This window comes from Rhopalosiphum padi, chromosome 1, assembly GCF_020882245.1.
Source record: "Rhopalosiphum padi isolate XX-2018 chromosome 1, ASM2088224v1, whole genome shotgun sequence".
Classification (NCBI taxonomy): Eukaryota; Metazoa; Arthropoda; class Insecta; order Hemiptera; family Aphididae; genus Rhopalosiphum; species Rhopalosiphum padi.
Genome location: NC_083597.1, coordinates 74868883 through 74998098, shown reverse-complemented (window position 1 = coordinate 74998098; position 129216 = coordinate 74868883). Strand labels below are relative to the sequence as shown.

Genomic DNA, 129216 nt, shown 5'->3' with positions numbered 1-129216 from the left:
CGGATAATCTGATGATATTTAACTCAACTAGAACACTTAACAATATTGATACTTGGGTATGATAACCATAGTCCACAATAGAAAGATAGGTAATTTTTTAAGCAAATTATAGTAGATTCAACTAACATTAACCCAAGTGTATACTAAAGTACACTAAATGTATATTAATTCAATAATGTATTAATTTTGTGTCATTGTGATAATTATTATTGTATTATTATTTTAATGTTTGTGATGTGTAGAGTGTAGGCACAATGGTAGTACTGTAGTATTTAAATCATGTAAACGTCAAAATTTTAAAATCTATTTTCAGGCAGTGACATAGGTATTACGTATATTTGATTTAGTTGTAGAGACCGAGGGTACTAAAATTAGTATACACTAATACCTATTACCTAAACTGGTAAAACTGTATAACATGTAATATGCAGGTACTTAAAAAAAAATTAGATATGTATATGCATGACTTAGGTAGAAAAATCTTTTTTGAGAAATAATAAATTTTCCTCAACAACAGTATATTATATTAATACAAATTACTTGAATCATGAGGAGAGGGTCGATTGCTGCAACCCCATCTCCAAATACGCCCTCTACCCATTAATTTATGAGTAATTTTCAAAGTTACAATATATAAATAAGCTTCTAGAATTGAAGATCATTTACTTATTTATAAACAATTTGACTTATTTTTGTATTCATATATATTATATTATTTATATATATTATAATATATGGTGCAATTGGATCGAATTTTAGCGGGCCGTATACCGTTGACGTACCTACTATGTATAGTTAAAATGTTTGGGATCATTAAATTTTAATAAGTAGAACTGGTAAAATATGTAATTACACAAACACGCACATATTTTATGATACCTGTACTATATATTATGTATTGCCTAATGCCTACACAACGACTGATATATTAAAATATATACCTAGGTAGACACAGTTGTCTAAAATTGTATAAATTAGTTTGAAACTAAAGAGGAATCATAATCTATAATATTATAGTGGTGTAGTAGTCGGGGCCCCCCCCATCATGTGGTTTAATACAACTAAACCTATGCCCTTTAGCGTTACATCATCATTCTTATATTATGCAAATGAAGATATACGTATATCTACGAATATAATATAACGTACAGCTTATAATGATCATATATACCTATTATAATATAATATTCACGTTTGATCATTAAGGTATAAATGTATAATGAAATAAATGTTCACACGAATAAATCGAATTTCCATTATTGAGTTGTAGATTTTAAGTATTTTAATTTGTTTATAATAGTTACATTTATATATGGTGATAAATAAAAAGATACTGTAATAATCACGAATTTATAAATCAATTATCGAACGTAAAAAGTAAATATAAATAAAGTAATATCGTACAAATCGTATAAAGTAATAAAGTAAATATCTAGACCAGAGATGACAAATCCATGGCACGTCTAAAATGGCGAAAAATAAAAATATTATGTCATATTTTATTTTTAATAATTAATAATGAGACAACAATGTAAATACTTTTTCGTTATCATCATCAAATGTACAATAAAAAAAAAATACATTAAACAAATTAATAAGTACCTATACCATATAAAGTATAATGTTAAATTGTTAAATACTATTTCTTACCAGTATATTAAATAACTTATTTGATTACCAACAAAATACAATAACTACTAAATACTATATACATTTCAATCAACACATTCTTTTACACTTTTTCTTATTTATATACTTAATAGAAATAAAATAACAAAAATCATGCAATTTTTGACACATCACGTTAGAAAAATATTTGCCACCCCTGGTCTAGACCAATATGTATTATGTTTTACTTAATTAAATTACTCGTAATTATATAATTATACGAACTTTCAATTTAGGTAGGTACATATCCTAATGTATCCAATATCCACAGCTAACATGGGTCATAAATAATAAATATATACATTATACTGCGAATAAACTATAAAATATGTACTCGTACAATTATACTAGGTAATATGTCAAAATTGCATGTGTGAATAGCAGTATCAATTTCATAATCATAATGTATTATTAACATAAACGTAAAAATTAAATAAAAATAAAAATAACTGTATTATTTACAAAAACATTTTTATAAAGTTATAAACAAAATTAATGTCGACGCTGTATATTTCGCTGTACTTACAATTTACCAAATTATATTATTTTATTATTTATAAGTTCAATATTTATATTACTACTTAGTATTTTATAAAAGCATATTTTACATTCTTGTGAAAATTATCAAATTAAAGTTCATTCTAAGGCTCTTTGCATTATAGTGAATATAAATATTAGGTTTAGGCTATGGACCACGGTCCACGACATAGGTAATAATAGCTTTATCGGTGGAGATATGAATTTAATGCACTATAACAACTGTTAAATAAGCATTATATAATAATGCTATAAATGCTATTAATTCACTTATGTGTTAAACATGGGAAAATCGCTGTTTGCTATATAATTTATTTCGAATCTATCTTGTTAAGTAAATTATTAATGGAATGAAAAGAATGTATACGATTTTAATTCGACGATGAATCATTGCATAAATACGAAAAACTTCTGAGTTAATATGGCATTATGGTTTGACGGTTTTTATTTATAAAAATATTTTACAGCTTATGTATAGTACTATTTAACTAATTTATTTTTCTATTAGTATTTCGGTATATGATTAAATTAATTTATAAATATTATAATATTAAAATAAATTGTACATTATTTTTATAAGTATAAATAGCTTAAATTTGTCTAAATGTTTTAAAAATTTAATTGTGTTTATTAGAAAATAATAATATTCGAAATGGCGCTAATAGTTTCAAATCTCAATATTAATAATGTTTTTTTAAACACAACAAGACAACTTAAGAGGAATTAAACTCGTTATTTTAAATTTCGTTAAATGTTGAATTTCAAAATACGTGTACAAAAAATTTCACGTATGCGTGCATTTTCGTTAGATTGTTATAAGAACAACGAACAACTTATATGAGGCATCATATATAGGTACAATTTAAAATCTCCAGATATTAAATTGAATATATTAATTATAACTACGAAATGGTCTAAATCATTAAGAAATTGTATACGATATTTAAATACAAACAAATTACACGATCAGAAATAAATTAACGTCTCAAACGTTAAAATAATATAAGTTATAACCATGCTATAAATTTATTATTATTGTACCTTTAGTTTTATTGTCATAATACAAAATTGTTTTTGATGATAGCTATTAAGTAGTTTAAAAATTGAACTCAGAATTATGTTTTACACTAATTCCTTAGCTTAATTTAATTTTTTTTTTTCTGTTAGCGGATAATAATTTATTCGTCAATAATTGAGCTCCACTTGAGTAGTTTTTTGACTACGATTTATCATCACTTTAAAATCTAAGATGAACACACCTCTAACTGACTCGTTCAAGAGAAGGGGGACCTATTCAAAACCTATTACACGTGCGATGAGCGTTTTTTTTTTTAATTTTTTTTTTATATAGATATAGGTACAACATTTTTGATTTAAATTAAAAAAAAAAACGTATGCAACTATTCTTTTTATTTTGTCAAATAACCGTTAATTTATTTTACTGACATTTCTATTTGTAATAGTATAATATGTATTATATATTATTATACATATGAAACCTATTTTTTTTCATAAGTTATAACTAATTTAAAAACACAAGTTTACTGTGTTATAAAGATAAATTATGATATTGAAATAAAAATATATATAACCGGTTAATATTTGTGTAAACGATAAACATTTTAATATTTTATTTATGTTAAATATTATGTTTTATACTATTTTAAAATCATGTCTATTGTGTACCTATTAAACTAAATATAATATAATTACGGTGCATCCGAATTGCATGCCAAAAAAATAAACATAAATTGGATTGTCCAAATTGCATCATGCTTCTTATGCTTCATCAACTCTTAGAGGGATCTGTCTCGAATTGCATGCCATATACGATATACCTACAAGTTTATCTGTATTTATCATGCACTTAGGTGCACAACTTAAACTTGATTTTTTATTTTTCTATTTTTTTTTTAACGCACGAATAGAAACTGATTAGTTTCTAGTTTGAAATATTTTTGTATTCGAGTAAACATTTTACCAAATTGGGAAATATTGGTATAATAAATAAAACGATTGTTCTTTAAGGTAATTGTAAATGTATTTTACATTTTTACATGGCATTTCAAATAAATAATAATAATATTATATTATTTAAGAACACCGTTCCAAAAATATTTTTTCAAATTAATATAATAATAGGTACTTATAAATTAATAAAATTTGAGACTTAAGTTGTGCATATGAGTGCATCATGCACGATAAATAAATTTGTGGATACTCGGCATGTAATTTGGACATACCCCTCTAGGAGGCCACCTCTTGCAATTCGGATGCAGCCTATAATTATACAAACAAATTTTACGAAATAGAATAAAACTAATTTAAACTACATCAAGAAAACTGATAAATGAGACAACTAAAAACTAAATTACAACTAAATAAAATAAATAAAAAATAGTCACAAATTGAAAATATACTCATAAATCACGCAACATATCTTTTATCAGAATTATCTATAAGAAAAAAATCTAATAAAATCAATAAGTTATAATATGGATGTAAGTCCCGGGCCGGATTTAGTGGTGGCGCCGTGGCCAATTATTTAATATTATAAGATAAGTACCTACCTACTAACCTACTATACAATAATCAAGTCTTTAGTTGCCACTAAAGTTGCCTATTAAATATAGAAGCATTTGTTTCAATTTTGAGAAGAATTTTTATGTGATGGAGATCGTATAAAGTTTTTAAACAACGTCGGCAGTCGGTTTTAGCCAATCAAACTTTGAAAATTTAAAATTTTTCTTAATTAATATTTTATATTTTTAGTTTTAAATTTTTTAAATTTTTTGAATATATAAATTTTTTTTGATGAAATATGAGAATAATGAGAATAAATAATTAATTACATGTACATATATGCGTTTTTTGTTTATCGACCTTTTTGGGGTAGAAATCATAACAATGCGGTTTTTGGATACGACAATTTTTAAAATTGTGCGGTTTTAACTTACCAAAAGTGTGCGGTTTTGTCCAGTATTTGATCAAAAGTGTGCGGTTGTGGAGTCAACGAGTTCGGCTACAGACCAATTGTTATGATTTAATTTTGGGTCCGGCCATTCGGGGCCCGGGGGTTTTTTGCACCCCTAGCTCCTCCAGTAGTTGCGGCATATTCACTACGTTAGTTGTTAGTAATTTATATTACATCCATGCTTCTATAGAGTTTGAGAAAATAACTAAACCGATTATAGTAGAATTGTTTGGAATTTTCTATTTAATAAAATAAGAATGTTTAGTATAAACTATCTTTTCAAAAAACAGAATATTATCAGGCAGAAATAAGAATTATTAATTACGTAATACGTTATCTATTTATGTGATACTATTAGCAACACAAGCATTCAGTTAATATTATAATATTACATGAAATTTTTCATATAATATTATTCATTTATTTAACTTGCGTAGAATTCCTGAGCATAGTCTTTAAAAAATGGATATAAACCATAATTTTGTGAAGAAAATTAACTTTTTTTGTCTAAAAAAATGTTTGTATTGCAAGAAAACAAAAATATTCAAAAAAAATTATAAATTCATAGATTTCCATAATATATGTCATTGCAAGTGCCTAAAAAACTTTTTATAAACAGAAAAAAAGAGTAAATCTGCAGAAGTATTAGAGCAAACGGAGACAACTACGGTATAAAAAAATTTAAATTTTCAATTTAACACCTTATTTTTATTCATTATGATCATTGATCTTATACTTTGTGACTTTCAATAAAAATTCTTCGACATTTCGTAATTATACATTTCACTCTATTATTTTTAAAATTAAAGTAAACTGATCAATAATGTACATATAATTAGTGTACAATTTAAAGTTAAGATTATTATCTAGGGAATTTCGGAGTGTTATATTGATATTTTAAACATGAAGCAAGTGATGCTAATTTGAAAATCTACAAAAAGATTACAATTTTAAAATACTAACTTTTTTCAAAATATAAAATATCAATAAAACTTTTCAATATGCCCGGGGATAATAATTTTATCTTTAAATTTTACAACACATAAATTCACTTTAGTTTTAAAATAACATACTAATTAGGTAATTAAATGGATTATTCTGAATGCAAAATGGTCCATGTTGCTTGTGTGTGAGATAGTCGATAGAAACAACACTTGTGGATTTTGTTTTAGATTTTAAAATGTAGTCGGCAAATTCATATATTTATATCTCCCTCAATATTTTCTAACACTGGCCCTGCCGGAGCGACGATGCAAGTTGTTAATAAAATAATAATGCTGCATGCATAATCGATATTTTTATTTCCGTTGTATTATTTAATTATTATATAACCAACAAGTACTGTATAAAAAAACAATGATCCATTATCATGTTCTTTACAACAACTTGCGATACCAATGTCTATATTATACACGTACAGATACGTGTAAACGTGATAATTTATTTAAATCAATTTTTATATATCATTATATTATTTATAGCGGATTTTAACTATAACGATTGAGGTGTTTGAAAAAAACCGATATAAGTATAATAATATATTATAATGCATATGTATACATAATAATACAAGTATTGTTAATATTGAATATATCAAGTACAATAATGAAATAAAAATAATAACCATAGAAATATAAGAGTAATAAAATATATATAATAATAAAATGATCGTAGTTATGGATTTTATATAAAAAACAGCTATAACATTATTTAAGGTAGGTACATACGTTGAGTTGTCGAGTGTCATCAATATTTCATATAATGATCGTTTGTGCTGTCTGTGGTCATTTTCCAAGTCCAGCTCGTTAATTGTGGACTCGGTTAATAGTTCCTCTTCCGGAAATAGCCGTTTGATATTTTTTTTCAAATTCATCCATCTCCTCTTCGTCCGTTCCCCGAATTTTTCGGTTCATACCATTTTCTTGACGTAGTTCCTCCTCCAGTTTGATACTTTTTTCAAATGCATCATCCATATCATTTTTGTACGTTCTCCGATGTCTTCGGCCCACACGATATTCATGAGGTAGTTCCTCCTTCGGATAATAATGTTTGAAATGTGTATTCATTGTATTCATCGGATCATCGTACCTTCCTTGACTTTTCTGGTTATTACTATTGTCATCACGTGTTATGGCCATCACGAATAGAATGGCTAAGACAAAAACTATCAACACGACGCAAATTTTAAATCCTGCAGTAACCGCGGACATTTTTAGAATTCAAATGTTTCTTAACAGTTTCAATGTAGTTGACTGAATATTTGACTGAAATTGGTTTGAGAACAGTGTTACTGCACAGATTTATGGTGAATAGACGTCTATAATAATGATTATAATAGTCGCAGCGGTATAACTGCAAGTTAACACGTTTAATGGCCCGGCACATTTGCCTTGCCGTTGTCGTATCGCCGCAAGGAATTTCTGCTCGGTCGACTACACGTCGATATCGGCCAATGGCGCTGTACTTTATTATTATTTTTATAAATAGTTATGCATACGTTCGACTACAATTTGTCATATCTTTCTATTACACTGTATACACTATACAATATACATGATTATCATTGTAGAACCTATACATAGGGCAGGATTTAATGAGAGAGTGTAACACCCCTTTGGCCCCTTAGATACCTGGTTCATTTTAGTTGGAAAATTTGTCATTTTCACATAGTAGTCGCCAAGTCGGGAATTATGTTTTAAGATTATACATGAATATTCAAATATTATTTATTATAAAATGTAATATAATAGATAATAATAACTTAAAATAAAGTAAAATAGGTAATAAAAATATTTTTATAAAATATAAAATATTTGATTTGATAGTTGATACTTGCATTTATAGATTACTATCTGCCTGCTGCTGATCAGCAACATAACCAACTAAACATAGAAATATTCCCTTTATAAGTCGACACTTTATGATTTAAACTATACATCATCATCAACTCATTTTGTGTATACCACGTATATTAAATAATATTTTTTCCATGCTGCTGGTGATTTATATATAGATGCAACTGCAAACTATACAGAAAGTTTTAATTCGTCGAAACTTATTAAAGGAAAGTTAGATTCAAATTTGATTTATTGAATTATTTATAAAGTTATAGTTACTGTTGTATTTTTATAGAATATACCTAATATTATAATTTTTATTTTATTGTTTTACTTTGTTAATACTCGTATACAATACGTCTGGCCCATGCGCAACATAGACAAAACGCATTTATGCAGATGCAGAATCATTTTTTTTTTGTTTTTGAGTACCTAATCTTAGTGTAAATTCACTTATTACAAAAACGATATAAAATAATATTTTCGAGGGTATGACATATCGGTTTGTCTAAATATTGTCTCGAAAAATTTAAACATTATTGAAAATCTACATTTTTTTTTTTTTGAAAGTCGATTATAAAATAAAATAACAATAAAATATAAAACCGATATATTATTCCTTCAAAAATATTATCCTCTATAATTTTTGTAAGAAGGGATTTAACTCTAAAATTACACAAATCTTAAAAATGTTAGGTGAAAGTATTTATCTATGACTATGTTGCGGGTGAGTCTGAGTGAAAAAACAAATATTGCACTGACATCTTCTTAAGAAGGCGCTAGTGCATCGGCATGTGTTGAATGTTGACTCTGTTTTATACATACGCGTAACATATACAATTTTACGTTCAGTATAATATATTTCACTCTATTATTTTTTAAATTAGAGTTAACTGATCAATAATGTACATACAATTAGTGAATAATTTAAAGTTAAGATTATTATCTAAGGCATTTCGGAGTGTTTTATTGATATTTTAAATGTGAAATAATTTATGTTAATTTGAAAATCTACAAAAAGATTACCTAAAATTTTAAAATAATAACTTTCATCAAAATTAAAATATCAATAAAACTTTCCAATATACCCGGATAATAATTTTATCTTTAAATTTTACAATATATAAATTTACTCTAGTTTTAAAATAACATAATAAAATGGATTATTTATTCTGATTATTGAATTATTCTGAATGCAAAATTTTCCATGTTACTTGTGTGTGAGATAGTCGACAGAGATAACACATGCGAATTTTTTTTAGAATGTAGTCATTTATACCCCCCTCCGTCAATATTTGCTAGTGCCGGCATCGGACGTGACAACTTGTCAGCAGTAATATAAACTGTTTTGACAAATTGTATAAAATCCACATATTTTATTTACTCAGTAGGTACCGAGGGAGAAGCTGTTAACAAAATAACATTATTACATAGCAGATTAATTATTCTACTGCAAATTCTTATTATACTTCAATAAAATTAATTTTTTATAATTATAAAAATACTGCAGTCTGTGTTTATCAAACAAATCAATGAGGCTTAATCAGTATTCATTATACATACAAATATACAAATTTTCAAAAGAATAATCTACTAAATAATTTACAGTAAAAAAGAGTTTCTCATTAAGTTATTTGAGAAACAAAAGCTTTTGTCGTCGCAGAACACTCATTAAGTAATAAAAGGCTGCATACTAGTTGCGGTCATGACGATTTTTGAGATAAACAGATATAACAGTTGCGGTCACGCCAATTTAGGTAATATCTTAGTTGCGGTCATAGCTTATCATAGCTATGGGTATGGTATGTTGTAAAAAAACATGTAATGCGGCTATAAAATACGATGTTAATGGTGCCATTTGTGAACAAAATACAACACATAATCATGAACACATAAAAATGAATTGTACAAAAACCAGTCGTGTTAATAAAATTTCAATAGAAAAAGAGCATTTTTTAGCGCAACAAATACAATATTATAAAGAAGGTGAAATAAATCGGCTTGAATATCTAAAGTCGATTTCCTTTAAATTTATACCTACAAAATTTTAAAATTTTAAATTATAATTATTATTATACTATTATATATTATATTTTGATACAAGTTTACTACTATATACTATATTTTGACACAAGTTTACTACTATATACTATATTTTAACACAAGTTTAACTACGTAATTTAAACATAAGTATCAACATTTTTAACCATACCTACACAAAAAATAATAGTGTAGACAGTCCTAAGTCTGTTATCTTTTCAATATAAATGGGAAGGAAAATGTTGATAACATTTTTCTAATTAAATAATATTATATTATTTAGTATACTTAATTATTATTATTTGAGTGACCACAACTAGTATGTAACCTTTTTGAGAGGTGACCGCAACTAGTATGTAATTTTTGATTATGACCGCAACTAGTACACACCGTAATAAAACATTTTAAATTAGTACCTATTCTTATTTAAAATTTTAATTTTTCTTAGAATTTTGATCTGTTTACCTTTTATAAATACCTATATAATTAAAAAGCTTGACAATTTTATACACGGTTCTAAATTAGTTGTTCTTACAGCAATCTAAAAAATATCAATACATATGCATGTCGAATTCAAATGTTGAATTAAAAAATTGAATGTTTTAATGAAAAATATTATATTTATTAATAATTATAATTAAATTTATTCTTGTAATCCATAAAATATTATTTTCAAAAATAAAATATGATTGTGCTCTGGTAAATTTATTGTGTCAGTAAAAGTTGCATATTTTTTTGCAATTATATTTTTAGTTATATATTCTTACATACAACATACTTATACATACTTATATAAAATGGTATACTTAGCATTAGCATTTTAAGAGAACAATACAAAGAATCAATACCTTCATGTTACACTGTTATTTGTTACGCATTTGTAAGACTAGAGATAAAAATATAAACGCCCCTTCAGCCTTCTTAAAAACTAAAGAATTTAAATTTACGAAAACAAAATATAGTAGTATATCACTATAATATAGTATAATGTAAACCTACCAAAACAAATAAATCTCAAGTTTCCTACATTGATCATGTAAACTGTAAAGGTATTGTATAAAAACATTGATGATAGTATATCTTTCAAACGATATTTTAAAAATAAAAAAATGTTTTTGTACCTTTAAATTCTGTAAATACAATATTTTGTAAATGTGAGTTAGTATAAAAATATACCATATTAATATATTATACTACGTAAGTGCTAACGTACTGCAACTCTCGCAGGTTAGCTATTATTAAAAGCATTTTTATTTTATTGAAGAAAACATTTATGAATAAAATATGTAATTATACAACATCCAAAAGTATGTATTGGTACTTTTTTTTTTAATGTTTAGTCATTTTTTTATACAGACAAAACTGTATAAACGTGGGATTTGAACAATACATTTGTACATTTTGACATTTTGTGATTTGTATATTATGTATTGATAGTAATGTAGTGGTCTGTGATTTTTGCACACATAAATATAATCATAAATCGCACCATATGTGTCTACTTTGTACGTACCCACAGACGTTAACAACTATTGTGGGTACTTATGTACATTTCAACGCAAAATTCCGGCTTTGTACCGGAATAGTAGCATATTTTTTTAGCACCTAAATTATATTATTATATCTATATAAACATCATACATACCATTAACTCACACATACAAACATACATACAGTGGCTTTAATTTTTAACACATATAATTACTGTCCTCATGTCAAACATAATTACGTATCTACCCATATAAATAATATTTACCGTGACTGGAGCAATAATATATAAGTGTTTCCATTACGTAAATTAAGTCGATTATCATGTCCAACGCCGATGCGTATAAATAATATCGGCACATATTAAGCGCATTTAGTACGTATCTATCTAAGCACAAAACGGTATTCGAAAATTCAGCCAAAAGGATAAGTCAATAATATAATGTATAGGTACGCTGCAATACTATATAAATCATATATTATATTTTGTATTTTGTTAGGATTTACAATCTTCGAGATTATAAGTTAAACAAATTACCATATCGTTGCATTTTTCAATTCAAAATAATAAATATAAGTATGATATAAATTTAATTATCGAGACATACAACATTTTTATATACTTACCTACCTACGACATTTTAGTGTACATCATATAAGTATTGGTGTTTTAGACTTTAGAATTTATAGAATTAACTCAACTGTTTTTTTAACGTGGGTAGTTATTACTTATTATAGTATTTTAGGGGGAAAATATGGATTTAGTATTTTATATTAACATATATAAGCATCAATTTTATACGATCACATCTTTTATTTATTGGAACCTTTTAAGCCAAAGTCATGCCTTGAAAGCATAGGCGTGCGCACGGGGGGTTCCGGGTATGCCTGGGCACCCCCCGAGATGTAATTGGGGCCCTAAAATTTAAGTCCTATAGCATATATATGGGTCCGTATTTTAACTAATGATACTAGAATAAAAATGATATTTTTTCTAAAATATGTTGTAAAAAATTATGTTTTGGGATAAAAAAAATAATACAACTAAAATATTTTAAATTTGCGTGGTAAAACTTATTATGATTATAACAGCTAGATGATTATTGACTACAAACGTAAAAATAATAAATAAAATATATTGCAATTATCTTGAAAATAGATTTTAGATCCAACTATCTAATGAAATATTATATAACTTGGTATACTAGTAATACTACTGATTAATATGTGATATAATTTCAGTAATGTTTATTCAGGCATTATAATTTATTAAAATATGTACATGTCTTGTTAAAAGAGGGCCCAAATTAAGAAAAAGACCCGAAAAAATTGTAGGCACCCCCGAAATTCAGGTTTGCGCACGCCTATGCTTGCAGAAAGGAGAAGATTTTGAGGGTTCAATTATAACCGTTAAAATTAGAAATTTTAAGTTCATATTTCCTTATTTTTGAGTGCACAATAGTGCATGTATCTTTTTATTTTAGTGCATTCAATTCACACTTCACAGCCCGCCTAATTATAACGTAATACATAACTGCAGTTTATACCGTAGGGCGTAGACGTACAATAAGTCTTATATGTTATGGTTTATATACAAACTGTACGCACTTCGGATGTATATGATAATAAATAATATAGGTACTATAAATTCTCAATTATTAGGTATATACTTATATGGAATATAGATATATGTAATGCAATTAATATAATGATGAGTAATAACTTAAGAGTCGATGAACGTTTTTCAGAGGAGATCGTTAATAAGAGTTACGTATTATATTATCATTACCTACGTCGAAAACAACATCGTATAACAAATTATGAAGCGTAGTGCCGCTGCAGTGATGGCGGCGGTCGCGTTATTGCAGGCGGCCAGCGGTCTGGCGATGCGACGCCGGCTGCGGGACCTGGCGCTAGACGACGAGGCTCACCGGACCCGACTTGCCCGTCTGGCCGGGTCAGTTAACAAGATAATCGACGAGTACCTGGGCACTAGGTCGGTAGTGATGTTCGCGGACGAGGTGAGCCGCAGCGAGCTGGGCCAGCGGCTGCTGGTCGACATGGGCCACCCCAGGCTGCTGGTGCAGTCGTCGGCGGCCACCGACGCGCGGCTAGCCAACGGGCTGGTCGTGTACCTGCAACGCGGCCAAGCGCAGCACCGGGACGGCCGGTCGACGGATTACGATACGGTGTTGGGCCGGCTGCCGTCCAGCGATCACTCGCGGCACATGGTGCTGTGGGACGGTGCGCAGCGGCCGGGCGACCGCGTCGATCTGCACCGCATCCAAATGCTGTTCGAGGCGTTCTGGCACCATCAGCTCGTCGACGTGGCCGTCCTGGTGCCTATGTACACCGGCAGCATACGCGTGTATACGTTCAACCCGTACACCGGGTCACGGTGCAACGGGGCTGGTCCGCCGATCATGATTAACGTCTGGAGCAGCTGGGCGGACGCTTTCATCAGGGCCGACAGAGTGTTCGGCATGAACAACAAGCTGAAAGACTTGCACAAGTATAATCATATTATATTATGTATATAATAATCGCTATTATTGACTATTATTACGGTTAAGTGTCGGAAAATCAAGAATCTCGGGGGGGGGGGGGGGATAAAAATGAATTAACATCATAATCCATCGCTAAAGTATGTATTCGTACACATTTGAGCTTTAAATATTAAATATCTATATTTTAATAATATAAAATAATTGTGTTTGTATACAGTGTGATCACGATTTAAGGTACTACTAAATATATTAGCCGAATGACTTTGTATTAAAATAAATATTTTAGAGGGCCTAGGGGGTACTTAAATACACATTTATTTATGATTTTCAAAGTTTTTACATTTTTGGTGTGCGCATACGCAATACGCATACGCATTTTTTTACATGGAAACACTATTTTTTTTTTTTACATATTCGGATAGATTATTTTTTAAAACGTTTTTTGTGTAAAAAGTTTTTTTCTATTTACAAAATTGGCCAAGTTAGAGAAGTCACTATTGTAATTCTATTATAGTAGTCAACTAAACAAAAATTATCACATACTCAAGATATCCATCCGGATGACATACGATAATATTACATTATTATTTGTAAACAAATAAGGTAAATTAAAAATTTATTTTATTATACCCAGTGGTTATAAATTATAATTGAAAATTTCGTTAAACACGAACTATATAATATATGCATTAACTCAAATGGTGACAGCTCTAACTTGGTCAATTTTTTAAATAGAAAAACGTTTTAAAAAATAATAATCTATCCGAATATGTAAAAACAAAATAGTGTTTCCATAAAAAAAAAATGTGAGTTGTACCTATTGCGCATGCACACACCAAAAGTGTAAAAAATTTTAAAATCATAATTAAATGTGTATTTAAGTACCCCCTAAGCCCTCTAAAATATTTACTTCAATACAAGGTCATTCAGCTGAGATATTTAGTGGTACCTTAAAATTTTCATTTTTTGTTTTAAACCAGTTATTTTGAAAAATATTTAATTTTTTTAATTTTTGGCCTTTCTTCCCACAAGATACCAACTACATTCAATTTGTTACCAGAAACCAACCATAACGTTTAAAATTAAAGCACTTTTATTGTCCCAAAAGGCGATGAATTGAATTTCTCGATTAACGAGAAAATAACACATCATAGTAAAATCAATACATTTATCAATCAACCACAAAATCTCAAAATATAGATATATACATTGTACATTTCATTAATTTCATGTATTTTCCACATTAATTTATTAATACACTTTTATACATTCCACACTTTGTGCGACAAGTCTCCATATATGATATATGTTTGTACCTACCTACTTTTTAATCTATATACTCATAGTTATTTAAATATAAAATTGGTTAAGTAAGTACGACAATAATATACCTCTAGCTAATATTTTATTTGAAGTCATTTATTTTGAATTTTTGATGAACTGAATCCTTGTTTAATAATTTAATTGTTGTTTCAAGTGCACACCTTCCAATAGGAATGTAGGATTAGTAAAATCAATATAAAATATAACCATATGTATACCTAAAGCATGCTTAGTGCCTACCAACATATAAGGATACCTAGATAATAAACATATTTTCCTATTATTATTATTATTATTCAGATGTCCGTTGAAATGCTTGGGCATACACAGGCCACCCGTGTCAACGATAGTACAAACTGAGAAAGGCTTCCAACTGTCGGGGTCAGGTTTGCGCATCATCAATTTCATGCAGGAGTACATGAACTTCACCGGTATCGTGACCATGGCCATAGGACATTCAGGGGTGCATTTCATCTCCGAGACAGCCTTATCGGACAACGATAGTTCACCGGTTGGCATGAAGGTGAAACATAGAAAGGCGGACTTGGCGTTCGGTCGATTCACGAGAATTTTCGACAGCGAGTCCGACGTGGAATTTATCAAGGAAGACCAGATGGACTGTTTCACGTGGGGCTTGCCCAGCGGCATTGGTCACGACCCAACGCTGTGGATCAACTACGTGGCGGAATTTTCACTAGTCACCTGGATATTGATCATACTGAGCATAGTATTGGCGTTCGGTGTAGTCGTCGCCCTCTCGCAGCTCACGTACACGCTGCAACGGCCGGCGGACACGGTCCACGGTCCGTGGAGTCCGTTATTCATTCTGTTCTACACGTACGGTACGTTCATCGGCGCTCCCATCAAAGTCACCCCCAAATCATGCGCACTACAAGTGTTTCTGTCCAACTGGTTGCTGTACTGTCTGGTGGTGACGAGCGCGTACCAGGCGTATTTGGGTAGTCTTATAACCATACCACAAACGACGCCCGAAATCAACGACCAGCGTACGTTGTTGAGGACCGGCTTGAACTTAGTAGGCAGACAAGATATGTACTATTTGATCAACTCGTCGGCAGGCTCTAGCAACGATTTCAAAGAGTTGGTCGATCGCTATCAGATACTACCTCCCGAAGACTTCGGCCACTTCATCCAGAGGATATTATTGAAAAGAGACACAGCCGTCCTGGCATCCAAACGCGAACTGATATTTTACGCACAAAGATATAAGACCATATTTAACGACTCGAGACACCTACACGTCTTGCCCACATGCACAATCGAATCATACTCGTCGACATTTATGCTGAGAAAGGGATCGCCGTTTCGGCATAGAATTAGCACCATTATGTCACGACTCTCAGAAACGGGAATTATGCAGCAATGGGACAGGGAAAACCTTAAAGAAGAACTGGTGCACAATATTGTGTTTACCGAGGACACGATTCTTTCTATGTCACAATCTTTCGGGGCGTTTGTGGTTTTATTTTTTGGTTTGTTTTTGGGCTTCTGTGCGTTTATTGGCGAAATTGTTGTGTACCTTATAAATACATTTTGCATAAGGCATACAAAACAATTCGTGTTCATAAACTGACTACAAAACATAACAAACTAGATTAAACCTACAATGAATAACAACATATTTGAAATCAATAATACAAAATTAGCTGTACTATATAGCTGTATAATTTATTAATTTAATTAATAAACATTTTATATTAGATTCTGCTGACAAATAAATTGCAAGCTAACAATAATCCTATGAATAAAAACAAAAATGTATTCAATTAGAGAATGTCATATTATGTTGATGTATTATTAAAGTCTACATGGGACCGTAAACTCTCTGAGGCATAAGCTAAAAGGGTTTGAGCAGCTTGCTGTGTTGCTAAATAATCTCGAGTTTCGTTCATCCAATCATCTGCTATTATTTTAGCACCTCCCTTCAATAAATACATATACTGCAAGGCCTGATAATAATTGTCTCGTTCTATCCAATATCTAAAAAAAAAGTTTAAATTACACAATGTATATTATTATAGAATAATATCTGAAATTACCTGGCTCGTTGGAGAATATCAATATTATTCAATTCATTAACATTAATAGGTGCATTGTTTAGTTCTTCTTCAGAAATTGGTATAGGGGATTTAAAGGTGAAAATTGTAAATACAAATGATGTTACCAAATCAAATAGTTTCACATTGGTAGCTGGTACTAAAGCCATGTGAAAAGCCTTATCTTCAACATTAAGAAATCTGTCCTTTAATGTTTCTTCTGTATAAATACCTCGAGTTAACACTCTTTCAGGTATTGTATTCAACAATTCTTTAATTATTTTATGGTTTTCTAAATTAAAATAGTACAAATATAGAACAACATAGTTTTTTACTTTGTTTCAAAATATTCATACATACCACCTCCTGAATTTTTAATATTATTTACTAAATCTTGTAAAGGTATTAATTCATGTTTTGAATCATTTTGATAAGTATCAATCGCTGAAAACAATGACTGGCAGGCTTTCCATAAGTAAAATGATTCATTAAGTTTTTCTCGTTTTTTTGAATGCTCTGAAACAATGAAATAAATTTTAATGACCACATAATAAGTGTCTTTAAAACTGATTAGTTACAAAATTTGAAATAGTCTGTTTTGTACTTTATTCGGGTTTTATTAAAATAATAAAAAACTTTATTAAGTATACCTAATTACAACAATGTTATTAAAATAACATATTTTATATTGTTTATGTAAGTGATATTTATTAAATAATTAAAGGATATTTCATAATAATGTTTATTTATCAATATAAGTAAACACAAAATAGTCTAAATTTAACATTTTATTATTTGAATTTTTTTTTAAAGAAAAAAAACTAATTTCATATTGATACCTATTATATAAAATGTTTCAGTATTTAAAAATACAAAAATTAAATTAAGATAGTACAATCAAGAAGTATCACCTATTAAGTGTTATTGTATTGATGAGGTTTAACAGATACAGTTATGAACTAAGTACCTTTTACTGCATCATTTATGCCATTCATAACAGCAATCATGTTCGACACTTGTTCTTTATATTTAAGCTTCTCAATTTCAGCTTTCTCAGAGTATTCTAAATTTACACGGCGTTCAACTTCCTTTTCAGCTAAATTGGCAGCTTCTTTTAAATGATCCATGTGCACTTCAGTTTGATATCTCAATTGTTCCTTGAATTTTGCCTCACTATTTGCCTTTGATCCAAAGCTCTAAAGAAAAAATTAATTAATTAAATACTATCATATTATTAAGCAACTCCTTACTTCATTGATAAAATTATTCATATGCCTTCTACGATTTTTTTCCACTTGAAATCCTAAAACTTTATCGATGGCTTCAGGTTTACCATTTTTTAATGCATGAACAACATCATTTACTTGTTCTTCGCCAATTATCTAAAGAAAGAAATAATAACCTTATGAGGTATAATTAATTGAAATATTGAAACAATTAGCACTGTAGTTATTTGTATAACTTTATTTCAAAGTGTTACTGACATGTTTAACTATTCTCTAGTATAATTTTCAGAACATAATTTGTATAAAAACTTCAAATAATTAACATGGTGTCTAGCAAAAATGTGCATTATCATTCAATATATAATATAATATATACAAAAAAATAAATAAATATTAATAAAATAAAATAATTTATAAATTTACTTCTTGTTTAAACAATTCATTTTGATAAAACATTAATTTTTGAGTTATGTAATCAACAAACACTTTAAATTCAGCATCTGTCAACTTCAAATTTTTATCGTCGAGTCTTACATGAGGAAATAATGATTGTAACTCTTCCTAAGAAAATTAACAATGCAATCATTAAAAACAGTATACCAGTTAAAACAATAATATCAATCATTATAATAAAAAAAATTTAGAAAATTGATAACTTACTGAGAATTGTTTTCTAATATTCATAACTTGTCCATTATATTTATTAAATAATAATAAGTCTTCTTTTTCAGTTTCAAAATTCTTTTCCAATGTTTTAATCTCAGTTTTTAATTTCATAATATTATTTTTAATAGTTTCTTTTTCTTCATTTGTAAAATCATTTTTAGAATCATCCAATGAATATTGCATTTGATCTAAACGCTTCCTAATTTATTACAAAACAAATAAAATGTTAATAAATTTAACACTAAAATTATTACAAAATTACCTAGCTTCATGAGCATTTACTCTAGCAGTTTGAAAGAGTTCATCCTTTTCCAAACTAGCTTTTTGTAATTTTTTCAAAATAATAGTATTGTGTTTATGAGAAACATTATTAACAGTTCCATTTGCTAGTTCATAATAGCCTACAAATAAAGTTTCGTAAAGAATAAAACTTATTAGATTAATAGAAATAAAAATAACAATAATACAAACAAAATATTGCAATGTTAATCTAGTACTCTAAACAGTTTTTATTTAGTTATTTAAAATAGCTTTACAAAGGAAAAATAAACTGCTTTCCAAAAATGTTCAAAAGATCATCAAGTGTAAGAATAATAAAAGTATTTGTCATATTGAACAAATAGCCTGGTATTTTCTTAAATAATTAAAATGCAATAATATTATTAACTCACTTTTTAATGCATCCAATGCTTCAGAATAAGAATTTGAAACTTCATTAATTATTAAAGTTGCTTCACTTTTTATTTTTGTAAAGTTCGATGTATCTTTTTCAGTTTTAATTCCTAAAATGTTTTTTTTTCCAGTTAATTCCTTTTCTATTAAAAAAAAAGTGTATGTAAATATAAAATGGTAAATTAATAGTTATATGAAATAATAAATACCATAAATATCATTAATTTGTTTAAACAATTTCTATTATAAGTTACCTAATGGTTTATCTGTTTTTGCGGAAATTGTTTGTGATCCTTTTGATTCAAGTTTCGAAGGTGTTGATTTTGTAACATTTACATTCTGTTTATTAATTGGAAGATCTTGTCTAAAATGAATAACCATTCAAATTAATACAAAATATTATACACACATTTTTAATTTATTTAAAATTCTATAAGAAAACCCAACATCAATATTTTTATGTAAATTATCTACAAATAAAGTAGATTCAACTTGGATTAAAATACATTTCTAACATAAAAGTAGCAAATTTAAAAAAAGATACATGTTTCTATAGCTTAGTTTTCACAAATATAATAAATATTTATATTTATTTTTAATCATAGATTAACCTTACTAATAATTATGATTTGTTTTTAGTTCTGCATAGTATAAACACTAATTTGTATATTAAAAATACTCACTTGGGTTTTAAATTGTTTGGTATATCATTTATGACTTTATCTTCAAATAATAATAGTTTTAAAAGTTCATCTGAACCATATACATTAGTTTTTAACCACTGTCTAAATTTTGTATCATATTTAGCATAAACAACAATGGAACTAAATCCAAAAATAAGTGATCCAAATGCATATTTCCCTACATTTGATTTTCTGCCAACAAAAATTATAATCTGTAAACTATAAAATTAAACAAGGTGTCTATGATGTGATGTTAGCATACCCAGAACTTGAGGAATCCGCATGAACATATCTATAGCACAATGCTTTTTTATGTGCTAAAGACTTCCCTAATTGAAGTTTAACACCAGATGAAATCTGAAAAGAAAAAAAGAAAAATTTTAATATTAAATACACTTTATGTATCTATACTCTATAGTATCTTGTTTAATCTTAGGAATACTTACTTTTGAACACCGTTGCAAATTTAACATGTTTAGTGACCTAAAACCTTTTTAAAGTAATTAATTATTCTAGTGGTTGACACTTATTCATTTATCTAAACAATGTTAATGACAAATCGACAAACATGAAATGAATAATAAGAAACGGCAATCAGCTTTGAGTAATTGCAAATTTACTCGACCGTCGACCACGGACCAATCGACCAACTTAGGTGCCTTTTTTTAAGTTGATAACACAATATAAACTGATAATTGATAGATTGACAAGACCCCAAGGACATTAAATTTCAAATTCGAGATTTCAAATTTCAGATTCAAGATAGTGTATTATCATAGACCTTATACTATAATATAAGGTATGTATAAGGTGTATGTGTATTATCCACAAATCACAATTAAAATAATGATAACATACAGATTATTATTTTATTAATGTCTTTAATGTTAATGTTGGCAGACTTCGATTTTTCATTAAGGTAGCACTGCTTATCATTGAAAAATTGTAAACAAAACACAACTTCTTGTATTCTTTAATTCAGCTTAGCTAGTTTACCGACTTTTTGAAAGACGTATTTTATACTTTTTATGTTTAATTCCGAAATATTTTTATCTAACACATATTTTTAATAAGTTTAAACTTAATTTAAGATCTCTAATTATGTTAGATACAGGTAATTAATATGATAAATACTTGAGAATCCATTATAATAATTGGTTAATTATAATTTTTAGACAATGAAAATGAATATAAGAGACTAATGACGGGCACTATGAAAACTCAAAAACATAATCTTCGTACACGGTTTTGCCAAAAAGTACTAACATCTATTGTAACCTATTAAGAAACACCATGTTTATCAAACAAGTAATTATTCACGGTTTCAAGAGTTACCGTGAACAAACAGTTGTTGAGCCATTTGACAAGAGACACAATGTTGTTGTTGGCCGAAATGGCTCGGGAAAAAGTAATTTCTTTTATGCTATTCAGTTTGTGCTCAGTGATGAGTTTTCTCATCTTCGACCGGAACAGCGTCAAGCATTGTTACATGAAGGTACTGGACCTAAAGTTAATTCTGCATATGTGGAAATCATTTTTGACAATACAGACAATCGACTACCAATTGACAAGGAAGAGGTAGTATTAAGAAGGGTTATTGGTGTTAAAAAAGACCAATATTTCTTGAATAAAAAAATGGTACCAAGAAGTGATGTTACTAATTTATTGGAATCTGCTGGATTTTCTCATTCAAATCCTTATTATATAGTTAAGCAAGGTAAAATTAATCAAATGGCAACATCCCCTGATTCACATAGACTCAAGTTATTAAGAGAAGTAGCTGGTACTCGTGTTTATGACGAACGAAAAGAAGAATCAATTGAGATATTAAAAGACACTCAGACAAAATTAGATAAAATAGTAGAATTTATAAAAACTATTGAAGATCGTTTAAGTACATTGGAAGAAGAAAAGGAAGAATTAAAAGAATATCAAATATGGGATAAAAAAAGAAGAACTTTGGAATATTGTATTCATGATAGAGAACTTAAAGAAACTCAAAGAAAATTAGAAGAATTAGATAGCCGAATGAGTAATGTTGATGAAGAACAAAAACGTCTTACTGCAAAAGTTAAAGAAGCAGCACATGAAGCTAAAAAATCAACCAAACACTTACGTGATGCCAAACGCCTAGTACACAGTGTCAAAGAAGACAAAGATACTTTAAATTTAGAACAACAGGAATTGATTAAACAAAAAACCAAATTAGATTTTACAATTAAAGATCTTACTGATGAAGTGCAAGGTGATAATAATTCTAGAGAAAGGGCTGTCAGAGAATTAGAAAAGTTACAAGAAACTATTAAAACAAAAGAATCAGACTTGCAAGAAATAAAACCTAAATATGAAGCTCAAAAGAAAAAAGAAGAAAGTTGTACTAGAGAACTTGGACTTAAGGAACAAAAACGTAAGGAATTATATGCTAAACAAGGACGTGGAAGTCAATTTGCATCCAAGGAAGATAGAGATCAATGGATTCAAAAAGAATTAAAATCTTTAACCAAACAAATTAAAGATAAAACTGATCATAAAGAAAAATTAACAGAAGATTTAAAAAAAGACGCTGAACGTTTATTAGAACTTGAGAATTTGGTGCATAGTAACTCAACTGAATTAGAAAAACAAAGAACTGCAATCGATGAATATAATAAACGATACTATGAACTGAAAAAAAACAAGGACCAATATCACAGTCAAAGAAATGAATTATGGCGTAAAGAGAATACATTGCAACAAACTTATTCAACATTGAAAGAAGAATTAGGTAAAGCTGATCAGTTACTTCGAAGTATGGCTGGTAAAGCAATTTTAAATGGAAGAGATAGTGTGCGTAAAGTCTTAGAAATTTTTAAAGAACGTGGTGGAACTCAAGCCAATCTTGCTAAACAATATTATGGCCAAGTAATTGAAAATTTTGATTGTGATGAAAGCATACAGACTGCTGTTGAAGTGACTGCTGGTGGAAGAATGTTTAATCATATTGTTGATTCTGATAAGATTGGAACACAAATTTTAAAAGAAATAAATAATCAGAATTTACCTGGTGAAGTAACATTTATGCCTCTTAATAGATTAACTACCAGGACAATAAAATATCCACAGTCCAAAGATGCCATTCCAATGGTAAATAAATTGAATTATGAATCTCATTTAGATAAAGCTATGAGATTTATTTTTGGCAAGACTCTGATATGTCGGAATTTAGAAATAGCTACGAGTATATCTAAGCAAAGTATGTTAGATTGTATTACAATTGATGGAGATCAAGTATCATCAAGTGGTACGCTTACAGGGGGTTATTTTAAAAATGTCCGATCTAAATTAGAAATCCAAAAGCAACGTAATGAATTAATGAGTCAAATAAAAGAATCCGAAGAGCAGTTGACTGTACTTAGAACACAATTAAATGATGTTGAAGGGAATGTTAATTTAGTCATGGCAGATATGCAAAAAACTGAAACCAAGAACAGTAAAGCTAAAGGAAATTTTGACAAATTAAAAGGAGATATCAGACTTATTAAAGAAGAAATGGTTGGAATTGAAAGATATAGAGTGACAAAAGAAAGATTACTTGTAACTGCATCTTCAAATTTAGAAGCAATGCAAACTACAAGATCTGGTCTTGAATCTGAATTACACCAAGAACTTATGGCACAATTATCTGTCACTGATCAAAAGGAAATGGATAAACTTAATAATGACATTAAACAATTGACACAAGAGAATAAAACTGCATTTTCAATGCGTATGAAATTAGAAGCAGACAAGAACAAATTAGAAAATCTATTAACTAACAATTTGATTCGTCGTAGAGATGAATTGTTACAAGCATTACAAGAAATATCGGTTGAAGAACGTAAACGTACATTAGAAAGTAGTAGGCTAGAATTAAATGCTATAGAAAAAAAGTTAGACACAATTAATATAGATATGAAAAATATTGACACCAAAGTACATGAAGCGGTTAAAAGACAAAAGAAATGCCAAGAAGAATTGGACAAGTGGAAAATTCAAGAAAAAGAAGCTCAGGATAAACTTGAAAATGAATCTAAAGATCTTTGTAAAGTATCTTCTAAGCAAGAAATGTTACGTAAAAAATTAGAAGAATCAGAATCTAAAATCAATGATCTTGGAGCTTTACCCAATACTGATCTGGTTACTAAATATATGTCTTATTCTTCAAAAAATTTATTTAAAGAGTTAGAAAAAGCTAATAGTCACTTAAAACGTTTTAGTCATGTCAATAAAAAAGCGTTGGATCAATTTATAAATTTTTCAGAACAAAAGGAAAAACTCGTTTCAAGAAAACAAGAACTTGACCGTGGTTATGAAAAAATAGAGCAGCTTATGAATGTCTTAGAACAACGGAAATGTGATGCAATACAATCAACATTTAAACAAGTATCCAAATATTTTTCTTATGTATTTTCCAAACTTGTACCTGCTGGTCATGCAAAACTAGTCATGAAAACTGTCGGGGGTGAAGAATCAACAACAATTAATATGCGAGATGAAACCAGCGTTGGTAACTATTCTGGCGTCATGATTAAAGTGTCATTTGTTGGACAAGGAGGTGAAATGCGGGAAATGAATCAACTATCAGGTGGTCAAAAATCTCTTGTAGCATTAGGTTTAATATTTGCTATTCAAAAGTGTGACCCTGCTCCGTTCTACTTGTTTGATGAAATTGACCAAGCATTAGATCCTCAACACAGGAAATCTGTTGCTGATATGATACATGAAATGTCTTCAGAAGCACAGTTCATTACTACAACGTTTAGGCCAGAGTTGCTGCAACATGCGCATAAGTTTTATGGTGTTAAGTTCCGTAATAAAGTAAGCCATGTGGAATGTGTTACCAGGGAGGATGCACACGATTTTGTGGAAGATGATACAACTCACGGGTAATAGATTATTATTATATACACTTCATCTCAAAAGCTTAAATTGTGTAAAAAATACAAATTTTAATATTTAATCAAGCTGTTTAAATTAAATCACATCAAAACTAATTTTAGTCTAGCCATTGTTGTCCATATTGTTTGAATCATATGTAGTGTACCTACCTAAAACATTAAGTGAGTATTTTTTATTTATAGTGATTATAGATATTAATATATTTTCAGCATATTACATTGAGTTACATTAAAATTCTACCAAATATTAAGAAACACATGTTAACAATTCATGTCCAATACCTATTAGATATAAGATAATGACTCGCACTTTTCATTGAATATATGTATTGTTTTACGTATTAACTAGATTACTAAACTATTAGCATAATCACTATTTTGTTGGAACGTAATGGAATTCCTTTTACAGTTTTATTCTACCATAGCACTACACATAACAAGCATATTTGCTAATCAGTAACCATCAATCGTACTAACATAGTAGAATCTTGATAGTTGAAATCCAAAGAGATAAAAACAAATTGTAATTATCGATATATATTTCATATTATTGTACAAGATTTTTTTTTTTCTTTAATTATCGCAATTCAACATTGATTTATAAATTGAATTTTTGTTTTTTACTTACCTCTTAATGATAAGATACCTAATAAATATATTATTACAGTGAGTAGTTTTTATAATATGCTGTAAATTTATTGAGGAATTTATTAACTTTAAACAATAGACACACAATATTGTATAATATTAACATTAACCAACATTGAATTATTGTAATTTTTGTAACAATTTTGACATATATTATTAAGTTTGCAACTTTATATACTATAATTATGAATAGTTAATTATAATTCTTAAAATGTAATTGATTTATTTTCCAGATAGATATTAGTTTAGTAATGTATAGTATCAAATTGAGATACTTGGCTTAAAGTTGTTAAATTTTATTTTTATTTTCCACATGATTAAATTTTACAGGAATTCAATTCACAAAAAAACCTTAATATCAAAATATTTCATTTAAATAACATTAAGTTTGCTATAAAACATCCTTTAATTGAAATATTTTTATAATAAATACAATTTCACGTTGAATTGTTTTTATTTTAAAATACTATTATGTTTCTAGAACGCCATTTTGTATGCAGTATTCAATTTAAATCTTATAAATTATAATATTTTAACATAAATAATTATTAATAAATATTAGAATTGGTTTTAATATTTATATGATAAAAAATGTATACTGGACTAAATATTACATATTAATTTTTACAATTATCCATGGCTAATGGTCAAGTTGTCAAAGCAAAAAAAAGATCTATTAAAAATTTAAAATAATTTGAAAATGTGATCAATAAAATATTATTAATTTAATTTTTTTGTTTTATCGTTGTTTAATACATGATATTTTTCAATTTAAGTTTGTTTTAATTTGAAATATTTTGATGAGCTATTTGATAAACATTTTTGTTAATTATTGTGATTGATATTTGTCATAAAAATGATCAAAATTATAAATAATTATTGTAAGAATTAATTTTTATTTAAAAATACAGTTATATTATTACAATGTTGCTACTTTTAAGTAAATTAATTTCTTTGCAAAAATTAAATTTTGAATTTTTTATTCTTGGATGTGAACATTTATATATTAACCTATGTAAAATACTTTGAATATAGTTTTAATTAAAATTGTGTTGTTTTTTTTTTCAATGGATATTTAATGGTAGAGAAATAAGATTTGGGATTCGAAATAAAAATCACACAAAATGTTTGCAAAAACGAATATTGTTATACAATATACACATTATATTATACTCAATAACAGAGTTCTAAATTAAATATAACAAAATATCTAACCCCATATTCCAAAACTATCTTTTATTGTATCTTTGTTATCTCTTCTTTGGCGATTTACAGCACTAGCTTCGCCTTTAGCAAGATTTCGATGTCTTACTGCAGCTCTTTCTCGTTTTGCTAATGCTTTTTTCACTCTATCCCTAATTACTTCTGGTGGTATAGTAGTAGCTGTTGACATACTTCGAACACTATGTATATCTGAATAACATACTTTTGATGATGCAACACTTTCACAATCATCATTTTCACTTAATGATACATATTCTTCAGATTCTGATTTTACATTATCTGGCTTTTCTTGAGCTGGTGGGACAGTAGAGTTACCAAGAACCGTCGAAGATTCTTCTTTCATTAATTCAGCTACTCGTTCTGCTAAATGTTCTACTTCCTCTTTTTCATTTTCATAAAAATCACTTTCTTCTCCTGATCCTTCTTCGATACTATCAACCATACCCAATTCATGCAATAAAAATTGGTCCATATTTTTTGTAAAACCACTAGCTGATACTTCTACATCTAAAAATTCTTCTCGGCTATTGAAATGAAAATTATAAATTCAAAGTAAATAGAAAATAGAAAACATATAAAATAATTTTTATTTAATTTTAAATATTACTCACACAATATCTTCAAATGTTGGATATAAATGGCTTTCATAGTTAAATCTTTTTTTGAAAAATTCTCTAATGCATTTAACATCTCTATCAAAATACCTTGAAAAAAATTAAAGAAGTTGAATTAATTTTTCAAGATTTTGACAATATATTGTTATATTTTGTTTTAATATCAACCAGTATTAAGTTAAATAAGAAATCAATTACTAATAATTAGACTGTGTTTTCCAGATATTCATTCTGTCGTGTACATTATGTATGCGAATATGTATAAAATTAAATAATAAATATATATGTATCTACATACAGCAGTGTTGATTATCTACATATAAATTATTCATACACTACACATTTTTGAAAAAAAAATGTATTTCTGAATGTTATGTTTAAATTAATTATAATAGGTAGTAGGTACATACTTTTAAAATTACATACATATCTTTATTATTATACTTACACTTTATATATACAGTATGAACATTTCATATTAAATAATATTTAACATTTAAATTCATGTTCATTTATACTTATAATAATTGTTTAATTATCTACACTCCCATCAATCCCTATTAGTGTAGAATGTAGATAATCATCACACTACTTTTTTTTACTTATATGTAACGTTATTACTTTATTAGTTAGTTTAAATATTTATCTAAATGATTTTATTTATATGACTCTTCTTGTACACCATTGATACTTAAATGTAACAGTTACATATAACCTACGGATCTATAGTTAAATCTAGAATAGGACACATATTTTTGTGTATTGTACGCAATGATCAATGAAAGATTAACATGTAACTGATGTTCATTACCATATCGAAACATACAACCATAGCAAAACAAAGCTTGTAAACCATAAATTTTAATTTTATGTTAATTCACAATGACAGCCTTAAATTTTATAAATCTTTAATAAAAGCCACATTTAAGGAATGACACTTAAATATTATGGTAATTAATTAAAGTAATTAAATGGGTCAAAAGCAAAAAAAATATTAGTACATTTCAAAATAACCGAGAAAAAAATGAAGGAAAACTGGAATTTTACTTAAAATCTATTTTTTTAAGTAAAAATCCATAAAATCTTTAACTTGTATAGCTTAAATTTTTAAAACAGTTCATAATTTAACTAAAGATGTACACACAATTATGTTTTTTATAGAAATTTGAAGTTCAGATTTGAACAATGTTAATTATTTTGTTATAATTAAAAAAAAAATATTCATAGGGAATTACAACAACTAATACAATTATGCATACGATGCAATGCATAAATGAATAATAGATGAAAAACTTCTATACTAACATTTCAGCATTAACATGAGTAACTGACACCATTTGTGGGAAATCAATTACGACTGGTTTTTCCTCATCATTAATCATTATATTAAATTCATTGAAATCACCGTGTATAACTCCATGTTGAGCAAAACGAACAATTAGATTCATGAGATCGTCATACAAATTTTCTACATTATCAACTTCATAAAGACGGCATCTAAATCATTTAAAAAATGAAAACTTGGTTTAAAAAAAAAGTTATAGTAATTTCCTAATATTTAAGTATAGAAAAGAAAAATACTCACAATGGATGTCCATTTACTAATTCCATAAGCACACAATGACGATTGACATCAATTGGTTTTGGAACAGGAAAATCTCTTTTTGATAATGCTTCCATGTAAGCATACTCTTTTGTAGCTGAAATCCTTGACAAATACAGCCAGCCAGCCTTGTGGCGATGTGCATGGTAATCTCGTTTTTCTTTTAAATTACGAAAACATGTTCTCCCTAATCTAAATAATGACAAAGAAATACATAATATAAAGTCACATTTTAAATAATGAAAGTTAAATATTCAAAAATACCTATGTAATTTTAAGCATATTGGTTTATCTTCAGGATCAGCAACAACATAAATATTTGATTCTTTACCAACACCAATCTGATTACCAAATGATGATATAAGTTGACGCGAAGTAAGTGTTTTCAGTGCCAAATAGTCATAACCAGTATTAGTTAACCTATAGCCATCATCTAAATAACAAATATATTTTCTTTTTAGTTTTTATTAACATTATAGATATTATTATTTATGTATAATACTACAATATAAAAAATATTGTTTTATAAATATTTGAGGTTTAATTAATGAGAACATAAGCTGATAATACATTAACAATTTTTAAAATAATTTAAGTCATAATACACTCATAAAAAAAATAATATTTAGACTTACAAAATATAGTTTGTAGTCCATTATGTGACCTACTCAGACGCGGACGGGTAAAAAAGGGCACAGAATGCTATATATTATATAGTATATAATTTAAAGGGCAAATAACAAAAATGTTTGAGATAAATTTATTTTCCCCTCCCCTAACTTAATGTTACATAGTGTTAATAATAAATTAATAAGGTAATGTATAACAAAAACTGCTCAAACTGATTAACCTATTTCCTTAATGGCTACGTAAATGTATTCTTTATGATTGTTATTTATATTTTATAAATAATAGATCTACCTACAACTTTATTAGAGGATTGTAACTTTCGCCTTCAAAATTCACATTCATTTTAAGTAGAGTAATTAAGGTACATTTATAGTAATAGGGAAAATTATATTTTAGAGCAAGGGATGCTGTACTATCCCAGCCAGTCAGCGTCTACCTACTAATTAAATTATTTTATACAATTAAATTTTCAACAATTTCAGATAAGATTATTATCAGTGGCATATTTTGAGCTATTTTTTGTGGGATGTCCAAAATATCTCTAAATGATGTTGACAAATTCGAATAATTCCTGGATATTCCCAATTAACTATAAACTTAGCTTAAAAACATACCACAAAAAGTATTATTGAATAAAATTAATTTCACTTTTGTAATTTGAATATAAATACTCGCATTTTGATAGTCATGAACTCATGGATAAAATACTAATAGAATAAAAAATAAAAACAATTTTCATTTATACTAATTTAAATGACAAATGACAAAAGTTAAAAGAATATAACTAAACCGCTATAGTTTTAGGAGCATTAAATGTCAATGAAATATTCAAGCCAGTTTAAATAACCATGGATTACACTTACACACCAGACAGTAAACCAGCAACAGTTTTGAATACACAAAAATTAGTTGTTACATGTTACTTAAATAAAATCTGAGAACAATATAAAAACTAATGGTGCTTCTTCTTTGCTCACAAGAGATCTTCAGGAAGAAAGGTGATATTCCTTACACATCAAACTAAAGAAGTAATTTTTGAACATTTTCTTCAATACCTTAAATTGATATTTATAAAAGTAATAAGATGGGTCAAATTTCAATGATAATTCACATAATTTACATTCAACTTTGATGGTAAGTCTTAAATTAGACCACTCAATCACCAAATACAATTTGCATCTAAAGATTCATAAATCAATTTATTACTCTAAATTTTTAATTTCTTTAGGAATTCTTATTGATTGTATTTTCTTAAGTTTCCAAAGGTTATTCAAAAGATAATATAAAATAATAATAATTTTTAACTACTATTTAGTTGTTTTTGTAAATCAACACCAATAAAACAAACCAAAATACTTACAATGCTTTCCTCTTTCATATGACAGTAGTCTATGTTTACAAAGTTCCTTTAAGATTTTGTGTACACCACCATGATGTAGATTAGCAATTGAAGCAGCCAATGAAGCTGGAACTAGTTCATGGTTTTTCATTCCCATTTCAATCTGTTTAGTATATATATAAACATGATAACTACATATTTTTCCACTCAAGTGTTTACTAAACATATTTCTAAATTGAATCATACTTACGGCAGTCAAAACTCTAAAGTCTTCTCGAGTCAAGTAACGGAGCATAGTCACGTTTAACTTCCCCATAATTAAAACTGTTCGTACTAAAATGTCACGAGTTTGCCTTTAGTGCCTTTGCTCTTTTGCAATTAGATGATATTGTTATGGAAATCGTATATTTATATCATTAATGGTATCCGCTTAGTTTTTATTATTATTTGTAAACGAGTAATGTATAGGTACGTACTACATAACTACAACTATACAACTGTGAAATGTAAATACTAAATAATATGATATGCACAGTCTTCGTCTTGTATGAGCACAAAACCGCAAAGAATAAAGATCGTGGTCTGAAACTCTGAAACGTGAATATTATCAATTATTCTAATCACAAGTCATAACATGAAAAACTAATAGTTTTTAAAAACATAACCTTAAACTTAAGTTTGGAGTTTACTAAGTTTACTTCAATAGTTGAGATAACAATGTTTATGCGTTATTAGTATACCTAATAAAGTAAAAAAGACCTAATAAAGTAAAACTAATATTTATTATTTTTTAACCGTCAAAGACAGAAGTCTACAAATACAACAGTGTTTTGTAATTTACCAGTGTTCAATTTTGTAAAAAAAAAACAATAATAATGCCGTATGCTAATCAACCTTCCGTGCACATATCTGAACTGACTACTGACTCAATTAAATTTCAAATTGAAGACACCGATCTAAGCGTTGCGAATAGTTTACGTAGAGTTTTCATCGCCGAAACGCCGACATTAGCCATCGATTGGGTACAGCTGGATTCTAATTCTACAGTGTTAAGTGACGAGTTTATAGCATCCCGTATTGGTCTCATACCATTGACATCAGATGAAATAGTCGACCGCCTACAGTACTCCAGAGATTGCACATGCTCAGACTTCTGTCACGACTGCAGTGTTGAATTCAACCTGAATGTAAAATGTTCAGAAGAGATGACAAGACATGTAACTACTGCAGATTTGGTAAGCAATAATCCACGTGTAGTACCGGTTACTTCAAGGAACCAAGATAGTGATATTAATGAATATGGAGAAAAAGATGATATACTTATTGTTAAATTACGTAAAGGACAAGAATTAAAAATTAGAGCATTTGCTAAAAAGGGATTTGGCAAAGAGCATGCTAAATGGAATCCAACTACAGGTGTAAGCTTTGAATATGACCCAGACAACACAATGCGACATACATTGTTCCCTAAGCCAGATGAATGGCCTAAAAGTGAATATTCAGAACTCAATGAGGATCAGCACGAAGGACAATACAACTGGAGAGCCAAACCTAATAAGTTTTTCTTCAATGTAGAAAGCTGTGGATCATTAAAGCCTGAAAATATTGTTCTAATGGGAGTTGCTGCACTTAAAAATAAATTATCAAATCTTCAAACACAATTCACACAAGAAATGGATGCACTCGCTATAAATTAATTTTAATGTATAGATTTAATTGTTTCTAGTGCTTACTATACTCAAAAAAAACCCTTAATATAATGATATGTAATACTTATATTTTTAAAGTTAACATTAATTAAAATTTAAAATAAATAACGATTTATCTACCTATATATAGTTAATTTTATTATTTTTGAATGTTTCTACCATGTATCATGTATGATAAATCTATTCAAAATACTATAGTAAGATAAAAGATAATATTTACTAAGATATAGCCATAAGTACTTTCATATTTGCTAACAGCAGAATGTAATTAGTAACTGATCATTAATAATTGAGGTAAGATATAATGGCACTAAATATTTAATTATAATATTATGTACATAAAAAATAAATTCCAAATACCCCTAAATAAAATAAATCATTAAATTTAAAACTAAAAGCTTATATTATATTTTCCATCTTGAAAGCCCGTCTCCCACTTCATAAAAAGAAATTTTAAAACATCATAACATCAAAGATTTTCAACTCGAAGGGTGGTTTTTAATAGAAAATTTAATCTAGTTGGTAATTAGGGAAGTCAACAGTAAATACCTAGTATACTTAGTAATAATATCCTAGTAATTTTCAAAATAATCCACAATAACAAAATTAAATTAGAGAAAATGGGAATTATACAGTGATGTGTTTACAGGGTAGGCCAACTAGGTCCGGGTCTACCCACCAATTTGTACTTGGTCCGAGAAAAAAAAATGTTCAAAAGGTCTATTGTAAACTCGTCCGTGTTTTTTACAGGTAAAAAAGATTGACGTGTAAAGTCGGCCCAAATAAAAATAAACATAAAATTGTCTTATAATATTTTTGAGAACCATTTAGAATTACCCAGAGAACAACATGAGGAGTCCATTCTCATTATCCTCCAAAAATTATTTTCATATTATTATTCATGTTATAGAATTCGTGATACAAATATAAAATTTTGTAAAAATGTAGTTAAAATGTTTCAATGTTGGATTTAATTTGAGTATTCGGTACAAAAAATATAAGTGAAATATATTTATGTAAAATTGTAAGTGTAAAAATATAAGTAAAATTTATTGTAGTGTAAAAGTGTAATACATAATGTAAGGTTATAATATAAATCTATTTTTTTAAAGTAAAAAGCCATTATGTTCGACGTATTCACTTTCCGATATTTCCTTATTTTTATATTTTGTTAGTGTCAAAATTATCGGACCGAGATTTACAACCTAAGTAAGTAACTTTATTATCTAAAATGTCCGGACCGAAACTGCAGGAGTATTTTTAATATGTTTATAAATACAATAATACAAAGTAGTAATCCACTATACTAAGTACCTATATCATTATAGCTTTGTTATAAGTGATATATTGTTTTGAGGCAATCTTCTATCGACTATCAATAATTCTTTGGCACCGCCACTTTACAAATTACAATGATATAATACCTACCGGCTACTGCCCCTACCTAGTAGTATGTGTATACGGACATACGGTATACTTTAGACCGGGGGTCTAATTTTTAAGGAGGTCCGTTTACTCCGTTTTGAAACTTACTATACTGGCCACGGTCCATAACAGTGTTAATAATTTACACACATTAATAAATACATTTTTTTTTTAAATAGTATTTACATTGATTTATTTATGCATTTGTTCAATACAGATTAATTAAATTGTTTTGTCATAATATAAATTTTAAAATCTACTTTGCGGATAAGGGTCCGAAAAAAAAGTGTTTGTGGGCAGTTGGTGACCCCTGCTTTAGACTATAGTATAACCATATATATTTATAACACATTAACTCATTAACACTGTGTATAGACGTATAGTAGTGTTATTAATTTATGGTATAACTGAGGTAGGTATATATACCGCACCTATTTCTTCAAACCACGGACCTTTCGGACTCACTGTGTGAACCATCATCAAAGTCCTTGTATACAGTGTTATACCTATTTAAATTATTAATTATAACTAGCCAGCCAAAAAAGAGATATGGAAGGAGGTATTCTGAAAATGTGACTTTGAGAGCGCCAAGTAAACCAGCTCAAGAATAGAAATGACAGAAGAAGAAGAACGGTAAGCAATGCTAGCGCAATTCCACCCCATACGATGTTCATAAAGAGGCGAAAAATTCAAAGAACTTACTACCTATACTAATAATTAGTATGTATAAGTACATCAACCACAACTAAATTACTAAAATTATTAAAAGTAAATGTTAAGAATTGTCTTTACTATCATTTTTAATACTTCTATAAATTCGATCAGCTTTCAGTGCTTCCACTAAATTTTTCCATTAATTTGGTCAATTTCAATCCTACTTATTCATCGACAACTCTTATATCTTGCATCATTACTCTATCTAGCCATCGCTGTCTAAGTCTTCTACGAGGTTGTTTACCGAGTAAATTTTTGCAAGCTACTAAGCTTTATTAGTTTTCCGTCAGTCATAATTGAAAAAAAAAAATGAAAAATATAAATATATTAAAAATTCCTGTTAATAAAAAAATATTTTCTTTTAGATTAAATATTTATATGATAATTTTACAAATAATGTAAAAAATGTCCTATACATATTACTTACCTATATAGTTCTAGATACTATAGTTATTATTATAAGTACCTACGTGACATAGAATTAATTTAAAAAACTATATACCTATTAAAAATTCTTGTTAAAAATAGTAAATTTGTTTACAAATCATATTATAATAACTACGTGGTCCTATTCTTCTGCCGGCTGACTTAAATAATGCGACCTTAGTCAATAGTCATACTATCACAGTCCACAGACTTTTATGTAAACCCTCGTAGAGTAATAATAAAGTACCTAGTATAAATAAAATATAGCTTATAATTATTATTTATAAATAAATATTTTGAACATTTCATAGATATAAAATAATAATAAATCAATAAATGTAATGAAAAAAATTGGGTAGGTAGTAGGTACCTATCGCTTTGCTGTATATAGTAGAGATGGCGAGTAGACTACTATAATGAATGTGTTAAATTTGAATGCAATGACAGGTATCATTGTATACGAAAAACGATTCTAAACGGAGATGATTTGTAAGTCAAGGATAATTAGTAGGATATATTATATTATTACCTACAGCATAGATTAAATACACACAGTATTTAATCTGTGCCTATATTTAAATGGTAATATATATCATAATTTTACTAGATTTTATAATAAAATAAATTTCATACGCTCATAAAATGTTTTCTATATTAACGCTGGGGTTTTCTTTTTACAGTTATTTGAAGAAAAAGTTATGGAGAACCTTGTGTTGGGTATTTTAACCTTAGATATATATTACAAAAATTTTATGAATATTCAACTTCAAAATTCCTTGTAAATTTTCGCGATTTTGACATGTTTTGTGAGCATTTGAACTTTTAATGCTTAAAACAAAAATTGTGACTAACGATTTTTGATTTTTTTTTACTACAATAAGAATAACTTATAATAAACCTTTAATTAAATTTTAAAGAGTTTTTGAAAACCAAATTTTGTTATCGGCATTTCAAGAAAAAAAATTTAGAAAACTCGAAAATTTCAATGCTCTATAAATAGTTTAAAAAAATTCTAAATATTTTGAAAATTTAATCGTAAATAGATAAACATTATATACAATATAAAAATTTGGTAAAAGTTTCAAGTATTTACAATTATTCATTTTTGAGTTACAGCAAAATCAAAAAATCGATTTTGTCGAAAAGTGGTTATGCGTAAAGACTCCCGTTTTTCCATTATTTTCTCAAGGTTTTTTCTGACGCTTTTGAAAACTACTGGAAATTGTTTACTTTTGACCCCCCCCCCCCCCCCAAAGTACCAAATAGATTCAATTTTCTTTTCAAAGCGGGACTGAAGTAAAAAATCAAAGCATAATTACTACTCCAAAAGTCCAAAACGTAATGACAGACACAAAAATAAAAAAAATAAAAACCACACATCATTGTAAAATCAATACATTCATCACTCCGTTCAGAATCTAAAAGTTTATTTAATTACAAAAAATAACTAAAATCATTAATTTTTGGTAAATTTATCCAACCATTATACATGCTACATATTTTCTAGTAATACATTCTAATTTTTAAATGTTATCATATTAATGTGGAGTGCATTTTTAACAGACACAGATCAGTATAAATTACTAAGAATATGAAGGAGAAAACGTAGATAACTCGCATAACAAATACAAATCGAGGAACATATAAATTAAAAATATTCTAAGAAAATCAATCTCCCTAATTATTTTTTTATTATATACCTACTTACCACTTGGCTTAATAAAAAATTAGGTACATATTTTACATTATACATGTATTTTTATTGCATAGCATCATCATTTTTTTTTAATACGAGTACAAGAGATTACTTTTTAGGATCAGAAAATTATATATTGCTTATTTTGCTTCATTATATTGATTGTATGGAAATGGAATGTAAAATTTCTAACAATTAACATCAAATTTTATATATATTGACATGTTTTTAAAATCAAATTATTAATGATTAAACATGTTTAACTATTATATGGAATATATTATACTATTATAGATTACCTAGCTATAGTCTACACATTATGATACAAATATATATAGGTTAAATCAGGGACTGTATAGCTAAATATTATAGACAGTATCATTTAAAACGCAATTAAAACATATCATCAGTTATGTAAATCAAATATAATAATTATTTATATATATATATACTACAACCTGTGGTCATGTCAATAAAAATAAATATAACTAGAATACAATTCAGTAGCCATCTAAATTTAACTACGGATTATATAAGTATGTATATACTATATAGGCATAGTTAACCATTGATTAATAGGTGGTATACTACGAATGTCTATACTGTGTAGATAACCATGGTATTATTATATATAATAATGTACTTATTACTCAGTTATTCAGATCAGTTTCAAATGTTATGTATGAAATAATATTGTTGAAGAGAATAATATGGAATTAACATTTTATAATTATGCATTCTTTGAACCAAGTTTTTATGTGGCCCAGTTGTGTTCGATAAGATAGGGATAAATAAATATAAACACGTTCTTACATAAAATTATACTTAGCCACATGATTTTTTTTATATGTTTATCCAATTATCCATTACTCAATTATGTAGTCACATGTATAGGATGTACTTTGTAGATAATATAATATATACAACCAAAATAGAATATTTTTTATTCAAGTGATATTTTTACACTAATTATCGTATATATAAACTATATAGGTACGGGTAACTATATATATAATACATAGGGTGATTCATGTCAATTGAAGCGCCACTTTATCCTTTAATAATGAAGTTATTACAATTCCATTTTTTGGAATTTTAAGTAATTTTACATAAGGATCATATTTTCAGTCATTTAGATTTTTAATAACATTTAGGTAAGGAGAATTCTGTGACGATTCAAACTTTTTTTTTAACGAAAACAATTTTTTTTTACTGTAAATTATACAATACATCTTTTGAACATTTTTATGTATCTAAATCCTAAATTCAAATTCAAATAAACAAAATGTGAGTAATTAAATAGTTTATAAGATCTAAACATTTGTTGATTAGACGTCATTGGGTCATTGTAAAACAAATAAATTCAATACATAACACTATTTAACACTCTGTTTAGAATTTAAAAGAAGTTCGTATCAGTATAATCCTAAACGGTATAAAAATCTAAATATAAAAATATGGTCCTTTTAAATTCAGTCAAAAAACTTAAAAATTTAGTACAAGATACCATATATGGCATTATGGCACAGTGTTTTGTTATTTCAATAATTACCTTCAACTTTAGTTTATTAATAGTCATTATTACACTAAATAATAATATAATATAATATAGCCACGTTTAAATGGCTCAGCCATATTCTACTCCTTTGACTTTTCCTATTATTATTTCACTTTCTCTCGATCCATCCATCTTGAGGAAACTTAGTGCAACCTCAAGAATATTCTGTTTAAACGTCCTTCCTCCTACGTATTTGTCTTCAATCTTCATCCGAAGCGTTATTGGGTATATTACCATTCTCCTACTAAATGCTCATATCTCCATGTTATTTTTTCTTTAATTTTATACTACAGAGGCTAATAAAAAAAACATATATAATTATATTATTTATAGTTAGAAAGTAAATCTTTAATATTAAGTATATGTTCTTAATATGCTCTTATAATTTTAATTTTCGAGATAACTAGAAATTAAAATGTTCTTTATAATGATACAGTTTTATATCATCTCTTGGTTCTTTTTCCGATAATAGTAGTATATTGCTTCTAACCTAAATCCTGATATAGCATTTTCAACTCTAAAATTATCTTAAATTCTTAACCAACCACAAACTTAGTTCTTAAAATGGAGATTAAAAATGAATGAATCGAAATTCTTCTACATAACCATTAAATATTAAACCCTCGTGATAGGAATCCGGTCTATAACAACAGTAATATTTATATACCAACTGAATAGTCCGTAAAATATCTTGAGATGTATCTACTATCTATAATAGTCTAAAATCTAGATAGACGACTCACTCATGACAACTTACATTAAAATAATTTTAAATGTTTAAATATTTACATCATAGACTTCATCAATTACGTTCCCTATAAAAATATATAATACCTATCACTGCAAACAAATATTAATATATATAAACTAATTATCCTACTTTTTGTTTCTTATGAAATTAAATTTTGGTGAACATACAAAAACTCAAATTTAAAAATTATACTATCTTTACAATCATTATCCTTCAGAACAATAATTAATTCACCTTGGTATGTAAGTAATTGAACCTTCCATAATGATACGTACAACACGGAACATCGTGCATGGTGCTCAGTTTTCTCACAATTATTTATTAATAATAAAAAAAACTCTATCAACACCAAATCACTGAAAATGGTTTTTAAAAATTTAAAAATAGCATTATTAGAGAACCATAATAATATATATATGACTATATTATATTTCAAGATCTTTAAATATAGTAGGTATAATTTATATAGGTTCTATATATGAATATATAATTTAAGCATCCCGAAAGAATGGTCTTCGGTGGAGAAGGTATCTCAACTTCTCAACTCAATAACGTAAACACAAACCAACGCAATCATCCATTACATATTTATATAAGCACCTACTACATTTTTTTATAACTTCTATACTTACTAATTAGTGATTAAAAATAAACTTATAAAACTGTACTAATTACTTTTTTATAACTGTACTTATAAAAATAAATAATAATATGTAAAAAATAAAAAGATTAAATATGTATAGAGATTGGTTGGTATATATGGAAGCACACTGAAAATAAAGTGGTCAATCAACTGTATTCCTAGAATCTGTAATTTGTTATTTTTGTTTATTTTTCTTTGTAAAACTGTGATTGATCTAAAAATTAACTGAAATTACATTTTTGATGAATTTTAAATAATGTCAATCATTATTAGCCAATGCTACGGTCATGAACCATGATATAGCCATACAAGCACTGAGGCACCTGGCACATACAATATTACCTATATGGAGCTAAATATAGTAATTAATACCACATAATATTTTATCTATAATAAGCAATAACAGTATTATTCATTTTTCAATCTATTAGTAATAAACTTCTTTATAACTGTGGTCTGTGACGTATAGTTACTTTTTGAAAAAGTTATAGAATCCGAAATTGTATTAATTTTATTTTTTCCGTGACGACTTTTTAATTTAACAAGCAACACGTGCGTACAAGTGTATAACTGTTGTTGCGTAGGTACTAATGTTTTTATGGACTATCTCACCTATAAATTTACAAATAAACTATAATACGAAATGTCTAAAATCAATAAAAAAAACCCTATGATTAATTATTATTTATTATCTATAGTAACTCCAGATATTAACATATCAAGAACTATGACTATTTCCCTTCCGAATGATCCATTCGGTTTATATTATTAAAAAAAAATATAGTGTCACGACTTATTATAGTAAAAATTCATAAATTAAAATGTTACTAATGAATGATCCTTCTTTTTTAAATTATTTATGTAAAATTTAATAATTAACAAAAAATATGCTGATTAGTTATTATATATTATAATAAAATAATGTAAATAGATCAGAGCGTAAAAAATAAAATAATAACGATTAAAAAAAAATACAGAATACAATAATATTCTTTTGTAATAAACTATAAATATAAATAAGTAGGTAATGGCCTATAATTAATATATTATGTTCATTTTTTAGGTATTTGCTTATTATTAGAAAACATTATTTTTTAAAAAAAATTAAAAATACATTTTTTATTTTGAACTTTAAATAGGCTTCTAATTTTGTGATATCAATGTATATTAAATAAACTGAATTTAAAATGTATAACTTGTTATTTAAAATTACAAGATTAAATCATCAATATTTTTAAACTATTCATGTCAGTTCATGCAATGAGTTTCATACTTTCATCAGTTTCATCGTTTATAATTTGAGTTATGGTAGTTACGCATACATAGGTAACTAAGCTAGAACTCACCAATATGGCGGTACATGTTATATAATTTTTAATGTTCTAAGCTTATTATTGATAATACAATATGGGGTTTTTACTTGTTTTTGTTTATAATCGTGGCTTGAAGCAGGAAAATTGCTTCAATCTTCAACATTATCGACGGTTGCTAGTAAAATGTTTAATCTAAATTAAACTCTTCTTTATAATTGGAAAAACAACGGGAAACAACCAACAGGAATATTCTTATTTCCGTAACACCAATTTTGACCAATCGATTTTTTTCTTATGTTTGTAATTTATTAAGAAAGGAATAATTTTAGACATCTAAAATTTGCATATAGAATATATTTTATATTAACAGTTAGAAGACACAATATAATTTTAAAAATATAAGTGTCTGATTTTGAACTATTTATTTGAATTTTGTCGATTTTGATATAATTTAATAAATTAATTTGATACTTGAAATTTGAAAAATGTTTTCTTCTATATTTTTTGATTTATGTTTATAATTATATATGTTTGTTTCTTAAAAAAAATCTTGAATATTTAATATGAATTTGTATAAGTCGTTTTATAGAAGCTTTAAAATGTTAAAAATAGTAAATACACTATTTATTTTTCATATATACGTTATAAGTTCAAATTTTCATAGATTTAAAACTTTTCACAATATTGTGAATTTATTTTTTAAATAAAATAAAATTATTCAAAATATTTAGATTAATTTTAAACCATCTGTCTATTAATTATACTACGAATATACCTATACAAAGCTTTACATCAATCCATACATTTAGGGGTATATTGTACTTATATACCATTATTAATTTGTGTGATATGATTTTATTGGTAAACATAAAGTAATTCAACTTACCAAATTATAAGAAAATATATTAATATAATAATATAATTGCATACAACATAGAAAAAATATTATTAAAAATAGATGTTGATAATGACTTAGCTCAGAATAATATACATTCCTACAATTTATCATTGAATTAAATTTTAATACAATATTATCTATTATCTATTAGGTACTGTGGTCTGTGATTTACTCAATTACGAGCTACATTTAATATTTACTATAGTAAATTCATACTTTACTCTCTTTATTGTAGTTTTTTTTTATTCGTTATTTCAGTAGCACAATTCGAAATTATGTTACCAGAATGTTATATCTATACATTTTTAAACTTAAAACTGCGATATTTTAAAGAATAAATAGGGCATTTACCCCATTTGAAAGTCAAGATCAGCGACAATAACCATAATTGTCACTTAGCTAGGTGCCATAAATAAATAGTATGCTTGTATAACTAAATAAGTATAATTTAATTATTGCTAGGCGGTTGACACTTTTTTATCGTATGTATGCATTCATATTATAATTTAAATTGTATAGTCAACAGAGAATGGAATGTAATATATTATTTTTATATTTCATAATACAATTAGGTATTTTAATTTCATATCTTTAAATGCATTGGTTATGTTGTACATGATTTACACGATGTAATTGATTTTTAAATTTGTTATTTGAATTCTAATGCACGGCAAGCATTATTTTTTATTAGAAACGTTTTAAATAACGTACCTGTTATTAAATACTATATTGGTATAAATGGTTTAATAATTAATGTGTAACATAATATGAATATTGCTTATATTTTTTTGGATTTTTTGTACTGTCTGCCTACTCATTTTTCACTAGCGAAGTAGCAAATAAAGATAAGTATGACGTTATTACTACTTATTAGCACTATTTAGCAGGTACTGAGTAATTATTTTAATATTTATGAACAGCAGTATTTTTTAGTACAAAGATTAAATCGACCTATTTATGACTTCGAGTTCACAAATAATAAATATACACTATGCCCGCAAGTATTGCTAATATCGGCATGATATCCTGCGAAATATCGAATTAAATTGTCGCCGAACGCTGATTAATATTTTTTTATTTTTATACTGCGTCTCCGTATTTAGTAACCGTATATTAAATATTAATGTGTTGTGCGCTCTTCAGTCCCCACAATAATATATTTAGCACCAATATAATTGCTGTTTGTTGCGCAACGCTTAAATTAGTAACATTAAAATCGAAAAATTTTGTTTACTTTAAATCATAAAAAAAAAGAAAACAGCAGTATAAATGAGTAAGTTTATTGAAAGTTGTTACGTCATGTTAATTCAATTATATATTATCTACTAAAATAATACTCTAACATAATATTATTGTTCATTGTTTAAAATGTTCAAATACTTAAATAGTCCAAGTCCAATACAACAAAAATAAAAATGTATTAAACCGTCAATCCCTCCTATTTTTTTACCTACTGAAAATTTACTAGGTAAAAAATGTAATCTCCGATCAGCTCTATTTTGTCCTCAGGTAGGTGTTAGTAAATGATTACCACTCGCAACTATAAATAAGTGTACATTGTTATAATTACAGCTACAGTCTTAGATACAGAACTGGTAGACACGTTGTCCGACCACTCCGACCTTATTATCTTCTAAGGCCGTGGTGGCATTATTAATAATTGTAGTAAGTTGTTGTATCACGGTCTAGCCGTTTGTGATTAAATTGTGAATCACTGCGGTCGAAATCTTGCTATCGTCTTTGGGAGTTCCGAGATAACCTCAATCATTGAAAATGCCTTTTTCAATTTTTTAGAAACACTGAAATACTGAATTCCGTATCTAATATCCGTTTGTAAATTGGTTGCATACATGCACTTGGACTGCACATGTAGTTGTAGGTATACATCCAGATAACTTTCCCGACACTCAGCAGAGTCGACAGTTCTGATAAATTTATTGCCACCGTTGGTCGGCAATTCGGGTGTGTGCGTTCGTTAATATTTTTTTTTGTGAACATTTGATTTGAATTTAGTCTAAATGTAACGCAAAGTATTTTTCTGCGATGGTGGTGGCCGTTGGAGTTGGGCCTGTTTCCAAGTGATGTCAAAGACAACAAATAGAAAAATCTTAGTTCGGTGAAAATACATTAATAGATTAATATGGATCAGTACAGTGCTAAGGCGCTGATTATTGCCTTGTCGATAGTTTCGAGACTAATTTTTGGTTTCACACCCCTACTTGTATCCAGAAAACTATTAACCAACAAATCTACAGATTCGCTGACATCAAATACAGTAAGTATTAATAAAAATAATTGTGAATTATAGTTTATTGTTTGAAATTTATGTTTCAGCTGGAGTATCTAGTTTCATTATGTTTAAGTTTGGGCGGAGGTGTGTTGCTAGCTACCTGTTTTGCTCATTTGATACCGGAAGTGAGGGAGAGCCTTATCGGACATTTACCGGAACACTATCAACATTATCCACTTACTGAACTGGTTGTTTGTATGGGTTTTTTTCTTGTCTACTTTGTTGAAGAATCTGTAAAGCACTTTGTTAAAAAACATAAAAAACGTAGTAAAGCAAAAACTACACGACACTGTGATAGACTATTACAATGGACCAATAGTCAGTTGACAGCAGTCAAGTCTGCTGATGATGTTAATTCTGTTAGTGTAGATCAAGGAACAGGAACTCCAGATTGCCAAATTGAACAAAATAATAATGAAATGTCTCATGTACATAATTTAAGAAGTCTGTTAGTTGTACTAGCATTATCATTTCATTCAGTTATGGAAGGACTAGCTATTGGTTTGGAAGAAAATATGGAAAATATGGGTTTCCTATTTTTAGCAGTTTCTATTCATGAATGTACTATATTATTTTGTATTGGCATAAAATTAGTAACTTCATGTTCGTCTTTGACAAATATCATCTTAAATATTGTTGTTCTTACCCTGGTATCGCCTTTTGGTAAGTTAAAACAATTTTTATTTATACTTAATTAATAATTGATTATCATCTCATTTCATTAATTAAATTCAATCAAATCAAAGTAATTAGTAATTAATTACATTGTTAATATAAATGATATAACTATGTTTATTTAATAGGTATGGAATATAAATATGTTTTTGCATTTAAATACATGTTGGTGAAGTAATCCCAAAGTAGTGGAATATAGGTTATATTATAGTGTAGAGCCTAGAATTTATTACTAGTATTAGTAGTCCTTAAAAAATAGTTCCTCAAATATTATGTTAATTATTTATTTATGATTCTTGAGATATGGAAAAATGTAATGGCTTTATACAATAATGATTTTTATCAACACCTTCAATTTAGACAATAATTAAATTTTTATGTTTAATCGTGTTCTAATCATTTTTTATAGATAATTTTATTTATTTTTGAGGTATTCTAAAGGTGATTTTTTTAATTTTCTCAGTTAATACTTCATAATTTTACTTAGCATAAATATGCTAAAAAATGCATTAAGCAAGTGTAGGTCGGGTTATTTTAAGCTCAGAATTATTTAAAAAAATTAATAATACTGGCAAATAAACATATTTTTGTTAACTTTAATTATTAATAGAATTTTGCGAGTAGTAATTTATAACATTTTAGATTCTGCATGAAGTAATACATTGGATGTATTTACAGTGATTGTGTTTGATAATTAACTTCTAAAATATTTTTTAACATAAATCAGAATTTAAAAAATTTGCTTAGTATTTAAAAAGTTCCTATTATAATTTTATAAAATACATATTGATTTAATATAAATCTATTTGATTTATGTATTTTAAATGCATATTAGATTATTTTAATTATTATTTATTATAAACTTACAACACTGTTGACTATTTTATAGAGTTCAGAAAAATACTAATATTGGTATTCTGTAATAATATTCCTGGGAACTAGAAATTTTTACTTAACCTATGTCTATAAACATAAAATAATTCAAATAAAAATGTTGAAAATACTTTAAGTATTGAATTTTAAAAATGTAAGGTATATTGTTTATATTTAGATCTAAAACATTTCAACTTTTATATTAATTTTAAATTAAAGTAACTACAAAAAATTGGGAATTATTTTATTTTTTTCTTACTATTGTTTAAAGTCTCTATAACAGTTTATTGGCTTGTAGGTAATTTTGTTATATAAGTATAATGTTTAATATTATGTTATGGATTGTATAGTATTTTTGTCTGTGAAGATTTCTTTAAAAAAATTATTAAAAAGAATTTCTATTGAAATTAAAATAGTATGTGATTTGTCTATTAATTACAGTAGTTTTTAGTATTAAAAAATATAATTTATTACGTCTATTTATTTGGAATACCTTATTGTTAACTATATGAAGTTGAGTTGATAGAAAATACAAAAGTATAGTAGTATTATTCTTCATATTTAATCTAATTTTAAAATATATTTTGTTTTTAATATAAATGACCAAATTATGAAAATAAAATGTTCTGTACAATGTTAAAAATAGTTTTATAATACTGATATCTGTGTACTTTATGCATAATTTACATTTATTGCGATTTCATTTTTGCTAAATAATAACAATTACATCATAAATTAAATTTGTATTCATTATGGTAGCTATAACTTTCTAAATATATTAGTTTTAGTAATATTTTATGTAATTTATTTTGTACGGCCTTGTAAACAGTATTTATTATGTATTTACTACTATTCTTGATTTCTTATCCGAGTTTCATTTTAAATTTCTTTACTAATATGTAAGAGAATTTTATAAGGCCGTGACGACCATTACTTCACATTGTATATGTATACTAAATACCACAAGCTTATGAAAATTAAATTAAATTAAATTTTAACATAGGTAATCATTATACTAATATCTCCTATCTTAATTTCTCCAATGAGCATTTGATTATAAAACATACCTATTATTTTAACATTTTATTTCAAACATTTGTAAATGAACTATATTTTTTAAATACTTTTAATAACTTAATAATATATTTTAGGTATATTATTGGGATTGTTATTAACATTGAATACATATGATTTGGATCAAAATTATCATATAATTGGAAATGCAACTTTACAAGGCTTAGCTGCTGGTACAATCCTATATGTTACATTTTTTGAAGTGCTAGATCGAGAAAGAAAAAAGGATACAGCGCCTGGTTTGCTCAAGTTACTATTAACCATGATTGGGTTCTTCTTCATGGTTATGTTAGAAATTTTTGGTAATAAAAGACAAACTTATACTATTAATTTAACAAGTATTAAAATGAGTTTTAATTACAGGTGGACATACCCATAAAGAATTTGACCATTTGAGCCATGAACATAACAACTGCTCTACAATGACACCTCATATTCATAGACCTTAACATGTATTTCTATTGATCATTTCAGATGTATTTGTTACCAGATGTCCAGATATTGAAATTATAATAATCCTGTACTCCTTAAACAAACACGGTTTGCTTGTGTAATTTTATAAAAGCCCAAAAAATACTTCTGAAATGAATTTCACTCAATTACTCGCCTGGCATTAAGATTAAATTAAGTTGTAACAAGAATCATTTTTAACGATCTTCCATTATATTAATTTTATAAATTATAAATATAATATATCAAATAATGTTCCATTATGGATTATTATTTTTATTTTGACGAAATGTGAACTTCATACAATTTATTATGCATAATATGTATTTGACTTTAAATTAGTCTTAACTTTGTTTTAGTGTTCCTTATAATTAACTGAAACAACTATGAATTTAGTTTGTAATATTTTTTAGTTAGGTAGTTTAGTTTCAATATTTTTATATTATTTTGGGTCATGTTACAACTGTATACTTTTAAACTAATTATTTATTTACATTGTAAAAATTATTTGTATTAAAAAAAAAACTTTTGTCAATTGAAACTTAACAAAATTGATTCTTAAATGAACTCAAAATATTTTGTTAACACTCTAATACATGGAATGAACATTAATACTTATTTGTTCAGTATTTTTTGTTTAATAAATGTTGTAAATCATAAATCTGTTAAATTTTACTTGTAACATTTTGTTATCAGAATCAAGGAAATTTTATGGTAGATACCATAACAATAAACTTTTTTTTTAAATTTATGTTTTATTAATTATTTGTTAACTCCATATCCTTAATTAAATTATATAATTATGTTTATATTTTTTACTAATAATCTCTTAAGATTTTTTGAATTCAATGTAATAAGTAATAACAAATTATTTTTTCATTTTAACACATTTGCCTTAAGTATCCTTGCGGATGTTTTAATTGAACTTTATGTAGTCTTGAAATATTTTATTTGTTTAATAAAATCATGGAACCACTTGATTAGTTTATAATGGTGTCTAAACGCTTCAATAATATTCTAAATTTGAGTTTCAAATTTCTAGTAAATTACTTGACATGGAGGCCGATAATTCAAAGCCAACTATCTATTATAAAATATAATATAAATATATTACTAATTGTGTAGTTATGATTGTTATGAATGTTGAATATATTTTAATAATTTTTAATAAACATCAATAATATTATACTTCATATAATGTCTATGAGCTAAACTTTTATGATATTACTTTAATGATCTATAACTAATAATAATTTTATTTTTTGCTCAAATATAAAGAATAGATTGACTAAAGATTCATTGCTCCAACACTTCCTCTATAAGCTCAGCTTGTGTTGGGAAAGTTGAGATCTAAACAGAATTGTTCAATATATTAAAATTATACAATATAGAATTTACATTTTAATACAATTTTATAATTGCAATTACAATTATTAACATTTTGAAGAAAAATTATTTTTGAAAGGAACTTAAAGTAAAAGAATCTAAACATTTTTTAGTGTTTGTTAACTTTTTAATTCGGTATAAGCCTTGCATGAAATTGTTTTGTAGTTAAATTATTTTTTGGAATATTAGTTTTAGTTTTAATAAGTAATCACAAAGATTAATTGAATAGCTTTAGTAATTTCATAATTTTATAATCAACAATTGGTTTCATTTTTGAAGATCAAAGTCATCAAAAGATATCAATGAATAAGTTGAATAAAACCGATAGTTAGGCCCCCAACAAAACACAATTACAACTGCCATATGTCCCAACTTATTTAATGTAATATTTATATAAGCTTATTAAAACTGGTTACTTACACAATATATATGGTAAGTTGATTTATCTATTAGTCAAAATGTACAATGTTTTAAAAATAGATTTAATTTTACTATGAAAATATTGTTAAAAATAATATTCATTATATTTTAAAATTTAAAAACAATTACAAAGAAATATGAAGAAACTGGAAATATGCTGGATTAAAGTTGGTGTTTAAATGCCACTAATTGTATTTAAAAATAAACATATTTCCATTGTGAAATCCAATGGTTAATAGGTCAAATACATGTTGGGTATAATAAATGAGATAGCAACATGTTAATAAATATTATTTAATTATTCAAAATCATATAGTAAGAAATCTAAATGTAAAGGTATTTTAGTTACAAGAATATAGTATAATTCCATTTATAAAATTGTTTTATCGTGTTCTTCAGCTTTTAAATGATTGATTGCATTTATAGTCCATGCATCTTTGACTCCTTCTGTATATTCTCTAATAAACCTATAGTTCAACACAAATATATTACTCTTTAATTCTTTTTGTATGTCTACAATTTCTTCAGATCTTTTTTTGATCTCTTCTAAATTATGAATTGCATGATAGCACATAGTTATTTCAACAAAACGCCGGTCTTTAACTAGAAAATAAAAATTTGTTAATATACAAGGTTGTAGGTAAATTATGTTTTTATTTTTATAGTATGTATGAATTAATCCAATTGAAATCACACTTACACTTTGTGTCATTAATAATATCTAACTGTACTGGTAAAAATAAATACATGTCATCGTTATCAAATGCCATGTCTTTTATTTCATTGTCACTGAGATCTGATATTATTGATTTCACCTGTTCCAGCACATCGTTAGTGACTAGCCCCTGTAATGTGGAGAAGTCACGTTTGGAAATGCAATTAGACACTACTTCAACAGCCTAAAAAAACAACAAAGATGTTAATAAGTTAATAGATACTTTTATACTTGGTTTCATAAATTGAAATTTCACAGATTTTAATAACTAGCTAATGTAAGCATTATTGTTCATTTGTTTAGTCTACATTTGATTATTATTCTATTACATTGTCGCCAAACATAATAGGTATAATATAATATATAATCAATGATTTAAGTATAATTGAATTAATACAAAAGAATTTCTATGAATAGTTCAGTCTTGAATATGACTGTGTACCTCGTTTGTTATATGGCCTATTAATATCACTTTTTTCTTAAGACATAAAATTGTTAGATAAAAAAAGAAAAATACAAGACTTATGCTTTATTTAAAAAAATAATAAATTGGTTTATTAATTGTTCAGAAATACTTGTCCCTTTAAACTTCAATATTTCTAATTGTTCAACCATACAATTTTCCAACATTCAAATTATAAGTAAATTGAACTAATTAGTTGTAACATAGATTTGTTATCTCTATTGGTAATTTTAATTTATAGCTATAAAATTAATTTAATTTAAGTTCATTGATTAGATAATTTATCTAATAAACATTATTATTATAAAATAATTGAATTTATATTTAATTCATTATACACATGTAACTACAAAAACCTATAATGGGCAATGGCGAAACATACCTTTCGGGAGTTTTTGGAGAATTCTCCAAGACTGAAGTCTTTGTCAAATTGTGGTTTGATTATTAGATATGAATATAGTAGAGCTTTGAAAGACTTAAACATGTTTGGCCAAATGATTGGTGGAAATTCTGGTACTTCCGGGAATGGCCTGTAATTCTTATTGCAGTAATGCCGGTGGATGCCTATCGATGTCAAGCAATTGATACTATTAGGTCGCAGAAACGACGACTGTTGTGGTTGCTTTTTGTCATGTTTAACTCCGATGCTGTTTGTGTTGTGGCTAAACAGTTTGGCACCGAAAGAACTATTATTCAACGCACTGATTGCATCAACATTCAGCGATCTATTCAGGTCATGTAAGAGTGAACCAGACAAAAATTTTTTACATAGAATTGTTGAATACATTGTTATACTTATTATATTATATTTGCGTGTACGAGTATTCAATTTAGACGATTTTTAAATGAAACACAACATTAGGAAGAGGAAAATATACATATTATAGTTATTATGGTTACACAGATAAGTGATAACGCAAAACGCACAGACTAACCATAGACCTGATAATATATTTATTATCAGGTCTATGAGTAAAATAATAAATAATGATAATAGATTTTTACTGATATCGTGGCCAAATATATATTTAGCCCTCTTAAAATCTAGATAAAACTATATTTAGCAAGCTGTGGATTAATTTAAGACCGTGCAGTGGACCACGAATTAAGATAAATATAGATAATATTTAGGAATAATTAGATTTATGTATATTAATATATATTCATGTACATATGCCATATGTCTATGTATATATTTACCTGTGGAAATAAATTCTTTATTATCAGCTATGCCCTATAAGAATATACATTATCAAACGGACGATAAGGTTTTACAATAGAATTTGTGAATTTTATTATTTGTTATTTTTCGCATGTATATTTTATATTTTTATGTACTATTTAGTATTAATATTGTTCTGTGGTATTGATTAGGTATAGTTAGTATTTAGTACTCGCCATTCACTGTTTTCTACTTTTATTGTTGAATGCTGGAGTTTACTGTGTGGATATCGTCGTAAACTTAGTAAATACCGTTCTTACGTATCAGTCTTTACTCACATTCATTATTTCTATAGAAATAACAGTAATACTTAAACATGACTTCAATAGAAGTGAAGGAAGTGATCGAGCACCCTATAAAATTGAGAGGTACATCAAACAATCAGGAAACTTTTAAATGATAATATGAACAATTGTTTTGTATTTGATTTTTAGTAATGCGCCTTGGTAAGCCGGTTATGTTTAACTCGAAGGTGGTCACGTGTGATTCAAAAGATTTACCAGGAACTGTGTTGAATGCACAATTAAAAAATGATGTGACTACATTAGCTGACGCAGAAACATTGGCAGCTGGGTCGTTTCTATTGGTTCCTAATGTCCTAGAGTAAGTTTTAAAAAGTTTGATAATTAATCAATTTTTAGATGTGTATATTAATATTTTTAGAAATTTGTATCTTGGCGAAACATTTCTGTGTTATATTTATTTAAAGAATGAAAGTTCTCAAACAGTCTATGATATTATTTTAAAAGCAGAAATAGATACTGCAACATCACATATACCGATTCTAGGACCAAAAGCTTTTCCTAAGTTGGACCCATATGCTTCTATTGATGTTATTGTAAAGCATGAAGTCAAAGAACACGGTAGTGTCAAGTAAGAATTGTGCTGAAATGAATTTAGAATATCATTAGTATATAATAATATGCATTTTTTAGTAAATTGATTTGTCAAGTGGAATATGATAGGAAACATTCGTTTGAAACAATATTCAGCTATAGGGTTCCAAAACCTTTAGATCTTAAAACAAAATTCTACAATACTGTAGTAAGTATCTTAGCAATTGTTAGATTTCAGTAAATAATAAATGTATAAATTATAAAAGTATACATAACTTAGAATAATGTTAATATTTTCATTTTAGACTGATGAAGTTTACTTAGAAGTTCAAGTCCAAAATATTATGTCGACTCCAATCTCATTAGAAAAATTTATCTTGGAGTCATCAGTAGGATATAATGGTAATTTTAAATTATTATTATTAATATTTTTGTTAATAAATATTTTAATTTACTTTTTTTAACTATAGTTATTTCAATGAATCATTTACTTGAAAGCTCTGATAATAAATCTATTTTTGGTGATATGGATATACTAGATGTCAAAGAAACACGGCAATATATGTATAGATTAAGCTTAGATCAAACTGCTGAAAAAAATCCTACAAGAACAAATAATCTTGGCAAGTTAGATATTTTATGGCGGTCTAATATGGGAACTAAAGGTCAAATACAATCCAGTCCTTTAGTTAGACAGGTAATTAATTGGTTTATATTAATTATTTTAATTATATTGAATGTTGATAATTAAATTGAATATATATATATTTATATATATTATACAAAAAATAACAACTGTTATTAAATTATATATGTACTGTTAGTAGTATAATACTAGTTAGACCTTATATGTTGGTAGATTCCAGAATTAGATGACATAACATTTTCCATAACATATTTGCCCGATATGGTTTTTTGTGAAGAACAATTTGACTTCACATGTTCAATAAAAAATAACAGGTAATTTAAAAACAAACAAATTCAATCAATAATTTGTCACTATAAAAACAGATTGCAACATTACTTATTGTTTGATAATTTTGGAATTTTTAGCTATGAACCATAAATATCGGTACTTATATTTAATAATTTACACATTTAATTTCAGAAACCGTGACATGCAGCTTGTTGTTGAAGTCAGTGACGAAGAAGATAGTAATCTTGCTTGGACTATGATTTCTGGCATACAGTTAAGACTTTTACCACCATATGCAACAATCAAAACAGTATTCTCAATGGTAGCGTTAAATCATGGCTTACAAGTATGATTTTACTCTTGAATGAAATTTAAAAATACTTTTTCATGTTCTTTATTTTTAGGTTATATCAGGTATTAAACTAAAGGAATTAATACTGAACCGTACATATTCATACAATAACTTTGGCCATGTATTTGTCACTCAAAATGTTAGTTAACCTTTTAATGCTAGTTTTTACTAGTTTCTGTGATATTTTTTTAAATATAAAATAATTTATTATATATTTTATTCACTTAAGTAATAAGTATCTTAAAATAATCAAATAAAAACATGTAATACAATATTTTATTTATGTATATATATATTATATTATACTTAACATTGTTTTGATCAGGTCTATTTTAAAATAAATATTAAAAATAAAACATTTTTTGATTTTTAAAATGGATTAATTAACATTTATTCTATTAAAAATCAAGTATTTAACGTGTTCAATGCACATAAAATTATTAAATAAAAAATTGTAAGTAATAATCAGTACCAAATACCATAATAATAATAATAATAATAATACTAGATGGTTATTTGAAAAATATTGAGCGTTTTCATTTCCTAAGAATAAGCATGCAATTAGTCGTTCTCTTTTTGTGTTCAAAATAATAAAAATAATTCCCTACCCGTAATAAATAATATGTTATTATGAAATTTGCATCTTTGGAACCAATTCGTAAGGAACACTGAAATACACAGTTCAGCAGAAAGATACTCAAAATAAGTAGATATCACAGATTACAATATAGGTTTTGTTTGCTTCGGTTTATGGCAAAATATGGCATGTACCGAAGTTATCAGGTGGCTAATCAATACGATTATGGTCAACATAAGTATACCGATGTACTGGAGTATTGTTGCAATGCAAATGATTGTCCGTCAAGCCATCGCGTCTAAACGATACTTAACCCGCCATAACTTCACTGTTCCATCACTGTAAATATCAAATAATGACTGGTTACAACTTATAAGTTCAATATACCAACTAACGAACACAACATGCAAAGCATCATGCATATAACGGATGAAGTTTTCAAAATAATGAATACAAATACAATATATTATATAGTAGGTATGTACATATATAACATTTTTAATTTATTATATATTTTAATAAATTGGCTTAACTGTACAATTATTTCTTTAAAATTATTGTTTAATCTTTGGTTATTAATTATTATCAACTCAGGTTAGATCATGGTATAATGTTAACATACATGTTAATAGTGTTCATAAATATATAAACATACATGTTTATATATCTGTGCGTGTCTTATAAATAATGAATAAACTAAAAACATTAAAACTTATAAGGTGGACTTGGAAACTTAGTACAAAGACAATAATTTTTTCTTTATTAAAGATCAACGACTACATTTATAAAAATATTTCAATTCAATAAAAAAATACAGTAGCAAGTTATTTTATTACTAATAATATTTTGTAAATTTAGTCATTTACCTAGAATAAGCAAAAAATTAATAATTCATTAGTAGTTTAGTCAAGCTAACCATTAATTATTATACACTTATTGATGATTAACATGAGTAGATAACTGTACTAATTATTTATAGTAAAAAACATAAAAAGTATGCATATCGTTTTTTTAGGAAGACATTTTTATACCAAAAAGAATCAAAAATAAGAATTAGTATTGAATTTTAAAACCTTATAAAATGGTTAATAGTTTTAATTTAATATAATAGGCCTATGGCAAAAATTAAATATTAAAAATAATTAGATAAAATATCTAATTTTTGTCTAAAAGAAATAACTACAGAACAAAAAAATAAAAAAAGGTAAATACGTGAAAGACAAATGAACACATAAAATATCAGGTGGTTAGGTGTAAGGTGGGAAAAGTTACCTCAAATAACAATACTTATCAGTGGTGTGATGAGTCTACAAATATTTTTTATCAATCACCTATTTGTTACTTAAATCCTTTTAAACGTGATTAGTTATACATTTCTTATTTAAGAATAGGTATATACACATTTTAACATGATATATTTTTGATATTCCACCACCAAAGTTAGATAAATAAAATATGAATATATGATAACAAAAATAAAATTTTACAACTAAAACAAATTTAACATTAAATAAATATTGAACAATGAAACAATAACAACAATAATAAATAAAATAATTAGCTTTCATGCAAAATAAAAAATCATATTCAGAAAGCCCAAAAACTAACTAATAAAATACATTTTAATCTAATAACAAATAAAATATTTGAGCAAATAAAATAAGAAAATAAATAAAATAAATAATTAAAAAAACTAATTAACTATAAAATAATGTTATAACCGCGTTTATAGATGAACCCCATACATAATGTTTTCAAGAGTTAAAATATTCACATGTCCAGGTTGAACATACGTCCTGTTGACATTGTCATAGCTGTTGGAAACGAGATATTTTGAGCCACTCGCCACATCTTCACTTCTCCACGGCTGAAATCATCGCATACACACACCACATGCAAAACTGTCCCTCCACCATACCACCGCTACATATGTATATACTAATATAATGAGAATTAACACATACTGAGCTGCAGTAAAGACATGCGTTGAATTTGTGGCAATGGCATTAATTGGAGAATCGTGTGCTTTCATCTCTCCAAGAAGTGAGCAAGACGACTCTGACCACATTTTCAAAGATCCACTACGACACACACTCAATAGTATTGGATGATCGGGAACAACAGCCAATCCGCAGATCCAATCTTTATGAGCATTATTTATTGACTAAAAAAATAAATATTATTTATTAATAAATAATAATAATTAAGAAAAATGGTGGAAAAATTATTTACAGTAACTAATTCTTGTTTGTCAAGGTCCCATTTCTTAATAGCATAATCTCTTGAACCAGAAAATAGTATTTCATTATGTATTGCAAGTGTTTGTATTCCATCATAATGAGGGGGTTCGAGATTAACGGTAGGATTATACGTTCCAACAGCCTCCTCATCAACTTCAAACATCTTAATGTAATGGTCTTTAGATCCAGTAACTATAATATCCTTGTTGTCAAACCGACCCACTGCTAAACACATAACAGCAGCTGTGTGACCACTACTCAATTTTCCTCGAACTGCAAACCTTAAAACCAAAATGATTATTATACTCAACTTCTTAAACCAGTTTTAAAAATAACTATTACTTTCTCATATCCCAAATTTTCACTTTGTCACCAGATGCCATGTACAATGTTCGTCCATAATTATTTAGTGCAATATCATTCAACAAAATTTCTCCAACTGGAATTTGTGATGACATAACTGATCCATTGTTAACAATACCAGATGAGCTGTAACATTAAATTAATAATTAGTTAATCACACCATTTGAGTATTGAAGAAAATTTTTAATAAGTATTTATAAAAATCAAAAAACATAGAGATCTAATATTCAATTATTTATTTAGCCCAGTTAAATAAAAAAAATAAGCTTTAGCTTAGAAAAAAATACATTTAAAAGTTTTACATACATCCTTAATACATTGTTATAAGTAATACATGAAAAGTTCTCACCAATATCACGTGAGCTTCAAAGGTTATTAGACCTTAGAAAGTCAAATGTCACAAAAATAACCTTTTTGTAAATATCTTGTTTTATGATAAAATATTTATACAAAAATGATAGAAAAGAAATTATGGTTTTTTATCAAAAAATTTATTATTTAATATTAAAGTATTTATTTATTACCTTTTTGCAATTATTTTACTATACAGTAGAATCCGCTTAATTGGGACACATTGGGCGAGACCTATTTGTCCCCATTATCCGAATAACAAATAAACCGATACATTCGTTTGGGACTGCAAGCTGTCCCTATTAAGCGGTTGTCCCCTTTATGTGGTGTCCCAAATAAGCGGATTCTACTGTATATTGATTGCACAATAAAAAAAATTTTCAGAAAAAGTTCTATAACACATTTGTGTATTTTATAAGTTATATTTCTTAATTATTTTTAACATGTTGACTACAGAGCCCCACATTATATTTTAATGCCATTTTATATAAATTAAATTTTTTATATTTATTACATAACAATATTTGAAATTGTTTTAAGTGTAGGTATATAGATAATAATATGACTACCGGGCGTCTATAAAAACACTTATATACATTGTGGACACCAGCAAGGCAGCAACCACATAACAGTTAATGTATTAATCATCATGTTGTATTTAATAAAATATCGTCAGACTATAATATTAAAAACTTTCACAAGGAACATTTACATTTAATCTATAAACATACTTTCCTTATTTTTAGTTTAATGTTTACTAGTATTACCTGAGAGTCTTAATGCATTTTGACAATCTCATATCCCAAACTCTTACATATGAAGAAGTTACACTAAATACAAGTTGTGCATATTCATCATATTTTATTGCAACAACACTATTTGGGTGACCAGCTAATGTTTGAATTTCTTTACCACTGTTTAGATCCCAAATTTTTACAGTCTTATCTAATAAAAATAAAATAAATTAAAACTAAATATTAGTAATTTACATAAATAATTTAATAACTAACCTTTAGAGGCACTAAACAGCATGTCATCAGTAGCATAAACTGCAAGAACTGCTCTAGAATGACCTTCTGTGATATGTGTACATACCAAAGGAGTTTTCAATGAAGTCTAAAATGATAAAGAAAATTATAAGATACACATATGGGTACACTAAAATTAATACTTACTTTTCCTTGATATGGTTGTATTACACCTTTAGATCGCTGTTGTTCATTAGGTTGAGTAGTACTGGATGTAAGGCGAGAAAAAACATTTTCATCACGACTGATTGCTCGACGATAAGTAGGTGGTGAATTTGGAGGGCTTTTGTTTAGTCGATCCCTGTTAGGTTGAAAAATAAGCACCAACACCAACGAGTTAGTATAGTTAATTTATTTATGAGATTTAAGAAGCATAATAAATAATTTTAGTTAATTTATTGAACTTAAATTTAAAAAAAAGTTGGTAAAAAAATATATTAGGATTTTAAAAAGTTAATAGTTAGTAGGATCACTCACATTGAACCAGGTTTGCCTAGTAAGTTTGTATTGGGAGAAATTATAAAAGTTCCACGCCTAATGGGACGAGGTGATACAGATTCTTGTCTTTCAATTTGTTTTCGGCCCATTACTGGTGATGGTTTAAATTTATCAGGTCTAAAATACATTTGTATTACATAATGAATATAATGTCTCAAAGTTAGGTATTAGAATACTAGATATGCAATATACCTTAAGAAAGAAGAAGCACTTGGCACACGTACGAGAGGTACTCGTTGTTGGTCTACATTTTTGGAGGCATAAAGAAGTTCTTGTGCTTGAGCAGGTCTGCGTCTATGTTTACTTGCCCCAATATCATTTTTGGAATGTGTACTACTTCTGAAATCATAATTAAACAAAATAATTTTTATTAACAAAATATTATACATGATAGTATAATTACCACTATAAAACAAATACAACATATTGAAATATTATTGATTTAATAATAATCAATAACTTGATATTTTTTCTTAAATTAACTTAAAACAATTATATAAACTAATATAATAAGTATTAATTGTTGAAATTATTTTAATGTTTATTTATTATATAATGTTATTAAATATGTCACATTATTTAAATTCTAAATACTAAAAGCATAATAAATTAACTAGTTTTTTACTTTAGAAATAAAATAAGTAGTTATGGATTTTTGTTTTAAAAATAAGAACCAGAATTTATAAATTTTTAGCCAATTTAATATTAGCATATTCCTAGTAATTAAAGTTAGTTATTTACTTACGCCATATCTGAAGGGGAGGTAGAACGTGACGAAGATGAAGAACTCACTACAGATCTGATATCTCTATCACTACTGGTAGTCATACTTATAGGCATTTCATTAATACGTTCTCGACTGGACAACATGTGTTCTATTAACTGTCTTTGTATTTCGTTTTCTTTTTCAAGCTAAAAATAATAAAAGTTATTAAAATTTAAAATAATTGGAAAAAAGTTTTTATTAATATAAAAAAATACTTAAGCTTAAATAATTAAATTATGCATCAATTGAATTTACTAATAGTATTAAATAAAGACACTTATTTTTTTCTAATAATATTCGCACTAAATACTTATCATTTATTTTTATTAAAATGGTCTAGTTTCGATATTATATTATGTTTAAATAGTCTATATCCCATTTTAATACAAGAAATATGTAATCATAATATTATATTTTTTTATATGACAGTACAATAATGTAACTGAAAATAAAATATATTAAATTATCTATTGTTATCATTTTACCCGGGTCTCAAGTTGATCACATTAAGCAGCTTACATTGTATTAAGAATTAAAGATAAAATATATTAACAAATGTAGTTAAGTCTCTGTACTAACTGTAATCAATATTTGTTTATCAATGCATTTATAAACACTAATTCTAAAAATATTGTTAGATAATGTCCATTGCAACAGACTTAATCTGACATTTAAATTTTTAATTTTATTCAATCATAAAATTAAAAAATAAAATTTAACAATAAATATATTAAATAATTACTTGTTGCATTTTAGTTTCTAACTCTTTCAAATTTATATCTCTCTGGGCTGCCAGACAAGAATTATGTAAAGACATTTGAAAAAGTTTGTCCAATACATAAATAGCATCTGGCAGATTATTTACATGGCCATTTAACTCCAAACTTTCAGTAACAGTCTGTAATACATAATAATATTTAAACAATATATTGATTAAAAATATCCATTAAAAAGTAAATAAAATAAAATAAAAACCTTAGAATCTTCAATTTGCAATATATTCTCTTGAAGTTCTTTTATACTTTCATCTACATAATCTAAATTAGCTCTAATTGCTTCAATTTCGTCTTCAAAATCACGATGTAAATTACTATCACGAGGTTGTTGCACATGAGCTTCAGCTAATTTTTTTAGTTTGAAATCTAAATCTGAGTGTAGTTTTTTTCGCTCTTGCAGTAACCTAAAGTTAAAACATAATTTATACATAAAATTAAAATAATAAATAAATAGTTTACCTTTCCATGTTTTTTTCTAAAGAATATAATGTCTGTTTATTAAGTGATAAAGCAGATATATTCTTTTCTAAATTGAGCCATGTTTGTTTGGAACTCTTGCGATTAGCTTGAGTGCCCACTGCACCTTTGCGATTATTATTTATAGCTCTTGCTGCACGACGAAGTGCAGTTACTTCTTCTTGTTTTCTTTTTAATACTGCATCACGAACACGGGATTTTGATTCAAGATTTCTCATTCTAATTTCTGCTCTTCTAGACTCTTTTCTCAGTTGAGCTATTTCTTTAGCTTTTTTCATTTCTGCCTCATGATGTCTAGTTGTTTCTTCTTTTATTTTATTCATTAATTTTACTTTAGTGCGTTTCATATCATTTACTTCATATTTAAGTGTTCGTACTTGATTTTCATACTGAGATTGATCTCTTAGGAGTTTTGCATGTTCTTTTTTAGCAGATTGTAAGGATTTTAATTCTTTCTGCATGGTACCAAGTCTACGTTCATAATCATCCTTTACTTTTTTTACTTTTTCAGATGGATTATTATTATTATTACCTAAATATTAAAATGAACAAATATGAAAAAAAAAAAATATTACTAGAAATTCATTTAAATAATAAAAAAAATTGTTTAGTTACCAAGAGAAGAAAGAACTGTATCTCTTTCATCTTGAGTTAATTTAATTTTTGTTTGTAACTGTTGAAGTTTATCTTCGTAATGTTGTCGTAAGTTAGCTAATCTACGCTGAGATAACTCCAACTCTTCAATAAGCTTTTGCTTTAAATTAATTTCAGATGTTAAATTTGCTAATTCTTGACTGTATTGGCTGTCTACACTTGCTCTCTCATTTTCATCATCAGATGAGTTATCTTCGCTATCTGAAAAATAATAATATTAATAACATTTAAATCTGTAACTCAATGAAATTATTAATTTATTACTATGATTTTTTTTTAAACTTAAATAATAAGATAATACCGTCAGAGATTGAAGGTTCACTTTCTGTTTCTTGAGACTTTACAGAAATTAATCGTTGTAGTGTTTGTTTTTCATTTTCCAACTCTTGTTTTGCTTTTGCAATCAATTCTTTTGAACTGTATTCCTCGTTAGGAAAACTCGCATGATTTTTTATAGCTGAAGAAGTATTTTTACGTAGTTGACCACACATATGTTCTGATTCTAGTAATTTTGCTCGTAACTCTTCAATTTCTTTTAAATAACCTTGTATAACATCAGTCATATTAGATTCTATACCAGCATCTGTGTTTAACCAGGCTCCAGTTGCCTTTTCAGCTAATAATTGTGTATTTTTAGTAGTTAGAACATCAATAGTTTCTTGCATAGCTTTTATACGAGTTCTCATATTAGTTAATTCAGTCTGTAACATTGTATTCTCAAGATATGTATCATTTACACATTCTTCACCATTTTCATTTACAGTTCTTTTACCCTAAATAATTTTACATAAAATCAACAATAGTAGTAGTAATATTTATAGTAAAAACTAGAATTATGAAATTATAAATTACCTGCTTATATTCCATAATATCAAGTTGCAATTGTTGTATTTCTTGTCGTAAAAGTTGAATTGTTCTTGATGATTTATCTTGGTTAATTACCACCTTGTTTTGAATATTACGTGCTCGATTGGCATATTTTAAAGTATTTAGTGTTTCCATGAAATCTCTGTCACTTGGTGAAACACATGCAATCATTACAGTACGACTATTACCTCCCAAAGAGTCTTGAAGTAATCTTGTTAGTTTTGAGTCTCTATAAGGCACATGGAGAGCTTTTCTAGACCTATCTCCTAATGCTGATATAACATTTCCTAATGCTAATAATCCACAGTTAATTGATATCCCTTCTTTGGCTCTATCTCCAGTAGCACCAGTCCGTTTCAATCTTTCTGAACCAGCCAAGTCAACAAAATGAAATTTAGCAGTAAGAGTTTCAAATTCACCAGGATTTTGATTACTAGTAGAGTTTGTGCTACAATCTTCTAAAGTAGATTCAGTACCTTCATCCTAAAAGTAATATATTTAAATGTTTTAAATAAGATCTTAAATGCACCTATATTGAGTATTTTTATCAAACAACTCTCATTATTTCAAAACTAATATCTTTTTTGAATGACAGTATATATTTTTAATTTTGTGTTTTTAAGTAGAATACATTTTTCAGTATTTTGATAGGTAAAAATTTAAATTTGATCAAGTAGTTTATGAGTTACAAGTATTTAAAATTTAGGTAATTGGATTAGTAGACCAAATTTATGGGTATCCTTGTATCACTTTACTCCACTCACCAAATTGTTTTCTCGATTGGGAGTTAAGAAAAAAATTGTTTTTAAATATGTTAAAAGGATTCTATACTACTGTTGTTTAGAAAAAAAAAAGATCTAAATGCGCTCAATCGTACTAACTTGAGTTTTATTCTAATATAATATTGAAAACATATTTAAATTTTGTGAAGTCTATTTTGAATCTTGATAGCGAATGGAGCAAGTGTTATACACTCGCTGTACGTGTCAGAAAATGTCTAAAATCGAAATTATTTCATGGCGAAAAGATGTAAATAATAGATCTTAACAAATTATTTTATTTTCGTAAAATGAAAGTCTCACTTAAAAGTTAGGAAAATAACATCGTAATTTTAGAAATCAATAGAAAAAAATGTATAATTCTGACTTGGAGGAATCAAAATAGACTTCACAATAAAATCAAATGTTTTAAAATTATAATTAGTACATTTGAAAATATACACATCTATTTAGCGTGGAATTTCCTTAATAGATTTTGAAATAATGAGTGTTGTTCAATAAAATAATCACTCTGTATATGATACAACACATATACCTCATGTTTAACAAATCGTTTTTGTTGAATGTTAATAGTGAAGACTGCATGACTTCTTGATGATTGTGAATTCATAGCAGTTGCTGCAGTCGTACGAGATAAAGCTCCTTGACGTAAATTAGACAATGCTTCAGAAGCTGAATTTATAGGTTTCCATGATACACCAGTTACATAAATATTATGTTGCATATCTTCATGAATACGAATACCACTTTTATTCTAAACAAAATATTAAACTATTAAAATAGTTATTACGTTTGATTTATTACAATTAATTTACTTTAGCTATAGAATAGTCATTGGCGGTATCAAATAAATCAATTATTTCTTCATTGTATAGTTCTAAAAATTGTGCAGTAACAGTAAAATGAGGAGAAGGATCTCCAATATCCAATGATTGTTGTTTTATTGATTGTATTCCATCAAATAGTTGATGTATAGCTCGTGGAATGATGCCTATGGCGGACGGATCTGTGTCATCAATATTCTCCAAGTCAAAACCTGTGCCCATCGTATATGTTTTACCAGATCCAGTCTAAATAATATAATAATTTGTTTTCAATATTTGAAATATTTAAATGTACACAGGTTATTTTATTATTTACCTGGCCATATGCAAGGACTGTTGCATTATATCCTTGTAGAGCACCAGCAACAAGGCTAGATGCACAGTTTTCATATAAAGTTTGTTGATTTTCGTGTGTATCAAATACAAAATCATAGGTAAATGATTTATCTGAACCTAAAGTCACTTGTGGTTCACCAGGGGTTACATTTGTACAAATACGACAGCCATCAATCACTTCACGTGCAATTTGTGGACGTATTCTATAAAATATTATCTAATCAGTATACAGAAATATAGGATATGAAAAATGTGTCATAAAGAGAAAGTTCAAACAAAGGGAGTATAATAAAAACTATACAATGTACATAGTACATATACTCAATGTAAGCTAATTAAATGAAAACTATTGTTATTTGTTCTAGTTTCAACAAAATAATGACCTCTGTTGATGCAAAAACAAAATATAAACAAAACAGAAATTAACTATCCAGCTATCACCATATATGGAAAAACCACTTGTTCCCCCACATGAAAAATTCATTTTTTTTGCCACTCCTTGTCATTCATAGAGATGGGCATTGTCGGATTCTGTCATAAATTATGAAGGCCATGTGACCCATTACGGATTTATTATATACCATATTAATAGATATTATAGAAATCAAAGACAGTGACCGAAGGCCAATATATAGTTAACACCTGCAATATTTCAGATATCACATTACCTTTACTCAATATAATTACACATAGGTACAGCAGAACTAATGAATATACTTAAGTATTTTTGAAAGTAAAATGTTTACAAAATTTATTTCTCACCTGACGGCTACTTTCACGGACAATTCGTCTTCTGAAAACGACATTATAACCGAAAAATAAAAAATAGCCACACACTGGAACGTCAATAACGAGGAAAATAATAATAGTTATGACGATGATGTAGTAGGTACATTCAGCTGACCATCAGGAAACAAACTACGTTAATATTAAACACACAATATACGTTCGAAGCCGGACAGCAACAATTGATTCCGGTCCATTATTGAAACGCATGAAGTCATTTTTGAGTATCGAGTAATAATAAATAATAATTAGTTACTGGTCAGTGGTGGACAGCACGTCATAGTGATAAAAAAAAAAAAAGTTCGTTTAACTAATAACTGGACGGCAGGACAGGTACCTACAACAATAGTATAGCAATGATACTATGATAATAATATTAAATATATAAATATAATAAAATAAAATAGTGTTCCGCGGACGATCGCGAGGTACGGTGCGCGACTATCAGACGACTGCAGCTGCGGCGCTGTCGCCTTCCGTTGTCGGTCACGGCACGCTGATAACGGAAAAAACAATAACAAAAATAACCGTACCAAGTTGATAGGCGGGATCGGAAGTCGGCTTATAGTATACTTGTCCATGTGTTACAGTTATTTGTCTGGTGGGAAGTTGTGGGATTTCTATATTGTATATGACTATATTATAGTGTTCAATGTTCAATATTCATACTTTAAATACCGATCGAAGCAGTGAATACGTTGATTTTACAATGATGTATTTTTTGTGTCATTGAAGGAGCTTTTTACTGCAATAGAAAATATGTTTTAATCTTGAACTTCAATGCATTTTCTCATAGTAAAGTGATTCTATTAAGTGCTTGGGGGGAAAAACGTTTCCTAATAATTATTTTTTTAATAATTGAAAAAAACATAATTGAGAAAAATGAGAATTTTTTATTGTATTTATTTATTTATTTAATTCGTTGTAATTCGGAAAATAATCATCGTAGTTACTTGAGATTTTCACAAAAAAACTGGATTTGGATTTTCTATCCACTGTATCATGTATGATTATAAAAATATGAAGTTTTTTGAATTATTTATAGACAAATTAAATTCTCTTTAAATTTTGATCAAAAAGCTCAATACAAGATAACTCAAAAGTTATTATAACTAGAATTAAAATAAAGGGAAATATAACCACTTTTTTGTAAAATATTCAAAGTACAATTAATGTGTCAAATTTTAATTAAATGATAAATTTATGCTTACATTCTGATTGAAGACGTTCTTCAATCTATCTATATTAATAGACAATAGTCAATAAGTAAGTTTATGCTTCACAAGTCTTTTTGATATATTTTAGATTTTGAACGGAGTGATCTATATTGATTTTACAATGATGTGTTTTTTTTAATTTTAATTTTATTTTTGTGATTGTCATCACGTTTTGGAATAGTAATAAGTGCTTTGATTTTTGACTTCAACACTGTTTCTAAAAGAAAAGTGAATCTAGTCGGTACTTTGGAGGGTCAAAACTATTTTTAAAAGCGTCAAGTAAACGAGTAAACCCCTAAAAAGTAATGGAAAAGCGGGAATTTTTCTCATAATCAGTTTTTGACAAAATCTATTTTTTTATTTTGCTATAACTCAAAAATGAATCGTTTTAAATACTTGAAATTTTCACTAAATGTTTATACTAGCGTTATCTATTTACGATTTAATTTTCAAAATATTTAAAAAAATTTTAAACTATTTATAGACCATTGAAATTTTTGATTTTTCTAAATTTTTTTTTTTTGAAATGTCTATAAAAAAAATTTGGCTTTCTAAAAAATTTTGAAAATTTAATACAAGGTTTATTATAAGTTTTTCTTATTGAGGTAAAAAAAAAATCATAAATCATTAGTCACGATTTTTGTTTAAAAACATTAAAAGTTCAAATGTTTACAAAATATGTCAAAATCGCGAAAATTTGCAAGGAATTTTGAAGTTGAAAATTCATAAAATTTTTTGTGATATACATATTAGGTTAAAAAACCCAAAACAAGGTTATCTATAAATTTTCCTTCAAATAACTGTAAAAAAAAATTATTCTAGCGTCAATAAAGAAAAACTTTACGTACGCTACCCCAGCACCCCCACATATGATTTTCATAATTTTTTTTTTCATTAATAATTAGTATGCAATTAATATGAATTTGTATGACCATTTTTCAAATTTGTACGCATGTAGTTATCGCCCCACAAACAAAAAACCGAAAAACCGATGGCGTCAGGGTAATACTGTCTCATCTATATTGCAATAGTGTAATGATTATTATTCACTGTATGCACTAGTACTATGCAGGCCGCAGGGTTGTGTAAAAAATGTATTAAATATTTTAGTTTTTGAAAGCCTGAATTATTTAAAACATAAAATTAAAGAAAATGTACTTATTTTTGGTAACCGCAATAACTAATAAGCCATAAGGTAGCGGAATTTTTGCTAATTATTTAAAAAGTATTGACAATTTTTCAATTGCATTCTTCCAAAAATTCCAACTAGATTCAATTTATTATCGAAAAATTCCATTGAAATTGATGACAACATTTGATAGTCACAAAAACCATACAAATTTGCAATTTATATTTTATTTTGGAATTAAAAATATATAATCTTGGACTTCAATTGCGAGGACACGAGTCGCCGCCTACTGTACAAAACATATCGGTTATTTGCCCATCACTTATTTTAACTGTACAGTTAAACTTAACTGCATCAGAACACCATTTAAGTTTTTAAAAAGGGCTATCAAATGTTTTCCCCACCAGACCACAATAATAACTGAAATTTATTATTGTTTTAAAATATTAGGCGATGGTCCTTTGAACTTTCTATCATATTTTTATATTATTTTTTTTTTTTTTTTTTGAAAAAACTATCAACAGGTGACTGTGAGCTCAATAAGAAAAAAAAATTGAAATTTTTACGTTTTTATGTGCGTGTATTCTTTTGGTCACATACCTATAAACGTGGATGTGAAGTTCCGAAATTAAATATTTACTCTTTACGGTTATCGATAATTATTAATATTATAATACGTTCATATAAAATCAATGGGTAAAACATTAAAATATTCGCTTAACTGCTTGACAACGTCTAACGGAATTTTATAACAACACAGAAAACGATTAATTTTGTATTTAATTTTGTTGATTTGTACGTTATAGAAATTCAAGGCCAGCGTCAAGTCGACCATAATTATATTATACATTAATAATTTCGGATATGATCACAAGGCATTACACGCAATTCAAAAATACCAAACAATAATGCAATCTACGAAATGACCGGATTCACAAAACAGTATGACAATATTTATGCAGACATAAAATCGACTATCGTCAGGGATAGTTCCTTCCTGACGGGAAACTATACTTAATAACTGGTACCGAAGCCTGAAAGAATGGTCTGCTGTGCAACATTAACTGTTACTGCGATTATGGTAAAAGCAATTATTTAGGATGGCGAAAGAACAACAGGTATATTATTATTATAAGAATTTATTATAGGATTTAATTTGAAATATTAAAAAGTGGTATAGACTATAGGTATTACCGAATGAAAAATGTAATAAATTTATGTAGCGTATCATATAAATAGCATCTAGTATTCTATAGTATCTACTGTCTACACTCAACAGACTACACGTAACACGTACCTATGAGTCAAGAATGTAATTGTATAATATATGCATAACTGCGTACCTACGTATAATATACTTTTTAAATCATATTTAATAAATAATAATAAATCATAAATCGTTTGAAATATTTACTCTTTGAGTTGTATTTTCTATGCACATTGCACACTATGAAAATATTTTAAAATTCACACATAGTGTTATGAAAGTTTATGCAAATTAAATAAAACATAGTTTGACTTCCACATGAAATAAATCACAATAGGTAAAAGAACTAAGAAGGATATAAGATATCGATTTAAATTTTTAAATATATGTTATCATTTAATATATAGGTTAATAGGTAATTTTTTGAATTTATTCAATAACGAATGACATTTTTGATAAACCTATTATGATTTAAAAATAAAAATAACTTACCATATATTATATTATGTCTTTCAAATGAGTATACATTTTGAATTTTGAAACTGTATACCTATATCCGCGTTTAGATATTACACACAGCCGCCTAGTTGTTGATGGACGGAGACCAAAACGGCACAAAGCGAGCAAAAATTATTTGAGCCTGCGGAATCGGCGGCCACCACGGATGGACGCGATCCGGCCGGCTACGCCTGGAGACGAAAAAGAGATATACCCTCCGCCTCGCCACTGGCGTGTCACGTAGTCGGCCGCGTCTGTCATCCGTGGTAGCAGCCACCGGACGCGTCCCTGTGAAACGCACAGTTCGCCGCCGCTGCCGTCCGTGTTCCTAGCTCAAGACAATATATCGTCACTCACCTGGTGCCAAAAAGTCTCCGCCGCCTCCGTCGCAACGATGAGTCGTCGCCTGCGCCGCCGTCTGATTCATACACGGGTACCGCCGGGGCGGGATCGTTACCCGCGTCGGTACCGCTAGCCGTTCGTCGTCGTCAACGTCCACCATCGTTCCGCACACGAACCGAAAGCTGCCGGACGCCAGTCTGTCCGCGAGTGGTCGGAAAACGTGCCCGGGCAACATACCGCCGCGCACCGTCCGTGCTCTTTCTCGTATCCCCTTACCTAATTTCGTCACCGTCGTCCTGCTGACGTCTTCGGCGGCGGGGGAAGGGTGGTGTCTACCGATGTCTACACATCGCGACCATCACGAACAAGCAACCGCAGCACAAACGCAAAGCGCGTTTGGATCGCTTCCACACAGTAGCCAGGCGGTTCCTGCGTGGTTTGGCTGCAGCTGCTGCAACACCCACCTCTTCCTCACCCACGACCGGACCATCTCCTGTTCCTCCTTGGACAAACGGCATTGCGATGTCTTCGACGCTCTCCGGGACGACCACGTCCGTCGCAGTTTCTACTGCCGCCGTTGTGGGAGTCTCGTCCCCGGCAATGATACCAGTATCCTGCGTGATGGTATCCGCGGTTGTGGTGACGTCTTCTATGGACAATTGGTTCGGCGCAACGTTAATCATGCCCAGTACTAAAACTTCGTGTATCAATTGTTCGAAATGCAATGTTTCTTCTTTTCCGACACCGGCGCTTTCCATTGTTATGAGCATCCCAAACACTGTGTCCTCGACGGATGTCAAATAAACGGTTATGTGTTATATCACCGTCGAATCCCATCACAGTTGATATTAAGTCTTCGAATTCATCGAAAATGGACTGATAGATATTATTGATTCATGATTGTGCCTGTCATTTTTATATTTGATGTAAGTAGTTAGACTGTTATTAAAAGTTATACGAATTATGGAAATAAACTAGAGTGAGACTGTTCGGATTAATAATGAACTCGAAAGATATATCGTCCGACTCATATTCACCGAAAATTTCGAAAATCTCCCAGATGACGAGAATAGCGTCGTTTGTATTACTAACCACTAACCAGCGAGTATTACCTACGTTTATCAATCTAATCGGCCAGCATGTAGATACTATTTTAAAACAAGGATTTCGATTTTACCTATATAGGTATACTAGTTAGTAGTTATATTATATACTTTTATAGATGGTCTTTTTTACGTTTTTATTTAATACTTTACTCTTTTCAATCGCTATACATATAGAAACATTTTTCCAATAAAAGTAGTTTTTAATAATTGAACTTATTTTTATATGATAGAAAACTAGCGTTACTAATAATAATATTTGTTACCCCCGAAATAATAATAGCAAAATTAATTGTGTAAAAAAATAATATATATAGGTATATAATATTTAAGACCAGTAAAATAAATGTAATTTCTATATATTACATATTAAAATATGACTGCTAGTCACCAAAGTCAGTTTAATATAATATTATTATACGCGTTCGTATATAATCGTATGTTAGTTATATTCCCGCTCGATTGATTGGTAACGTACTAACGTACTACATAATATCATGACGACGCGTATGTTATAGGGCGTCGTTGTTTGTTTCATTTCAATGTGTAATAATTTTAAAAAATTACCGACGATTTTTAATTTACCAACCTATTATTATAATTCTAATATATTCTTATTTCAACTGTTAGCCCATATGGCAAATTTTTTCCGCAAATAATTTTTTACCTCATTCATTTCACTTTGTTACTTGTCAAAATTGTTTATACCATTTAATACACTTTTTTATTTATCAAAATGTATTATATCTACTGTTAGCCCATATGGCAAGTTTTTTTCTGAAATTAACTTTTGTTTCATTTGTTCAAACTTTTTTATAATCAAAATTTATAATGTTGTTAGCCGTTTAGACAAGCTCTTTTGTTTAAAGATAATTGATTTTTTTATATATCAACTATATATACCTTGATTTGTTTATTGATATTAAAATATGAATTAATTGAAAATCATATTTACACAATGAATTACTGTTTTATTTTTTATTTGTGAGTATATAAATCAATTATTAAAAATTAACGACTCATAAAATCGTTAAAATATTTTCAAAGCTTATTGCAAGAGAGATTTAAAAAAAGAGGCAGCAAAATAGGTTCAACAATTAGTAGTTAGAACTTAGAACCATAAAAAAGAACACTACTTACTTGTAAGAATACGCCGGGACGATTATGAGAAAAATAAGCAACTAGATACATATAGGTACTAAAGAGTGTTTTAGCAGCAGTAGAATATGACGAATGAACAGGAATTTGCAAAATGGTCATAAGAATCAAGAATCCCTCTCTCCGAAATGTAGGTGTATAATACACTTATATATGGCATAATTGAACTAAATTGGTATTAAGTCATACAAGACTTAAGGTCTATAAATACATTGTACTCAACTTCAATCTTTATAAATGACATAGTGGTAAATAACGCATCCCTCTAGTGGTATATTTTCAACTTTCAGGTAACAGCTTTTAAATAGTTTGTTGTCCCTAATGTAGTAATGTCCTTTAGTATGAAACTGCGATGTTTTATAATCTTATTGTATTAATATTACTCTTTATTCGTAAATCATATATTTTACCATTTTACTATAACATAATTATAATAAATTTTATTATAATTAATTTGTGTAGATAAATAAGTTGGTATTTTAAAATTTTTAAATCGTTTCCTAGATTCGGACGATTCGGTAACGAGCCTATAACCCAAGAGTCCCAAACGAGTAACGACCCAAATGTCCCAATTCTCAAACTGATCAGTGATTACCGGCCAGCGCATGCTTGAACTCTTATCGTTTTGTATGTGATAATATTGGCTTGTTTGGTAACCATACTATACCGTGTTCTGTATTCAATAGTGATATTTTGTAGAATCTAGAATTCTAGAATAGATAGTAGTATCTTAAAAAATTCAATTTCGTTAAAGAAAAATTATTCAAGCTGTTGACAAATAATTAATAGGTAAGGTATTCGATTTGGTAATAATTTATGAATTAATCGGTAGTAAATCTTTTATAACAATACACATTAATATATATTACAATCGAGTCGCGATAACTTGAAGTCTAATGGAGGTATAAATTCGCTTCGAGATATGTTTATGTATTATTCAAGATATCTAACTCGAATTTATATTAATTTAAATATAATTTCTATTTCTAGGGTAGTAAAAAAAATTCGAGTTGTCAAGTTTTTCAAGTTATCGAGGTTTGGGTTATCGCAACTTAACTGTATTTTTTATAGTAAGTTTATTTAATAAATGTCTATTAAATAATAGGATGTTGTATACCTAGTAGCTAATTATTAGAACTTACAGCTTATTATAAATTTATAATTGATTGTGTTATATCTTAGTACGTTCTATAAACTATATTTGTCTAGGATTTAACTAAAGTTTTTTTTCTGAGTTTATTTTATTAATATAATTTTTTTTTTTAATTCACAGAAATTAATTTTATAATTTATTAATACTTTGGCATTACTTATTAATTATTATAGTGGGTACTAATAAGATTAATTTAAAAATGTCAAGTTTCTTACATTTTAATTTTTTATTTTTAGAAAGTCAAACTATGGAGGTAGAAACTTTATGCTCTAAATTAAAAGGTGAACGCCCACCTGTTGAAATAATTGAACATAAATCAAGAAAACGAACAAACCAAATTCAAAAAACCAATTATTTAAAGTCTAATACTTCAAATTCAAAAATTGATGAAAAAGTTAATTTAAGGAAATTGCAAAATGAAATACTTAAATTTACAACTCATTTTGATGCAAGAAACACTAAAGCAAAAGAACAGCTTGCTATTAAATTGGGAGCAAAACCTAGAAAAAAGGAAAATTTAAATTATAAGCAATTAAAAGAAAAATTAAAGCAAGAAACTGAAGCAAAAAAAAATCAAGAACAGCTTTTTCAATTACCAAAAACAATGGTAAGGACATCAAAAACTCATAAAAGATTAAATACAAAAAAAAATAAGTCACAATCTACTGATATAATTAAAAACTATGGAACAATAAAAAATAAAAAATAAAATATTTACATTTTAAACTTTTGCATATTATTAAATAAACATTTTTATATAGTGAAAATTTGTTTATTTTTTTTAAATTTGAAAACTAAAAAACAATATTACAATATTTAAAATTTTTTTCCATCAAAAATATGTTTATACAAATATTATTTTGTATTGTACCCTAACCAATTGTACTTTTTTTAAATCGATTATACACAATTTTAGTATTTATATTAAAAACCAAGGACCTTCTATCTTTGTGTAATTTATCTAAATTTTAGTAGATTTAAAAAAATCATTGTATTCTAATGAGATAGGTAACAAATAGATTTATCTGTATAAAACACTGTTGATCAAATATTGAAAAATATTGCAATAACCTAAATGGACAAGATGTAAAATAAAAATATTTTTTATTTCCAGATTATGTTTGTAATCTGTATGACTTAGACACTTAGTATATTAACGTAGATGAGGAAATTTTAAGGATGTACTGTTATTGAATTTTGAAAAAAATTAGTGAAACTTAATAGTTAAGTATAAATGAGAAAGAAAACTTATTTTACTTCTCATATGTATAAAAAATAAAAATGTTTTTATCAGATGTATTTACAACAAATGTCCACCTATAATTTACTATGTTTAAAATTTGTTTATTTCATAAGAAATCATTAAATATAAATAAGTATAAATCAATTATAATTCTTAAAATTGAAGGTCTGCTATTATTAAATATTAGGCTGAATTAGCATACATAATACTGGTAAATCGAGAATTTTTCTGATGGGATAATTTTAATGTAATTCACATAATATTATATCAAAATATAGATTTTAAGGTGTTAGCAGAGTAGGTTATAGCCTTCAAAACCGTAATTGACACGGCTTTAGGGATAGCATGTTTTATCATTTTTAAGATACAAAATCCAAATAATCTTTTAATTTTTTAATTTAAGATTTTATGGAACAGATAGATTAGATTATATCCATCCCTAAAATCATGTAATTGTTGTTCTTTTTACATTAAATTGTTTACATCAGTTGGACTTAAATGGACTATCACTATAATATGGTGGACGATACAATTTTTGAATTTTGTTATACACATATAAATCTCAAGTAATTTTATTTATTTTACATATTTGCGTATTCAAGAAGTTAAAAATATTATTTTATCGTTTATTCGAGTTGAATAATGATGGGTTCTTGCATGTATATTAAAAAATATAAGAAGTTTATACAAAAATAATTATCTTATAAACACAAATAAAATACTAAATAAATATTTTCACAAAGGACTAGTAAAATAGGAAAATTATGCAATAGAATATTATTGTTGATACATGAATATCAAATAACAATTATTTCTATTAATAACTGTTTTGCTCCTTAGCACTTATATTCATATTTACTAGACTAACAAATATTACATAAAATGGTGTTATTATTTATTGCATTATGAAATATTCTGATATTCAGAGGTAACATTTCAAATATCACATTTACATTTATACGTTTTGTTATCAACTATTAATTAAGGATATCAAACTATCCATTAGATTGCTAACAAATTCATGTTGACTATCATTATCTGGTAATAAAGTTATTACAGTTTGTACTAATTCTAAAGTTTCTTTTAATAATGACTTTTCAACGTCTATTGTCACCTGAAATTAATAATTAGCATGTAATTTAAATTTAAATGTTTAGTATTTTGTATTGTAAAACTCACTGGACTTTTAAGCCAAGAAACAATTTCTGGGCTAAAGTGTACAATTTTGTCATGAAAGTCTAAATCACTAATGCATACTTCAAATTTCAATCTATGTTTGATTACATTCATTAAATTTTTTATAAGATTTTCTTTATTTTGAACGACTGGTATAATCTGTAAAATAAATTATATACTATGAATATGTCATTAAATCAAATAAAAAATAAAATCAATCTTTTACTTCTTCAGCTAAACGATCGTGTCCTTTACTATACAATGAAACAACTTGGCATATTCTAAGATCATCTAAATTTAGTTGCCAATCAAAAGCTAATTGAAATATTTTACTTGTCCAAAACATGCACTCCTTACTTTCAAATTCATATTGACCATCCTAAAACAGTTTCATTGTTTATAGTTAAAATTGAATCAAAAAGAAAAAATTAAGCTAAGCTTGGTTAATTATTTTAATGTGGTATTATATAAACTTGAATAATTATTCATATATTATTAGATGTACACAATCTATTTATTATTATATTAATAAGAATAACTAAATGTCAACTTTATTTATATTGATTACTTAACATTTTGTTTATAATTGACTACTATAACTTTCAATTATTTGTACAGTTAATCGTGTAAATATCAACACATATATACCTCACAATCTTTTTGTATAAGGCAAACTGCTGAATTAATAGAATTAATTAGAAAATTAGTTTTTGATTTTTTAACTTTAGTTCTTGGTGTTTCTTGATTGAAGGTGTTTTGGTTCAAATTAGAAATATCAATCTCGTGTACCTATAAAAGATAGCTTTATTATACAAAAAAATAAATAATTGTTTAATGCTAACTTACATTACAGTCAAATAAACTGTTTAGTGGTTTATTAATGTGTAATGAAAATTTAGCCATTATATGAAATGTCCTAACAAATTGATGAGTCAAAAAAAGAGTTTCTTGATCAGGATTCGGTTTATTTAAAGCTATTTGAACAAGAGTAAGTTTATGTTGGTTATTGTTTTTCCAATTTTCCCAAAAAAAATCATGTTTTATTTCAGCAAGTTCAACTTCTTCAGCTGATAAAGATGCCTGAAATATTATAACTTGATTATCATCAAAGAAAATATAATATTAATAATTTATATTATTATTGTCAACCTTAATAATGATGTCAAAAAAACGTTCGCATAAATCAAAAAATTTGACAATATATTGATCAGGCATCCCAACATCTTGAATACATAACTTATCTTTAGGAATTTTTCCGACGCGATCAATAAGCCTTACAGCTGATAAAAAAACAGGTGCTATGTGCGTAGACCATACTAAATTACACATGTCTAAAAATGTAATTAAAACACACTAGTTATAATACTAACCACAATCTTAAATCATAGATTAATATACTTGCTTTCTCTTGTATGGAAACATGGTATTGTATCAGCAACGTCTAAAGCTGTTTTAAGTGGTCTAAGATCAGCAACACAATTTTTCCAAGCAGATGAATATTCCCAAAAAATATTACTTAATAATATATTCCCATTCAAACTGTATGGAAAACAGATTTTGAGACGTTTTAATGTGTCTAATATTTCTTTTTCTGCCATATTTAATGCTTTAACTTCAATTGCTGTATCTGTATCTATAACAAGTCCTTCTTGAATACCCATAATCCCTTTATTTTGATTTATTTGTTTAGTTTTTTTTTTATCAAAGTCTATTAAATACTCATCAATCACTAAAGTAGGATCTAGGCCTATGCCAGCTAACCATTTACTAACAAGTGTAGACACTCCACCTAAAAAAATAATTATGATATGAGATAATGACGTAATTAAGAAATTTTAACTATTATAATAATACTAATAATAATATATTACTACTAATAAACGCGATATTAGTAATTAATAGTATTACCACGTCCAAGTTGTAGTAAATCTGTTAGTGTAATAGATGAGTACTCATATTTTAAACAGTGAAAAGGTCCAACTGGTTCTTTTGAACAATATTTTAATGTTGCATTGAGATGGCACAATTGTTCAAGTCTTTCTATTAATAAATTCCATTGATAGTCGTCATCAGAAATACATTCCCATTCATTATTAACATTGACTACAAATATAAATTTTTAAATAACAAAAATATTAAAAGCAACCCCTTTGACTCTTACTCAAATAATTATACTACTGCACATCAATACAATAACCAACCTGTTTTTCTACTAGATGCAATAGTTTTACATATTATAGCTCCGGTTAAACAAGCAAATGTATTTGAACTATTTGAAAACTGATCTTGGGTTATTTTCCAATCAAATTTAATTTCTAAAAAATAAAAATAAATATTTTGTAATTATTAAATTTCAGTGATTTATAATGTAAACTCATACCATTTGAATTACAAATAGTATCAATTGTTCTGTGAAAATTTAACATTTCTGTTACAATTGTTAAGGTGAGAGGTTTTGATAGCCAATATTTAACAGCTAAATATACCATATCTGGTAATTGAATACCACTAGCTATCCATGCGGAATTCCATTCTCCAATGTCATTATCAAAACGCATAATAGGTTCAAAAATATGTTTACCTATAAAAAATATATATTTTTTTTTTTAACGTACAATTGTAAAAATACATATAAACAATAGGTATATCTTACATAATTCGTCGACATTTTTATCAATGTTTACAGACACAATTTCACCAGTTGTATTAAAATAAGATAGTAATTCAATTAAATTCAAGGATTTAATGTCATCATAGAACATCACTACAGTTTTTTTTTTTGGTTCTATAGGAAGTAAAGAAATAATTCTATCCATATCCTGATCGGTTAAACGAAGCGTTTTAGACAATTCCTTTAAAAAAGTGAGTATGAATACATGTAATTAAACTCAATACAGTATTATTCTTGTATACTTGTATTTTATCTTCAGCTGATAAAGATGATGCTTGGAAACGATGCTTTTCTTGAAAATTGGACAAAAATGTTAAAAACATTATAAGTTTCAAATGATTATTCGTATTTTTCAATAAATTTTCATTATAATTTTGAGATTCACTTTGTTCTAAAATTAAATTAAAATTACTATATATTTTTGAGTATTTAAATTGTCTGACAAAATTTTACTTTTTTCTTTTAAATTTGCTTGAAAGCTTTTTAAAAATGTAACCAAGGTGTCTTGTGTAATACTTTTACTGGTTGTTATATAATCAAACGCCTGTTGCCTTACTTTATCAGTCATTAAATTATTGACTAATTTCACAACTTCTTCGCAGAGTATTTCATTATCAACATTTTCACTTTTACATAGTGATTTGAATGTTTTAAATGTATACATATCTTGAGAAAGTTGACTATTAGTGCAACTAAAAATATTTAATAAAAATTTAAAAATATTAATATTATATGATGTGTATGTCAAATATTTTAATAAATAATATACCTTTCTATACAATGATAAGGAACATTTATTTCTGTAATATTTTCTGTTTCATCTATAAAATAACAGCGATAATTAGCATTGTATATGTTCATTCTTGATGTACTTAGAGCTCCAAACAAACCAAAATTTGTGTAAAATAGTCTAAAACAGTAATAAAATTAATAAAACATTGAATCAATGACCTAAAAAGTTTGTAGTAGAGCATACCTTCCAGTTTTAGAAACTTTGGACACCGATATTTTTTCATAGTTGTGCATTGACCATACTTCTAGTACTTCTCTATCGGGTATGAACATTACTAAAAATAATGCTTGTTTAGAACTAGAACTTTTATTTTCATTGACAACAAGCCAGCCAAATTGAACGTTTTTATATCCATCCCATGTTCTAAATATTCAAAACAATTATTGTTAACATACAAATTAACTACAAACCTAAATTACCGTATTATTCCTCCAGCATTGACCTCAAAAAGTGTTACTTTTTCTAAATTATCAGAGATAACTCCAATGGATAATTGAGGACTTAATTCAATTTTCAAAGCTTCACATTCTATTTCATTGAGACTAAAGCTAATAATTAATTTGATATTTTAAAATGTTAATTTTTAATATTATATAGAATAATTTATTTTTTATTTTAGTTTAGTTATTACCGACATCCAAGTTGTTCAGGTTGTTCTTGTGTATCAGAAGTTTCATTTAATGATAAATTATAAGACAACCAACAACTAAAATTACAAACATACAGTTAATCAATTAATCAATTTGTTATGAGATTATGAAATTCTTACGGTAATGTTTGTATAAAAGAAGATTTCAATTTATTTGTGACTGCTTTGGTTATATTTCCAAAAGTGGGTTGAGCATGTCCCCCAATTGTATAATGAATCGCTAAGTATGGTTCATGACCAGCAGCTATAATTTGAGTCATTTGTGGTATACAATTTTGTTTATCACCGCTAATACCTTTGCAGATATTGGCTGCAACTATATGTTGAAAACTAGTAATATCATATCTTGGCCCAATAGCAGCATCATTTATCTTTTTCTGAACATCAAAAGCCCACTTTTTATATGTTAATGGAGAGATACTTATATCACCCGTGCGTTTTGCTTGAACTAAAATATTAATAATACCCATTAATATATAAAAAAATATTTGATTTTAATAATATACATTTTCTTTAATTGTTTTAATTATTTTAACTAAGTAAGTCGTATACATATATTTTACTTATTTGTGGTGGTTATAAAAAAAAGCCAATATTTTCATTTGAATTTAATTTAAATAATAATAATAAAAAGATCATAACACTTATTTTTATACTTACTTTTAACTAATTGATTTTTACAAGACCTTAAACTATTAATGAAAATTGTGCCATCAACTGTACACATAACTTCACTATATAATATTGCAATTTCTTCAGGTTGCTCTACAGTTGGAGGATTAATTTTAGCAGGCTGATGACTTTGACACCTTAATTTCAAAACAGCACTATTATGGAATAATTGTGATAGTAATAGGTCTCCATCCTTATAAATAAAATAGATTATTTATTATTTGATAAAAATGAATTAAAAATATAAATTAATTGAGAATAACTTCAGTGTAAAATTTGACAAAACCGCTAGAAAATCCAATGGCAATGCAAAACCAATCAGGACTACAATGAGTTGACAGTTTTGTATCAATTGCTGCAATTGGTAAACATACAATGGATGTAATTTGTTCACTGAAATATTATAAAATATATTATTATATTAATGAATACAAAATAATAATAATTATTCATTTTTTTTTAAATGATTTAATAATTATATAAAAATATATTAAAGATTTTACAAACATAAATGTAACATACTTATTTGGTTGGGTAATGTCATTACTACGAAATGTTTGAAAAGTCTGGCTAATAATATTATCATTGGTAGAACTGGAAAACCACTTAGCTATAAAATTAAAAATAATAGAAAATATTTAATTTTAATTTTTATATACCTACTAACAAATATATACAAAATTAATATACTTACGTGTAAAGGTAATTATTTTATTGTCATATCCAAATACTACGATTTCACCTCCAGGAGATACACAATTTACGGTGTCATTGAAAACATCTACTAAAAAAATGTAATTTAATTTTTAACTTTGTTATGTAAATAATTATTTTTATATGTTTATCATATAATTACCTTTTGTATCATTAGAACCAAATAAATAAGCTTTAATTTTTGATTGATCAATAGCTTTAGCAAATACTTTAAGCTGAACCGACATGTTGAAATCTTAATGAAGAAATCGTCAGACATCTATACTTGCATAATTAAACATAATAAAGGCACATATTATTTATATTGAAACAGTATTAATAGAACACAGTAACATTTTAAAAGCAAGTAAAATTATTAAAAAAAATTAGAATAAAACATCTCAATATGCAATTTCAATATTTATTATTTCATTTATTTCCATTGTAAATTGTAAATTGTTATTTATTTTGGTTTGATATCTATAAAATAGTATCTACAATTGATTCTATCACAATGATAATACAGCAGAGTGGGTTAAAATGTTGTGTGATAATAGTACTACGCAGTAGTGTAGAACGCACAATATAGTACGCATATACTTATAATGTATTATAAGTCTATGGTAGTACGTCATATGTTGCGTCACATGTGTTGTCTTCGTTTTACGACGTGAAACTTATTAAATGTGCGTTCAGCGGAAGCAATTTGATGTTAGCTTTAGTATTAGACTATTAGAGTCAATTTACCTATTATCAAACTTAAAAGTAATAATATTATCTTGGGTATCTCCAGGGTCGTCTTAGGCTTTGCAGGTGCCTCAAGGGCACCCGGAGCTTAAGGGGCCCTTTTAGTAGGCCTACACAAGTTGAAAAAAAACATCAAAAGCTTATTTGATTATTCGGGTAACGACGGAACTGGGTTTCTCATAGGATTTTATTGATATTTTAATTTTTAAGTGAGTTAAGTACGACTAGTACGAGCATTTTAAAGTTTTAATAGGTATTTTACATAACTACAACCCACTTAAAAATTAAAATATCAATAAAAGCCTACGAGATGTCCTATATAATATTATTATCTTTAAGTTTGATAAATGATAATAGGTAAATTGACTAATATTAAAATATATAATAGGTAGCATAAAAATGATTCCGCTGAACGAAAATTTGCTGTTCTACATTCGTAAGACGGTAACAAAGACAACACACGCGAGTGGACGTTACACGTTAATGTGCATTGATAATTGATATTTAATCCGCCTAGACTTCGTCCAAAAATTATTTATTTTCTCTTACTGACCCGCGTTTAATATAATATTATGTATCCAGTGTCGTGGTGAACAGAAAATTTTTTAGAGGCAAAAAAAAATATACCATCAAGGACCCACCGGCCACCGCCACTACAGACTCAAAAATGGCGGGGGGCAGTTAACATAAATTGATATATAATTAATGCATAATAATATCATACAATTATATATAATTATATTTCAGATCAGTATTGACCCCGATGGTTGTTGTAACCGCACACTTTTATATACATTGATTCCGCACAGTTTTCCCAAAATCAAACCATTTGATACCACGTACTGTTATGTATCACTGTCATATAGGTCATAGGACATAGATAAGTATAATATAGGTGGAGCTAGGGTAGGACCATATTTATGCAAGGACAAATGAGACATTTGCACTGGACCCACTCGTAAGAGGTTATACAGTATGTAAAAAGTATAATGGGGATTTTTCGAAAACGACGGTTTTAGTTAGCATTGACGATAACAAAATTTCATTGTCGTTATTATCGTCGTAATATTATATAATAATATATAACTAATAATCGTAATACGTATTACGTTGTCTTTCGTATATAGTTGCGTAGGCCGTAATTGCGTAGGCCGTAGTTGCGTAGGCCATAGTTGCGTAGGCCGTAGTGGCGTGATGCATTCAGTCCTGCGATTTACGTCAATCATATTTATTGTATATTTATTAGTCATTTGTGAATTATTTTTAATAATTTAAAATATCAAAATAATATTTAAGTGGTTTAATGAAGAGAAAATTAAAATATAAACGAGATCAAGAAACAAAAAAATTACACGGTAGTTTGGATAAATTTACATTTAGAACTAATTTATCTACTAGCGCACAATCGCCAGGTAATACATTTTTAATAACAATATGAAGTCATACTCTTCTATGATCCAACTACTCATATACTAATTAGATACTTACAGCATTAGTTTAAAAATATATTATGCGTACATTTTTATTTTAGCTTTGAAGAAAATAAAGATGGGCAATTTGGGGCCCAAAATTGTAAGTTGTACAGAGCCCACGAGGCACGAATTGGTAAATCAGACCCTGAGCTAGAGGAGGGCTTTAGAGGCTAATCTCCCCAAGTTTTTAATTGTCGTCTCCCACCCCAAATGTATACCCTAATTGTGTATATCAGTTTTGTATCATTATTCACAAATATCATTGTTATATATCATTAAAGATCATAATAACCGTAATTTTTTTTTTACTTACAATTTAAAATATTATTTAACAAAACAGTTATTTCTTCTACATCAGTTTTTTTATTTTACAGTTTATTTTTGTAGTTGTAGTAATATTGCAATACATTAATACATTTTAGTTTATTTATTCATAGGTATTTCAATATTTGTATTGAAATATAATTAGTTGCCACATTTTGAACCCTGGCGCCTGGCTGATTTTTATTTTTTTGTTTTCACAATAAGTAAACAAGATTATTTCTAACTAAATAGTAAATAGGACGTTATTAATAATTATTTTCAGTAATCTGGGACTAGGGCCCCTCAACTAAATTTATCAAGCTCAGATTATGAGCATTGTATCCAGAGCCATGTCGTTAAGAATTTAAAATTTGGCACCCAGGGCAAAATTAAAAATATTCGCCCCCTATTTTATTTATCATTATGCATTTCAATTTTTTGGCCCCCCTTTAAACCATGCGCCCGGGGCGCATGCCTTCTAAGCCCCCCACGGCACGGCTCTGATTGTATCAATAACGTACACATTTATCTAAAATTATATTGTTGTTTTGATTTTAGTCGTATAACAGCATAATATTTAATTAAATTCATAAGAATATTTTAAAACATTAGGATGTAAATTATTTATTAGTATCATGAAAAATAATTCAAAATCAGATTTTGTAAAATTAAAAAAAAAATATGGGGCAAGTGGGGATAATGATTAATTTAATTATTATAATAGTGATTTATAAATTAATAATTAAAAATATAAAATTAAAGAGAATACTCTCGGTGCCGACGCCGAGAAGTTATTTAAATATTTTTAAGAAACCTACGTGAGTACCGAGTACAACTATACATCGAATACATAAGCAATAAACTCTAAGTTTAACCACTCGACGTTTTCCAGTGATGTTACTTTTTTTCGAGGACTAAATTTCCAGGATTATTTATTAGGGGAATCACATTTATTCTAATCTTAGTTTTATCTACTATACATCTTTATTTCATCTTATTATATATTGAATTGTTTTTAATCAATATTAAAATTAAAAGATCTCACAAATTGAATTATTTTTACTACAATTTGTTTAATAACCATAAATATTTAATTTTTAACTGTTAATTAATTGTGTGTAGTTTTGAATTATTAACCTTCCAAATTTACCTTTTTAACAATAAAAAAAAAATTGTGCGGTATTGTACGGTCTACAACCTGTGGTTATGAATGATAACTGTGTGGTTTAGAACGAAGCACACCATAGATTTTCGATATTTTTTAGTTGAAAAATTAGCAATGTATGAGAAACTATTTTTAAAATTGTCAATAATTTCTACCCGGCAAATAATTTTTAATCGATATTTAAAATAAACGCTAAAAAAATTGAAAATATCTTATGTTTTGAACGTTTCAAGTAGGTATGTTCTCTATAATTATTCATTTTCGAGTTATATCAAAAAACCAAAATCGATTTTGTCAAAAATTGGATTTGTGTAAAAATTTCCGTTTTCCTTAATTGTTTGTGTGTTTTTCCGATTATGAAACTAAGTACAGGTAATTTTTGAGTTTGGCCTTTCCGAAGTACAATCTATATATTATATCCTATTAGATATCCAAAACCATTCTTTTTTTCGAAAATCGAAGAATTTTATCGACAATAACTTATCGTTTACTCGTTATCTGTCTTATGCACGAAAATAAAAATAGATAAAATACATCATAGTAAAAATAAAATCAATACATTTATCGGTCCGCTTTAAAAAGTAGGACTCGCCTTAAAGACTAAATTTATCAAATCAATTATATTTTACATTAATAATTAGTAAGTATAACCAGTATTTTAAATATTATTGATTTATTAATTAACTTATTTTGTTAGCAGGTATAGCATATATTTTTCTTTATCAGTACAAGGGATTAGGGAACACTGTCTATTTAATAATATAATATAAGGAACTTATAGTTATTGTATTTAATATCATTTAGTTTTTTAACAAAGTATAATAAGTAATGAAATATTACCTTCGATTTTTGGGGGGTCTATTGAAATACTTGGGGGGCTAAGCCCCCTCCCCCTAAGCCTCTCCCCCGATGTCCACCAATACCTTTTGCACATCTTATTATAGCTATATTACCAAATTAATAAATTATGTATAATTAAACGCGTTAGTAATTATAATTGTCAATTATTATTTATTAGAACTAAAAATTGTAGACTTATTACAAATTAATATACTTATGTAAGTAATCGTGTAGAATATTGTAAATTATAATTAATAAATTAATCATATTTTATCTTTTTTTCTTAGAAGAATTGATATTTTTAGTTTTAAAAATATATTTAATCATCATTACTATTAAAAATATACTTATAGCAGTCGTGCCAATAATTACAAAACAAACGTCTACTAGGAAATATTGATTAAAATTTAATTCAACACTACTACTTGTGAGGTAATTAGCCCCACCATGACGGAGAACATATTCAACCCAATATATCGCCCGGTCCATTGGTCTTGGATGGATATCTTTAAATATTTCACTTCGTATCTTCGAGTTTTCTTTATACCTAAAACGCATAATAAATTATCATTATTTGTATAATGTATTATTTTGTAAGTATATCTACCTATGTCATTATACATATTATTTAAATTATATTTACTTTGGGTTTGTAAGAACTTCATTTATGGCAGATAACATGGATTTTTCATTCAAATCAACATGATCTACCATTTTCCCGATGCCATTGCGTTCAGCTAATTTCATGTTCATGTGTTGGTCGCCAAAGAAAGGAATGCCAACAATTGGCAACGCGTTATAGGTAGCTTCTTCGAGGCCGTGTAAACCACCGTGTGTGATGAACAGACGAACGTTTGGGTGACCTATTCAATAAATATTATAATAAATACGTTAAAATTAATCGGTATCAGTGACCAGTGTATAATGAAAATTTTAGATTATAGTCATAAATACCTACCCAAAATATCGGGTTGCGGGAACCAATCGCTAACCATAATATGAGTGGGCAATTGTGGCAGATTCTTTGAATTCCACTTCCACATTACTTTTTGTTTCACTTTCTTTAAAACGTTTATGAAAATGTTTATAGTTGAATTTGGTAACTTGGATGGATCCACAATAGTACCAAAACTAAAATATATAACTCCATTCTCCGCTGACTCAACGAACTCCAAAAATTTCTAAAAAATTAATTTTTACTAGATATAGTACCTATAGTATGATTATAGTAAAATGTCTGTACTCCGGTTAATGGTTTTGGTTCGTTCACATGAAGTCCTGCAATTTCAATTGTACCAGGCAGGTAGGGTCTTGTCACACCAATACTGTAATGCGAATTGACTAATGACACTGACACGTTTCTCAACATATCTTCAATGGGAGGCCTAGATTCATAACCTTTATATTTAAAGTATTTATTCATGATATTTTTGTGGCAAGGTAAATAATAAAGATCTTCCAAAAATAATTGATATATTCCAATGATAGTGTTTTTGAACCGTTCATAGAACGACATTTGATCTGTTACTCTGGTTCGTTGATCAAGTATGTATGAAAATGTAGATGGTTCACCAATCCATTTACTATTGGATGGCCACAACATCGAAACGCCTAAATTAATAACTGGTGCTTTGTACTTATGGCCTAGTGTGATTGTGTATTCTTGTAAAAATGAGAAAACCATTACTAGATCAAATGTGTAATCCTCGGATAGAATGAAATTTTGCATTTCTGGTTTGGAAACTATTTTTGGAGCTATAGATGTAGACATGTTCCACATACCAGGTACTACTGTTAAAAAACTACGACTGGCCAACTCCATTGGATCGATACCTAAACCAAATAATATTTTTATACCCATATTAAAATTATTTTGCAATATATATTACACGTTTTATATTGTTTGTTATTTGCAATAATTATTCACTTACGTTTTAAAATATTTTCATCTATTGGAATTGGAATGTCTGTGTAGTTCGCTAACGGTGTCTTCAGTGGAAACATGCTTACTACTGTAAGATTATGTCCTCTACTAACAAGTTCTTTGAATAATGGTTGAAATCCACTAAAATGACTTTTAAACGGCATTGGTGCAAAAACAAGTATATTAGCACTTTGTGCAGCAGTGATTAAGGTAAGAAGTTTAAAAATCCACATGATAAAATTATAATTTTTCATTTTAACTAGCTTTATGTGAATAATTTCAAACTGTTTTTTGTTGATCTGCTATTTGTTTCAAAAATATTTACCTTTAATCAAATAGAATCAACATTATAATAATATTAAACGTATAGCGCATTGAAAAATCATATTTGTAATTATTATCTTATAATTTTAATATTAAATAAAAATACGATTTATAAAAATAGTGTTAAATTCATATTTCATATTTTTTAATTTAAGAACAAATTATAATTATAATTTATTTTAATTTTCACTAATTAACCGGTGAGTGACGTAAAAAAAAAATCTGGTTGTGTTATTTCAATACCAACTGTTGATAGGCGTAGATCCAGAATATATTTACAGAGGGGGGGCAATACCATCATGTGCGTATCGTATTTCATCGGCTACCAACAACAGACATCCTAAAATTTACCTGTGTGGCAGAATCTACAGGGGGGCATGCCCACTTGCCCTCCCTTGGATCCACGCCTGACCGTTGATTAAACTTGTAATCGTCAAAACAGTTCATTATTATTAGTATAGTTTAACTTTTTCTGTTATTTGTTTCTTGCTATATTATGGTTTATGCAACTGAACAATAAGCTTAATTAACAAAATAATGACATGAAATAACAGAGAGAACAGTAAAAAAGCCTACTATAGTAAAAGTCCTAAGACCTTAAAAATAATACTAAAATAGTGTTAAAATAATGTAGTCATCACTCACCAACTATAGGTACTTATATTGTTATTGTATATTTATATGATACTATTATACCGATTACCGACTGACGACTATAGCATTAATAAGAATACAATTTTAATTTAGAATTAGATAAGACAGTTTTAATTAGTATAGCAATCAATCATTATGTTATAACCACGTCATTCTTAGTTCTTACTTTGATTCGTATCGTGGAATTGTGTAATAAATTAATAATTTGTAAATTAAAAATTTAAATCAATGCATAATATTTAATAATAATCTTGAAGTATTTACATGTGAAATATAATTTAACAAATAGAGGATTCTGAATTACAGGGAATCAGTAAGTAAGATACACGTACCTGTATTAAAGAAACCAAACTGTCCTGCATGAGTAAAAATCATTTATAATGCAAGTTACTTGTCATCTTACCTTCATGACGATTTGAATAGAATTGTTAATACCGGCTACGAAAACTCAAGGTTCAATATATTATATAATTTGATAATAACTATTAAGTAAAAACTAAAAAGTAACAGGTAGTGGAAACTGGCATAAAAAAAGAATATAGCAATTTAATATGTTGGTAACAGTCAGTCGAGGCAGCAAATCTAGCTATATGCTATATAGTAATATTAACATAATATAATCAACAGAAAACCTTCAAAATCTTGAACTTCAAAATGTATCTAACAAGAGGCCGCTCGTGTATAGTATTGAAGACTGAAGACTATACATTATAAAACACTTCACCACTCGAGATTCACTTCTTATTAGTGTTCGGAACGTTCACTTAAAAAATGAATTCGTTCACGTCAGGGCCGGCTCAAGCAAAAATAGTGTCCTAGACAAAATCAAATTTTGCCGCCTTTAAAAAAAAAAATTGTGCTCTCATTTTAACTTATCCCCTCCACTCCGGTGTTGTACGATTGAGAACGTTTTACCTTTTTAGCAACACGATTGAGAACGATGTCGGCAGATCAAATAAACATTTTTTTGTACCTTAAAATCAAACGATTGAGAACGATTTTTCTAGCGACGTTGCCATTTATCTTAACTTTTAGTTATCTAAACTTTTAGACAATAATCAACTCCATTGAAAATAATATTACAAAAACCATGGCCAGCAAAGATTATAATCGTATTGTTTCAACAATTAATTTATATAAAGAGTTTGAACAAAATAAGGACATAATAAGGTATTTAAAATTAACCGGAAATTAGTATTTGGGAAAAAAAATTTAAATTGTGTATATACTGGCAAATAAATATTGATTTTTTAAATTTTTAATCTTAAGCTGACAAATATGTTGTATATAAATATATATTCTAGGTAAGTTTATTTTGTAACCAAAATATAGTGATTGATATCTTAAATATATTGTATTTTTATTATTTTTATTTTTAATTATGCTATTAAAAAAGGTACGGCCGATAAGGACCGTTCTCAATCGTGTTCTACCCCTCTACTCCCCCTTATTTTTATGTGACCATACCTACAAAAATATTTTTATTTTTTTATTTTAAAGAAACAATATAAGTAGTGATGGGAATGTACCGAAATATTTTTTATTTTTATAGTTATATAATAATTGATTGTAAATTCATTAGTCATACATATTTGGATTTTAGGAATTCATAATAATTAAATACCAATTGATTTTTAAAATATTTTTCACTTTTGCTGTGTTCAGTAAGTTCTGAAAATCTCTAATGATTGATTGGATAACAGTGTCTAAAATCTGGTTGAAAAAATCAATTTTAAAACTTATTTTTTTTTGGTTATGAATAGGTTCGTCTCGTGATTCATATATTGCATTGGCCGTACTCGCCGAACAATTTTAGTTTGAAAACAAATAATTTTTGGCCGTACGAACATGACACGATGTTACAAATATATTATATGTGTTTATAACTATTATTTAATTATAACTATTAGGTACCTATATAAAAATTGTTTAAGTATTATATTTTATTTTATTACCTATATCATCATGGAGTTGTTGATATTAGAGGTCTAAAAACAGAGTTTTATTTTTATAAAATAAATGGCTCTATTTTTATCGTATAAAAATTATTTAGGTTAAAGCTGTTAGAGCACAAAATTTAAAATATTACAATTTATTATATATGGAATATCTTAAAAGGACGCCACAGTGCCACACCCACATGCGTTGTCTCCATCTTACACACGTACGACATGATAAATTTTCGTCCACCAGTTTCAATAGTGTGCTTTTAGTTTTTATATTAGAGTGAATTCACCTATTATCAAACTTTTAGGCAAGAACATTATCTGTGTTTTCCCGTTGATTATTTACGATAATTTTTAAGTGAATTATGAGCATTTTAAAATATTTAATAATTGCGTACATATTATTTATATGTATGATAACATTAATATTATCTTTAAATAGGTAGGTATGTATGTATTTATAGCATAATTGTACCTATACGATTATACGAAATGCACGTGGCTTGTCAAATGCATATATCCAATTTTTTTTTTTGGGGGGGGGGGGCGCAAATGCAGTAGTTCGCCAAGGGCGCCACCAAAGCTCAATACGGTCCTGATTATAACACATTTAAAATCTTCAAATTTTTCTTGAAATATGAACTCAAAGAGACCATTGCTATTTAATGATTTTATAATATTATTTAAGCAAGTATTTTTAAGGCCAGTTGTATAATTTATGATTGATTTATCATAGCATTTTCATTTTCATTTACAAAAATAAAATATATTTTTGTATCTAAATTTAGATAAAACATAAAATTTAACATAAGAGTTTTTTCATCGCCATACACATTTTCTTGATAATTAATTATATTTATTTATATTCTGTAACCAATGGAATGTATGAATTAAAATACAAAAACTATTCGATTTACATTTGTTGAAATAAAATCCCCCGTGACTGCGTGAGCTCATCTTTAAAATTCGAATTTAAAACAATAATTTTTTTCTAGACCTCTACATTATATTGGTTTAATAAAGGTACCATAAAAATTTAAAGACTAGTAACTAGAGACTAGTACAGTGGTTCCCAATTGGTGGTCCGCGTTGATAAATAATTTATCGGAACTTAAAAATGTGGTCAATATATTTTCTAACTTGTATATATCTTTATCTGTAATATATTGGAAAAGTACAATATCTACTCGCAGGGGCGGTGCTACAAAAAAAAGTGCCCCCAAAAATAGGTTATTTATACAAAATTGATTTTGCCCTTCCATTACCCCTGGGCAAATATATAATTCTGATTCTCGACAAAATATTGTTTAATATATATCATCGTTGTTTAAACAGCATAATTATTTGATATGTTTTCAAAAGAATACAATTGATAAAAATAAATTTCCGATAAAATTGGTTTTAAAATAATGATATGCAGTGTAATATTTTAATACAGTTTATGAGTAATTTTTACTACAATTAAATAACATGACCAAATTAAACATATAATTGGTATCAGTAACATAAATAATATATCAAACAAAAAATACTGTACATCATTTAACCCTATTGAGTCACTTTTTAGATGTCCAGCTCCTCCATTCTGAATAACATACTCGATCCAGTAGACAGCTCGATCTAATGGTTTCATAGGCTCATCTCTGTAGATCCTACTCTGGATTTCTACATTCTTTTTAAACCTATAATTAAAGAACGTTAAACAACTTTACAACACGGTATGGTATAAATGATAAAATACAATATATTATTTTCAGTGCTTACGTTGGATTTGACAATACTTCTTTGATGGAATTTACGAACGATTCTTCAGTCATTTTTAAAAAATCTACTACTTTACCATAACCCTTTCTCTCTACAAATTTCATGTTTAAAAACTGATCAGCAAAAAATGGTACAGCAACTATAGGTTTTGCGTAATAAACGGTTTCTTCTAAGCTATGTAGTCCTCCGTGAGTAATGAAAAGTTTGACATTTGGATGAGCTGTTATTGATAGGTGTAATATATACATAAATGTTAAAATATGTGGAAATAAAATTTTATTATTTTGTAAGAGGTACTGAGGTAGTATTTTCTGCATGTATCTCTTGACAAAAGCATTTTCGCAAAATAATTCTGAGAATTCAGCCATCTCAAAAACCATTGCAGCTTACACAATTTTAAACAAAAAATAAAAAGTATAAGTAAATCAAACAAAAAAATGGTTGATCTGGTTGCTCCTATCAAGTATATGGATAGTAATTAATAACTAATAAGTACCTATAATTGAATAGTTGGGTTGTATTGTATTGATATATTTACCTAAAATATCACTTTGAGGAAACCACGAACCAGTCATAACATTTTGAGATAATTTAACAGTAGAAGTTGGTATCCATTTTAGTATTACTTTTTGTTTTAATTTTTCAATTGCGCCAAGAAAGATATTCAATTTTTCTCGAGGTAGGTGATTTAAGTTAATCACCGAGCCAAAACTGAAATAAATTACTCCATGCTCTGCTGAATCCACAAAAGTTTGAAGATCCTAAAACAAAAAAGAATACAACACATTTTATATACATTTTTAAATTTTATTTTCAAGAAACTGATATATTTTATTATGTGCTTATATAGAATAAGATATAGGTGTCAGTTTTGATAAATCAGCAAGGCTACAAAAATTAAAGAAAAACTAGTTATACAAAATAGACAGCACATAATACGAATATGTAATTCTTTTATTATTCATTATTATATTATCATCTAAAACACTCATAGTTGTATAATCTCAAATCTGTAATACATTAAATTATGTGAGTAGTCACCTACATAGGTACAGTAGGCACTGTTTACTTAGAGTAATTAGGTATATTATTTATTTTGAATTGGAATTGAATTTAAACATTTTAAACACTATTTAACGATAATATAATTACAGACTTTTTGAATTAATAGTATGTAGTTTATAGACTACCTATAAGGATCACAAAAAAAATGTTTTGTATTTTTTTTTTAAATGTGATTGAAAAAAATTATTAATTGAATTAAATATTAATTAAAAATTATGTTCTAAGAGCTCTTTGAATCTAAATAAAATAAACTGTAATTTTCTTCTATTGGATTTATTTATTTTCCGTCAGTAATAGGCTATTACTAATAGCTCTTGGGCTTTGTAGAACCTAACCTAACCCACGCGTGTACTGGTTGGGTTTGCGACCCGTACCCGTATTGATTAAGCGTGATCTCGCCTATCGCGTTGTGACGTGATGGCATTTTATATAGTGCTGGGATAAAATCCAACTTTGCATCGAAACGTTCAGCGGCATCGGAGAAAGTCCAGAATCCCGCCGTGGTCCACGGAAATGCTCATTGATGCTGAGTAAAGCCCAACACTGCACGGGGCATCTATTGGTACTATAGGTAAAACCCAATGTCACGCGGAGACGTCTGGCGTCGATTATCGGTAATTGTTGTTGACGTCTATGATCGCCCTAACTATTAGATATGCCTTTTTATTCTGCTGGTGCTTCCTTGATTGATTATGATTTATAACTACCTAGCTTGCATTAGTAACTCAATAAACGAACCGTTTTAGCTCATCCCGACAATTGACATTGTTACGTGCATAACAAAATTACGATATAATAAACATTTATCGTTATTAACGAATGGTCATCAAGAATAAATCGTTTGGGGAAGTTTGCACATGCTGTGTTTTATTGCAATCGGCCAGACCGGCGCTCCACATAATACGTATATCAATATAGTGATATAAACAAATTTCCATTTTTCAATCACAAAAATAATTTTACAGCTCTAAACAAAATAATAAATATAATCACATATTCAATATTGGTGCTCAATAATAAAATAGGTACACTTAATATTTGATTAAATATATAACATTTTAATATGTTAGTACCTACCTATTTACAAATATGAAATAACAATGAAATGAATACAATTTTAAATTATAAACAATTTGAATGAATGAACTCTGTACGGCTGTGCGGATGTTATTATTAAATACAATAGCATAATATACAACTGTTTTCTTGTGTTAATTATTGAACATTTGAAACAGACCATGGAATACAAAATAAACTACAAGAGTGTATATTTCTTTTTAAATAGAATTTATACGTTATAAAATATAATGTATATTGTTTGGTAACCAAACGGCAAACATGAATGTGATTTAGCATCTAATCTTTGCTCAAGTATTATATAGGTATAATATAGGTATAATACCTTTTCAAAGAACGACAACAACATCCGTTGAATACTTGAATATAAGCATCTATACCTACTGATATCGTGGTCACGCACACGTTCACGTGCGCACTGCACACACACACACACACACACACGTACACACTTTTGTACAATATATTATACGTTTGCACTGTGCACACACGAATATTGCGGGTGTGAGAATTATTGTTATTAATCATTTTTCGACCGCAGGCACTAGGCGTATTGTAAACCCCCCGACGTCAAACGCCGTCCGCGACGATCGCCATGCTAGGATGCACTGTGTCCAGAAAGCTCATACATTATGCAGCGAATATTGGCCGAAAACCAAGTATTAGGTTAGTATCTAACTATATAAAGAATTATGAAGTATGGTGAATTTTACAAAAAAAAAACACATTTCTAGTGTCGAGGACAAATTAATATTGTACCTATATCTAATGCGACAAAAGTAGTTTGTGGTCTTCTGATCTATATAGTTGGAAACGACTAACGACTAAGAAAAAGAAGAAAAATGTAGGTATACGGTATATCTAATGCTACCTCAGTGCCTATATAACTTAGTTATACTAAATTAATTATACTTACACCAGACAGAGATTTGGACTTTTTGATATGCATACCACCTATATCAATAACACCCGGAAGATATGGTCTGGATACACCGATCGCATAATGAGCGTTGACTAGTGTTAAGGATACATTATTCAACATATCTTCAAGTGAAGGCCTGGATTCCCATCCTTTGTATATGAAGTGTGTGTCCATTATTTCCTTCATTTTAGGTAAATACAAATAATTTTCTACATACAATTGCATCATCCCAGTAATGGTGTTTTTTAATCGCTGAGTGAAACTCATATCGCTCGTTGCTCCCAAAAGGGTGTTCGGTATGTAAGAGAACGTGGAAGGGACGTGCAGCCATTTGCTAACACTGCTCCACATCATGGCCGGCACCATATTAATAACAGGGGCGTTGAATTTATGGCCCAAGGCCACAGTATATTCTTGACAACACGATTCTATTATAATTAAATCGAACGAGTCAGAATTTGTTCGGAGGAAGTCCACCATTGATTTATGTGTCAAGACTTTGGACAATATTAAGCTAAGGTCCCATACCGACAAAACCGACGTTACAAAGTTCTTGTCCGTCATTTCCATAACATTTCTTTCTAAAATAAATTAGTTATAAATATAATCAGTGTCGAATCTAGAACATTGAACGCTTAGGGCTAATAAAAATGTAGCACCCTTACATAGTATTATAACTACGGGGGTCAGTATTTTTCATTTAAGAGCCCCTATACCAACAGCGCCCGGGTCAAGGATAATACCTTAATACATAATTCCCCCCCTAGATCCGGCACGCACAGAATATCATTACTATATTCGAAGGGCTCTATACAAAGACTAGACAAGTCCGTTTTTTTCTAAAGTCGGTATATAAATTAAGAAAAAATTTTACAAGTATAGAGTATTTATTTACCTAATTAGTATAATATCTGCACCAGAACGAGACAATTTTAACAACCCGTATAAATATGAATACAAGGTATTTAGAACTGTATGATTTTATGTCCGAAAAATGGTCGATGCAATCGTATTTAAATAAATAAGACAAAGTTTCAGAAAATTAGAATAAATAATATTATTATTTTTTGAATAGAAAAAAGAATAGTAAGTGTGTACTTTTGGTCAAAAAACCAAATAATTTCAATAATTTGAAAGCTATTATGATAAGATTTCATCTTAAATAAATTATAAAAATCAAATCAGTTATGAGTTAATATAACTTTATTTTTTATTATGGTCTAATTTATTTCAATATATTTTAACATCAATTCTATTGTGAATTCGATGTTTCTTAAAAAGTTTTTAATTATAGAATTGCTTGGTTTTCGAATGGTTATTATTATTATTTATGTGACAAACATTTGATCCATTTTTTTTTAATAATATAAATTAAATTAATAAAGGGTAAAATAATTTTGTAATACTAATATATATATATCAAACACTTAAACACTTAATTTAGAAAAATGTTTAAATGCTTATTATTGGGTAAGGGCAGTAATCCCTTTTAACTATCCCCATAAATATGACCCTGGCTCAAAGAAATAATGAATGTTTCATAATGCAGATAATTTATAGTTTATTATATGGGTAATATACGATTGCGAATGGAACGATTGCGAACGTTTTTACCCGACTTTAATTTTGCGATGTTATCAGATTTCGTGTTAATAACAAATTTTTAAATAATAATTTTAAAAATAATCAAATAGTAATTATATAAGGGTTTTTTGCCGATAAGATAGATAAGTACAATGGTTAAAATGATTTTTCAGCTTACCGTTTTTACCCAGTGACGAAATTGAAGATGCTTTTTTAGCATTAATAGCCGAATGCCCCAACCTAGAAAAAGCTCATGTATTTACAGACTATTTAGTATCGACATATATTGCACCTGATTCATTATTTCCACCATATCTTTGGGCACAAGAACCCTCAGTAAATCCAAGGTATGGTTTTAAAATTTTTTAAATTAAATTCTTGTTCCTTCCTATGTTAATTTTATTCGTAAATTCAAAATCTCTAAGTTTGTATAATTATTTTTTAGAACTACTAATGGTCCAGAGAGCTTTCATAGGACGTACAATGGTCAGTTTTATAGCCTCCACGTAGTTATATCAGTTTTAAAAGAAACACAAGCTCAAACTTTGACAATAATTAATTCAATTAAAAACAATGTACATAATCCTATGGCCAAAAAAGATAAATCTAAAATTGAATTAACTCTACAAAATTATAATGATTAGAAAAAAAGCAAGGATTTAATTTTATATTTAAGAAAAACTGGAAATTCCTACCAAGGAAAAAATTTAAAAAAAAGTAAAAATGTAGAAAAAAAATTTTAAAAACTATTATTTTGAATGTATTTTTATGTATTATTTTATTTTTTATTCAGAACTCAGATCTACGTATGTATGTATTATTTTATTTATTCTTCAGTTTCTAACGTAACACTAGCTAACATGTGTATTTTTAAAACTAGTATTTTGAATGTATTATATTATTTTTTTATTCAGTTTCTATAACGTAAAATTAACAAGTACATTTTGTAACAGTTTTATTAATATTTATACAACGAAAATTGTTTTAATTAATCAACATTTTAAACGCACATACCTATTTGTATAATTTTATTTTAGTTTGTAACGAAGAGTTGTTGTTTTGATTGTATGTATTATTAATACCAATAGTTTATATTAAAAAAAATGTTTGTAATAAATGTTTAAAATATTCAGAAATTATAAACTTGGCAACGTTGTCTAAAAAAAACGTTCGCAATCGTTCTAGTTTCGACTAAAAAAACAATTCTCTATTAATCTATTAATACTAATTATACTATGATAAGAGTTATTCGTTCGCAATCGTGTTATAAAAAAAGTAGAACGTTCGCAATCGTGTTGTACCCTATTATATTAGGTCGTATATTATTTTTGATTTTTGATAGTAAATATCTTACTTTTTTTATTAGTAATATTAGTATAATACCTATAGATTATTTGGCTTATGGTGATTTATATACCTTATACCTACTATAGACTTTAATTTATATTAAGCAAACCAGTATGCAAAATTTCTTCATGGAGGCGGTTATGAAGAAAAATAGTATTATATTTGTATTAATTCTTTAAGTATACTTACTAACTATATAGTATATTAAAAGTGTTTATACAATTTTTAACTGTGTTTTTTTGATAATACATTATACTTCAGGAATCTTGCAGAAGTAAACTTCCTTTTAATAATAATTCTATAAAACTAATAACCGTTAATAATCCAAATTCAAAAAAGGCAATGGAAGATTGAATCACCCAACTCTTTGCACGCGGGTCATCTGATATAGACCTATACGCATAAGATATTTCAATTTTCATTAAATGTTTTAGAATTATGTACCTAATAAATAATATAAACAAAAATAATACTATTTAGCGCTTTTTAAATTAAAAACCGAAATATAAAAATATATTTTTAATGTAGATGTGTATAGGTACCTATTTCAATAATTTGTACCGAATTAGAATTCAAATATGTTATTTATTACGGTTAACGAACCAGGTTCTGTGATAAAAAATGGTCCAATGTCTGTGTAGTTGACAATCTGGCGATTTTGAGGAAATGAACTGACTACGGTTACGTTGTGTCCTCTGTAAGTCAACTCTTCAAACAACGGTTGAAATCCACGAATATGGCTTTTAAACGGCATCGGCATAAACACTAAAATATTCGACGCTCTTGTAATGGCGATTACAGCACACGAAATTGTACAAAGAAATATGTTTGGCAACATTTTGAATATAAAAATTCAAAAACGTAGCTTAAAATTAATAACAAAATATTATTATAGTACGATTAATGGTAAGAAAAATTTAAGTTTTTTTTTATATAGGTATAGGCCACAGGACGCACAAAGTATATATATATATATATATATATCATCTATACAGTCAAGAGCGTCCGCAGGAATTTGTCAAGGTGGGGGCAATGTATTTTAATTTTTGTTTTATTATCTGATTAGTGATAAAGTACCTATTGTTCTTGATCTGTTTCTAACATATAGGTAGGGAACGTAGAAATTAAATTATTAATTATATGTAGATAGTTAGAAATTAATCTTACATCATTAATTTTAATTAATCAATGTGCAACTTTAAATTAACAAATGCATTTTTTTTATACATAAATAAAATGTTATCATTGATTTGATAATTTTAGGTTACTTATATAATTAAATGTTTCTAACTTCTATAAAATAAATAAAGAACTAACAAACCATTTGGAAATAACTTATTTATTTTACTTAAAAACAAACATAATGAAATTAAAAAAACATCATAAAAACCAAACTTTATATACGTATTACTTCACACAACTTGGGGTTAAAGAAAAAAATAATATACAAATATTAATAATTAATTATAAATAATAACTATTCAATCATTGAATAATAGTTCCATTCTGCGTGGTAGTAGACCAAATTCATTTATAATTTCTTCAATCAGTTCTAATTTATGATTTTTGACAAATTCTTTATGAACAGCTATCATGCATAAACCATTAAGTTGACTATCACCAATAGTATTTCTTGTCCAAGTTTTTACTCTACGCAGTGTACTAAAAGTTCTTTCTACTGAACAAGTAGTAACTGGTAGAGTTAATGCAATAGTTAGAGCAATATGAATTGCTGGATATAAATTTGTTTTATCTAAAAGACTTATGAAAGTTATATTTTTAAGTTCACTTTGACTTGTATTTCTATTTTTCCACACATTATGCCATAACATACACTCCTCGACCAAATTATCAATTTATTTATTTCTACTATCATGTTTTTAAATTCATCATACTGCATTTTTTTCATATTATTTGGGTGTAAATTTAATAAAGAATGAGCAGCACTGAGAAAATCTTAGCTTTAATTGCATTATTAAGGAATCTCTAAAATAATCTTCAGGAGTATTTATTGGATGATTTGAACGATGCTTTTGGTTAGAAACAATACGAGGAATTTTAATTTCTTCTCCAAGCTCATTCGCAACATTTTGAGCCTTTTTAAAAATCTCATTAAAATAATTTTTTGCGTCCAGATTGTTAAAAACTTCAATAACTTCACTAATATATTTTCTAGCTTGAGATAAGTCTAACTGTACTGCTTGTAATGCATTTGTTATTGGTTCCAGTTGAGCAGAAAATGTTGACATTATAAATAAACACACTATAAAATTTGATTTAGTTGCTGCACTATGTAACTGAAATGCTTGACTTTTTGTTTGTGAATCAACACCTGTTTCCATAGATATTATTTCTAATTGTTCAACTATCCCAACAATATTTTTACTAAAAATTCTTATAGTTTTATATTTTTTTGACCATCTTGTCTCACAAAATAAAGGAATTTTTTCTATTCTTTTTCTTCTTTTAGGACTTAATTTAAAAAATTTAATAATTGACTTTATACTCCCAGCACAGTTTTGAACATGCTGAATTTTATTCAAATCATTTATTACTAAATTTAGTCTATGTGATGAACAATGTACAAATACAGCTTTAGGAAATTCATTTTTAATAATTGCTTGGACACCATTATGAATACCTGACATAGCGCTACAACCATCATATCCTTGTCCTACTAAATAATTTAAATTAAGACCAGAATTTCTTAAAAAATCTATTATAGATTTTGTTACAATTTTAGCATGCATATCTGTTAAAGCAACAAAACCTAAAAATTCTTCTTTGACTACAGGGTTTTCTGATTCAAATGAGATGTACCTTATGCCTATAGATAACTGTTCTGTACCAGAAATATCAGCAGTCTCATCAGCTAGAATAGAAAAAAATGATTGCGATTTCACTAAATAATTTGTTATTTTGCTTAAGATTATTTTTCCAGTAATATCAATTATTTTGTTTTGAATTCTAGCTGAAATATATTTGGAATTTTTGGGGCTTGATTCTAAATGACTTTGTAAAATGTTATCACCAGCTTCAATTCTAAAGTTAATTAAAGAATTTAAATTTCCTTCATTTGAATTTTTTCCACACAAAGCAATTTATTGAATGCTACAAAATAGTATACTTGAAATAATAGGAAATATTTTTTTCCTATTATTATCAATTAGTAACTTATGAGAAGTGTTAATTTGATCAAAAACAGAAATAGCTTTGTTAGAAAAAACCTTAATAAAATTAACAGCATTTTCTGAGCATTGTAAGTGTGTCTTAGAAACTTTGTGTTCGCATGCTTTTTTATGAAAGTCTTTATACTTTATACTCTAATAAGTCTAATACATGGTTTTTTTACAAACTGATCTTGTTTATAAGAATTACCATGACCACTAGATGAATGAAATAGAACACAGAATACACAAAATGGACCTTTCATTTTTTGAGAATAAGATAACCATGGTGAATATGTACTTAACAAGGCCGGATTAAGATATTTTGCGCCCCGGGCAAACCTACCTAAAATTAAGAACTACTTTTTTATAAACATAACATTGTTTTACTATAATTTGGCATTTATTAAATAATATTAGAAATATATTGAAAATTGAAATAATATGTTAACAATCTTTTTAATATTACTTTATACCTAAACAATAAACAATGTAAATACATTAATTAAAATAACAATTTTGTAAACATGATTTAATTTAATTTTAATTAATTTATTAAAATGATATATAAAATACTGGGATTAATTATGTAAGTAAATTATTTTATTTTTATTATTTATAATATTTTTATAAAAACGCTTTTCTTGATTTCTGTTTAGCGAATTGGTCAATACATTCATCCCATGACATAGATTCAAGTAAAACATTTTCAATATTAAGAATAGCAAATTAATTTAATTTTTAAATTTAAAGAGTAGATCGCAAATAGCTCTTGACCCTATTTTAGGCCGAAAACTATACGTATCTATACGTTTGAATAATCGTTTGAAGTTGTCGGTGGAAATGTTATCTATATTATATAGTCGTTTAATAATTATTATTATTACGTTGACACTGTGACTGTAGTTATTATTTTTTTAATTATAATAATTCAGATATCGGTAAATTCGTGGAAATGCGTATGTGAGTTTGCGCGCCGTGTACACTGTCGTAATCGCTAATAGTTTTTTCACTCTAAATGATACCTACAATCAGTGGCGGCTCATGTGGTTCATTGAAGGTGGGGCACAAATATTTCCTTCTTTTTCCACTATGACAGCATTGAATTTACCATCAATTCCTGATGATTTTTTAAATAAAATAAAATAAGTTTGTTGATACCTTTGATACTAAAACCTATACGCTTATAAAGTATCTTGCACAACAAATAATTAAAAAAAAATTATGGTTTAAAAATAAATATTAAATATAATTATTATGCATTTATGTCGTTATACTATGTAATACAATATATAATTATAAGTTATAACATAATATTATGCAGTAGTTATATTTTTGAATTCCAAATCGACCGACAAAATCTTGTAAATCGTAATAAAAATAGAATTCGGGCACAATCGGATTGTGCCCGGCAATGCCGTGTATTAATTCGTGTCGAAAAGTGGGGGATATCTGTACTGTTGATCGGGACATCGCCGCCCAATGCGTATAATATAATATGCACTTATTGTATCTAGAAGCACCCGTATTTGATAAAAAAAAATTTTCGATAATATTCGATAATATACCAACTATATTATGATGGAAGAAATACCTATTCAATTTTAATTTTAATAATTTATTATACATTTTTCTTCTTTCTTCTCAATTTTTTAGGTGGGGCACGTGCCCGTGTGCCCTTTAGCACGAGCCGCCACTGCCTACAATATTTCAAAACTTTGCGCCTTTAAAATCTTGCGCCCGGGGGCAGATGCCCCCTCTACTCCCCCTTTAATCCGACTCTGGTACTTAACCATTCATGTCGAAAACAACGAGCAACTGACGTACTATCTTCCTTAAAACTATACTTAGCTGGGTGTCGACGTCGTCGTCATTCGGGAAAAAATAACTAATACCCACTAAAAATAGCTACGCAAAATCCAAATATACCAATATTGATTTTTAATACACCTAAGTATAAAGATCCATATAACATTTGTCGACCAACTGAACGTTACAAAAAATTTTTTAATTAAAAAATATTTTTTTTTGTGATATTTCATATTTCATAATGATTAAGATAATTGACCCATGAAAAACCGAGGGGGGCATATGCCCCTACTTGCCCCCCCCAGTGGACGCCCTTGTATACAGTCTACATTATATCCAGGGCCGTATTTGAACAATTTGCGCCCCGGGGCAACATATTTCCGCCGCCCCTACCCCCCCCCCCCCCCCACAAATGCTATTTCTTAAAATGTAAGGTGTAACTATTTTGTTGTATATAATTTTGGTTCACAGAAAATTAAACCAACTACATAAACATAATAATATGCTACTCTCACTAATATAATATTGGCAAATTAAATGTATATGTTACCGGAAATGTTGACATTTAGGAAATGATGACAATTCCTAGTAAATGTTGACAATTCCTAAAATCGGAAGGAAATGATATCATCGCCTAGTATATGTTATCATTTCCTAACGATAGTAGGCAAAGATGCCAGATTTTTTAAATTTAATCTGACTTATTTAAATATTACTTTTATCAAACATAATTATTAATTAATCTAGTATCACCTTAATAAATAAAGAATTTTTTTAACATTTTAATTTATGTATTTAAGCTTTTTAAAATTTTTTTATGATTTGCAACGTAGTTACTCATTTTTATTTTCACATGGCAAACTTCCATGACATTTAGAATTACAAATTCTAGATGCCGATCTGCAAGCACACCTGTTCGTCTTGCATTTTGTCTTACATTGACATCGGGTATATCCTTGTGCCCCTGAAATACTATTTACAGTAGCTGCCTCCCAAAGTGATAATGGTTTTTCTGTTTGACCTGCCGATTTTAAAACAGTACTTAGATCCAATAAATTTGCTTTGCAAGGATTTATTTCTGATCTTGTGTACATATGGTTATCGCAATCGACATAAACCCGTGTTTGATATAATTTCATGTCTCCGCATAGATATATAAAATAATTTTATAAGTTTATTTTATATACCCGTGTATCACCGTTTCTCATTTAATATGAGTTCGACAGCATTATTAGTCCGATAGTGTCTACTATATAGAGAGTGTAAAGGACTATAATATATAGTTTTATTTAATTAATTTATAATAATTATAATTTGTATCGAAACAATATTTATTAATTTTTACAGTAAAATATACATTTTTAATATCATTTTATTAATAAATAAATAAATAAATGTCATTTTATGCATTTTTTTTATATATATTTTTAGATCATCAAATTTCGGGCCCTAATGATAACATTGCCTAATAAACTACGGAAATGATGACAATTCCTAGGTGGTGATAACATTGCCTTCCGCTTTTAGGAATTGTCAACATTTACTAGGAATTGTCGTCATTTCCTAAATTGTCAACAATTCCGGTAACATATATACAATATAGGTACACTATTATATAATATTATATTATATTCATGTGTGTAACTTATTATTGTAAAATGTATTATGAATAATAATTATGATCATAAAAATTTAACAAAATATAATATAATTTCTCTATAAATATTAATATTTCTTCTATTATAGTTATTTTTCTACATAGGAAATAACCAATGTTAAATAAAGAAAATAGTTCCAAGTAAATAATGTATTATTTATTGTTAAGTATTGTATTTTTTATTAATAATTATAATCTAAATAGTTATATAAATACATTTATAACTTTCTCCTTGACTGAAGGTCTGAGAATAAAATTATCATTTCTTCGAAATCTGTTTTACTGGTTAATAATAATTATCCAATAAATGTATTGAAATATAAATAAAAACATTTTTTTTTTTGTTATTAGATACGCCATAATATTTCGATATAAAATTTCCGCCCCCCTAATAAGCTAAAAAATTTGCCGCCCCGGGCAACAAGGTACACTTGCCCCCCCTCAAATACGGCCCTGATTATATCTATGTATAAATGATATTATAACGAAATTATTAATAATTGAATTATATAGATTTTGGTTAACTTATATAAGTAGGTAATCTATGTACCGTGACCTATAGTATTATAGTCGATTAGATTATTTTCATTACCGTATCATATTAATGCTAAAAATACCAATTAAAATAAGGTATACATAGGGTGATACACTAAGTATATTCATTTCCATTTTAGATTCTGAACGAGTGATGAATGTATTAATTTAACAATGTTTTTTTTTTATTTGTAAGCTCATACACTGTATACTGCACACTGCAGTGGTCTTCAAACTATGAGCCGCATAAGATTAGGTCGTAATAGCCGATAAGTCTATTGTTTAAAATTTAAAAAATTCATATTTATATATATTTTATTTAATATTATAATATATTATGTATGCTATAGGTTTGACACAAAAAAATTATTTCATATGACATTGGATAAAATAATTTTCAAGTAAACCGTAGGTACTATATTTTATATTTGTAGAAGATAAGTTTGGTATTTAAAGCTATAGCGTTGTCAAGCATTAAAATAATGCAAATGTTCACCAGACCTTAATCGATAAAAGATCCAGTTATTTATCTATAAATTTTATAAATTATTTTTTTAATGTGGAGATGAAATATTTTATGTAAAAACAGTCATGCATATATCTCATTAATTTTTGTTTGTATTATTAAGTGTACTTTTTTTTTGTATCATTACATATACCTAATAAATATTAAATATTACTTATTAAGCAATAGACATTAGGCATTTTGAACTATTTTGTCTAATATCTAAAGCTGACATGGGTCGCAAAATAAATGCATGGTAATAGAAAATTGGGTCGCGAGTCAAAAAGATTGAAGACCACTGCCGTATAGTATACAGTATACACGATAAGTAGTTGAAAAACATTTTTTTATCTTTACATACAAAAACAAAATTATACCTATTCGACACCTATACTGTATCTATAACAGCACGGAACCTATCGGCTCACTTTTTTCCTTTAATTAATTTAGTTATGAATTTATTCGAATTCTTATACAATATACTCAGTGACAGCGCTAGGGGGGGGGCACTCCGTTCAAATGCCCGGGGCCTCATGTCTACTTATTTTATGATTATTATTAAGTATTTACCATCTATAGTTCCATAATCATCAAGGCCCCCACCAAAAATATTGCTCAGGGCCCCAAAATATGTAGTGCCGTCACTGAATATACTTAAAGTACCTATTTAAGGAGTAAGGACTTGTTTTAAAATTCTTGAGATTTATCTATTGCCACAATAGCAATACAATAAACTTCTATTATTTAAATTAACTCTTTATGAATATTGATTGATTAATATTAACCACGCCTCTATATCTTTCAAACAATTATCATAAACCTGATTTTTAGTTTACAAAGTTAATTAATTTCAACACTAGGTATTCGTTTGAGTTTTGAAATGATATACACCTATACATTTTCAGAAAAATGATTATCTAAATAATTTATTAGGTATTTAGATATTTCACCACGTATTAAACTTGTCGCACGCATAATATTCATCACAATTGCTTCATAAATAATGTTTTCACACCGTTTACTGATATCTTAAAATTAATTTTTTAGTCGGTATTTATTTACTAAATTTCGACATGACATTTTTGAAATGATGGGAAAATTTGAACAGTATATTATAAGGATTATATAGGCGTAAACCGTAAAAAGAAAATACATAGATTTTTCTGAAACTTGAAAGATTAAAAAATAAGTGTGATGAGTGATGACTATCTAAGTAGAATTACAGAGCATTGCTTAAGAATCACAACCCATAATTTTCAGTTAAATGTTTAATTATTTATATTATATAATAATTTATTGTAATATTATTATTTTTAGACAGTAGCAAAGGTATATGCAAAAACTAATTTATATTTTTTAATTAATTTGCCACGACGAATTGTATGGGTATAACCGTGGTAAATTGTTGTCGATGAATAATAGTCGTTTGGTGAATTATCACGCGGTGACTTTTCCACGATCCAATTTACTATTATATAGTTATTATTAACTTAAATTTTTCTATAATAGCAAAAAGGGATTCTCATTAGAAAATACAAAAGATTATATCAATATGCATTACCTATTAGATACTCTTTAAGTAGTACAAAAAATATCAAGAATAAAAAAATATGGCCTTTAATAGTATATTATTCAAAAATTCCAAAAAATCAAATTTTGAACAATTGTATTATCGAAGAAGAAAAATAAGGTGGGTATAATAAGCATGCTTGATAAATCAGTGTGTATTATATAGTATATACGTTCCCTTAAAAACTTTAAGGTAACTGGAAGCATTATAAATTGTTTGAAAAGTTTTTTGAACAATATAAATTTATATTTTAAAATCGTTTTACACTTGTGTAACATTTAGTTGCTCAATTCAAGGTGGAATTCGCCGAATTCGGATAGTTTTTTTCATTCATCATTAAACTTTATAGTAGATAAATAAAATATAAATATTAGTATTTTGTTGTTAGTAGATAACCTAGCCACATAGATACCACTATATAAACACAATATGGACTATGGTTCTCAACTGTGTACCTACTACCTAATTAATTTAATTTGAAATATATTTATGATATTTGTTGCTTGTTGATAACGCACTAGCTAGATCCTAGATGTATAAGGTGAAATATAATTATACATTTATACATATCCAATAATTTATCATTATGAATTCAAATTTAACATATAGGTAGGTACATTACAGTGACTTACTACGATTGACGAGGTATATCGGTATACGTATATACTCGACACGACTCTTCAGGAGCGGATCTAGACCAAGATAACAGGGGGGGGGGAATTTTTAAAGGGCACACATTAATTTTGATAAAGTATTTATTTAGGTACATACATATGTTACTTTCCATAGTCTCGTACAGAACGAAAAAATAAAAATATTTTTTTTAGTACCTAATAGCAATAAAAAAAATAGATCAGTATAATTTTGTTACCTACCCTTGAAGTATAATTACGTCAAAAACTAAAAACAGGGAATTCAAACTATTTTCTAACTTTTATTGTACAGTAGAGCGGTTATATACTCGTTTTTTTTATTTTGGTTTCATTCCATTGACGTGTTGTGTAAATAAATATAGGTATAATAGGCAAGTGGTATGTGCTACAAAAAGGCCGCGATTTAAAGTAAGCATAGGTAATATAAAATCACGTAAAAATGCAGACAATGTAGTACACAGGTAGTCACATCTTTGGCGCAACTGAGGTGGTTTTAGAATATTTAGAAATCGTTTTTAATTTGTTTCTAGGAAGTTAAAAGTTTATTTAATGCTTTAGAGTTTAGAGGCAGTAATGCAGTATACGTACATTTTTCTATGTCTATCTTTAAATTTATAGAAATAAAAAAGGAACTTAAGATTAAGAACAAAAGTATAACTTGAATAAGTTTATCTCATAATAAAATCTGTAAACAATAAATGTAATGATTAACTAGTATATGATTTAATTTATGTTCTTTTACTACTATTTTAGGATCTGTTTCTAATTTATTGACACTGATACATTGATGGCTGAAATGACTGTTGCAAAAAATGCATTTAAAACAGTGTATCATGATCAAGTATTAGGTGATCCACAAGCAAATAGCAAGTATCATAAATGAGGCAACTTTTCCAAAATTTTACCAACTTTTGGTATTGCATTCATAAGCGGAAATTTGGTGAAATGTCTGGGGGGGGGGTCTAAGCAATATATGCTCATTACACCTATATAATGCTAAGAACTGTACTTTAAACTTCTGGGGGGATTAGTCCCCTCAAGCCCCCCCCCACCCGATTTCCGCCTATGGTTGCATTTACTTTGCTAATAAGTAGTGCTACTTCTAAAAGGTCGTTTTCTGTGACGAGGCAAATCAAAACATGGTTAAGATCGACTGTCTAACCTGTTACAAGAACGGTTTTCAAATTTATTCATTATTATCATAATATAGGTTAACAAATGTATACAATTTTGAGTCGAGTATCCCATTTTTATAATTGGCTGACATTTCTCAAGATAATGTCACATGCATAAAAAAACCACATTATTGTAAATCTAATGTTTATCTCTTAGTTCAAAATTTAAAATGTGTTGTGATACCTCCTGTGGGATAATTTAAATTCATAGTTTTGTTAGGGGGTCTGTAACTCTCTCAGAATTTTAACCCTAGTTGCGCTTATGAGTCACATTCAAGACCGAATTGTCTAATTTTGGCTCCAGATCTTAATTTGTACATGACTAGACTTAGATTCTGAGCAGAATTACTAGTTTTTTGTTTTTATTTGCGGTGTTAAACATATTTTGGAGCAATAAAAATGATTCAATTCTCAATTTAAGAGAGTGTGGTTTAATATTAAATTGAATTTATTTTGATACTTTATGAGGAGGAAATGAGCATTTTTACGCATATGTGTTTAGAAAATTCAATTTCGTTTCAGTATATATTTTATTAGTATCATTTGATAAGAATTAACTAATATATCACGTGACAGCAAATTTTTTTAATTGAATAGGATTTCTTGATAAAAACTTTATTTTTATTTATTTATAATATTTGTCTATTTTTAATTTCATATTACTTTAATAAAAATAAATATATACTTTGTCTAGCGATAGAATGCATAGATTCTGCGCAACCCCCCCGCGTTACTCTGCTATCAAAACTGGTTTGCCTATGGCTGGGTCACTAGGGAATACGTAGAAAAACTGATTTTGGTCGGTGTGTGTCGCGTTCTCTTGCTACAAAGAGTTTAGTATTGTACAATACTTGATTAAAATATCAAATTTGTGGTTAAATATTTATATTATGTGTACCTATGTTTAATTTCCAAGGCCTACAAAAAACTAACAAAGTTTAAAGCAATATACTAGGATATTAAAGGTATAAAAGAATTGATAAGAATATAGTAATGTATTACCTCTACCAACTAAGAAGTTGGAGAAATTTATTATACATTTCAGACCGGTTTGAGAATTTACATCAGAAATAACACTAAAAATATGAAAATAAAAATCTAAAAATTGAATATTATCACCATTATTTAAGTCAATACATAATCAAGTCAATAATAACAAACTTATTTTATCTTAAACAATTTCTAAAATAATCTTTTTTAAGACCAAAAAAAAAAATAAATAAAAATAATAAAGACGGTGCATTAAAAATGTATGCAATTTTTGTACAGGTTTACATATAAACCCAATGAATAAATAGTAATTATTATGTACAGAGTAAAAATTATTACTAGTGGTATCTAATCAAATGCAAAACTGTTTTAAATATTGAAACTGAGATGCTATTTAAAATGCTTGTGTGTAGACTTATCAGGTAATAAATTGTGCGCAACCAAAACTTCTATTGGTGTTTATATAGCGCAAATGGATTTGTTCACTTGTCGACCAATTAAAATAGAAAACAAAATTTAAAAAAATCTCCTAGTTATATTGTTCTGGTAAGACATAAGAAATGTCGTCCCATGGATGACGGTAGAGCCCTTGTTTTAATCTCTTCTGATCCATAAAATGTCCTAAAATAAAGAAAATATTGAATATTAATTTAAAAATGTTTTTATCTTCTTAAGAGAATGTTAGCGCAATGTGTTTTTTTTTCTGGCCTATGTGTAACACAAACAAAACCCTTTAGTACAAAATCATTTTTTTTTAATTTACGTTTATCAAATCTAAGGGTAAAATTACCAATAATAAAAATTATAGAGAATAATACTTTTGAAGGTATTACATATTGATATTATCTTAATACAATAAAATATTCATGTAAATATATAACTTTTTAATATAAAGTTAAAAAATAACAATGTAGAAAATTGATAAATTAATGTATTTATCTGTGATGTGGGTGTTTAAGAGAGAAAACAAATACTGCGCTGACATTCTTTTAAAATATCTTTTATATTATGATATATTACTAACCAATAAATCCAATACTTCTTCCAAGTACAAATAAACTGTTAATTGAGCCCATATCAATATACTCTTGGGCTTCTTCACGTGTAAAACTTCCACTATGTCTCAATAAGTCACAGAATGATACAGCAATACATCCATCAACATTCAATATAAGATTGGGTTTTTTAGATGTAGTGATTTTTTCTACTTCAAGAGCATAGTTCAATAATGGAGTGGCTGGAAAGTTTTCCAAAACAAATTCTTTTATGATCTTTACTCTCATGTCTGGATTATTGATCTTAAAAAAAAATTATCCATGATTAATATAACATTTATATTTATTAGGAAAATTAATGACTTACCGATTTTACACGATGACCAATACCCATAATGAGTGATCCCTTTTTACGCATTTGGTTCACAAACTCCATTGGAATCAAACCAGAGTCATATGCTTCAGTAAATTGTTTAGCAGCTCCATCCAAAGCACCACCAAATCTGTCTCCAATAGTCAATAATCCAGAAACCAGAGATGAAACTAGATCTTTACCAGCTCTTGCACAGACAATAGTATTGTGAGCACCAGATACAGCTGGTCCGTGATCAGCAGTTACCATAAGACACATTTCAAAGAATTTGCACACATATGGCGGCAAAGAACGTTGGAACCACAAAAGTGATATAACTCCTCCAATACCCATATCTGCCTTAAGAACATCACTAATTGGCATACCAGCATACAATAACTCTTGTCCACGTTCATCACAAATACTAGTCATAAATGAAGCTGGTTTACGAATAAGGCCAAGTTCACGTGCCCAAGAGTAGTCCATGGGAACAGTTGGTGGTGGTAATTCAGCTTGAGGAATGATAACGCCTTCTTTCACTAATTTCTTATAAACATCATGAATAATATCACCCAAAAAGTCAAACGAAGTTGGTACAAATGCACCAGCCTCACGGAGGCTGGCATTTTTGGTAGTAGCTGTTTCTTGATCAGAGTTGGCACATGAACCAGCATGACCAAATTGAACCTCAGATGTAAACATACCTGATAAAAATAAATATTGTTTTTAAACATATTTTTATTTATACCTGAATTGTGTGGTGCTTGACGTGCAACAGGGAGATGAAGAAAAACTATAGATTTTTGTTTAACAAACACTGACAAATTATAGACTGGTATAAAATAACATAGATAGTTTTCAAAGAACTAATGAAAACTTATGGCACATGTATAAGTTAAGTGTACGACTTTTAGCCATTAAATGGTAGGAATGGACAGGTTATATCTAGTGAGTAGAAGACCCATTTATAAAGTTATAAAAAATTAAATGGTAGACCTTGGTAAAGATGGTACGATTTAGTAGAAAAAGATTAAGAAGAAAATCAATGCAATGCTGAAAATAGAAACAGTGTTTAATAGAGAGAAGAAAAGATCATAATAGATTGGCATGGGTTGTAAACAGATTGTTTTAATCCTATGAAGAAGTGTTTAAGCTTACTGGCACAAGTTCCAATACACCAGGCCACAAGTGGTTTTGTGATTTTCTTTTGAGTCAAGGCTTCGCAAACCTCATATTCTTCAACTCCTCCAACTTCACCCAACAGTACAATCATTTTAATTTCTGGGTCTGCTTGATATCGCATGATGTGATCCATAAATGTAGTGCCTGGATAACGGTCACCACCAATAGCTACACCTTCGTATACACCATCAGTTGTTCTTGAGATTATGTTATTTAACTCATTAGACATACCACCAGACCGAGAGACATATGCAACACTATAAATACAATTTAAATATAATTATTAATTTAGTCTAGATAATTTAAAATTTTTAAGTTGTAAAGAATTGCCTTAAAAGTTGAAATATTACCTTCCTGCTCTATATAATTTGGAATGTAAAATATTGTCCATCATACCACCAGTGTTACCAATCTTAAAACCACCCGGTTTTAATCCACCAACAGTGGCAGGTCCGATAACTGTAACTTTCTTTTCATTGGCCAATAATATTAATTTTCTTGTCATATTTTCAGGAATACCTTCAGCAATAATAGCAATAGTTCTGATCTAAATAATTTGCATTAATATTAATTATTAATTAATGTTAACTATAAAGATACTAAAACCATTGTGTTATATGTGTTTCAATCTTACTTGAGGATAATTAAGAGTTTCAATTGTACTGTCATAAGCAGATCTTAAAGATGCAAAGTTTACTAAGACATCGGCATTTTGATGCTTCAACATGGCATCTTCCATTCTTTTGTAAACTATAATTAAAAATAAATGTTTGATTAGATATATCAAATACATACAAAGATATCACTTACCAGGAATTAAGACTTCTTTATGTCCCCAGTAAAATTTCAATTTATGATCACCGGTGAATGGATATACAAGACATGCAACAGACGGTTCATGTCTTCGGCAAACAAAATCAAAATCAAGCATACTCTGGAAAATAAAATAAGTTCATCGTATTTTAATTAAATAAGACTTCTTTTAAACAAAGACTAGCATTAAAAGATGAACAAATATAAAATATGAAAATTATTATTTACCTGGACAGCTCTAGTTTGCATTCCCCAAACAATAGCCCTAGTATTGCTTCCAAATAATGGCTTAACAGAAGGGGCTGTCAAAGTTAACTTAGGTCGTACAGATGATGTTACTATTGGACTTGTTGCACCACCTTTAGATCCATCAACAACTTCTTGTTTTGCATTCACAGAATTTGAGTCCTAAACATTTTATTTTTTAATACCAATAAATAACTTAATTATAGGCAAGTGTATTACCTGTCCACCAGGTAAGAGGAAATTGGCAGTAACAGATTCTTGTTCAGTTTCTTTTGGTATTGGTTTTTTACCCAGAGCATACCCAACAATAGCTGTCATGTGGGTTTCTGGGCCAAATACATAAATGGGAATACGTAAAGTTTTTCCTACTTCTCTTATAATTCTCAGACCTTCTTGATAGTTGGGACCAGCACGACGAACGTATATTGTGATATTGTGATCTAAAATTTTAGTCTGGTATTCTGTCAAAGCTGTGACGATACCTTTGAATGTTGCTGCTACATTGGTGAAATTGGCAATACCACCTCCAGTAATTAAAACTTTGCCATCGGGATGTTTTTCTTGAGTCATCAAACCCAAAATTGTTTTTGCATACTCATAAGTTTGTTGTTCTGATGGAGCACCACTGTATTCTCCATAATTGGCCAATTCGCTAGCACCACCATAATCACAAATGGTATCAGCATAAATAACAGAGGCACCACCACCAGCAACCATTGTCCAGATACGTCCTTTTTTATTTAAGATTGTTAACTAAATAAAACAAAAAACAATTTGAAATTATTAGAAACATCTTTATAAGTTAAAATGATTATAAACAAAAATACTAAATTGCATTGTTGTTTTTATAATTTACTTTAAGAGAAGCTCCACTTTTAGCATCTAAATCTGCAATGTAGGCTTCTTCTGGGAAGGCATCTCGTCCAAATGGTGGTGGGTATTCAATTTCACCCCAAGATGAACGACAAATAAAATCAGCAGTAGAATCAACTTTTGCAGCCAAATCCAAAATGTATATAGCACTATCTGTTACTACCAATGGATTGATTTCCAAATATGTGAAGTAAAGGTTGACATACATTTTGTATAAAGCAACTATAAATGTTGCAATAGTTCTAAAATATATGATACATTTATCAATTTTATAAATGTATTAGATGAAATTTTAAAATATATTTACTTTTGTTTGGCTGGGCTGACTTTGGTCAATAGCTTTTCTAAGATTTGTTCCTCAGTTACATTTTGTCCAATTGGTACTTCAAGTTTTAATGCTTTAGCATCAACATCTCCAATGTCTACACCACCTTCATGATGGAAGAGAATTGTATCAGCGTGGCGATGAGAGTAAATACATACATATGCTTCTTCTTCCTACACATAACAATTCTTTAGAAATATTAATTTATTTTAAGTAAATAAGCATATATTATACATACATCTTTGTGAGGAATGAACGGTTCAATGATGAAATTTTTCAGTTTTCCATTGGCACGACCAATTTGTTGGTCTTTACCCAACCGCTCTAGAATCCACTGTTTAGCTTCAGAATAGTTAGTTTTTACTTTAATCAAGCCTAATTTACCACGACGTTTTATTAACTGATCAGGTTTTGCAACTAAGCTCTAAAAATAATAAAATGTTCATTAACTATTATTAATATTAATTAAAAATAAAATATTTATTATTAATACTTCAGTTTTAAGCCATGGGTTATCCAGTACGAGGTCTTCCCATTTAGTGTTTTCATTAACCGAAGCAAACCGGCATTTCACAGCAGATGTTAATGGGGCTAAATTTCTGTTTATGATATCTTTTCCGGTTGCTTCACTTATTGCTTTGGCTGACATTATGAATTAACTGAAATATAAAATATAGATAATAAGTAAATTACATAAATAATCATAATAATATTATAAAATGTTTACAAATGTAGTTATTAATTAATAAAGTTTTTGATTTTATTCATTAACTATTAATTTTTTTTTAAATAATATAGATAGATATATCATAAACCCCAAAATTTTGTTTTTATTTTCATGTGCAATATACAATTTACATTGCTTAATAGTATATAAATATATGGGTAAAGATTAAACATAAGATATAATATGATAATAAATATTGCAGATGAAGAAGATTTATTGATAACACTTCTTTCTAAAATATACTTTATTCTATTTTTTTTAATTTTATAACAGATCACAATACCACTTTTGTTTTAAATCAAGTCTCTTGGAGAATTATCCAATAATGTAGCAGAGGCCAATTTTTTGATTGATAAATAATTTAAATTAAAAAATATTAAAACATTAAATCTAAGTACAACATTTAAACAAAAATAGTCTGATTAATGTATAAGTGAGTATTGAGCAATTTATTCTATCAATCTCTATAATATTAAAAAAATATGGGCATTCATAAAAAATATAGATAACACAGGGGTCATTAAAGGTCAACTTCATTTATAAGTAAACTTGAACGACCTTAAATATTATATATTATTCGTAAAAATATCAGACATATAATATATATATAAGAAGCAAAGCATATGGAGAATAACTTAAATAAAAATAGTTTTTATTATTATTAAAATGTACAATTATTCTGTTAATCAAGAGAGAATATCAAAATTTTTTATTCATCATTGATTCTTTATATTTATTTTATACATTAAATTTATACCTACAATTACATAATGATTTGTAGTTGAAACAAGGATAAATCATGTATGACGTGTAGGTTTGGTTATATATATTGCCACAAATTAATGAACATAATATATTAGATTATTACTAAATATATCAATTTAATTGTATACTTAATTGGTTAATTAACAACTCGTTAAAAATAATACGAATGGAACGTGCTTTAAAAATAAATATTAAAACAATATTTATATAGTTTCCACAATTTTATATTATTCATTGCTACATTTTATAATACTGTTTCAAATGAGTGAATATAAAATGTATTTATTAACACAATAATGTATGTATTGTAATATAAATTAATATAATATAATATTTCATTTAATTAAATTATTGATAAAGTAATTGATTGACACAAATTATGTGATCCTCACTCTAATATTGGGTGTAATTTTAATATTAGAAAAAATAAAATAATACATTTCTATAGATACAGATAATTTGGTTTACATTAATAGCTTGGTATCTGTAATAATATTTAATTACATTTATTATTCATTTAAAAATATATTCTCTTATTATAAATGTAATTTATAAAAATGCCTAAAAATTAATTTCCTATATTTTTTTATTTAATGAATATTATTAGAACTACTTTTAGTAACAATTTCATAATTTAAAATTTCTATTTTTAGAAATACCAAAAACGTGGCTAAAACCAGTTTTTTTTAAATTATTAATTTGGTTATTATATTATACTTTCTCATAATTTACTTATGAATTGAAAAACATCAAAATATGAGAATATTTACTGCATCAATTTTTAAAACTAATGATTCGTACAAAAATACATAATACAGGTTTATAAAAAAGTATATTATAATAAATTATGAAAAATTGAAGCCATATGATCAATGCTATTAATTTTAAGAAAATATTATCAATAGAAAATTATAATCAAAACGTAAACATTGTAGATACCTAATTGTTATTCTACTGTTATACTTAATATAATCAAATATCAATTACTACTTTTAGTTATAGTTCTTAAAAGTAGACATGACTCAGTCATGTACTCATGTTCACTAATCTTAAAAGCACACAAGTTTTTTTGGATTCTTAGTATTAATTTTATATTTTCAATTATTACTTCAATACGTATTCATTTTTTAAACATACTAACTTAAAATTACTGAAAAAAATTTTAACATTGTTTTAATTAAACAAAATAAGTGTGATCAAATTAAAATAATATAATAACTAAATAAGAAAAATATTTTTATAAAAAGCAAATTACCGTCAGTACAGTGTTTAGGTTGATATATGGGCCGATGCCGATCAGCGGAGATCGTTATAATTTATTAACTGTGTTATTAATAAAACACAGTATTAAGTTAGTATTTAATAATATTGATTCACGACGTTGCAGTATACCATGAGGCGGACAGTGAACACCGTCGATGGCGCGAACACGACTGACATGATCGGAGAAAGTTATTAAGCTCGCCCTTTCTTACGTGACCAAGGTCGTAACAATATCCAAAGCAATATTATAACCTATTGACTTAGACCGGTATAGATAATAATGATTAAGACTGAGAAGCCTGTTTTGTTGGGTCAATTGATCATAAAAAAGCTGTCGATAGCAAATCTTCGGGTAAAAAAAATAAAACATTTATATTCAACTCGGAATGATCTTAAAATTTTTATTTTAGAAAATAATAATTAAAGTTGCGTTATTTGTGTACATAAATAACTCTTATAATAGAAAAAATAATTCTAATAACAATAAAACGTGACTCAGTATTAATAATTGTAAAAATGTATATACTATATACTTAAATTTACTTAAGATTTAATATAAGCGAATATTTTTTTAATTATATTTATTAATATAGTTTTAATGTATGAGCAAGTTTCTAACTTCTATAAGACTATTAATAAGATATACTTATTTACTTTATACGAACTAGGTGTCGCAGCTAGCACTTACTTAATTAGTTTTAATAGTAATATGATTATTTTATCACACATAAGCATTAAGCAGTATATACTGTGTACGATAATAAAAACGAACGTGAGAATGCAAGATCAAAATAACAGCATTTTAATATCTGTTGAAATAAAAATCAATGTTTTTAATGATAGGTACCTACTACCTATAATAGAATTCATACCTATTTGAAAAAATTGAAAATGTTAAGAATAGTTGAAAAACACTCGTGATTCAAACTGAGATAACTAGAATATTAAAATCTGCGAATAAGTTTTAATTAATGTATACAATATAGGTATGTTTTTACTTTTTAATAGAAACTGAACTAAGAAAATAAATTGAATATAGTATATGAAAGAATAATTACTAGTATATAGTAATGTTTATCTAAGTTACATACTTATAAATCATTTAAAATTGTATTAACACAAAACTAGTCTAAAATTGTTTGATTTTTAATATTTTTTTTTTTAAAGTGTAATTATTACATAAAATTTTTGTCAAATAACTGATGTTATTGTATTTTAGCATTTAGCACATAATATTTTTATTGTATAAACAATTTTACAGATAATATGTTTATTAACGAAAAATAAATATTTTGTATTTGTGATATTAGACGTGTTGCGTGTTTATTTAGGTAATAGGTACAAAGGCCAACTACCACTAAGACTAAGTTGCTTGCAATTAATAGCTGAAGGTCGTCTTCATAATTCAAAATTAGACTAGAATTAATATAATACTATAAAGTAGTATATCGAAGAGTACAAATAGGACGTAGGTATATTCTTTCGTATTATCAAACCAAATTTTAAATCTGAAATAAAACTAGTCATGTCATAATATGTAGTATTACAAGTTTTTCCACAAGTAAGAATCTGGTTAGACTTAACTTATAAATAAGCAGGAAACTAATAACATGCTTGTACTAGATACTTTTCTTTCGACCTTGTTGAAAGACAAGGTCATATTTTTCATAAGTTGTAAAAATACGAAATTTTTAAATATTGTCTTGGAAGAAACGTAAAAATATTAGACGCTAAGAAAATTTAAGCTTTAAGCTATATATTATTTGTAAATACCTACCTCGCATACCTCACGTAGACATTTAAGTATATTCATATTTATGGCTTAAATACAGGAAATTAAATTACTATATTTCAATATTAACATAATGTATTTAAAACATTTTTAAAGCAATTTTGGTAAAATTAAGTTAGCTATTTAACTAAATTAAATAAATATTACATTTATTTTTTATTGACTATACATTTTTGTCAATTAGATACTTATTTTTGACAAAATCAAATGTATTCTATACTTAGGCAATACTTTAATGGTTAATGGATATCTAACTAATGAAGAAGTGTTATTACTTATTAAAATTATTTTCCTTAGAACTAAAATATATTTTAAATCTCTAACTGATTTCACTTAAGTTATATATACAACGATAAAAGTGAAAGTAAAACGTGTCAACATGATAAAGTAAACAATATGATGTAAGGACTGGGGAGAAAACATGGATTAACGAATTACCTATTTTTGTATATTTGTCGCTATAGACATTGATATCGAATAATAATAAAAGACTTATTAACTGTTCAGAAATACGTCGCAGAAATACAATATTATTTCAGGCGAAAAACTAACAAATGTATGTATACCGAATCAATAATAAGGTCAACACAAATAAACGAGTACAAACATACCATTACCACTGAGGTTATACTATAGTTTCATTATACTATTAAAAACTCAAAATAATAAAACTTTATAATACATAATATTTAATAATTAATAACCAATTCAAAAACACATAAATGTATAATTAGTCGGCAGCAAACAAAAAGTTTATTTAATTTTAAATGTCGATGTGTTTAAAGTACAAGTGTGAGAAATAGATACTTATAAATGAACTAAAGTTACTCCAAGGACTCCTTGACATTGATAAACCCTAACCCTGCTGGTATCAGTATTAGTCCGTAAATTCGTATTTATAATATATGGACGCATTACTATCTGACGTATTATTGATATTATACATAATAATTAAACTATTTACGAACCACAAGTCCACAAGGTACGTGTGTAACACACATACCCAGTGAATAATGTTGTGATGTAACATGGCTACGGACGACTTTTTTCCCATATTACAATATTATAAATATAACTGTAAGCCAGTTCAGATGTATGTTTTGTCGTAGTAATAAAATAAGTAATAACCAAATTAATTTGTACTCAATGAATTAAAATAATATTATAATTAATGTAATGCTTGTGCTTTAAATTTAACATAAATACGTAGTAAATTTACATTGACGATTATTTTTAATCAAATAGAAATAAATTGAATTTTAATATTAACTACAAATATATTGTACAAGGGTAATTTGTATAATTACGAATTTTAAAAAATTATTATTTTTCGCTAAATTATAATCATAGGTTATGTATAGACATATTAAATTATATAGATTAATATTTAATATATTATAATCTAAATAACAGATAAAAATAGTTTTGTTAATAAGGATGACATAAACTCTCATTAGGATAATTTTATTAAAACACAGTATTTAGTATTTAGAGTAATCAAGTTATTATTTTATTCATTCATTAAGAAGTACACTTTCGAGAGGACCGGCTTATCTTCTAATTACATTTTTAGTAAAATAAAATTAATTTTAACGTAGTGTAAATCATTATTTACATTGTTTAAATTAAACTTAATAGAATAATAATTATAATTAATTATTAATTAGATATCGGAATTAAGAAGATCCAAATCATGTAATATTTGATTTAAATAAAACAATTTCGGAAAAGGTAATATTATATTCAGAGACCTTTTTAGAGGAAAGCCAGGGAGGATTGGGCTCCGGGCGGTTAATTTTTAGGGGAAGTAAATTTTGAATTTTGCAGAGTATTTTAATATAATACGATTAATACGGCACGCGTTTTTTTTTCTTATCTAGGGTTAGATTAGGTTTTTTAATTTTAAATTCCTAAATACGTCTGATTATATTAGATTCTTCGCAGCGCAAGCAGAACGTAATTTAATAATAAATAAATATTTGAAACAGTTTTAAGCAGTCTACTGTAGTTTATAAGACCTCAGTATACAAGTATTATAGTAATTATAAAAATATTCATAATAACAATTTAATCGTAAAATTTAAAAATTCAAGAAATTCAGTGAAAATTACAATACTTTATGTACAACAATCTTTTGGGTTTTAAATGTAAAAATAATATCTTTCCTACTCAAAAATAAAGACTAAGGTAAGACAATTAATTATGATAATAAATTGATTTAGGTATTAGGAAGTTTTAATTTTTAAGTAAGTTCTGAAAAGTTTTGTATTGTAATATTTTACGTAGGCATTCTTATAACATTAGGTATAATTTGTTTAAAAAAAAAATTAAAGATTATAAAAAACTAATAAATGAACACGAATAATGTTCGTACAATACATAAACGATTAATACATATAAATTTAATAGTAAGTCAGTTTATTTTAAAATGTATGCTAATAACACAAAATTAGTTGTGTTGAACGCAAATTTGCTTGTATGACGGAAAGAACAATAATAAATGGTGGGTGTGGCATCTTCTTAAAATTGTAACTGTTATCATTCAAAATTTAAAAAAAAGTACTTTTGAAACCTTAAAATGAGCTTCAATATATTTGTTAAGTATAACATATAAAATAATGCAATAAGCCTTCTACCGACAAAATTAATTGAAAAATTAAAAATTCCATCAAACATGTGTTAACATTTCCTATCAATAGAGGCATATACGCTGAAGTACTATAAAAATGTTTTGAGCTCGAAATTATAACAGATGTATGGCTAATACAAGAAACAGCAGCCAAAAAGGACACAATATATTTTTCTTAATTTAAAAGAACTATGAATAGCCCAATGAATAGTTTTGAAATTTAATTATAAGCACCGCATATTAAGTTTAGTTATTTTGTTATTTGTTCAATAAACGCCACTCTAGACAAAAACAATTCTGCTGGAGTAACGTAGGCTAAAATATAGTTTAATTATTTGACATAAAATAGGTATGAATTTTAGTTTAAACTAAAATAATAACTAATAGGAAAACTCTTTTATTATGAATTTAATAATATTTTTTTGTAGATTTTGAGTGAAACGATAAATATTTGAATTAATTATTGATATTACAACGATGATATTTATTTTTGTCTTTTGGAGCAGAAAAAATCCTCTAATCTCCAACTTTAGGGATGGTTTTTGCCTTTCTGGTAGAAAATTGGATCTAGTAAGTATAATTTAAGGGGAGGGGATAAAATTAAAATACAATTTCAAGTATTATTTTAATAACTAGGAAAAATAACAAAAAGTATAGGAAAAGTGGGAATAATATTAATGTAACACCGTATTTTGACAAATTCGAAATTTTATTGGGTGATTATTTTATCGAACATTCATTGTTTAAAAATTTAATAACGGTATATTTTAAAGTAATTCAATATAAAATTCGAAATTTGATGAATAGTTTATGATTTATAAGTTTTTAAAGTTTACGTTAATTGAGTGGAGAGGTACGGATACATCGTAAAATATTGGTCTTTAAAAAAATAAATATCTGCTTACATAAACTTTTAATACTGGTAATCAGGGCCAGATTAGTCTGGCGAACTACCGAGTATGACTCGGTGGGTCGCTCAAAATATGGGCTGGATTTCAACTGTTTGGTCGTAATATTTTTATTTTTGTGATAAATTAGTAGGTACAAACATTGGTAGAAAATATAATTAATTTGAATTATTTAAACCGAAATTTAATTTAATCAAACGTTAGAAATTCTAAAACTAGGTAGGCCGATATCTTGCCAATTCAGCGCTGCTTGTAACTCATAAACTACTCGTCCAAATTTCGATTTTTATGTATCGAAATAATCATACCATTATAATATACAGTACATCGGAATTGATTTAAGTAAATATCAATTAACTGCTATTAAGTATTAATATTACACTAATTCTGAGTTACTATATAAGATATGACATATGCGATATTTTTTATATAAAATTAGATTACATTTCGATTTATTGAATTAGTAGTAGGTATAAAATAATAAATATATTATAAAATATCTTTAAAAATATAGGGTTCTTCAGTTTTTGTCACCGCTCAAGATAGTTTTTCATGTATCCTACAATGATTTATTATTGAATTCGTATATTACCTATCCATTACAGTAATCTACTCAATAATGATACAAACTTAAAACTAATACAATAAAGCAGTTTCCTGAAATTTTTTCTAGTTAAAATTTGGTACATTATGACTTTTATTCTTATATAATTTGAATTATGTGTAATCCGATTAAAAAAAAAGAATCGCGATATTACGAAGATGTCATACAAAAAATAGCAAATCATCATGTACCCAGACCAAAAATTGAAAACTAGTGACATATTGGGAGGTTTATTTTTTATTCAGCATTGTGTGCAAAAAATCGAGAAATTATTTTTAACATACATTTGTCAGAAAAGTGGAAAAACGAAATAAAATGTTGGGTAAAATGTGTACCTTTTCTAATAAAAAATTGAAGAGAGGACACTATATTGACACTAAAGGATTTTTGGAACAATTTTGTCGGACGTCATTCATTTGGGCGAATAACCCAAAATTTACCTGAGTAGAGCATATATCATTTGGGAGAGAAATTAACCGATCGTTTAGGCGAATTAATTTATAAGTTATACAGGGATATATACAGGGAATAATAGGGAAGTAACATACTTACCTATATAACAATTTTTATATTCGTATTTACTACAATGTATTCAACTCAATATTAATATTATACCGTTTCGGTTGATTGGAGATAACTATTTAAAACTTTATAAAAATTAATTTTATTAGGTTTTTGATGTGTTATCAAAAATTGATGAATTATTTATTTCTTTAACATAAAGGATTAGTTTATTATTGAACACACTTAGTGCTATATATACAAGTTATTATAATTTTATAATAAAGAAATATCACTGTGAATAAATGAGAAAATTGTTTTTATAGATGAATGTGAAACTGTTTAATTTACATTTATTATATAAATATAGGTAAATATTTTTATTTAAAAGTTAAACATATTTGGTTTAACAAATGACAATTTAGAAAGTTTAATATTTGCTTAATTAAATAAAATCGCAATTATAATACACAAGGGATACTAATTTTACAATTCAAATTAGTAACCTCTATAATTATATACTGTATATTATAATAGACAGTCAAGAATTGGTGAAGAATTTGCAATTTTTGTATGTTGCAATAAGTTACATTGTCTTAGACAGAAAAAATTAGAATAAATTAATAATAAAAACTGTCCTATTTGTATAAACAAAATAAATAATAATAATAAAATACATTTTTATTTGAATGAGCTAGATAATATTATACAATTATGTTAAATAAGATAATAGCAGATATACATAAACAAATAATATTACTGTCTAATATCTATAATTATATATTTAAACCAAGGGATAAAATGGGGTTAAAATTTGAATCACCTCGAGACCTCTCAAAAATGTATATAAAAATACATTATAAAATATATATAAAAAATATTAGTTCATAATTTTATTTTATAAGTATATGAATATATGATTCAAAAACAGTTACCCGTCAAAGAAACATAATTACAAATCATGTTTCTATATGTAGGTAATATTACAAAATAGAATCATCAAATTATAGAGATTCTATACTTAGAATACTGACCTAGAGATTATAAAAAAAAATGCAAAATATTAGCATTCATTATTGTCTATTTAATACATGACCCTAGTACCAAGGGAGGTAAATTAAATTTACCATTTAAAAATCAAGAAAATAAAATTGGAATCCAGAATACTGTAAATATTTTAATGTATATTTTATCATTAAATATTTGCATTTAAAAAATATGTAATGTTTATATTTAATAAATTGTTAAGTATTGCATTATAAGTAAATCTATGATATTCATATTTAATTTAAATACCTACCCGAATTTTTTATTCTTTTTTTCTAAACAAAAAATTATTTACAATCTATGCTACAAGGCATAATTAATAAATTAGAAAATGAAAAAAATACACAACAATGATATACATGAGGAGGGAGGCTATCTAGTGATAAACCATTTATTAGATTTATTTTTGCAAACTATTTATAAATGGTTAGTTGACCACGTTAATCATTCAATACATTTTGACACAATTTTCTTTTAAGATGATTTGTGGGATTTCCAGGAATGAGTTGGATTTAGCAATTAAAGAGCGAGTCTATAATTTAGAATGACATTTGTAGATAGCAATTTTTATGTGAAAAGCTAATTTTGATTTTAGAATTAAACAAAGTAAATTAAGTCTACAATTTAAGATTTTCTTTTAGATTTGATGTTTATTAGATATTTAAATAATTATATTTTTATAAAATGGAATTATATTTCATATCATGAGAGACGATAATGAGTCTTGCATCTGCCACCATCAATAGCACTCTCATTTTTCAATGCCTGACGGTTTCCACAATGATTATAAAATGGTGGGAGATGCGCATCAACCGACAAAAGAACGTGAATCTTCTTCTCTCATGAAACGGAGTAGGTATAGTAATGTGTTACATCTATTACTGTCATATAATCACTCTTCAACAATGACTATCCTAATACTTTTAATATTTTTGCCTTATATTTGATCATAAATCCCATAATTTAGTACCTACCTACCAAGTATCTATAAATCAGGGGGGAGGGGCTAGGTAAATTGGGTTTGTGATTTGTACACATTTTGAAAGTGGTAAGTTGAGTGCTGGGCATAAAAAGTTAGTAGGTAGGTTGGGTTTCGGTTATAAACCATCGGTCTAAAATATTAATACCTTATATTTATAAAACAGTTTAAACATAGAAAAAAGCAATTTTTTAAAATAGTTTTTTGGTTTGCCATTTTTAACACCTGAAAAAGTTGGTAAATGATGAATGTTTTGTAGAAGATTTAATAGTTATACAACCAAATGGCAAGCAAATACAGATATTTGCAATTATAAACTAGACACTTATATCTCAACTGATGCTACATTTTCTCCAAATATTTGGTCCGAATTGGCAGTTACTACAACAAATAGTTGTGAATCATATCATGCTGTATTAAATCAATGCTTTTACAGCCCTCATCCTAATATTTTTAATTTTGTTAACGGACTATAAGAAGTACAGTCAGAATCTCATATAAAATTACGAAGCACAAAAAAAAAGAATTATGCTTGATAAAGTACACTTAAGGGAACAATTGATAAAATGTACTATAAATATGATAACCCGATTTGAAATTGTTTAATCATTGTCATTTAAAGTTTAATCAAGAACATGATATAATAAAAATCACATAATATTTTTTAATTTATATTATTTATACAATATTTATACCATAATTATAAAATTTGAAGTATTATATTAACCAATTTACCAATCTCGGATCAGGAGTTGGCAAATGGCATCCTGTAAACAAATTTTATTCAGCCCATAAACAAGAAAAACAAGTTATCATTACTTAAAATTTTATAATATCAAAATGTTAAAAATTTGTACTTTGAATTTTTTTAGTCCCTGAAAAAAAGATTTCTCATGGGGCTTTTCTGAGATATTATTTGATGACCCCTGCTATAGTAGTTGTACACAACTATTATTAGTATATTATATTGTTTATAATGATATAAAAGGTGTACAACATAATTGCATATGTTTCATATTAAGTTCATGGTATTGTATACATTTTGAGGTAAACACACTGTTGCATGTTTTAAATTTTATGTAAGTTATTGAATCTTGTATAGAATGTTTTAATATATTATAACTGTATTAAAAACATTAAAATGTATTGATTTTTCTTTAACTATTTTTTTCTATCATAATAATCAGAATAATGTAATTTTGTTGTACATTTATTTAATGGTGAAATACCTCCAAGACACAATTTAAAAACAAATTTGGTATATTCCTTGATTTAGTAACTTAGTTTACAGAAACATGTTATGTCTGTTAGAACTAATTCTTATCTTTATTCACATCATATCATAAATAATTAATATACAAAGCTTGATATATTTTAAAATACCATTCAAACACCCAAACCTAATCACTAAATTCCAATAATATTTGTGCAAATAGTGTATAATATAATCTATTTGTCTTAGGATACTACATAGTAGTACACAACTTAAGTCAAAATTGTGTACAGAAGTCTTAAAATATGATCAAATTTTTATTAATCCCAATTTCTAAATAATTAGTTATTGCTGAATGACTAAGCACTTCAATAAAAATTATACGATTTGTTTTAAGATATATCACAATTCACAATAAGCTGATAATTTTTTTTATTTGTATAATCATACAATAGTATCAATGCATTGGATTATATTTATACAGACGGGGATAATAGCCACCCAATTAAGTGAGGCCAAGAAACCCAAGGGTGGGAGTTAATCGAGACGTCTATACATTAAAAATTATAATACAAGAATGTAAGTAATATAAAAAAACCATCGTCACACGTCGGTAGCAATAAAACGATCATCATTCGTACATTAATATAATAACGACACGATCAATAAACGCATAATACAATATACCTAGGTATTATGTAAAATAACAATTATTAACGACAATTTGAAAGAACAGTAATAATAATATAATATAATATTATGTATAACGTAATAAAATGCTTACATTGCGAACAATAATAATTGTTTGTGTAGTATCTCGTCGTCGTGTGCGCGCGTTATTCGTACCTCCTTGATGCGGGCGTATTACAACACTGTAATGACAGACGACAATAATATAATATAAACGTGTTTCGTCTAACCGGCAGTTTAAAGCGAAACGAATGTCTTTTTGAATTATATTTTGTTCTTGGGAAAAATTGGCGACGGCGATTTAAAAACGACTGATGTATTATAACTATTATTATTATTATTATTAGTCGATGTGACGTATGGGAAGAACAACCCGAACGGGAGCGATAATGAATTTTCGGTATTCGATAAAAAGAGTATAATACGAACGAGCAATGGTGATTTAAGCAATTGGTTAACTCATTGCCGGAACTGGTTGACAGGACAACTACGACAACTCACGCCATCGTAACGGGAAATGTGGCAGATAAATTGGCCACAGTGGTTGTTATCATGGTGGACAATTGACAGTGCATGGAACGTAGCCTAGTTGCCCCCAGTCTTGGGCACACTGCGATCTGACGGACGAATCGTTT

General features: G+C 27.3%; 13 protein-coding genes across 22 annotated transcripts; 6 read left to right on the top strand and 7 right to left on the bottom strand.

Moving 5' to 3' along the window:
• The first annotated feature begins 11932 nt into the window (after positions 1-11932).
• On the top strand, positions 11933-17097 carry LOC132917090 (uncharacterized). The gene is made up of 3 exons (XM_060977642.1): positions 11933-11994; positions 13293-14056; positions 15675-17097. The coding sequence occupies exons 2-3, from the start codon at positions 13365-13367 to the stop codon at positions 16966-16968; spliced, it is 1986 nt and encodes a 661-aa protein (XP_060833625.1). The 5' UTR covers positions 11933-11994; positions 13293-13364; the 3' UTR covers positions 16969-17097.
• Positions 17038-21409, bottom strand: LOC132917089 (MICOS complex subunit Mic60-like). 2 transcript variants are annotated; one of them, XM_060977641.1, is made up of 13 exons: positions 21125-21409; positions 20941-21035; positions 20679-20870; positions 20250-20359; positions 19995-20105; positions 19586-19724; positions 19318-19522; positions 19081-19218; positions 18682-18813; positions 18399-18627; positions 17792-17947; positions 17435-17723; positions 17038-17375 (listed from the first exon to the last, which is right to left on the bottom strand). In XM_060977641.1, the coding sequence occupies exons 1-13, from the start codon at positions 21149-21151 to the stop codon at positions 17177-17179; spliced, it is 2022 nt and encodes a 673-aa protein (XP_060833624.1). In that variant the 5' UTR covers positions 21152-21409; the 3' UTR covers positions 17038-17176. The 2 variants fall into 2 exon arrangements, with proteins under 2 accessions (XP_060833624.1, XP_060833623.1); XM_060977640.1 differs by having other exon boundaries at positions 19995-20138; positions 21125-21407.
• A 224-nt stretch (positions 21410-21633) lies between these two features.
• Positions 21634-27289, top strand: LOC132917088 (structural maintenance of chromosomes protein 3-like). The gene is made up of 2 exons (XM_060977638.1): positions 21634-21792; positions 21854-27289. The coding sequence occupies exon 2, from the start codon at positions 21972-21974 to the stop codon at positions 25584-25586; it is 3615 nt and encodes a 1204-aa protein (XP_060833621.1). The 5' UTR covers positions 21634-21792; positions 21854-21971; the 3' UTR covers positions 25587-27289.
• Positions 27290-27367: 78 nt separating this feature from the next.
• Positions 27368-32260, bottom strand: LOC132917091 (serine/threonine-protein kinase RIO2). Its single transcript, XM_060977643.1, has 7 exons — positions 31903-32260; positions 31674-31815; positions 29948-30116; positions 29666-29875; positions 29386-29577; positions 28078-28170; positions 27368-27990 (listed from the first exon to the last, which is right to left on the bottom strand). Exons 1-7 carry the CDS (start codon positions 31966-31968, stop codon positions 27453-27455), a joined length of 1410 nt encoding a protein of 469 aa, XP_060833626.1. The 5' UTR covers positions 31969-32260; the 3' UTR covers positions 27368-27452.
• An 87-nt stretch (positions 32261-32347) lies between these two features.
• LOC132917092 (DNA-directed RNA polymerase II subunit RPB3) lies at positions 32348-33486 on the top strand. Its single transcript, XM_060977644.1, has one exon. It carries the CDS (start codon positions 32528-32530, stop codon positions 33347-33349), a length of 822 nt encoding a protein of 273 aa, XP_060833627.1. The 5' UTR covers positions 32348-32527; the 3' UTR covers positions 33350-33486.
• Positions 33487-44435: 10949 nt separating this feature from the next.
• LOC132931657 (zinc transporter ZIP3-like) lies at positions 44436-48896 on the top strand. The gene is made up of 4 exons (XM_060997561.1): positions 44436-45060; positions 45120-45738; positions 47775-47999; positions 48061-48896. The coding sequence occupies exons 1-4, from the start codon at positions 44926-44928 to the stop codon at positions 48144-48146; spliced, it is 1065 nt and encodes a 354-aa protein (XP_060853544.1). The 5' UTR covers positions 44436-44925; the 3' UTR covers positions 48147-48896.
• Positions 48897-50231: 1335 nt separating this feature from the next.
• Positions 50232-51972, bottom strand: LOC132926916 (uncharacterized; the record flags this gene model as incomplete). Its single annotated transcript, XM_060991345.1, has 3 exons — positions 50232-50556; positions 50654-50852; positions 51514-51972. Coding segments are annotated over 3 exons (891 nt in total), but the record flags the coding sequence as incomplete, so codon positions are not given.
• A 238-nt stretch (positions 51973-52210) lies between these two features.
• Positions 52211-54736, top strand: LOC132918999 (trafficking protein particle complex subunit 13). Its single transcript, XM_060980354.1, has 9 exons — positions 52211-52721; positions 52788-52956; positions 53017-53226; positions 53289-53397; positions 53495-53591; positions 53660-53886; positions 54049-54149; positions 54298-54451; positions 54510-54736. Exons 1-9 carry the CDS (start codon positions 52670-52672, stop codon positions 54603-54605), a joined length of 1215 nt encoding a protein of 404 aa, XP_060836337.1. The 5' UTR covers positions 52211-52669; the 3' UTR covers positions 54606-54736.
• On the bottom strand, positions 54720-66242 carry LOC132918977 (kinesin-like protein KIF21A). Of its 5 annotated transcripts, none has more exons than XM_060980346.1 (21): positions 65756-66242; positions 64974-65196; positions 64649-64903; positions 64369-64587; positions 63040-63537; positions 62489-62960; positions 62149-62388; positions 61516-62065; positions 61256-61460; positions 61023-61178; positions 60260-60426; positions 59707-59850; positions 59494-59631; positions 59164-59317; positions 58999-59104; positions 58756-58933; positions 57617-57763; positions 57267-57555; positions 56999-57198; positions 56756-56901; positions 54720-55373 (listed from the first exon to the last, which is right to left on the bottom strand). In XM_060980346.1, the coding sequence occupies exons 1-20, from the start codon at positions 65797-65799 to the stop codon at positions 56805-56807; spliced, it is 4482 nt and encodes a 1493-aa protein (XP_060836329.1). In that variant the 5' UTR covers positions 65800-66242; the 3' UTR covers positions 54720-55373; positions 56756-56804. The 5 variants fall into 5 exon arrangements, with proteins under 5 accessions (XP_060836329.1, XP_060836317.1, XP_060836324.1 ...); XM_060980334.1 differs by having other exon boundaries at positions 59707-59853; positions 65756-66241; XM_060980341.1 differs by having other exon boundaries at positions 56759-56901; positions 59707-59853; positions 65756-66241.
• A 6866-nt stretch (positions 66243-73108) lies between these two features.
• On the top strand, positions 73109-74353 carry LOC132930299 (uncharacterized). Of its 3 annotated transcripts, XR_009662210.1 has the most exons (3): positions 73178-73335; positions 73424-73503; positions 73823-73882. XR_009662210.1 is itself a non-coding variant. In XM_060996089.1 (2 exons), exon 2 carries the CDS (start codon positions 73834-73836, stop codon positions 74293-74295), a length of 462 nt encoding a protein of 153 aa, XP_060852072.1. In that variant the 5' UTR covers positions 73126-73222; positions 73823-73833; the 3' UTR covers positions 74296-74353. The 3 variants fall into 3 exon arrangements, 1 of the variants encoding a protein (XP_060852072.1); XR_009662213.1 differs by lacking the exon at positions 73823-73882 and having other exon boundaries at positions 73109-73222; XM_060996089.1 differs by lacking the exon at positions 73424-73503 and having other exon boundaries at positions 73126-73222; positions 73823-74353.
• Positions 74354-75207: 854 nt separating this feature from the next.
• On the bottom strand, positions 75208-81966 carry LOC132930285 (rab3 GTPase-activating protein non-catalytic subunit). Of its 3 annotated transcripts, none has more exons than XM_060996063.1 (23): positions 81647-81964; positions 81485-81574; positions 81313-81400; positions 81054-81183; positions 80779-80983; positions 80239-80566; positions 80101-80175; positions 79889-80017; positions 79653-79832; positions 79446-79586; positions 79130-79368; positions 78919-79067; positions 78659-78857; positions 78386-78586; positions 78207-78320; positions 77914-78108; positions 77408-77794; positions 77155-77336; positions 76852-77085; positions 76654-76794; positions 76232-76384; positions 76009-76164; positions 75208-75943 (listed from the first exon to the last, which is right to left on the bottom strand). In XM_060996063.1, exons 1-23 carry the CDS (start codon positions 81729-81731, stop codon positions 75800-75802), a joined length of 3945 nt encoding a protein of 1314 aa, XP_060852046.1. In that variant the 5' UTR covers positions 81732-81964; the 3' UTR covers positions 75208-75799. The 3 variants fall into 3 exon arrangements, 2 of the variants coding, with proteins under 2 accessions (XP_060852046.1, XP_060852055.1); XM_060996072.1 differs by having other exon boundaries at positions 81485-81571; XR_009662208.1 differs by lacking the exons at positions 75208-75943; positions 76009-76164 and having other exon boundaries at positions 76245-76384; positions 76654-76807; positions 81647-81966.
• A 4195-nt stretch (positions 81967-86161) lies between these two features.
• On the bottom strand, positions 86162-99558 carry LOC132926910 (uncharacterized). Its single transcript, XM_060991332.1, has 10 exons — positions 99221-99558; positions 95681-96267; positions 93161-93383; positions 92623-92842; positions 92300-92540; positions 87942-88233; positions 87254-87843; positions 86969-87191; positions 86654-86873; positions 86162-86557 (listed from the first exon to the last, which is right to left on the bottom strand). The coding sequence occupies exons 1-10, from the start codon at positions 99453-99455 to the stop codon at positions 86281-86283; spliced, it is 3108 nt and encodes a 1035-aa protein (XP_060847315.1). The 5' UTR covers positions 99456-99558; the 3' UTR covers positions 86162-86280.
• Positions 99559-110678: 11120 nt separating this feature from the next.
• Positions 110679-118401, bottom strand: LOC132918143 (ATP-citrate synthase). Its single transcript, XM_060979258.1, has 14 exons — positions 118211-118401; positions 115957-116122; positions 115702-115887; positions 115446-115636; positions 115122-115380; positions 114485-115018; positions 114248-114427; positions 114017-114140; positions 113841-113956; positions 113557-113753; positions 113183-113463; positions 112040-112728; positions 111702-111975; positions 110679-111298 (listed from the first exon to the last, which is right to left on the bottom strand). Exons 2-14 carry the CDS (start codon positions 116110-116112, stop codon positions 111207-111209), a joined length of 3279 nt encoding a protein of 1092 aa, XP_060835241.1. The 5' UTR covers positions 116113-116122; positions 118211-118401; the 3' UTR covers positions 110679-111206.
• Positions 118402-129216: the final 10815 nt, after the last annotated feature.

Bases quoted from the DNA above. Each gene is read 5' to 3' on its own strand.
- LOC132917090 (XM_060977642.1), top strand. From the start codon at position 13,365: ATGAAGCGTAGTGCCGCTGCAGTGATGGCGGCGGTCGCGTTATTGCAG. The intron at 14,057-15,674 runs GTATAATCATAT...ATTATTATTCAG, and splicing joins AAGCTGAAAGACTTGCACAA to ATGTCCGTTGAAATGCTTGG.
- LOC132917089 (XM_060977640.1), bottom strand. From the start codon at position 21,151: ATGTTAAATTTGCAACGGTGTTCAAAA. The intron at 19,725-19,994 runs GTGAGTTAATAA...CTTTATTTGTAG, and splicing joins AGCATTGGATGCATTAAAAA to GCTATTATGAACTAGCAAAT. The intron at 18,628-18,681 runs GTAAGGAGTTGC...TTTTTTCTTTAG, and splicing joins TGAATAATTTTATCAATGAA to AGCTTTGGATCAAAGGCAAA.
- LOC132917088 (XM_060977638.1), top strand. From the start codon at position 21,972: ATGTTTATCAAACAAGTAATTATTCACGGTTTCAAGAGTTACCGTGAA.
- LOC132917091 (XM_060977643.1), bottom strand. From the start codon at position 31,968: ATGGGGAAGTTAAACGTGACTATGCTCCGTTACTTGACTCGAGAAGAC. The intron at 28,171-29,385 runs GTTAGTATAGAA...ATTTTTTTCAAG, and splicing joins ACTCATGTTAATGCTGAAAT to GTATTTTGATAGAGATGTTA. The intron at 27,991-28,077 runs GTGAGTAATATT...TCATTTCAATAG, and splicing joins CCAACATTTGAAGATATTGT to CCGAGAAGAATTTTTAGATG.
- LOC132917092 (XM_060977644.1), top strand. From the start codon at position 32,528: ATGCCGTATGCTAATCAACCTTCCGTGCACATATCTGAACTGACTACT.
- LOC132931657 (XM_060997561.1), top strand. From the start codon at position 44,926: ATGGATCAGTACAGTGCTAAGGCGCTGATTATTGCCTTGTCGATAGTT. The intron at 45,739-47,774 runs GTAAGTTAAAAC...AATATATTTTAG, and splicing joins TACCCTGGTATCGCCTTTTG to GTATATTATTGGGATTGTTA. The intron at 48,000-48,060 runs GTAATAAAAGAC...TTTTAATTACAG, and splicing joins GGTTATGTTAGAAATTTTTG to GTGGACATACCCATAAAGAA.
- LOC132918999 (XM_060980354.1), top strand. From the start codon at position 52,670: ATGACTTCAATAGAAGTGAAGGAAGTGATCGAGCACCCTATAAAATTG. The intron at 52,957-53,016 runs GTAAGTTTTAAA...TAATATTTTTAG, and splicing joins TTGGTTCCTAATGTCCTAGA to AAATTTGTATCTTGGCGAAA. The intron at 54,150-54,297 runs GTAATTTAAAAA...ATTTAATTTCAG, and splicing joins TGTTCAATAAAAAATAACAG to AAACCGTGACATGCAGCTTG.
- LOC132918977 (XM_060980334.1), bottom strand. From the start codon at position 65,799: ATGTCGTTTTCAGAAGACGAATTGTCCGTGAAAGTAGCCGTCAG. The intron at 61,461-61,515 runs GTAAACTATTTA...TTTTAACTTTAG, and splicing joins TTAGAAAAAAACATGGAAAG to GTTACTGCAAGAGCGAAAAA. The intron at 57,764-58,755 runs GTAATACTAGTA...TTAATGTTACAG, and splicing joins AAATGCATTAAGACTCTCAG to CTCATCTGGTATTGTTAACA.
- LOC132930299 (XM_060996089.1), top strand. From the start codon at position 73,834: ATGGAGGTAGAAACTTTATGCTCTAAATTAAAAGGTGAACGCCCACCT.
- LOC132930285 (XM_060996063.1), bottom strand. From the start codon at position 81,731: ATGTCGGTTCAGCTTAAAGTATTTGCTAAAGCTATTGATCAATCAAAA. The intron at 80,567-80,778 runs GTAAGTATAAAA...TTAATATTTTAG, and splicing joins TAAAAATCAATTAGTTAAAA to TTCAAGCAAAACGCACGGGT. The intron at 79,068-79,129 runs GTAAAATTTTGT...ATTTAATTTTAG, and splicing joins AGCAAATTTAAAAGAAAAAA to AACAAAGTGAATCTCAAAAT.
- LOC132926910 (XM_060991332.1), bottom strand. From the start codon at position 99,455: ATGTTGCCAAACATATTTCTTTGTACAATTTCGTGTGCTGTAATCGCC. The intron at 87,844-87,941 runs GTAAGTGAATAA...TATTTGGTTTAG, and splicing joins AGATGAAAATATTTTAAAAC to GTATCGATCCAATGGAGTTG. The intron at 87,192-87,253 runs GTACAGACATTT...TTAATTTTTTAG, and splicing joins AACCAAAACCATTAACCGGA to AAATTTTTGGAGTTCGTTGA.
- LOC132918143 (XM_060979258.1), bottom strand. From the start codon at position 116,112: ATGTCAGCCAAAGCAATAAGTGAAGCAACCGGAAAAGATATCATAAAC. The intron at 115,381-115,445 runs GTAAATATATTT...CATATATTTTAG, and splicing joins GTCAGCCCAGCCAAACAAAA to AACTATTGCAACATTTATAG. The intron at 113,754-113,840 runs GTAAGATTGAAA...CAAATTATTTAG, and splicing joins AAACTCTTAATTATCCTCAA to ATCAGAACTATTGCTATTAT.